Raw genomic sequence first — 144179 nt, forward strand, 5'->3', positions numbered from 1 at the left:
AATGAAAACATTTTTTTTTAAATGCATTGGAAGCATGCAAGACTAGTTCAGTGGTAGGACTCTCACCTGCTGTGTAGGAGACCTGGGTTTGATTCCTGGCCTATGCATTTTCCAAACAAATAAGCAAAAACAAACAAAAATTCAGCAAATGGTGCTGCAATAAGTGGATACTCACATGAAAAAAGAATGAAATGTGATCCCTGCCATACAGCATGCAAAAAAAATACAGTGATATCTTAAAAGATCTTGGAATTTAAGAACACATTTTTCTCCACCATTTTAAACCAAAAGAATAATAATAAAATTAAACATTTTTTTGCAACTGTACCCGGAAAGCAATTTCAACCATTGTCAGCAAGTTGAACATTTAAAACTGCCTTATGGGGCAAAATTAATAAAGTATCCTAAGATTTACATGTTAGTGAGCATTAACTGTTTCTAGAATCATTGGACTTAGAGCTCAAGGCTGATAAAGATCTTATAACCAAATAATCTTCTGGAAGAATTTAATTCCTTACCCCTTCATTTAACTACAAATGCAGACAATAAATAGAACACATATTTTTTACAAGTGCACCATCTACCAGATGATGAAACATGGCTTAAAATTTTTTCAAAGGACTGAAATCTTACAGAATGTTAGCTCAATGTGGTGGGTTGAATTGTATATTCGAAAAAATACACTTCAAATCCTCACACCCAGTACCTGGGAATGTGACTTTATTTGAAAATGGTGTCTTTTGCAGATGTAATAAAGTTAAGATGAGGTCATACTGGATTAAGGTGGGTCTTAAATCCAATGACTGGTGTTTTAATAAGAGAAAGGAGAGGGAGACAGACACATGATCCAGAGGAGAAACACAGGGAAGAAAATCATGTGATGACAGAGGCAGAGTTTGGAGTAAGGCAGCTATAATCTAAGGAATGATAGGACTGTTGGCAGCTACCAGAAGCTAGGAGAGAGGCATGGGATAGATTCTTCTGTAGCTCCTTCAGTGGACACCATGAAGGACCTTCAAGAGCTGACACCTTGATTTCAGACTTTCTGCTGTTTTTAGCCACTCAATTTTTGACACTTTGCTATGATAGCCCTAGGAAGTTAATATGTTGACTAAAATAGAATTAAAAATAAATAAGAAATGTAGCAGAAAACTACCAAATATTTGAAACTGCTTTCTAAATAGCCATTGGTCAAAGAGGAAATTAGAAAGGAAAATTGAAAAAGATTTTGAGATACTGCTCAAGTAGAGCTTAAAGAAAAGGTGTAGCTTTAAATGAAAAGAAGGGACTATTTCCCTTCCTCAGTTTGATAAAGGTCACCAATGGATACCTATATCTTACATCATGTTTAATGTTGTAAGATTGAGAGTTTTCCCCCTACAATCAGGAACCTGGGAAGAATGCTTGTTCTCATCACTTCTATTCCACATTGTACTTGAAATCCTAGCCAGTGAAATAAGGCATAGAAAGAAAGAAAGAGAGAGAGAAAGAAGGAAAGAAAGAGAAAAGAAAAGGGAAGGGAAGGAAAATTAGAAAGAAAGATGTCATGATTGAGTACACAGAAAATCTTTTAAGAATACACAAAAAAATTACCTAGGGAAATTAATATGTGAATTTAGCAAGGTTGCAAGATTAAAAGTAAATATAAAAGTATCATAGCATATCTATACATAAATAAACAATCAGGAAATGAAATTTTTAAGATATTATTTTCAATAGCACCCCAAACCATAAAATGCCTAGGGATAAATTTCACAAAATATATGCAAAACTTTTTGGCTAAAAACTATGAAATACTGATGAGAGAAATTAAAGAAGAAATACTGATGAAAGAAATTTTAAAAAATCTTTAAAACAGAATATTCCACGTTCATGTACTGCAATATGCAGACGTCAAGCAAATGCAAGATGCTCATGCTAAATCTTCCCAAACTGATCACAACGCAACACAACCCCAGCTAAAATTCACAACTGATTCTAAAATGTATATGGAAATACAAAGAATTTAGAATAGTCAAAATGATCTTGCAAAATTAAAGGGCTGACTCTACAGGATTTCAAGACTCACTGGCATAAAAAAAATACTGGTGTGCTGGTTTGAAATGATGTATGTACCCTAGAAAAGCCATGTTTTAATCCTAATCTCATTTTGTAAAGGCAGCTGTTTCTTCTAACCCCTATTCAGTATTGTATGTTTGAAACTGCAATCAGATCATCTCCCTGGAGATGTGATTTAATCAAGAGTGGTTGTTAAACTGGATTAAGTGGAGGTGTGTCTCCACCCATTTGGGTGGGTCTTGATTAGTTTACTGGAATCCTATAAAGAGAATGACAAGAGAGAAGGCCGAGAGATTTTGAGAGAGCAGAACAACATAGCCACGAGAAGCAGAGAGCCTACCAGTCAGCGACTTTTGGAAATGAAGAAGGAAAACACCTCCCGAGGAGCTTCATGAAAGGAAACCAGAAGAGAAAGCTAGTAGATGATGCCATGTTCACCATATGCCTTTGTAAATGAGAGAGAAACCCTGACCCTGTTCTCCATGTGCCTTCTCACTTGAGAGAGAAACCCTGAACTTCAGCAGCCTTCTTGAACCAAGATATCTTTCCATGGATGCCTTTGATTGGACATTTCTATAGATTTGCTTTAATTGGGACATTATCTTGGCCTTACAACTATAAACTAGCAACTAATTAAATTCCCCTTTTTAAAAAGCCATTCTGTTTCTGGTATATTGCATTCTAGCAGCTAACAAATTAGAACAGCTGGTAAAAAATGAAAAAATTTAAAAATGATGTAAAAAATCCTTACCAGATAAGGACTTGAATACAGAAAACATACATAGAAGTTCTATAATTCAACAATACAAATTAACAGGTAAAAGACTTGAATAGGGAATTCACAAGAGAAGATATACACCAGCCAACATGCACAGAAGTGGAAGTGGTGTTCAAAACAGCAGCTATTGATAGATGCAAACTGAAAGTACCACTATGCACAATAATGACAATACCAAATGTTGGGAAAGATGTGGAGCAACTAGAATTCTCAAATATTGTTGGAGAGTATATAAAATGATACAGTCATTTTGGAAAACTGTCTGAAATTTTCTTTAAAAGTTGAACATATGCATATCATATGAGCTAGCAATTCCATTCCTAGGTATCTAGCAAGAAAAAGAAAACATGTAACTGGTAGTGTGCTGGTTTAACCACCAGCTATAAATGAACATATTAATGATGGAAGGAATTTGGGGGAAAGGCCCTGGTTTGTAGCATTGCCAATTTCTGCAGTGTAAATACTCCCACCATAGACAATTGTATGCTACCAACACATCACTGAGCATGGAGATGGGAAGTGATGCACATTAACAGCTCCAGTGATTGGTGCAAGCCAGCTCCAACATAACTCTGGATATGTCCAAAAAAACTTTATTCCTAGTTTTATTGACAAAAATGAAAAATAATTAGAAACAAACCAAATATCCACCAATAGGAAAATGGATCAACACATAGCGGAATAGTAATACAATTGAATACTATTCACCAATGTAAAGGAATGAACTATTGATACATACCATAACCTAGACAAATTTTAAAAATATTATGTTGAGAAAAAACAAATATGGATGCAAAAGGGTGTAATGTATTATTCAATTTGTGTGAAGTTCTAAATTAGGCAAAACTAATTTATGGTGATAGAAATTAGAATGATTGCCTTTGGTGGCAGAGGCTGAACAGTCAGCAATTGACTACAAAGAAGCATAAGACAGCTTTCTGGAGTAAAGGAAGTATTTTGTACTTTCATAGCAGTGTGGATTACATGTGTGTCCACATTTGTTAAAACTCATCAAATGGTACATTTAAGATAAATGCATTCACTCTGTGTAAAGTACACTTCAATGAAAAAGCTTTTCAAAATTTAGTTTTGCTTTTGCTATCTTTTGTCAATCAAGGATTTTCATTAAAAAGTTGGGAAATATGTCTGCATAGATAATAATATATTAAATATTTGTAAATATACACAAAAGCATAAAGGACTAGTTTGGATACAATGTTGGAATGTTAAGGAGTTGGAATACGTGAAAATTTTTTAAGTTTTAAGGATTACTTATCTTAAAGGAAGGGGGTGTTGACAATGAGCCTGCAATAGGGTTTGCAGAGTTTCTAGTATACTACATTTTTAATGTTTGTGTTTTGAGTGAAGTCACAAATATTGAAGTATTGGATGCTAAAACAAAATGCAATTCAAAAGTTTCAAAATTGAGCTATCCTTATGGACATCACTTTGTTTATAGATATAAATACACGCAAGTCTGTGGAAATATGACAAAGAAGTTCACCCCCTCCTCAATTACCTGAGACCCTTTGCTCCTGAAATACACATTTTCTTTTCAACCATTACCAAAGAATCTTTCTTTCCAGCTCATCAAAGAAGTGTGTTATCAAGGTTAACAGAAAACAGCATGGCTCTATATTTAGATGAGACTTTAAGAGCTACTTGCAATAAAATGTTGCAACTACTATAGTTACAAGTGGCTTTGTTAGATTACAGAGGGAACAGTCTTGAAGTATTCTTCAAACGTGGATCACAGTCAAAACATTTTTTTCTAAATGGTATCTCTTAACTCCCTTAAACAGATGAGCATTTTAAGTGCTGTGTGAAACCTCTGAAGTTGTTTTATATTCAATTATGCTTTTCAAAACATTGTTTTCGAGTAATTACTGATTATGCAAATATTCTCATGAGTGTTCCCCTTAGAGGAAGTTAAAGTAAAAAGATCAAATTGTAACCAGACTATTTAATTCAGGGTTTTCAATTTGAATATATTGCATTTTAAAATACTTTTTCCTGGAGCTATACATATATATTTCTCTTCTCCTCAGACTGTACTTTCATTCAAGATTGTATTAATATCAATATTGCAATTTTTAAATGAAGGAATTTTGTGATAGAGTTTGATGAAAACATAAACAATTTGGTAATTTGAGAATTTAGCTTAAAATATCAACTATATTATTTTTATATGTTAGAAATGTACAATGTATGTAATGGAAGTTTTTGCCTTAGTAAGATATTTCAGGCAGCTGTATTCTCGATTTCCTTTTACATGAAATGAGTGGCCTGTACTCCTGAGTCTGTGCATCAGCCTTGCTCCCCTATCAACTGGTTTTGTCCAGTGGGAAGCTGCATTTAGGAGACCAGGTGATGGGAAGGAAGAGAGGTGAGGGCAGTAATCCCCCTGCTTCCTCCCAGTCCTGTTGTGGTTTTGGCAATGGGTGCCAAATCCTATCATGGAGCCCCTGTCAGAGAGTCCTTCTTACAGAGTTTAATCTCTCCTTGGGCTTGGTAACACTCTTCCCTCCTCTTGATCCTTCAGGCTTATGAATGGTAACAATTTCTCACAGTTGCAGGAACCTGATTGCCTCACCATACCTGGTTATGTTCTTACCCCTGTCCATAACACTAAAAAAATCCTTTCATGAGGTCTCTACAATTACCTCTTCTTAAGGTGCCATCTGTTTCCTCCTGGGACACTGACTGACTGACTGATACGGAGGTTGGTCCTAGGCATCCACCCAGGGAACAGGCCGTCAAAGTGGATTATGGACTGGTTGCTGTGAACCCCAGAAGAGCTCCTCAACAATAGCAAATATGAACGATGGCATACAAAGACATTGCATTAGCTCAGATTGTCACCAGCAATAGCATGGATGGAGTGCAAGTGAAGAACAAAGCTGGGAAGATCAAGTGGCTGGAAACTTACTGCTATTTCTTCAACTATGGTTGCGAGTCTTCGCGGATGGTATAGCTACTTCTTATGTCTTGCTCATCTTAAAAGAACAAAAGCATAAACTAAAAGTCTTGAACTCTCAAATCAAGGTTTTGGAGGAGAACCAGAATGCCTCTATGTCATCCTAAAAGCAAATCCTTATCTCGTGTAGTTGTAAGGAAGAAATGTCTGAGGATCATAACCAAGACATAACAACATAGGTTCAAAGTTGCAAAACCTGTTACATAAGCAATCTTACCAAGTGATGCTAACCTAGGACAGGAATATTTGGGGAGAAACAAACTATGCTGAGAACTCTCAAGTCTCCAAATATTCCTTAGCACCTGAAGCAGGCTTTCACTTTCTCTAAGGGAACAGAGTTGCCCCATATAAAATAATCTCAGCGACTTCACCTGTGATACTTTCCTTCAAGAGAGGGTACCTATTCTCCTCAGGATCCATCTACTACTTCCCCTTGCCTCAGGTCCATAATAGATCTCAGAACAGCCCAGATAGAGTAGTTCTTCTCCTGGATGAGAAAGCATAGGTGCTGAAAGGGTTCTAAGATTTAATTAATTTGTGTCGGCAGTTCTGAGGATCTTGCATGGATGTGCATTTCAGGAGTGTTAGGGTTAAGAGAATGAAATACTCCTGGATTGAGCCAAACCCATCATTTTTGGTGCACATACCTGAGATTTTGGATTTAATGTTTCAAACACTTGGCAATGATGCTAATGGTTTGCTGGGTTGCTAAGTGAAGCATTGACTCAGTGGTTGCCTATAACCAATATGGCTGAGATGCCAGAACTCTCTGAAATACTGTAGGGAGGAGAGTACAAGGCTTAAGGGTGTGAGAATATTGGAGTGAACCCACTCTGTTCAACCCATTCAGTCCCTCTCTAATGGTACTGTCCAGATTCCAGGTGGACACTTGCTTTCCTAAAACATTAAGAATTCATTAGTGAAGGGAATAGGGAGTTAAGGCTTAAAACGTACAGAGTTTCAATGTGGAATGATGACAATGTTTTGGTGGCACAACATTGTGAACATAATTATCAGCACTGAAATATATATCTGAATATGGTTAAAATAGGAAATGTTATGTTGTATATATGGTAACAGAATAATTTTTTTTAAATGCATGGAACTGCACAAAACAAACAGTGAACCCTAAGTTAAACCATGGGCTATAGCTAACTGCATAAATATAAAATGTGCTTTCACCAATTGTTAAAAATATATCATATCATGCAATGTGTTCATAATAGTGGGTACATAGGAATCTTGTATTTTATGCATGACTATTCTGTAAGTCCACAATTTCTCTAATGAAAACAACACTGTTGATATTAATAAAAATGTCAATGTAAAAAAAAGCGTGACAACCAAGTACAATATTCATTCCTGAATTTGATGCTCTATAAGGAAAAAAAATGTTAGAAAATCATTATTGAGATGAAAAAATTGAAATACGTCCTTTGGATTAGTGTCTATGTTATATTTCTTAAATTTGATTATTGCAATGTGAAAATGTAAGAGCATATCCCTATACTTAGGAAATACACACTGAAGTATTTAACAGTAAAGGGGCATGATGTATACAATCTATTCTCAAATTGTTTATAAAATATTATATATAGAGAGAATGAGAAAGCAAATGTCGCAAAATGTTAAAAATTGGTGAATATATATGAAGTGTATACTTGAGTTCTCTGTTAAAAAAGAGAAAGAACTTTGTTAGTGAAAAGGTGGCAACAGCGTCTTTGGAAAGCAGGATCTGGTTTGCTAGTGGATTCTGGTAGACATTGGATGCCTAAGAATGGGACACCAGGTAACTGTGTAACTTGAGCTTCTTGACATGAACTAGATGTTTTCTGTTCCACAAATCAAAAAGTTGGGCTTGTAAGTATCATTCTATCACTAAAGAGAAATGGTTTATGAGACCAGAGATGAGCAAGGCCTGAAGAAACAAGTCAATTGCATAAGTTTAGCTCAGCTACCATGGTATGTACTCTTGCTGTGTTTCTACCACTCCCTAAAACCCCTTTTATGGGCTCTCAGGGAGTTTCCTAAGACCAGTTATCAGAGAAGGAAAACTAGCATGGGCTTGGCTTTTAGATAGTCTGAAAAATACGCTGGTATGAGGCATAAATGGATGGCTACTGCATTATAACCCCTCTGGGGTACCCGTGAAATACCAGAGTGAGGGGATATCCCCTCAGTGGGCAGAACTCCAGGCAACATATTTGGTTTCTGTTTTGTGTGGAAATACCAACCTACACTTACTCACGGGCAGCAGTTAACTCTCGTTAGCTGGTCAGGAATTGGAGAAAAAGACCAATTATGGCACCAGCTGGAAGATTCCACCTTAGAGGATTAGATGATGTACACCTTAAATTGGGACTAACATACGGTGCCATAGCTAGATTTCAAGGGTCCTGAAACCAAAGGTTGAGGAAGGAATGGTGTCACTCTCACTTCTACAATTAATAGCCCATTTAAGGATGTTTTGCTTCCCTGCCCTAAGAGAGGGAGGTCCTAGCACCCAAGGTAGGAAAATGTTAATCTAATTGGAGGTGGAAACTTCTCTCTGGCCACTTTTGACTCTGTATGGTGCTGAATAACAGAGAGAGAAAGGGATGCTTAAATGGTTAGATGCTTGATTTTGATTAATAAGGGACAGTAGGGTGGCTATTACACACTGGGGACAAGACTTAGTATGTCAAGGACCAGGGAGCTCGCTGGAGGGCTTTTACCCTGAGGAACACGTCAAAACAAGGAAGACAGGAACACTGAGGATGCAGATCCCTTGGGAATCGAGTTTTGGAAAGTCCCTCCAGATAAGAACGCTAGACCAGTCAATGAGCTGGCAGAAGGTAAAGGGAACATAGAAAGAGTGACGGAAGATGGAATCTGATTATCAAGTTAGATTTTGTGATGAATTATAGAAGCAGGAGGTGAATAGCCTGCAAATGTTTGTCCCAATTATTATTTCCTTGTCCCTTTTCCCTGTTTGATGGTATTGAAAATATGCCCTTCAGATGTTCATTTGCAAGTGGCCGACAGCCTCAGCTACCGCACTCTGAAATCCATCGGAACTCTCACTCTGCGGCCATGTTTCTCACAAGCTGCTCCTGGCCAAGGATTGAGCACTGCAAGGGTTCAAGGGCAAGTGCATTCCTGAGAGACACAGCACTCCTCTATTAGGTGACTTTGGTCCAGGAATTCCCCAACAGCTTTGCCAAAGCTTCCTTACACTGTAAATTAGTCCAAGATTTTTCCTACACAAACTTCTGTCCTTCCCGTTCTCCTTCCACAGGGTTGACATTGTTTTCCTTCAGGCTTTTATCCCAGTAAATTTCTAGCATGATTAATTCTGTGCTGGAAGCAACACACAAACTCTGTTATATACAGTTTGCCGGTGGCAGCTAAGGCTTGCAACTAGAGTGCAGAAAGGAGTATGACTTAATTGACAATCCCTCTTGATGATGCGGTAGCCAGTGGGACTTGTATTTCCCCTCTGTTGGAAATACTAGTTATTCCATCCAAGCAAATAATAAAAATGGATGCTGAGTGAAAAAGATGTGGACTTTTGTGGTCATTCTGTTTTTCCCCTCAGACCTATTTACTGGCCTTTTCCCAGAGCTTTGCCCTCAAGAAGCTGTCTGCTGCTAACTGCATTGCTCTGGATTCCCACCCTCTTGGTTCCAGTTTAATCCAGCCAAAGAAATGCACCAGCATGTGATCAGAGGGCGGGGGAAAACAGACTCCCTTCAGCAATTCTGGCAGTAGCAGCATTTCTCTACAGCTATAACTGCTGGAAGCCAGCTACTTTCCCATAACTCAAGCTGCCCTTCAGCTTTTGACAAAATTCCCTCCCTTGGAGGCTTCAAGCCTAAAAGTGACAGTAGCTTCCCCTTATTGCCAGTCCCTGGATGCCTCACCACCATTTTGGGTGCCTTAGTCCTGCCCATACCTCTGCAAGTAATCCGTTCACTACATCCTTTTCACTTAAACCCTTTTGAGTGACCTATCTGCTTTCTGCTGGGATCCTGACTCTGTCACTGCATATAATACACCTTTGCACATCCCCACATGGACATATGTAAACATATACAACAGTCTCATTACCCAGAATTATGCCAAAAGGAAGAGAAGGAAACAATGAGTCAGGAAAAAAAGTGCGTGGTGCAAGGGAAGAGAGATGATCTCTGGAGTTACATGATCTGAGATTTAATACCTAAAGTCATTATCTGACTTTGGATACATTCACTTTCTTCTCTGAACCTCCTTTTCTTAAACCGTAATAAAGAAAATGATATTACCTCATTGAGTCATTGCAATGATTACATGAAAAAATAGGCAATAATATGTGAAGTCAACTGGCTTGAGTGTACAATAACAGTTATTTCATTACTTGTATAAGTACAGAAAATCATATATGCAGGAATCCTAACCCTGGAAGCATCCACACAATAGGAAGTTTGTCAAAGCATTTGCTTTTTATGATCATTCAAATTAAAAAATCAATCAGCCATCTGATAACTGAAGAACCAATTGCTAAAGTGCATCTTGCCTGGTAATGGTGAATTTCTGCCGAGCTGCAAAGATCTGTCCAAGTGTAATGATCCATGCTGTCCTCACAGAGCAGTGGGGACCTCAGTGAATGAATTCAGGGACATCTCAATAATCTGGCCAGAGCAGCATGACTTGTGGGACAGCATGTAAAGAACATGGTTGTTTGCTGCGACCAGCACGGCTCAGTGTAGGGACTGAAGGGAGGCCACCAGGAATTAAGAAAGAAAGACAAGAGACAAAGATAAAGTTAAAGCTGGGACCAGGTGGGACTCTGAGCTCTGATGGAGACTCAAAGACCAGAAGAGGTTCAGCACTGTTTATTTTATAGGATTGAGAGGTAAAGAAAGTAAAAAATGAAACTAAAGAATGGGGAAGGAGGAAGCAGGAGCTAAACCATCTGCTTCCCTGTGCCAGGATGAGTCAAAAGTTAAAGGGTTCCCAAGGCCTCCTTCCACCCCAGATTCAAGCAGCTTTGCAACACTTTAGTCTTTTCAGGACATCAAGTGCCTATTCCCACAGAGACAGCTTTACTATATCTCTACAGCCAGCATGTGATCTCTGCTCATCCACGCCCAACAGCTGTGCTTTAGATATTTTCTTAGGTCATTTTATGATCAGTCTTTTGGAGGTATACGATGTTTAAATTCGTGTGTCAACTTGGAAGCTTGACCAATACAAGGTAAGAATCAAAACTGTGGGGTAACCATTAACTGAAGTGAGATTGGGTCCTTGACATTCCAGATAAACAATTGTTCTACTTTGAGTGTTTTGCAATAGCTGGCTGCCGATAAAATCTGTATTCACCTGGAAGACATACAGGACTCCTCCCCTCTCCCCCAAAAAACCACTCACAGAATTGATGCTCTATGAGATCATTGTATTTTTATTTAATTTAGTTTGGTTCCATCCTGTTACTATTAAAAAAAATCGAGACAGCTTACAAAAACACACAGATGGGGTAAAACTAAATAGATGAGCAAATCTGTGTGACGGGGAAATAAGGATAGGAAAATAAAATAAAGTCAGGGGAAAATTTGGTACATGAAAAAAATCCAAGCCATAAATTAATGTGTGCTTATTAAATTTCAGCTACAAATATGTCTCTAAACTTTCTGGTAACTGATGAAGGAGGATAAACGTTATCAGCTACAGGATTCATAGAGTGTATAAATTTAGAATAAATCAGTTGCCCAGGAGACACTGAATTTCCTGGTAATGAAAACTGAGAGCAGTTTCACTATGGATCCACATAAGGTAGACTATAGAAAATTATGTCCTTTACAACATTCCCTACAATAGATAAAATAATGAATTTCATTTCACTATCTATTTCCTGTAACTTCTCTAAATATATTCAGTAGAAGTCATTTTATGAAAGCCAAACAGGGCAGTCAAAGGTAGTAGGTCATGGATGATCTTGTTTAGTAGTGTAGCCAGTGTCCTGCTGGCAATGGTGCCAATGAGCCCTGTTCTGGGTTCAGGAGTCTCAATGCCTAAAGAATTTACAGATGAAAGGGCCAGTAGGAATAAGTAGTAAAATTTATTAAAGAGAGAGAGAGTACATGTTAAAGAAGTTTACACGGATGTGTTCAAGGGATAAATACGCCTTGAGTGGGAATAGGTTAGTTTGCTTTATAGGAAGGTTTTTTGTTAGTTGCAGGTTTCCATAGTAACCTTTGAACACGAGGGGCTTACATGGTTTGCACTAACCAGGTGCTGACAGGACTAGCATTGTTTCAGGAAACGATAATTATTGATGCTTGCAGTCAGCTCGTTATGTATCCAAAATTTGTCTTTGGGCAGATATTTAACAATCTTTACAACGCCAGCTTTCTGCTATTAACTGAGAGTTTGTTTCAGGCCCATAATTTTACAAGCTTTTATGGTTTGGGGATGTTTTGATGGTTTGAGGAGTTTTTGGGGCTTTAGGGGAAATTTTTGTCCCATGAAGTTTGCAGCTTTGCATTAATTCTTTTGGAGAAAGATAAGAAATTAGGGACTTGCAGTTGTTCATTAACTCCTTTATGAGCTGCATAGGGAACTAGGGACTTGCAGTTGTCTATTAACTGTTTTAAAGCTGGATAGGAAACCAGAGACCTGCACTTGCCCTATTTTATCCTAATTTAGTAGAAAGGTACTTTAGAACACCTAGAAAAAAAATTAATAAACCACAAAACTATTGTTAAAAACTAGAAAAGGATTTAAGTTTATGTTCTTATGATACACTCTAATAATGTGGAGGGTAGAGATTCGATGTTGGTAACTAAAGACAGATCCATATGCTTTCATCATCAATTAAATGGTGAGAGATAGATCTAACAGCACCTATGAAAGTTAAGAAGTTTAGCCAAGAGGCTGGCCATTTGATCATCCTATCACTATAAGAAGTAGAATGAAGACTTACAACAAAAGCTAAGATTTAATATTAGAAATCTTGTAATGATATAATTGCTACAAACATTCCTTTACTCATTTCCAATTTATATTCTCTAAGAACTTTTTTGGGTGGAAGTTGAACTGATACAATGAGTTTCCAAAGGGTGCGGTGTTTCCTTTCTTCTTTCTTTACTCCAACATTAAATGATCATCTATTATAGTTCAAGCACTGTTTTGGGAACTGGGAATACAATGCTAAGAAGATATGATTACTGCCTTAAAAGCCTAGAAGGAAAGACACATATGTAAACGATAGTTTGAATACAGTCTAAGATGCTATAGCCAACAAAAAAAGCATGTAGCTCTTCTTGAAGAAATTTCAGGGGAGACTTCATAGATGATGAGACAACTAAAATAAACATCATGGAGTATGCAGAGTGAAGAGCACGTGGGCTTCGTGGGCTTCAAGTATAGAAAATAACCCACAGGAAAGCATGAAGTGGGAAACACTGCTTTAAGCACAGAACATAGCCTGTGAAAAGGCACAAAATTGAAAAACGTGTGGCAGATTTGGACAACCACAAATAATTCAGAAGAACAAAAAGATGTATAAGGAAGGACAAGTAGGGGAAGATGAGGGGCTGGAAGGCAGGGACCTTACAGGCTATGCAAAGGGAGCCATTCAAACTTTCTAAGTGAGGAAGTAACACCGCCAGCTTGACTTTTAGAAAGATCTCGTCAGCAGCAGTTTGGAAGGACAGTATACAAAAATGACTTTTGCCTCTGTATAGTTCAATATACAAAACACAATAGTGTTCTAATATGCTATATAATATTTAGAATGTAAAACTGATGTGATTCTGTGGTCAATTAGATTTGATAGGGAGTGATTAAAAAAACACACATGGAATTGAAAAAGACCTCCAGGTTCCCAGTTTGTGATGATGTTATTCACTAACAGAAGAGGAAACAAGGAAGAGCATCTACAAATAAATGAGTTCAGATTGGGTTTTTTGAGGAACAAATGCCTGTGGAAGATCCAAGAAACTGTGGCTTGTAGGATGGTGGGGAGATATCAAGGCTGAAAAGATGTAACTGTCATTAAAGCTACGGGTGGATGGATGAGATTATGAAGGAGGAGTATATAGAACCAAGGACAGCATCATGGCACACGTGTATTTAAAGAGAATAAGACTCTGTAAAAGAGACTAATGAGGATCCATTGCTAGGAAGACATGAGAGGGGGACATATGGAAAAAAAAAAAAGGAGAGGTCTGTAGCGTTAAAGGCTAAGCAGTTCAACTAAAGCTAAATATGAAATGGCCAACTGACTTCAGAAATTAGATTTCTGGTGACTGTGATTAACAAAGTACATCAAAATGTATTCAGCGAGCACCTTATCTGCTTTGAGTTACTCTTAGAGGACTTGGGAATACAGCAGTGAACAAAATAGACAAAAATCCCTTTCCTCATGAACCTTATGTTCTAGAGGGTAGAGATAGAAATCAATAATTTATAGAATGAATAAGCAAAAAGTAAATGTGGTATAATTCAGAAAATAAAAATGTTATGGAAAAAAATAGAGTAAGGAAAGGAAAGCAGGGATGGTGAGAGGAGAGCATTGAGGGAAATGGTTTGGATGGGCCTAACTGAGAAGACGCCATTGAATAAAACACATGAAAGAGATGCTAGGGTGAGCGCTGGTGAAAAGCATTTCAAGCAGAGGAAACAGCTCCCTAAAAGCCTCCAAACATGGCAAGGAGGCCTGTGTAGCTGGAACTGTGCACAAGGAGGACAGCAACGTTCAGATCATGGCAGAACTTATGGGTTGTGGTTAGGATTTTGCTTTTTTTCCTTAAGTGAAATAAAGAATCACAGGAGGGTTTTAGGAAGAAGAGTGACATGATTTGACTTTTGTATTAAAAGGTTCGCGAACAATGTAATTAACTGAATATAGCACTGAAATATATTTCTGAATGTGATAAAGGGGAAATGTTAGATTGTATATATAGTTATAGAATAAAATTTCTTTAAAAAAACCCATACAACTGCACTATACACACAGGGACTCCTAAGTTAAATCATGGACTACAGTCAATAGTACAGTCATGAAAATGTGCTATCACCAATGGAAACAGATGTTTCACACCAATGCAAACTGTTAATAATAGGGCGGTAGATGGGAATCCTGTACCTTATGCATGATTGTTATGTAAACCCACAACTTCTCTAATGAAGGAAAAAGCTTCCCTAGGACTCATGTAAGGAAAATAGACAGTGTGTGCAGGCAGGGATTGGGAGGTGAAGAGATGGGGAGATGGAAGGGGAAGTTAGGATGTCAGTTAAGAGGCTATTGCAATCATCCAGGTAAGAGAAGTTGGTGATCAGACCAGGTAGCAAAAGGTTAAGGAGTAAGTAGATATTTTTCTTAAGGTAAAGCTAGCAAGATTTTCCTGATGGATCAGAAGACGGTGTGAAAGAAAGAGAGGAGCCAGTGTTTTGGGACTGAACAACTGGAATAATGGAGATGCATGAACTGAATTGGAGGCCTGTGGGAAGAAGTTTGGGGTGGGGGTGGGTAGAAATGAGGAATTTAGTTTGGTACAGACTGAGTGTGAGATGCTGTTAAATAGCTCCCTGACTTAGGGAATAGGCAGTTGAGAGTACAAATATAGCGTTCAGAGGAGAGACATGGGCTACTGATATAAAAATATAGAAGCTGTGGCCAAGTTTAGTATTTAAAGTTGTAAGTCTAGCTGAGCTTGTCAAGGAAGGGGATGTAGATGTGGAAGAAAAAAGAGCCAAAGACTGAACCATGGGGCCCTTCAGTATCTAAAAGTTGGGGAAAGAGAAGGAACCAGCAAAAGCCCTGAGAGCCAAAGAAATAGAGAAAAACAAAATGTGTGTGGTGTGCCTAAAATTAAGTCAAGAACTTCTGGGAAGTTGGCAGACTAGGTTAGACTGAGTTCACCACTGCTCCATGGAACAACTAGAGAAGTGACAGAAAAAGGACCAAGACAGTGGTTCCAGGGTATGAGTAATCAGAGAGGGACTTCTACATTATATATGGAGGACCTGGATGAAGAAGCAGAGAAACTACAATTGAGAGGACAGGGTGAGTTTACCCACATCTGGAGCAGGCTGCAATGCGCAGGCTGGAGCCAGAGTGGAAGGAGCACCGTGCTCCCACCTCCCACCACGGATCAGCTTCAGAGGTCTTCCCTCTCATCTGAAGCCTGCAGGCTTGGTTTACCCACACACAGAGACCTTGCCGAGCACAGTGCTTACCCCCACTCTTGAGGCAGGCTGCTGTGGGCACCTGATTTGGCAAGACTGGGTATCCTTCCTTCAGAGGGGTGGGGGGACACAGAACTTAGCTGATCTGACAGCTGGCCAATGAAAGAGGTTCCCTGGGTCCTGCTGCTTTTAACCTTTTGCCACGGAGGCCCAGAGTGCTCACGGCAGCATGTATGGGTGGAGAGGTGGGGACATGGAAGCAAGCTGTGCCATATAGCCAGGCACTCCCGGCTGGCTGTGGGCAGGGGTAGTACTTGGTCCCACAGCCCAAGGTCATTCCATGCGGAAGCCTGGAGACCACCAGATCCATTGTGCCCAGTGTGCCAAGGGGCGCACTGCCCACCCCCAGTCCCGGAGCTGGCAGCTTTCAGCACTCACAGAAACTTGACTGGCTTTGCACTGGCTTGGGTCCCTGCCCAAGTGGCAGTCTAGTCCAGGAGACACCAAAGTGAAAAAGGTGACCTGAAAGCATCATCTGCTGGGAAGACACAAAAAGTGCAGTCTGGCAAACTGCCTTTCTCCTTAGTTTTTAACAGATCATAGAGTGGCACCTCCTGTCCCAGCCTTAGTTTGGAGGGGAATTATGGACAAATCAAGTGTAAAGGGAGGCCTTCAACCCAAGCAACTATAAGATCTTAGATAAGCAAGGAAAATCAACTTTCAAAATCACCTTATCAAGATATTCAAATCCTCAAGAGCATGAGAAAAATCACAAAGCACATGGAGATGCAAGAAAATAAGGCCCAGCCAAATGACCAAATTAAAACACCAGAGGAGACACAGAATTTGCAACAACTAATCGAAGATGTCAATACAAATCTCCTAAGATAAGTTCAATGGCTTGGCTAAAGACATAAAGGATACCAAGAAGAATCTAGAAGAACATAAAGAATTTGAAAAAATAAATAGAAAAATAACTGATCTTAACAGAAATTATGGATACTGTATCGAATTAAGAATATACTAGGGACACAAGTATATTTAGCAGATTTGAAGAAGCAGAAGAAAGAATAAATGAACTAGAGGACAAGACAACAGAATCTGAATGCACAAAAGAAATGAATGGTGAAAGAGGTGGAAAAATTTGAGGTGGCTCTCAGGGAAGTGATAGGACAATATGAAGTGCACAAATATAGGAATCATTGGTGTCCCAGAAGGAGAAGAGTAAAGGGCTAGGAAGATTATTTGAAGACATAATTGGGAAAACTTCCCGACCCTTATAAAAGACTTAAATATGCAAATCAAAGAAGCCCAACAAATTCCAAATAGAATAAATCCAAATAGACCCGCTCCAAGGACATATACTAATCATAATGTCAACTGCTTAAGAGAAGCAGAAAGTCCTGAAAGCAGCCAAAGAAAAGTGATTCACCACATACAAGGGAAGACACAGAAAATTAAGGTCAAAATACTCAACAGGCACCATGGAGGTGAGAAGGCAGTGGTGTGATACATTTAAAATTCTGAAAGAGAAAAATTTCCAACCAGGAATTCTTTACTTAGCAAAGTTGTCCTTCAAAAGTGAGGGAGAAGGGGGGACATGGTAGAATTCTCGCCTGCCATGCAGGAGCCCCAGATTCCTGGCCCATGCACTAACCCCACTCCCCCGCAAAAAAAAGAAAAAAATCAACAAATGGTGCTGCAATAACGGGATACTCATATGGAAAAAAGAATGAGATGTGATACCCAATATACAGGATACAAAACAAGCTAACACAAAAAGTAGTGAGGGAGAAATTAAAATTTCCACAGGCAAACAAAAGCTGAGACAATTTCTTAACAAGAGACTGGCCTTGCAAGAAATGCTAAAAGGTGTTCTGTTGGCTGAAAAAATAAAGACAGGAGAGAGAGTACTGAAGAAAGGCACAGAATTAAAGAGTATTAGTAAGGGTAACTTAAAAGATAAAAAGAAAGAGAGGGAAAAAATATAGACATCTGACAAACAAAAAACAAAGAATAAAATGGTAGATTCAAAAACTGCCTTTACAGTAATAATTTTAATGTTAATAGACTAAATTCACCAATAACAAGATACAGAATGATAGAATGGATTAAAAAATTTGACCCATCTATAGGCTGTTTACAAGAGATTCATCTTAGGCCTAAGGATACAAATAGACTGAAATTGACAGGATGGAAATAGATATTCTACGCAAGCTGTGACCAAAAGAAAGCAGGAGTAGCTATACTAATATTAGACAAAATAGACTTAAAATGCAAAGCTATCATAAGAGATAAAGTAGGACACTTCATATGAATAAAAGGAAACATTCCCCAAGAAGATATAACAATTATAAACATCTGTGCATCCAATCAAGCTGACAAAGAACATGAGGCAAACATTGGCAAAACTGGAGGGAGCAATAGATGCTTCAACACTAATAGTGGGAGATTTCAATACCCCACTCTCTTCTATAGATAGAACAACCAGACAGACGATCAATAAGGAAATAGAGAACCTAAACAATGTGTTGAATGAACTAGATCTGATAAACATATATAGATTGCTGCACCCCAAAACAGCAGGATATACATTCCTTTCTCGTGCATATGGAATGCCCTTCAAGATAGGTCATATGCTGGGAGCGCAAAACAGGTCTTAAACAAATTTTAAAAGATTGAAATTACTTGAAGCAATTTCTCTGACCATGATAGAATGAAGCTGGAAAACAATAATCACCAAAGAACCAGAGCTTTCACGAATATATGGAGATTAAATAACACAGTCTTAAATAAACAGTGGATGAAAGAAGAAATTGCAAGAGAAATCGGTAAATACCTGGAGATGAATGAAAATGAGAATACAACATATCGATACTTATGGATGTAACAAAAGCAGTTCTGAGAGGGAGATTTAGTGCCCTAAATGCCTACTGGGCAAAACTCAAGGACTTACTTCCTCAAGTGGAAGAACTAGAGAAAGAACATCAAACCATTCCCAAAGCAAAAGAGGCATAACAGAGATTAAAGCAGAAATAAATGAATTGGAGAATCAAAAAAAAAAATAAATAGAAAAAATAAATAAAACCAAAAGCTGGTTCTTGAGAAAATCAGTAAAATCGATGGACCTTTAGCTAAGCTGGAAAAAGAGAGAGAGAGAGAGGATATAAATAAAATCTGAAATGAGAGGGAGGTCATTACCATGTACCCTGAAGAAATAAAAAGAATCATAAGAGAATACTACAAGCAACTATATGCCAGCAAACTACATAACTTATATGAAATGAGCAAACTCCTAGAAACACATGAACAACCTACACTGACTCAAGAAGAAATAGAAGATCTCAGCAAACCAATTACAAGTAAAGAGATTCCACCAGTTGTCACAAATCTTCCTACAAAGAAAAGCTCAGGGTCAGGTAGCTTCATAGGGGAATTTTGCCAAACTTTCAAAAACCAACTTATATCTTTTCTTCTCAAACTCTTCCAAAAAACTGAAGAAAAAGGAACACTACCTAACTCATTTTATGAAGCTAACATCACCCTTCCAGGTAGATACTACAAGAAAGGAAAACTACAGATCAATCTCCTAATAAATACAGATGCAAAACTTCTCAATGAAATACTTGTAAATCAAATCCAATGACATATTAAAATAATTGTACAATTATTTTAAACCCCAGACCAAGTGGGGTTTCTTCCAGGCATGCAAAGGTGGAGAAAATCAATCAATGTATCACAACATACTAAAAGGCCAAAGGGGGAAATCATGTGATTACCCCAATTGATGGTCAAAAATATTCTACAGAATTCAGCATCCTTTTCTGATACAATGCTTCCAAAGTTAGAAATTGAAGGAAACTTCTTCCATATGGTAAAAGGCATATATGAAAAACTCACAGCCAGCATCATACTTAATGATGAGGGACTGAAACCTTTTCCCTGAGATCAGGAATGAAACAAGGATGCCCACTGTCACCACTCTTAGTCAACATTGTGCTAGGAGTTCTAACTAGAGAAGTCAGGCAAGAAAAAAAATAAATAAAAGGCATCCACATTGGAAAGGAAGAAGTAAAGCTTTCATTATTTGCAGATGACATGACCCTATACTTGGAAAATCCTGAGAAATCTATGACAAAGCTTCTTGAGCAAATAAATTCAGCAAAGTGGCAGGATACATGAATTATGTGCAATAATCAGTAATGTTTATATACCCAAGTAATGACCTAACTGAGGAAGCAATTTAAAAAAAATCTATTCACAAGAGCAACTAAAAGAATTAAGTATCTAAGAATAAACTTAACCAGGGATGTAAAGGACCTGTGCGTAGGAAACTACAAAACATTGCTAAAAGAAATTTTAAAAAGATCTAAATAGGTGGAAAGAAATTCTGTGCCCATGGACAGGTAGGCTAAATATTGTTAAGATGTCAATTCTACTCAAATTCATCTACAGATTCGATGCAATATCAATCAAACTTCCAACAACTTACTTTGAAGACTTGGGAAAACTTGTTATCAAATTTATTCGGTAGGGAAAGGGGCCCTGAACAGTCAAAAACATACTAAAAAGGAATGAAGTAGGAGGTTGTATTAGTTTGCAAGCTGCCAGAATGTGATATACCAGAACTAGAATAGCTTTTAAAAAGGGAAATTTAATAAGTTACAAGTTTACAATTCTAAGTCTATAAAAATGTGCAAACTAAGGCAGCCAGTGACAGATATCTTACTTCAAGGAAGGTCAATGGGTCAGGAACACTTCTGTCAGCTGTATAGTCATGTGGCTGGCATCTGCTGGTCCCTTGCTCCTGGGCTTTTATTTTATTAATTAAAAAAAATTAACTAACACAACATTTAGGAATCATTCCATTCTACATATGCAATCAGTAATTCTTAATATCATCACATAGATGTACGATCATCATTTCTTAGTACATTTGCATCGATTTAGAAAAAGAAGTAGCAAGACAACAGAAAAAGAAATAAAATGATAATATAGAGAAAAAATAAAAATAAAAAATACAAAAAATATATATAAAAAAACAAGCAAACAAACAAACAAAAAACTATAGTTCAGATGCAGCTTCATTCAGTGTTTTAACATAACTACATTACAATTAGGTAGTATTGTGCTGTCCATTTTTGAGTTTTTGTATCTAGTCCTGTTGCACAGTTTGTATCCCTTCAGCTCCAATTACCCATTATCTTACCCTGTTTCTAACTCCTGATGGTCTCTGTTACCAATGACATATTCCAAGTTTATTCTCGAATGTCAGTTCACATCAGTGGGACCATACAGTATTTGTACTTTAGTTTTTGGCTAGACTCACTCAGCATAATGTTCTCTAGGTCCATCCATGTTATTACATGCTTCATAAGTTTATTCTGTCTTAAAGCTGCATAATATTCCATCGTATGTATATACCACAGTTTGTTTAGCCACTCGTCTGTTGATGGACATTTTGGCTGTTTCCCTCTCTTTGCAATTGTAAATAATGCTGCTATAAACATTGGTGTGCAAATGTCCGTTTGTGTCTTTGCCCTTAAGTCTTTTGAATAGATACCTAGCAATGGTATTGCTGGGTCATATGGCAATTCTATATTCAGTTTTTTGAGGAACTGCCAAACTGCCTTCCACAGTGGTTGCACCACTTGACATTCCCACCAACAGTGGATAAGTGTGCCTCTTTCTCCTCATCCTCTCCAGCACTTGTCATTTTTTGTTTTTTTGATAATGACCATTCTGGTGGGTGTGAGATGATATCTCATTGTGGCTTTTTGCATTTCTCTAATGGCTAGGGACATTGAGCATCTCTTCATGTGCCTTTTGGCCATTTGTATTTCCTCTTCTGAGAGGTATCTGTTCAAGTCTTTTTCCCATTTTGTAATTGGGTTGGCTGTCTTTTTGTTGTTGAGTTGAACAATCTCTTTATAAATTCTGGATACTAGACCTTTATCTGATATGTCATTTCCAAATATTGTCTCCCATTGTGTAGGCTGTCTTTCTACTTTCTTGATGAAGTTCTTTGATGCACAAAAGTGTTTAATTTTGAGGAGCTCCCATTTATTTATTTCTTTCTTCAGTGCTCTTGCTTTAGGTTTAAGGTCCATAAAACCGCCTCCAATTGTAAGATTCATAAGATATCTCCCTACATTTTCCTCTAACTGTTTTATGGTCTTAGACCTAATGTTTAGATCTTTGATCCATTTTGAGTTAACTTTTGTATAGGGTGTGAGATATGGGTCCTCTTTTATTCTTTTGCATATGGATATCCAGTTCTCTAGGCACCATTTATTGAAGAGACTGTTCTGTCCCAGGTGAATTGGCTTGACTGCCTTATCAAAGATCAAATCCATAGATGAGAGAGTCTATATCTGAGCACTCTATTCGATTCCATTGGTCGATATATCTATCTTTATGCCAATACCATGCTGTTTTGACCACGTGGCTTCATAATATGCCTTAAAGTCCGGCAGCGTGAGACCTCCAGCTTCGTTTTTTTTCCTCAAGATACTTTTAGCAATTCAAGGCACCCTGCCCTTCCAGATAAATTTGCTTATTGGTTTTCTATTTCCGAAAAATAAGTTGTTGGGATTTTGATTAGTATTGCATTGAATCTGTAAATCAAATTAGGTAGGATTGACATCTTAACTATATTTAGTCTTCCAATCCATGAACACGGTATGCCCTTCCATCTATTTAGGTCTTCTGTGATTTCTTTTAACAGTTTTTTTGTAGTTTTCTTTGTATAGGTCTTTTGTCTCTTTAGTTAAATTTATTCCTAAGTATTTTATTCTTTTAGTTGCAATTGTAAATGGGATTCATTTCTTGATTTCCCCCTCTGCTTGTTCATTGCTAGTGTATAGAAACGCTACAGATTTTTGAATGTTGATCTTGTAACCTGCTACTTTGCTGTACTCATTTATTAGCTCTAGTAGTTTTGTTGTGGATTTTTCTGGGTTTTCTACATATAGTATCATATCGTCTGCAAACAGTGATAGTTTTACTTCTTCCTTTCCAATTTTGATGCCTTGTATTTCTTTTTCTTGTTTAATTGCTCTGGCTAGAACCTCAAGCACAATGTTGAATAATAGTGGTGATAATGGACATCCTTGTCTTGTTCCTGATCTTAGGGGGAAAGTTTTCAATTTTTCCCCATTGAGGATGATATTAGCTGTGGGTTTTTCATATATTCCCGCTATCATTTTAAGGAAGTTTCCTTGTAGTCCTATCCTTTGAAGTGTTTTCAACAGGAAAGGATGTTGAATCTTCTCAAATGTCTTCTCTGCATCAATTGAGATGATCATGTGATTTTTCTGCTTTGATTTGTTGATATGGTGTATTACATTAATTGATTTTCTTATGTCAAACCATCCTTGCATACCTGGGATGAATCCTACTTGGTCATGATGTATAATTCTCTTAATGTGTTGCTGGATTCAATTTGCTAGAATTTTGTTGAGGATTTTTGCATCTATATTCATTAGAGAGATTGGTCTGTAGTTTTCTTTTTTTGTAATATCTTTGCCTGGTTTTGGTATGAGGGTGATGTTGGCTTCATAGAATGAATTAGGTAGCTTTCCCTCCACTTCGATTTTTTTGAAGAGTTTGAGCAGAGTTGGTACTAATTCTTTCTGGAATGTTTGGTAGAATTCACATGTGAAGCCGTCTGGTCCTGGACTTTTCTTTTTGGGAAGCTTTTGAATGACTGATTCAATTTCTTTACTTGTGATTGGTTTGTTGAGGTCGCTCCTGGGCTTTTTGCTTTCAGCCTCTGTTTCTGTGGTGGTTCTTCACTTTGCTTCTCTGGGGCTGGCTTTCATCTCTTGACTCCCCTTGGATCTCTCCAGGTTCTGGCTTGCTTAACATCTGATGGCAACTTCTGCTGGCCTCCAAGCATCTCCAAACGTCCATATCTCTGTCCTCCAAGTGTTGTCATCTGTGTCAGTTCTCTGTTTCTGCCAGCTCTGTCATTTCTTCAAAATGCTTCCCCCTTTAAAGGCTCCAGTTAACTAATCAAGATGCACCTTAAATGGATGGAGTCACATCTCCATCTAATCAAAAGGCTACACCCACAATTGAGTGCACCACACAGAGATAATCTAATAAAAATGAATTGCTGTATTGGATTAGGATTCAAAGAAATGGCTGTGCCCACAAGATTGGATCAGGATTAAAACATGGCTTTTCTGGGGTACATAATATTTTCAAACTGGCACAGAGGACTTACACCTTCTGATTTTAAAGTTTATTATAAAGTTATAGTGGTCAAAACAGCATGGTATTGACACAAAGATAGACATATGAATCAATAGAATCAAATTGAGAGTTTGGAAATAGACCCCCAGATCTATGGTCTATTGATGTTCAACAAGACCCCCAAATCCACTGAACTGGGACAGACTAGCCTATTCAATAAATGGGCCTGGGAAACTGGATATCCACAGGCAAAGAAATGAAAAAGGACCCCTACCTCACACCCTATACAAAAATTAACTCAAAATGGATCAAAGACCTAATATGCCATAAAAATTCAGAAGAAAGTATAGTGAAACATCTTCAAGATCTAGTAATAGGAGTAATAAGTAGCTCCTTAGACTTTAAACCAAAGCACAAGCAATGAAAGGAAAAAATAGATAAATGGGAACTCCTCAAAATCAAATGCTTCTTGCCTCAAAAGACTTTGTCAAAAAGGTGATGAGGCAGCCAATTTAATGGGAAAAAATATTTGGAAATCATATATCTGAAAAGGGTTTGATATTCAGTATGTATAAAGAAACCATACAACTCAAAAGCAAAAAAACAAAAGACCCAATTATAAAATGGGCAAAAGATATAACTAGACAGTTTTCAGAAGAGTAAATACAAATGGCTAAAAATCACATGAAAAGATGTTCATTTTCATTAACTATATAGGAAATACAAATCAAAACCACAATGAGATATCACCTTACACCTATAAGAATGGCTGCCATTAAACAAATAGGAAACTGCAAATGTTGGAGAAGTTGTGGAGAAATTAAACACTTATACACTGCTGGTGGGAATGTGTAATGGTACAGCCATTGAGGTAAACAGTTGACAAATTCCTCAGAAAACTAAATACTGACTTGCCCTATGACCCAGCAATACCACTCTTTGGTATATACCCAGAAAAGCTGAAAGCAGTAACACAAACAAACATTTGTACACCACTGTTCACAGCAGCATTATTCACAATTGCCAAAAGATGGAAACTACTCAAGTGTCCATCAACAGATGAATGGATGACAAAATGCGGTATGTAAACATGATGGAGTATCATGAAGCAATAAGAAGAAATGAGGTCTTGAGTCATATGACAGCATGGATGAAACTGTCATCCATGAGTTAAATAAGCCAGACACAAAGGATTAGGTACTGTATGATTTCACTTATATGAACCCCCTCAAAAATCTAAACTCAGGTCAAAATATAGAAAATATGGAACCTAGAGATAGAGAGGAGCTAGACAAGAGGGAATGGTTATGTAATATGTACAGACTAGTTAATGAGATTGAACTTTAAAGTATAGGAATGATAGAGATGACGGTAGTTCATTAAAGGGTTTATGAATAATAGTGTCATATTAAAGATGAATATGACTGAACGGGATTATTTAGAGTTGTATACTTCATAATTAGCACTACAAATATGAATAAGTTCCTGCATGAACTACTTCAAAAGAATGACACTTGTACAAAGAGTTAATAATAGAAGGGTATATAGACAAAACTACTTATTGAATTCTAAGGTCTATATTTAACAGGAGTGCATCACTAGTACCACAACAATGCTAGAGTAAATAATTGGGGTGGAGGGACAAGAGTTAAGGGAAGTTTTGGATTTTCTCTTTGGTGTGGGTGTGTCTATCTGTTATTTTTCTCTTTGGAGCAATGACAACTGTCTAAAATTGAGAGGGATGATAACTGTACAACTGAATGAGTTTACTGTGAAACACTGATTGCTTATTTTGGATAGAATATATGTTATATAAATATATCTTAACAAAATCTGCAGATTCAAAATAAATAAATAGAAAGAGTTAAGTACTTGAGAAAATGTGGAAAGAGAGGTATACCCATTCAATATTGGTAGGGTTGCAAAATGGGGAGCCCCTCTGTAGGTAAATGTAGCAGATCCACAGGAAGCTAAACAAATGGTCACCAAATGATTAGACAATCCCATTACTGGGAATATACTCAAAAGAACTGAAAGCAGGGACTTGAACAGACATTTGCACACTGATGTTTATGGTGACGTTATTCATGATACCCAATGGATGGAGGTGACCAAAGCGTACACCAACTGAGAAACAGAAGGGCAAGCTGTGATTCTACGCATGTTGGAATAGTCTTCTGCTACAGAAGTGATTGAAGTCATGAGGCATGCAACGAAGTGAATCAACCACAAGGACATTATGTTGAGCAAATAAGCCAAAAGGACAAATATTGTACGATCTCTTTTAGACAATAGTTATAAGAAAATTGGGGCCTAGATTGTAAGCTCTTAAAGCAGTCACATTTGTTCCTAGGTTTTAAGTGTTATTTCTAAATTCTGAGATTCTGTGCTATATGTGCATAACCTGGTATTTTCCTGGAACTTTGGGCACCTGTTTGACACCTAAGGTTCAGAGTTGGAGCTCTGCAGCTCTGAAAGTCAGCATTGCTACATACAGCAACTGTTAAAGAAGCTGAAAAAGAGATCAGGCTTCAATTAGATATGAGAATGAAGCTGATCTGCTTGGGACTAAGGTAAATCAGAATACAGGGTAAAGGATGACAGTGTCTGTATTTTAGAACTTCACCTACTAAATGAGGCCTAAAGAAGAGAGGTTTATTTTATCCAAAACCTAAACTTTCTGTAGCACACAGTCTAATTTAACCTGTCTGGCCTGTTCAGTGAAATAACCCAAACACTTGGAGCCTAAGATTGGGGACAATGTCTTGCAATTCTGTATAGCTTAATATAATTCTGAGATACATTCCAAAGTATGATAAACAGATAATTTAAAAGTATTGACAAAGTACCTTGAGGGACTGGAGAAAATATATGGAACTATTCAACTTTCCCATCTGGGAAGTCCCTAATACACTCTCAAATATTAGGGACTCCCAAGTTATTAGGTTAAGCCCTTGATCTTAAGCCTTGCTCTTATGAAACTTTTATCTGTAAGGCACAAGCTAAGGCTACCTATAATAATGCCTAAGAGTTACTTCCAGAGAACATCTCTTGTTGCTCAGATGTGGCCTCTCTCTCTCTCTCTCTAAGCCCAACTCTGCAAGTAAAATCATTAACCTCCTCTCTGCATGGAACATGACATCCAGGGATGTATGTCTCCCTGGCAAAGTGGGACATGTCTCCCAGGGATAAGCCATGGCTCTGGCACCATGGGAGTGACAATGCCTACCTGACCAAAGGGGGGTAAAGAAATGTAGCAAAATGAGGTATCAATGGCATGGAGATTTCAAAGAGACAAGAGGCTATTCTGGAGCTTCTTCTTATGCAAGTTTCAGCTAGATTTTGCTAATTGCCATGGTATGTCAAGCCCCAACCAACAGTATTCCTGTAAATCCTAAAGAATACCGAGGGGTCTATCTGAGACTCTATAAAAGTGTCACTCACCAAGTTCATTTTTCAGAAACTTATCAACTCCATGTAGTTCGTAGGCCAGATAAACCATGAAACCCAGAGTTACTAGTCTCTCAAGAGCTTCAACCAGTTGTATCCCCCTACCCAATAATGTTGATGCCCCTTTCCAACATGAAGAATTTAGAATGGTCATTGCTCAAATATTCCTAAAGAGTGGGAGAAGGATCATAGGAGAAGGAGGCATTGTATCACAGAAGATAGGATTGAATAAATAAGTATAACTACTGAATCATTATATTGACATTTCTTTTTAAGTCACCAGCGTCTTAGAGCAGCTAGAAAGAAACATCTGAAATGGTGGAACTGTAACCCATATTATATTTTGAAATTTGTTCCAAAGTTACTTGTTAAAACGTCCATTTAAATGTATTGCTTTTCTGTATTTATGTTACATTTCACAATCAAAATGTTTTAAAAAGTAAAAAACTAATATAAAAATTAATGTAAAAAATAATACAATGTTATGTTTCACAATAAAAATGTCTTAAAAGTCAAAATATAATAACAAAAAAGTTAAGTGAAGACAGCATAACAAGAGGGAGTTAGTGACCAACTGCTATCAAATGCTGCCATTATGTCAAGCAGGCTGAGGACAGGGGATTGACCGTTAGATTTAACAATGTCACTGGTGACTTTGACAAAAGTGCTTCAGAGAAGTGGTAAAGGTGAGGCCTTGACTGGGACAAGTTTAAAAGAGATATTGGAAATAGTGAGAAGTTTTGTTGCAAAGAGGGAGCAGAGAAAAGGAGAGCAGTTGGTAGAAGAAGTTGGTCAAGAGGAATTTTTTAAAGATGGAAGATGGACACAGATTAGATTGCGGTCCTCTTGAAGAATGGATGGGAGTTGGGGGGGAAATGAAGACAAAGAAATAGTTCCATCAGAAAGGAAAGGGGTAAAGTAAAAGAAAGTACAAGCCAGAGGATTACTTAGGGCAGAGGGAAAAAATGTCTACCTGTATTTTAAAGATTAAAAAAAAAAATGGACATATGTTTGTGACAGAGGAAAGAGGCAAAGAAGATAGGACAGAAAAAATGATAAAACGCGAAACCTGCTCTGGGACCCAAAGCACAGGCAGCTAGCTCGAACTCGGCAGAAATGTGGGAGCCCTTGAATCAGAGAGATGGCGGTAGGATAAAGATGGAAGTAGACGGTGATGTTTGTAGATGTGGGCCTTGAAGATTTTGCTGGCTGTTTTCTAGTTTCTTTGCAAAGTAGGAAAAAAGTCACCTTGTGAGAGTTGAAAGAGGGAGGGCACAGATGTGGGACGTAAACTGGTGGGTGGACATAATATTTGGAATGGCTGTCATATGCCGTCTACTCCTTGATCAATACAACCTACTTTTCTCTACCGGAGCACACACTCTTATACTCATATTTACACATGAACAGAAATATGTGAACAAGTAAAACTGCAGCTAAGCCTAAGTTCTCAAATACCCCATGAGATTCGTGGCATTCTTTATTGTTATTTATTATGTAGCACATGCTAGGTATGGTGCAGACTTCTAAGATGGTCCCTAATGATCCCCACATCTGATATTTCCCAAAAACATCTCCTAAGCCCCCTTTTTACTACTCCAACATTACCTTGGCACAGTATACCATTATATTATGCCTAGGTATTCCATTACCTATATGTACGAGACATATTATTTTGTTTGTGCAGGTTCACACCGCATATTCTGAGAACTGACCTATCTTTTCTATCAGTATGCACATCCTTTTTGGAGGGTGGGGATAGGTGCACGGTCTGGGAATTGAACCCAGGTCTCCGGCATGGCGGGCAAGAACTCTGCCACTGCGCTACTATTGCCCACCCCATATCCATATTTAACAACGTGATTCTATTCCATCACGCACAGTTGATTTGTCTAATGAGACCAATCAAAAATTTTCCCTGGGACTGACAAAAAGAGTTCATCTCTCTGTGATGACTGAAGATATAGGATCAGGGTTGCTGGTGACTATTCTTCCCTTTCTGAGAACAAGGAAAGAAGAGAGGGTGTCCATCCTCAAAGAGGGAGAGCGAGAACAGGTGCGCATGCAGGAGCAAAGACAAGTTAGAAACACAGGCCAGATATGACCACATTCCTGGTTTAATCAATCTGAGACCCACCAAATTCTAAACCTTTGATTTTCTTGTAGTTAATTCTTTTTAAAACTTCTTCAGCCATTTAGGTAGCCCTGACTATAGGAGTTTCCTAGTTGGTCTCCCTGCTTCCTGACTCTCCCTATTTTTATCCATCCTACATGCTGCCGACACACAGGTCAAATGGGCTTGGTAGATGAAAGGTCTTGATTTTCAGATTAAAGAATTAAATTCTTTTCAAAACTCAAAGGGAGCCAACATGCAGTTTTAGAAGGGAGGTGATACAGGCAGGGACAAGTTAAGTTTTCAAAAGTAAAGTTAGCCATGGTGCAATAGTTTGAAAAGTAGGGACACAGCTAATGTCAAGAAAAATTACTAGTGGTAGACCAGAGGACTTGTCCCCTTGTCAAGGTTGACCCATCCCATCCACTTGTGCTCTGGATCCCATACTCTTCTACCAGTTCAGGGACCAAAACAGTGGGCAACATTGCCACCTGCTGGGAGTTAGAGAAATTACAGAACAGGATGATATCTCAGGATCCAAAATGTTCTTAGATTTCCTGGTTTCAGGGTTTTTGTTTTTCTTTTTTAAGAATCCCATTTTTAAAAAGAGATGCAAATAAATTCCTATTTTGCTTAATGATGATTCTTATATTTTAGGTGATAATGCTATTTCAAATTATAACTCTTAGGGCAGTGCGATGGTGGCTCATTGGCAGAATGCTTGCTTGCCATGCCAGAGACCTGGGTTCCATTCCCAGTGCCTGCCCATGCAAAAAAATAATAATAATAAACAACTACATATAACGCTTAGACTCAAACTCTGGAAAAGATACAATCTCAGACTTATACTCTGAGAAATTTACAGTTTTATTTAGTTGGTGCCATTAAATTAGCAACATTAAATCAAACAATTATAACGCAGTAAAGTGCATTTTGGAATAGAGTGAGAATAAAAAGGCACATGCGATTTTCCATGTAAACTGGGTGGAAGCATACATGCAGTTAAATTTTAAAAAGTCATCTGTCAGAGATATAAATTTTTTATTGGTGCTCTTGGCAATGGATGGCCTTTAATTTAGAAAGGGGCCTTCCAAGGCTGATGAGTAGCAAAATGATATTTCATGAAGTTGTACATAGCTTTATTATTAATAATAAAAGAAAAAAGAAGGAAGATTCTTTACGATAACTTTGGAAACTGCAAAACATTAAAATATGTAAATTAAGTGCAAAATTTTAAAATCACTACAATCGCAACTTTGGAAAAATATGAATGCTTACAGAGTTGGTCCAGGAGACCCACGGATGAAACTTTTTCATGAAAAAAGCATTTGGGGGTGAACTTCTGGGGCATGGTGAGCATTTAGTCACCCTCCCTGGTTAGCCCTGCTCTATATCAAAACTTAAACTGCATGAATCTAGGTTTCGCCAAGCTCCAAAGTATCCTGCCTCATTCTCTTGTGTAGGACTTTCCCTGACCTCTCATCCTGTGTGGATCAGACTACAGTTTGCTATGATCCCTCAGACTTGGTGTGATCTCATTTCTCTCCTTAATATTTGAAAGTCAGGAAGGCACAGTTAACTCCTAGAAAGATAATCTTAACATGACCTCACCAAACAGATACACAATTTCTAGAAGACAGTGAAAACAGTTCTTTCATTTGCCCCTCAAAACAATTATCAACCCATATGGAGTCTAATTCCAATGGACATAAGGGAGTCCCTTCTCTCTGCTCTGCCTTTTCTCTCTTGCTCTTTTCCCTCTTCTCTCCTTTCATCTCCTCCTTTATTTTACTGTTGTTCCTTTCCTCAGGGTCAGTTAGTTCTATCAAGATTTCCCCTAGGTGAAGCTGCAGCAGAGAAAAGCAGAGGTACTTCCTATCCTTTAAGTCCCATATGGAGAAGGATAAAGGAAAATGGTCTTCTGAGGTCCGTTGCTGCCATTCTAGAGTAGAGCAATTTCTCCCTTCTCCACCTATTTAAATTCCATATTTATTACCCTAGCTTGTTAAGGACCAGGGGTAGGGCAGAGGATGTTTGGAGGAATTGGGAGGGAGACAGGATGGAAGTAAGGAAACACCCACCCCAGGAAGGAGATGTGGGAGGTTTGAAGTTCTAGCTGGGGAGGTGGATGTGGCGTGATAACACCTCAGTCAGATTCCCCCCACCTTCCCCTCTGCTAGACAGGCTGATTTCCAGCTTGCTCTCTTCTTCCCCACAGGAAACTTCCGGGCAATCTGTTAGCCCTACAGCCTATAAAGAATGGCCTTTGTAAAGGATAAAAAGATGGTAATGGTCTCTTTTCTGTCAGCTACACAATAAGTCCTCTGACCCAACACTACATTTATATTCTCTTGCTCAAAAATAACAGTTGTGATCTGGACTGGAAAGGGAAATCCAGGCTTACGAAAGTACCAGACTTTTAATTTTGTATGTCTGACCAGGTGGCCTCCAGTCTGTAGATATTTCTCATGCTGTAATTTCTTCCATCTGTGGTATTGTAGCGTAGGGAGTATGGTAAACCATTCAGGGGCTTAAGTAAGATTTATTTTGATGAGGAGGCAGATGCTGACAGAAATCTAGAGAGAGTAAAACTCAGAGACATCACATTCTGATTGAACTTGGGGTGGGCAGTTTCCCAAATAGAAAAATATCCTTACATTCCTTTCTGATGAGTTGCTTTTGCCTTTAATGATTCACCATCTGGGAGTTGATGAGACCTAACTGTGCCAGTTATTCAAACGTTAGTCCTATTCATGTGTTGGCAGAGAAAGTAGACAAGCCGTGTAGCAGGTTAAAATTTAACCTATCATATAAAATGGGGTCAGAATTTGTTTAGTTTTTTATCTCCAGAATTAGTCTTACACCTGGGGCCAAGAATGGTGATAAAGCTACAGAATTAACTATGACAGCAGGAGCTATCAGTGCTCAGGGCACTCCAGATTTTCCTGAAATTCCTAAAAACTGCCAAGCCAAAGCCTCATCCCAGAACAATTAAATCAGAATCTCTGAGATGAAGCCTGGGCAATGGTAGTTTTAAAAAGATACCTCAGATGATTCTAATGAGCAGCCACGGTAGAGAATCAGTGCTTCTAAACAGCTTAAAACAGAACAGAAGCAAGTTTACATCTTCACCCTATTTTCATTATTTAAATGGCCAGATTTGCAAGTTTTATTTGAATAATCAATGTCTCAACTTGAAATTCTGACGAATAATTTTAGCCCCTAAAGTAATAATTTTCCAAAAGGTACATAGCAAGCTTATCAAACATTGGTGTAGCTTCCTGATATTCACATGGAATCATTCATATGCTGGGGAATTCTCTTCATTACCCATATTTACAAAGCTGAATTATTCATTAATTGTCACTGACTCAAGTATTTTTTTCTATGCCACATTGATAATTCTATCAATTAATTCCATCTAAATAATACTAATGCCTACTGCACATATATAAAGATATTATGAGCAACAGTCAAAGAATATATTTTCAATTGTTTCATAAAGGAAAAATTACTCAATGTTTCTGATGAGAACTCTAAAATATGCAGTTAAAATTATATGCACATTCACTCTGAGTATAACCCGTAGATGTGTATTATTATTGAGGATAAAGATTTAGCTGCTATAACAAAGACATCCCAAAATACACTGGATTAGTAAGATATAGACTGACTTATTTTTCTCTCATGAGACAACGAAGAGAAGAGTATCTCTTGGTACAAGGGGGCTGCTCCAAGAGTTGCCAATTCCCAGGCAGTGGGTAAGAAGGGAAAGGAAAGAGAGAGGAACATCACTTCTGCTCGCATTCCCGTAGCCAGAACTGAGTCACATGTGCTTACCTAACTTCAAGGAAGGCTGGGAACTGCAATCTCCATCTGGGAAGGCTTGTGCCCAGTTGAAAATCAAAAGTGTCTATTACTAATATAAAGAAGAGGAGAATGGATATTGGGGATGGCTGTCAATCTCTATGGTTCTACAGATGACCTAAAATATAAATACACTTGGAATACAAAGAAACAATATTGCTTGCTTTATTTGAGAACATGTGTTTTTATTGTGACTTATTTACTTTGAAGAAGTTTAAAATTTTTACACATTTGATTAAAAATAGATTTTGTAATATAGCATCTTCCTTTATGCATAACATGATCTACTAACCACAGCAAGTGATGCATATAATATTGTTCACGCCATACTACCAACTCCCCCCCCTTTAGCACTGATTTGGGCTTTCTCAGTATGCAATAGTTCAACGCAACGAAGTCCAGGCAGGCCTTATGATCATCAGTGTTATTTCCTTTTATTGATTTTTTAATTGAAAGGATTGCAATAGTTCAGTCATGGACTCCTTTGAGAATCCGATGAAAATAATGGATTCTCCAGAACATACATCAGTAATTTAGCAAATAATTTTAGGAGATTAGGGACATTTCCTCATGAGTTCATTTAAGAAATAAAGCCTCAAAAGTATGTAGTCAGAAGATATCCTCCCACCTTCCACAGAAGGCTGGGGCAGTACAGATAAAATCCACTCTTCTCTATCTCTCTGGGACCCAACCAAAGGAATTCCTAGAACTCTGGTCCCAGATAAAATACCTAGTACAGGACCCTGGGCATTAGTAACTGCTCAATAAATGTTAATTCCCTTGCTGCAGAGCTGGTAGGTACAATGGTGCATCGTGGAAATACATTCAGGGCATGACATAAACTTCCAGCAAATGCCTTTATTGTATAGAATAATGAGTCCAGAAAAGGCAAATTCCCTTGTCACTAACATAGCACAAAGAGCCCAAAAGAGCAGGGGAAGAAGTCCCATGACTGCTGGTCTTCTAGCAGTGGTCAAAAACCACTGAGGTTGTTGGGGATAGATGGCAGCCCTGCATGTCCCACTCTGCACTGAAAGAGAGAGACTAATCTTGTATTCACCTGGCAAAGGGGCCCCTGCCACTCAGAAATCCCTTTCTGATAAGGATTTGGAGATGTTTGTTCCCAGTTTCCAGGTTTAAGGTCTGGCAGGGCTTTTCCATTAGACTTAATATCTACTCCAGGTTGTGGAATAGTACACAATAGGAAAGGAGGTGGGGATAGCAGAAGCTGGGGATGGTCGCTTAGTATGTGTTTGTGACTTCTTCAGAGTTGGAGATGGAAGTAAGTGAGGTCTGGGTGATAGCCACTTAACAGATGTCTATGACTTCTCTAACATCTGTTTTACAAGGGCCCTTGGTTCCTTGTGAGAATGCCCTTGGTATTTCAAACACTCTTGTTGGTACTGGTTGAAAGGTTTTAAGATACGAGGTATTTGAGAGAAAGGAAAGTAGATGAAAGGATTGCAAATGAGCATGGCAGAGCTCACCAAACCAAAGAGGGAGTGAGGTGAGGCTGTGCATGGGCTTTGGCGAGTGGAGTTTTTAAGGGTAGGGGTTAGGTGATGATGTGAAAGGGGCGGCACATTAAACAAAGGATTATTATGCTAGTGGGTTGAGCCCCGGGTGGTTAGATGTCCGTGAGTAGATGTTGGCGGCGCAAAGACCTTGACTGTAGCGGTTCACCTCTCTTTCTGGAGCGACTTCAGGATTCCAGCCATAGCGCCCTCCCTTATTCCCCTGACCGAACACTGGTGTCACTTCCTCCCCAACTGGCCAATAAGGAGCATACCCACAGCCATCACATCAGCCTGATTATTCTCATGGCATTAATGCTGCTTTTTTGGGAAAGGATGTGGATCCCCTCCCCATCAGTGGGACATTCGTCATTCTTTTTGCTCACCTAGCATCTGCTTAAATATAGAAAATTATCTCCCTATATATCTGGGTGGAAAACAAAACTCGTCTTGTGTTATAGAAACTGAAAATGCAAGATACTTTTTTCTAGACTCCCTGCACCTAGTACATGAGCACCTAGTAAAGCCTCTGCCAACTTTATGCATCTCCCATGGGCTTTTGGATTGGGAACAAGTGATACAAAAAAGCAGGTTCCATCAAGAATGGTCTCCAGCGGCAGTGGCAGCTGGACATCAAATTTCCAGGGACATCAGTAGTATCAGTGGCATATAGAGCATCTAATGGCATCACCTGTGGGATCTTTAATGCAAGACACAACATCTAAGTGTTTTGTGGTAGTATCAGTGGTTTCCAGACTGAATGAGTTCTGTTGCATGCCAAGCCGTGTTTGCTAAAGATTTTAACATATGTTTCCTTTTATCGACATCAATATTGCTAGGTTTTCTCCATCAGCATTCCTCAAAACCACCATGACATTTCTTTTTGCAATATCTACAATAACAATTATTCTGGTTTTAAACTGCTGTATAGCCCAGAAAAGCCGTGTCCTTTAATCCTGTTTCAATGTTGTTGGGTGGGATATTTTTGATTAAGTTGTTTTCAAGGAGCTCTAATCCACCCAGTTGTGGGTAGGACCTTTTGATTGGGTGGTTTCCATGAAGATGTATCTCTACACATTCAAGGTGGAGTCACTTACTAGAGCCCTTTAAGAGGGAACAATTTTGGAGAAAGCGTGAGAGCTGACACAGAGATGTTTGGAGATGAAGAAACAGAATGCCCTCAGGGAAGCTGTTTGAAATGAGAAACTGGGAGAAAAAGCTAGCAGACATTGTCATTTGCCTTCCCAGCTGACACAGAAACCCCAAACATTATTGACCCTTTCTTGAGTCATGGTGTCTTTCCCTGTATGCCTTAGTTTGGACTTTTGTTTTTTTTCAATTTGAACATTTTATGGCCTTAAAACTTTTAAATTGCAACTTAATAAATCCTCTTTATAAAAACCAATCCATTTCTGATAAATTGCATTTCTGGCAGCATTAACAAACCAAAACAGCAATCTTCATTCCAAAAATATCTTCACAGGAAAACTCTGAGAAGTAAAATGAGTTATCCCACTAAATCTGGTTCTCTCAAAATAATGGGATTAGGAAAACAAGCTATTAAAAAGTGACTGAGATAAAAATAAAAATAAAAAATAAAAAAATAAAAGTGACTGAGAGGGGTCGCGAGGGTAGCTCAGTGGTAGAATTCTCACCTGCCATGCAGGAGACCCAGGTTCGATTCCTGGCCCATGCACTTCCCCCGCAAACAAAGAAACAAAAAACCAAACAAACAAAAATTCAACAAATGGTGCTGCAATAATAGGATGCTTACATGGAAAAAGAATGAAATGTGACCCTCACCATACAGCATACCAAAAAAAAGTAAATGAAAGGTTCTTGGGTTCTTTATATATTATAATATGCACCCTGCCAATGTTTGAATGAGCTGACGGTAAATGGTAAAAGTTAGAAATACCACTTTGTATTTTGGGAGGGCCACTAGGAAGTGCCCATCTCACCTGACAACTAGGAGGAGTACAGTAAGATTTTCCTTTCAGACTAAATTTAAAAATCTTTATCGATATGCAAAATCATCGAGAAAAAACAGTAGCCCCCAGGCCAAAGGACTCCACAGAAACCAGAACACCTGTACTATTCTACATAAAGAAAGAATTAGCCATTGAAAGAGGGGTGGATTAACCCGAATGTACTTAGAAAAGAAAAAACCACTAAAGCAAGAGTTAGTTGATCATGGCCCACCTGAGCTCTTTCCAGAGGAGAGGTCAGGTTTGTAGTGTTTCAGTCCAAATTGTAAGGTTTTTCCATGGAGCATCAGAGATACCTCAGCTTATCTTAACAAATAGTATGAAGAATTCCATCACATCGCCCCCTTGGTTCTCATTTACGCTCAGCACGTAGGTTTCATTGGTTGGTTGGTTGGTTTTACATGGGCAGGCACCAGGAACAACACATGGGTTTTTAATTCTTATTGTTTCTTGGTATAAATTGAAAACTGTTTTCTGATTATGATTTCACTTCCCAAGTAGGCCCATCTGATATGGATTTCAATTATTTTGGTCCCTGTAATATAAATAAATTATAGTAAGTTAATAAATTAGCATTATGGCATCTACCTCAATCTCACATTTCTTTTGGTGAGCTAAAATTAATCATATTCCCTAATTACTCATGGGCACTACGAGGAAACGTCTATGCCTGTCAAGCTAATGACCAGATTCAACCACTTTTCCTTCGGGTAATATGTCCTTATCATTTTCAATTGCAAGATGCTTATACCCATGTCTGTATGGATGACAGACAATGAGATGAACTTTAAAAAAAAAACCTGCCGCATCTGCCTAAGATTATTTCTATCTTGAACCTACCTGAAATTCTTCCTTCCTGCCACTGTTCTTCCTTATAAAAGTCCTGTGAGATAACTAAGGTATTATGTAACCTAGAAACACAAGTGAATTTAAAATATTATGTTTATGAGACTGGGCTCTATCGTAAGGATATAGGTACCTGTAAGGAAAAAGGAACATCACAGGAACCCAAGAAAGCCAGGTCCCACAGATGTGCCTCTGGTGGGCAATTGGGCGGTCAAGATCCAAACATGTGGGCAACTGAATTCTTAGTTTGTCCTTCAACATCAGGAGCTCAATATTTTCAGTTTTGTGTTCCACCGTTAGTGAGCTTTAGCCCTCTATCTCTGCTTCTCTGAATTTTTTTCTGGTTTTGTTCTGACCACTTTCTGACATTTCTCCCCCTAAGTATCCAGATTTCCAGAGAGGGGAAAATCTAATGAGGCCTCAAGTCACCATCATTCTTGTTCAGACAGAACTTTTGCAACATGCCTGCTCACAGTCTGCCGCCCCACCCCTGTAGATTGACTCCCGCCCCCCTTGGGTCAAGAGCTGGGTATTTTGTTTGTTTGTTTTTTGGGTTTGTTTTTTTTTTTGGGGGGGGGGGCATGGACAGGCTCCGAGAATCGAACCCAAGGCTCCAGCTCGGCAGGTGAGAATTCTTGCCACTGAGCCACCATTGCACTACCCAAGTGCAGGGTATTTGAGTGGTCGGAACCTGGTCACCTTATCCTTAGGACGCAGAAGGTCCAACATAGGGCAGCTTTCCTCAGAAGGAGATGTGGGGATGGCAAGAAACTGTAGGTTCACAGTTAGCTAATGAACAGTCCGCAGAGCCATAGAATCCTGCTTCCCAAATGGAGAAATGTAGATGGGCTACCTCAGAATCTCCTGGGGTCATTTTAAACGTACAGAACCCTGGGTCCCACTTCAATCTCAAGAAGGAAGATTAGGGAATAGGTATATATGTAATCTTCCCCAGGTGACTATAATGACTCAGCTTTGATGTTCAGAGGGAACAGAGTTTTGTGAGAAGGGTCAGACTGAGGCTAGGCAGTCTTTTTAATTCTATTAATTATTTCTGGGACTTTGAATGGTGACTAGTAGAAGTGTGGGTAAAGATATATTTGAAAAGTACAAATGCTGAGGTGAAGTAGCTTTCTTGAAAGAAAAAAATATGTACGGAATGTGTTTCCCTATTGCTTCCAGAGTTTACACAGATAACAACTTGCGAGCCTGGAAAAACTAATGTTAAACTCAACATCATGAACTTTTGGTGTGGCCTCATACAAAAGCTGAGAGTTTGCTTTATTTTTTTTTCCTCATCTATAACAGGCATATTTGGTGTAATATCATAAGCAACACAAAATAATTTTACTAAAATGGATAACATTAAATTTTCATAAAATTTAAGAAAATATTTTAGTTTAATGGGATAAAGCTAATAAAACATTTGATAATGTGTTAGAGAGTTGTTTAACATAAATATATCCTAATAATTGGCACCACTGTAAAAAAAAAACACACTTCTACTGGATATTATAATTGATTTATTACAAAACAAATATTTTATGTTGAGGTAACTTTTCTAAGGGTATTTGGCAAAAGTCAATTTAATTTTATGTACACAGTTTTGCTATGTGCAACATATATAAATGATTCAGATAGTCTTTCTAGCTTTACATTTAAACTGATTTTATGAAGAATAAAGCTAGAAATTATCTGTTTAGAAAAGGTTTGCTCTCTGCCATCCTCTTCTACCCAGTCCTCCATGCTGTCACCCAATGGTCAGTCATGTGATATTAATGGGAGCCCACAAAAAAGCAATAAACAGGATTAAAAAGTTGAAAAAAACGTTTTGCTTGCCCAAAACACTTGTCTGCATCATTTGACAGCACTTTCACAAGGTAAATATTTAATCATATAGGATTTCCTGTTGTTCGTCCCAGGAATAGTCTTCTCCTTTCTTCAATGGAGAGATCCTATGCAACCCTCAGACTCCAGTGTCTTTTCCTCTGTGGAGACTTCTCCTTCCCTGATTCTGCAAGGCAAAGTTTGTTACTCTCTTCTACGCTCCCATAGCCTTTTGTTCATCTTTCTAGCATGGCACTCAGCATAATGGATTGCAATAATTCTTGTTTCCCTCATATGTATCCCTCTTTAGATTATAAGCTCCTCAGGAGCAAGAAACAAGTCTTAAGTTTTTTTTTATATCCCTTAGCACAGTGCCCGGTACGTAATAGAACTTCAATAATTGTTTGCTGGACTAATGAATTAGGAACTATTTCAGCTGTGAAGCTCTAATATACATCTTTCTTTGCTTCTAGTCTCATCGAGTGTGTCCCGGTGTCATTCCACATTCTGAAATGTCTAAAGAACGGTGGCACCTTAGAAACAAGGGTAATGTTCAGCAATTTCTTTCCAAAAGAAATGTCTCTGGCTATCCTCCTGATGAAAGGGCCAATAAATTACAGTTGTAATGATTTCCCTACTCTCCAGCCCCCAGACTCCTTTACATGAGAGCCGTTTCTTAAGAAAGCTGATGCTAATAGCCATCTTGGCAGTCATTGTCATCTTGATCTTCGATGGGTTTGTTATGATAAGCATCAACTGTCAGCTTTCTGCTTTCCATCTCAGTGTTTCTTGACTGGTCATCCTCCTCGCTGCTTGATTTGCTCTCAGCAGAGCTGCTATCTTCTTTGGATTTGCTGCTGTCCCGAGAATCACTCTCACCATCTTCCTCATACTGGTTGTCCTGCTTAGACCGGCTTTCCCTGCTCAGGCTCTCTGCTGAGGTGCTCTGAGACTGGAGGCTCTCCTGGCTAGAACTGTCTTCATCCTCAGTGGTCTCTGAACTTTCCTCAGAGTGTCTGAGACTCTCGCTGGAGTCACTGTCAGCTTGCTCGTCTCTGGATTCATTTTCTGAATTGGAGGATTTACTGGAGTTTTCCTCTTCACTGGAGCTGCTGTCTTCCTGATCTCCCTCTGAATGGCTGACATCACTCTGCTCTGGGTTGTCCCCCCTGAACTCATTCTCTACCGCTTCCTGAGATTCACTGCTGTGCTCTTGAGATGGGAGGTCAACCTCTTGACTAGATTCACTGCTGAGCTCTGGCATGCTTTGGCTGTCTTCTTGGGAGTGACTCTCCTCACTGTCTTCTTGAGATTCGGCCTTGCTATTTTCCCTGGATTGGCCGAGGCCAGCATCTTTGGAGCTGCTGTTTTCTGTGGAGTCACTCATGGCTTCTTCCATCGTATTGTAACCATCAAGCTCATTCCTGTCATCTTCCTCAGAAAGGTGGGATTTCCTGAGAAATTTCCTACTGGGATACGCCACGGAATGGTCATCATCTGAATCCTGAGTGCTTGCTTGCTCATCGCTGTTTGATTCTTTTGATCTGACACTTGCACTGCTCATTCTGGAGTGGCTTCTCTCACTCCTGACCCTGTCTGGATCATCGCTCTGCATTCCTTCATCATCAAACTCAGAGCCATCCCCATGGCTGCTCTCCCCTTCACTGCCGCCTCCTCCCCAGCGCTCTTCACTCTCACTCTCATAGGTGGAGTCCCCTCCCTCAGGCCTGCTCTTCACCTCTTCCTCATTGCCCAGGTCCTTGCTCTCACTGCTGGTATCCTGGGCACTCTCTTCCCCTTGGGTGGTGCTCTCTTTACTGGATTGTGCCGAGTCAGAAGAGTCCTCATCACTTCCAAGTCTTGTGTTATCTCCCTGATGTCCCTCTTCTGGCCCTAGGCCCTTGTCCTCATCACCAAAGGTGTCATCTCCACTGTCATCTTCATCGTCATCTTTATCATCTCCTCTTCCTCCACGCCTAAAGACGCCCCCAGCTGGTCTATAAATATACTGATGATCATCCGGTCCCAGGCCGTCCTCTGATTCAGCACTTTCACTGGAACCTTCATTTGCCTGGAGGTTGGGGTAACAGACACGGTCAGCATTCTAGCACTGAAGTACAGAGAGTGTTTACTAGTGCCTTTCTGGGCTCTTTGTACTTTCTTCTTCCTATGACCCTCCTCTAACCCACGATCAGTTTTACTCTTCAATAGCATCCCCACCAAAGGCAAGATAGGCTCTGGAAGGAGAGTCGAGAACCAACTCATTCCATTTTATATAGGCACTCTTCCCTCATGACGTAAACAGTGTGACCACAACACAGCTTAGTTCTAAGTGTGAGGTCAGAGAAGTGACCACAGTGAGTAATCGGATGCATGACAGATAAGGAAGGATAGTGAGTCATCATTCACTACGCTTTGGAAAAACTGCTCCCATCACCACACCCTACAACAAAGCACACGTGTCAGCACTTTTTTCTTTCGCCATATGTCCCAGCTGATCCTCATTTAGCTTATATCACACCCCTTTCAAGCAGGAACCGTCGCTCTCATTTGAGAGCTTTAAGAACATTGCGCAATAAATCACAAAGTCACTAGAGAGGAGCATCTTCCCAATTCTATGCTTTTTAATTTCTACAGTCTTCCTCAAACAAAAATTTAGTAAATAAGGGTGGAAACATAGCAATTCATCTTTCAATTCTGGCTGAGTGTAGAACACAACATAGGTCGAAACTTCAGGAGAAACCTAGTTCCCTGAATTTCAGATTGAGTTTGAATAAATGATATGCCAGCCCGGAAAGTAATGACCTTCAGTCTTTAAAAAAAATTTTTTTAAGATATATTTTAAATAAATAGAAGTGATTACTGAAGTACTAGAGTAAGTCAAATGCTGACTGTGAGAATGCTGGGTTATTTGCCTTTCCCACACCAATTCTGGATAGACCCATTTTAAGGAGAAAGTTGTTAACCAATGTGGATGTTTCATTTGAGGGTTCCTTAGGCTCTTCTTTTCCTCCCCGCTGACAGGGTCCTAGACTTGGAAGTCTCAGACCCTGCAGGCACCCCCTGTTTGCCAGAACACTTTTCCTCACCTGGTCTGAATTGCTCCAGTGCTAAAAGCAGCACTGTAGAATGAGTGAGCGTCTACTTGTCTAACATAGTGAATAACCACTTGTGTTTTGTGTGGCATTATTATTATTATTATTATTTTGCCATGAGAGACATTTAGGGCCACAACATCTACAATGAGTACCAGTGGTACATATGGAAAGAACAGTATGGAATGAACAGTATGTCCACAACATCTGAATTCTCTCTACTCATTTCTCCCTCTTATTTGATGGGACTACTTAGCCAACATAATCAGTGGTTAGAAAATATTATATTTAGAACTGTTGCCAGGTAATTTAATCTAACATCATTTCCTCCCATTTCTAAGTAGCCTGAAAAGTTAAGAAAGATGTGTTTAATTACCTGTTCCTCTGAACTAACTTTACTTTCATCTGATGACTCACTGCTCTCCTGAAAAGAAAAAAAAAGTGTTTATTTTTCCTTTCAGCAATTCCTCAGGAAAGAAAAAAATATGATACACATCAATTGCTTGTGGTTTGGGTTTACTGCTTTCAAAATGGCATAAGGTGATGGGAAGAGAGTTAAAGTTACTTCATGAGATGTTTAGGACAAAAATAACTGAGATACTTACCAGGGGTGGTGATGGTGTCTCAGCCAAATGACCCTGAAAAAGGGAAGGAAAACACATTACTCCTTCACAGATGGGTTATGTCATTGCAAATATTTTAGGTATTTTTTTTTTAGTTTCTTGATACATACTTTACATGAGTAATCATAAAATTTTATGGTGCAATGTTGGAAAAGTGAGTAAGGTAACTCATGGCCTTAAAATATCTTCGGGTATAAAAGACGTAGGAGATTTTTATATTCCTGATATTTCACTTACAGAAAAAGTAAACTTTCTTTGAAGCTAGCTGTGCATGCAACCTTGAGTAAATGTAACAGGGAGAAACAGCACTGAAACTCAGAATGCACTTTTAAGTCTCAGTTAGCGTGACCAACCATCAGGTTTAGCTCTGAAAATTCTGGGTAAATTGGGATGGTTGGTCACTCTGTGAATTTGAATAATTTGCTCCACCAGTCTGGTTTTTCCATTTCTTATTCATAAATTAAGAAAATTAACACCCATGTGCTTACTCCACAGGGTTGCCCTGAGAATGAAATCAGCTAATATCTATGGAAGCAATTTGAAACCATTCGATGTGATATAAACTAAAGAAATAACCTATTTTGAGAACATCTACCTTATAAAATTCAATAATAGACAAAATTAAATCAAAGAAACAACTAAACCTTTAATGAGTCACACAGGATCACTGATTTTTTTAAAAATGCTGTGTGATAAATAGGAAAACTACAACTAATGCAAACTATGGACTATAGTTAGTAGTATTGCAATGTTCTCTCATTAATTATAACAAAGGTACCATGCTAAGTGTCAAAAATAGGAGGGTATGAGGGGTATGATATTTTTCTTTTTGTAGCAGTGAGTATGTTCTCAAATTGATTGAGGTGATGAATGCACAAACTCTGTGATTATACCACTCTGGTGGCAGCTGTGGACACAGCAAGTTCCCTGTGTGTGACTCAACATGGAGCAACAGGTGTGAGTACCCAATGCACAAAGCAGAGAAGGGCTGCTGGCAGTAGGTCTTCAAAATGCCTCCTAGCATGTTGCTAGCATGTGCTGGGGGGAGATGTTTCCTCAGAGGAAGGAACTACCATCACTTTAAGCCTTTGTGCTGGACAAAACTGCAGGAAGGCATGGTGAAGCAGACTCCCCTCCAGTGAGCTAGCATCTGGAATTAAGGATGGAGAGGAGTGAGATTGGTATTTTTATCATGCCAATGGTAGACATGAGATCCACCAGGGATTTGCGGTACTCTTAGCATCTCTAGTGTAATAAGAGGAAAGATCGATAATGGCACTTTTAAATTAACCAGCTTTTGGATATCTCTGATGAAAGGTCATATAATAAATTCTGCAATGTCTACCTTGGCTGCAGGCACCACATTGCGGGCCTCTGACATCATATGGCTGCCACCAAAAACTTTGGACTCAAGCTGCATATGCATAAAAGCCATCAGAAAATAGGGTAGTGAACAGAATGCTCTGATTTAAAATAAGACATTAATTCTTATTTCTAGTATCAGTCTTGAGAACTTAACAGCATCTCAGACCTGGCCCCTGCCTGAGAGGGAATTAATACTCTGGTTAAAGATGTGGATTCTGAAGCCAGAGCAACCTAGGTTCAAAGCCTGACTGGAACACTTATTAACGATATAACCTATACAGGCTAGGTAATACTCTGTGCCTCAGTCTTCTCATCTGTAAAATGGGAATAAAATAAAAACTAATCCACAGAGTTACTGTGAAGATTAAGAAACTTAATACATGTAAAGCACTCAGAACCATGCCCAACAATTGTTCTTACGTTTTTTGATTAATAGCTATTAGGTTATTGAGAGTTAATACTAAAATAACATTAGCCATCATTCAAAAGAATATAGTGTCTTTTCATTCTTTTTTTATTTTTTTCTCGCCTCCCAGGAATTGACTCCCTTACCTTCTCGGACATACGTCACCTACCAGGCCCCTTGTTAAAACAGAAGTCTTGGTCAGTCCTGAACAGTCTTGGTTCATTAGCATCCAACCCTCATACTACCATACACATCCATTACAAGCATAAAAAATTATGCTTCCTCACCAAATTATCAAATTAAGTTGGAGCTGAAGCATTAGCTCACCTAAAACTAAAGTTTTTTCATGAACTGGAAATTATAGCTATTACTTCCTATGTTGTTGGTCATTTTTGTAGTAATTAAACCATCAGCAGGCTCAACATTTGCAAAAGAGCCTTTGGGTTATAAGAATACTACATTAAGATAAATTTCAAAACTTCATATTTCTACTTACCTTCCTTTCTTCAGAGCTCTCAGATTGAGTATGCTGATACCTGGCTACCTAGAAAATTTAATATAAAGGTCAATTCATAGAGCAATTTTCAAGACAGCAGCTGTTAATACTTTACATACTTAGGGGACATGGTAGTCAACTTTTAGAATCATCTGGAGGGTTTTTTAAGTCAGAGATTGCTGGGCCCAATCCCCAGAGTTTCTGGTTCAGTAGGGCTGAGGTGGGACCAAAGAATTTGCAATCCTAACAAAGTCCCAGTTGATACTGATCCTATGGCTGCTGGTCTGGAGATGATACTTTGCGTATCACTCAAGAAAAATGGTTATTATGGCTATATGAATGGCACCTGAAGAGAATAAGGAATAATTCAGATGATACTTTAATGAGACTAGCTTCTTAGGAAACTACTTTTTATCTCCATAGAACATAGACACTTTGGTTCACAGCAAATGAAAATTGTAGAGTTTTAGGTATAAATTTTATTTCAGCTCTACCAGCCTGATACTTACTGGGTGAGCACAGGATAATCCCCAAAGGAACACAAGCAGGATGCTGGGCTTCATAGCTGAGCGTGGCACCACTACCTGTGATGAAGGACATAAGGTGTTTTTCTCAGTTCTAAGGAAATGGAGTAACTTCAACTTTTACAACTTTTTCCTATTAAATAAAAACTCATCCAAATGTCAGTTGACTTATGAATGGATAAGGAAATGTGGTAGAGCCACATTACAGGATATTATTCCACAATGAAAAGGAATGGGATATAGATACATGCAGCCATATAGATGAACTTTGAAAACATTATGCTAAGTGAAAGAAAGTCAGTCACAAAAGACCATATATTATTACTTGAATCATTTATATGAAATGTGCAGAATAGGCAAATCTATAGAGAAAGAAAGTTAGTGATTGCCTGGGCTGGTATGGATGACTGATTGGGGCATGTTGACTAAGGGGAGTAGGATTTTTTTGTGGGGGAGGAATTGGGGGGAGCGGTTGAAGAAATGTTCTATAATGGATTATGGTAATGCTTGCACAGCACTTTGAAAAAGATAGAAACAACTGAACAGTGTATTTCAAATGGATGAAGTGTATGGTATATGAATTATATTTCAATGATAGATACAACTCACTCCTGGCAGATAAATTGAAACCTTTTCAAAAAGGAAATCATCTAACATTTCTTCACTAACACTTCATATAGAAGAAATGGAGGAGGCAGGGCTAAAGAAACAGGAATAGAGAAATTTCTGAACATTCACTTTCATTACAATTATGCATCTCAGTATGGCAGAGCAACCTGGCAAATTTATTCCCTGATATAAATACATTTATTTACACCATTAACAGGTGGTGGATATTTTCCTTGAACCACACATGCAAAATGGCTTCTGTGTCACATTTATACCATATAATAGTATCTAGACAAAGTAGTTGGCTTTTGCATTTTTTTTCTAGGTCTTAAGGAGATACACTATGGGAGGATTCATATTACGGTTCCAGAAAACTCTTAACATCTACTATGAAAAATTCAGTCATACATTATACATGATTATGTCTAATTGTTGCAAGTGTCATTTGCACTTCTGAAGGAGCTAGGGAAGATTAGAGGTTTGGGATATACTTGTGATTCTTGCTGAGAGAAACATGCCAAATCAAGCTGTATTTTCTTGGAGGATAGCTTTATTTCACACTTTGGGAACTGGTGGGATTTGAAAAACAATTTGTTCTACACCTAAAAATAGATGTACTAGATGGTAACAGAAGTTATCGGATTGATTTAAAAGGCAAATAACGTGCCGTGCTCTAGTGGGAACTTGTAACTGCCCTAACATTATGGTCACGTGGACTTCCTTACATTTTGTGAAAGATTGCAAGTTTCACTCTACTTGTTGTGTTGGTTTGCTTCTTAAAATGTCAAGTACTTACTATACCAGTAGGAAGGGATCTATGCTGACAATTCCCAATCCTGATTGTATATTAGTATCATCTGGGAGGCTTAAAAAAAGATGCTAATGCACAAATCGCACCTCAGAATAATATGTCAGTTCATTGGAGGTGGTTACGAGAATGGGTTTACTTTTAAAGTGCCCTAAGTGGTTTTAACCCTTGAGCTAAGAAATAAGAATACATTGCTCAATAGTCTAAAACATTGACCTCAAGAAGTCATCTAACTTCTTCTTTAAAAATTGTACCAGAAAACAATAGAAATCCTAAGATAAAGAGACTGAAAATGTTCTTCATTTCAACTTTCAAATGTTCTTCATTTCAACTCTTCATTTCAACTTTCAACTCAACTGGTCAGTCTCTCATTGTATATGATCAGCATTACCTTTCTTTAGCAAAGATAATCTTAGTGTATGCTATTTTCTTTATTCTATTTCAGCATAGTACATATCAATCTGTGTTTTGATATCAATTTAATTTTTTTCAAATCTAGTGTCAATAAAGAAAAACATAAAAAGGCTCAACTCTACCTAAAACAATCCCAATTCAACAGATGTTACTTCCCTTTAGTGCTCTGTAGTGCCCATCATCAAATAGATTTTTTTTTTTAGTTTTTAGACTCATTTCTTAAAGAAAAGTAAGTTTCATCAGATATGATACCATATGCCACTGGTTTCAGCTTCACAAGTCAAATGAAAATTAGGCAGCTCACCATTTTATTTTTCAAAATGAAATTTCAATATGCTCTGAAAACTAGCAAATATTCCAGCCTTGATAAAAGGTCAATGAATATTGGGCTCTCTTTCTTTATTTTATTTGGCCTCCTCTAATCTAAATAACAAAAAGAGGGGAAATGCCACTGGGCATTTCTCTAAACCAATGAGGGATGTGGAGTTTACCAAGAAATTGTGAGCTTCCGGTCATATTACTTAGGAATGGAATATTACAAAAGCTAAGGAAGATTTAGCTTTTGTAATAACTTGAGTGGGCTTCTAAAAATACCAATTATCACCCTGACCTAAAGCAATAATTTCCCAAATGGAAGTGTGGTGCGCTAACATAATAGCAACCCCGGGGTCCTGAGATAGCAAACATTGTCCCTCAAAAATATAGTCTCTCACTGAGTACTAAAGAAAGCCATATCTTATACACTACAGTAGGATTTCTTTTAGTATTTTCCATAAGAATAATTATACTTTTGGGAAGTCTATTTCCAGTATCTCCAAACTTTTATAGACACTGACTAAAACCCTTAAAAAATAAAAAAGCAGATAGGCAGTAATCCTGTTTTGAGCAATAAACTGGCAAAATAGCTACAATCCTGAAAGACCTGGCTCCAGAATCCCAAGTGCTTCCTTCATTGATTAGTCAATGTCATTTCTACAAGGATAGCATGTAACAAAAAGAAATCAGTCATTGCAATGTGCATTTCATCTGTTTGCAAGGCACTGTATTAGAAGACTTTCAACCTTTCTGGATTGTTTTCCTGGAGTTGAAAATATCTCAAAATGTTCAGGACTTGGAGGAAGGAATGCAGTACAGATTTTCACATTTCTAGGGGTTCTTATGTAAGGAAGCTTGTTCTGGAATTTCCTCAAAGCTAAGCTTCACTTGCAAAATATACATGTTCTTTTACATATACTGGAATGAGATAGGCTAAAAGGAGGAAATAAAGGCTTAAAAAGTCATACGCTCATTTTATTCCTTGGAAAACAACATATTGAGGTTTGGAATGCTTATTTTTGTCTTGGTATTTTGATCCTCAACAATCCTAATGAATCCTTAAATTCATTCATTAGCAGTCAGCAAATATTGAGTACATATTGTATGCTAGGCACTGTTCTAGGTGTGATATGTAAAAATAATAATAACCTATTCATACAAAACTAAAATTACCCAGGTCTCAATTATCAGAACTCTATAAGCTAGAATTTTTCTTATTATGATTCTGAAAATAAAGTAGATTTGAACCAGGAATTCAGAGTTCTAAACCAATACATCAATTAAAATTTCCATCACTACCACCTGTGTTTATCTTGAGGTCAGTTATAATCAATGCAACATCATAGGCCTTCAAACACTGTGAAATAACTATTAGATGCTCCAAAACTAAATACACATTTGGAAAGTCTCTGAGTACCCAAAGCACATTGGTCCACATCACCATTTTGTGGTAGGTAAGTGGACTCACACCTTTGTTCATTTGTTTTGCAACATCAAGGCTGAAGTAGAACACTCTGCTTGAGCCTCGGTTAAACAGAAAGTTTGGTTAACCACAAGTTTTTGCTCCTGGAGAAGACAGTTGCTTCAAGTATTACTATTCCACATGAAATCTAGATGTCATAAAGAACATATCATCTGACCTCCACTCCCACTCTCTGTCATGGAAAGCAGAAGTAGAATAAATGCAGCAAATACAAATACATATGGACATAATAAGTCTTCTACATTAGAAAATGCTTTAGAAGACAATTAAATTCAACATTCACTGAACTCTTACTGTATGAAAGACATCATGTTAACATGAATACCCAGCTAAACAATACAAAAGCGTTACTATCTTATACCCTCAGCATCTTATTTCAGTTACTCAGTTGATAATGAATATTACTGAATTCTCTGTAGTTTGGTAACATTAAGTGATGTTTAATTAAAAGGGCCTTATTTTGATAGACCTGCCAATCTAGGTTCGATTTTTTCACAAAGTCTTATAGGTCTTGAATATCCCAATATCCATGAAACATAAAAGTAAAAGTTTTGATTTGCTATTTAAAGTTAAACTTCAAAATAACCTTCTGTTTCTTCTTCAATGAACTTTGCTTTTCAAAAATACAATGCATAACTCTAATTTAAATTATTACAGAGAAAAACACCTGGCTCTATTGACTTACCTGTTGTTTTAATATCATTATTTACTCTAGCATAAACAATGCCCAGAAATGGGAGTCGTTTTACCTAAGGCACAGCTCTCCCCATCTCTCTATGCATTGCATAGCACCTCTCAATGTGTATGTATATTAATATTTTCCAATCAATGCAGAAGTTATAAAATAAATTAAAAGATGAAAATGCCTTACCTTGTTCAGTTCCCAAAAAGTTTCAAAAGTCAGGTTAAACTTTTCACAGAGGAAATCTATGCCAGATGAAGCCACCCGTCTGTTGGTGTTTGAACAGTTCTCTGATAGTGCAGGAATTTAAACTCAGCTTCAGCTCTTCTCAGCCAATCACCCCCAGCCTGGAAGTGACTTACATCACAAGGTGTCACCGGGACTACAGCCCACACTTCCTCCAGCATGCAGAGGCAGAGTTTCCCTAAAAAGCTCTTGTGGTTCCCAAATGACTAGACGAGTTTCCATTAAATTGAAGATCTTCCTAAAGCTTTATTTTGATTTCTAAATATATGTCATTCACATCCATGCAGACTTATAGACATTATAAACAATGGCAATGTCTGCCACCCACTGACAGATCCCAGCAGAGCCAAGGATGGGAAAAGGAGTGTCATGGGGTGGGTAAAATGTTTCCTGTTAACGTACATTTCCAGGATGTACATGAAGGTAGTTACTAAAGTACTAGCTTTTCTTAAATTGTTGTTGTTAGTAATATAGCATTCTACTTTTTCCCATTTCCTCTCTTAGTAGCTTCTACTACTCACCTCTTTTTCCTCCTATTATCCTATCTCCCCCTCCCTACAACAAAAGCCCCAAATTCTTACTAATTTAATGGAGTACTAACACAGAATTCTATGGTGACAGGAAATATTAAAGCACCTCCCTAAATAACTTTTGTTTTTAACCAAAAAAAATTTAAATGTAACACATCATTCTCCCAGTTCATCACCATGTGACTCTTTGGGATTAGAAGTGGATTAAGGGGAAATCTAATTGAGTAGTGTATTAGTTTCCTGGCTGCTAAAACAAATATGATACAATGGATGAACTTAAACAATGGGAATTTATTGGCTCACAGCTTTGAGCCTAGAAGTCCAAAATCAAGGTATGTGTAAGGTGATGTTTCCTTCCCCCAAGCCTTCGGTGTTCTGAAGCTGGCTGCCAGCAATCTGAGTCCTTGGCTCGTCTGTCCTACAGCAGAGCACAAGTGTCTTCTCCTTTTTCTTCCTGGTTTTGTTGACTTACGGCTTCTTGCTTCCCCATGATTTTCCTTTCATCTGTCCAGTTTCCTTTGTTTGTAAGGATGTCAGCCACATTGGACTAAGGCCCATCCTCATTCAGTCTGGACACAAGTTAGACAATAATAACATCTTCAAAGTTCCTTTTTATATTTGGGTTCACACCCATAAGACCAGGGGTTAGGACTTGATTGCGCCTTTGTGATTGTGCATAATTCAAACCTCCAAAAGACAGCATCCAGACAAACCGTTTTTCAAAAGACTCTGTGCCAACACTGAGATTGTAACAAAATAGATAAAATCTTTTCAGGGAGAGTACCAAAGATTGTTCAGGGGAACTGGAATTGGGGTTGGCATTTCCCAAGAAGAATGCAAAAGTAACAGAATAACTACTGAATAAATATTCAAAGAATATAAGCCACTGCAATGTAAATTTCTCAAGACTGGGGATGTTGGTTTCTTTACTGGTATACAATCAGTGCCCTAGTACCTAGAACAGTTGCTGGGTCATATAAACATTAAACAATATTTTTGAATGACTGATGGATAGGTTTTTCTTTTTTTAATCCCCCCAAAATAAATTTTATTCTTTGGCACTTCATATTTGGCAAGAGCTAATCAAAATGTCAACTCATAAAATGACTAAACTAAAAACATATATCTGAATAACCTCATAGAAACCAGCTTTGAGTCCCATGAGCACAAGGTGAGGGACCCAAGGGGAAGAGTACAGCTGAGGATTAAGCGGAGTTAATTAGCTAGTGATTCAGTGTCCTTTTCCTTGAGTCATGTGATTCTCATTTATTCAAGTGTCCCGGGAATGATGAAGAAGATTTTTTTTTCAATTTTGAGGAATTATTTTATTTTGTCCAAGGAATCATTCTTAATAGTCTGCTTTTAAAAGTACTCTGCATTGATGGATGGGCCATGGTGGTTCAGCAGGCAGAGTTCTCGCCTGAAATGCCAGAGACCGGGGTTTGATTTCCGGTGCCTGCCCATGCGAAAAAAAAAAGTACTGTGCAAATTCTCAATAATGATTTTTTTTAATCAGGTAGACACTGCCAATTCCCTTTGGTTAGGGGTCTCCACATCCTCACCCAAAGATGGCTGCTCCTCTGAGAGCCTGTCTGGGACACCGGCCTGTATATCCTGTGCCCCAAAGCATCTGTTTCCTCAAAGGTATAGCCGGAGAGCTCAGGATATGAGGCAGGTACCTGACCATCTCCTTGGAAGTAAAGCTGATAGCATAGGTGGTCTGGCCCTCCACCAGGATGTTCCCTTGGGGAGCCAGACCAGGGGGGCTTAAAGCTTTTGGTATTGATGGAGGGGAAAGGGGCACATAGTAGGCCCGAGAGGTGGTCAGGTAGTCAGGGGCTCTGTAAGAAGGTCCTGCTGGGGAACAGGCTTGACTGGCTCCATGCCAATGTTTGCTCATGGCTTGTAGTCATCCTTGGTTGGGTTGAGATGTCAAAGCAGCCACCCTTCTTGATCTGGATCACGAGCCAGCAGGACTGAGCTGGGGTACCCTTAGGGTCTGGGTAATGGGCCTGCATAGTCATCATAAGGTCCATCTTCTTTTTGGGAGGGATGTAGATGATGGGAGCTTTCGAGAAAATCTGTGGCATTGGCCAAGCTTGGTACTTATCTCGAAACTCAGTGGAATTACAGAAAGGCATGTCTAGCCCACAAGGCTTGGCTGGAGGTTTTAAGCTCTTGGCAAACTCCCCCATCAGGCCCCAGAAGGACTCTCTGTAAGTGGTAAGGCTCTCAAAGGGGATTTCACATTGGTCTGAACTTCTCTGCCTCACGTGCAAAGCACTATCTTCAAGGGGTGGGCCACGTAGCTCATCTTGTAATTGGTCAGATCCTCCAGGGGGATATTGCAGAGTTTAGGCACTGCCAGAGGCTTACAGCTCCTGCTGGTCACCAAGTCCTTGATGATCCTGGTGCATGGTTCTACTATCAAACTTGGTTGATGAAGGCCAGTAGCTGTATTCTAGACAAAGCGGTTCTCAACTGGGTTGGCTCCAGGGTAAATAATCATCTTTATATATAGGCAGACACTCCATTCTGTCCCCATATGGTTATTTACCATCCCGAGGTTTGATGGTGTCCACTCGACAGAGAGGGTGCAGGTTGTAATCTTGTTTGTATGTTGTGAGCAAATCCATATTCTCTTCACTTGGGATGAACTGCTTGGGCTGGTGGACCTTCACTGGTAATACTTTGAGAGGCCCAAAATCTCTCCTGGATGTGGTCAGTCCTTCCATTGGTATGGACCCTTTCTGGTACATGAGCTTGGGCTTGAAGGATTCTCTGGGCAGGTAAGAGTGATAAAGAGGATAGTTTTCCATGTATTGAGGGAGAAGACATGGTTTCTCTGTTTTATCATAAATCTTGATAGGAGCATGTGGACAGTGGTGTCACCTTGGCTTCACTTGTCTGTTGAGAGCTGCTCTCACACACAGACCTTGCTCCCTTGAGAACAAAGCAGTTTAAGGTGCCAGTCTTCACTGCTCAGATGGTGCGCAATCCTGGATAGGTTTTTAAATGGGCCAAATTGTTAGCTTGCCTGCAGTGCCCACATATCTCACTCTAGCTTTTTGGAGGTATTATGGTTGTTGGCAATTTTAGTTGATGTTCCTACCTTTGGGATTTTAGAGAACTTCATCCAGAAAATCAATGTCAACTTATATAGATTCTTAATTTATTTCATGTGAACTGAAATATTGGGTCAGAGTGAGGGCAGCAAATGAAGAGAAAAGATTCTGTTTTCATACTGGACTGAGTAGAAAATGAATATAGAAATGCTATAAATTTACAATGTTCTGTTCTGATTCTTAATTATACTTTTGGTGATTTCATAGATCTTGACTGAGAGTTATTCTAGATGAACCTGCTATCCTTTTCTTGTGTATGGTTCTTTCTATAAGTTTTCTCTTTTTAAATCAATTTTAATTACAAACTCTAAACCTTATAATCTTATGTTAGTGTGGATTGTGGGAAGATTTTGGTAAAGAAGGTAAAATACATTGCTTTAGAATCTCTCCAAATCCTCATATAAATGCAAACAAAGCAACAACATAACAAAACTAAAAGCCATGGGCAACACTGAAAACAAAACTAAGTGTTTTAGATATCTACTGCTTTATTTAAAAACCACTCCAATACTTCATTCCTAAAACATCTGCCATTTTATTATCTATTACAGCTTATGTAGTCACCTAAGGCTCAATTGAAGTAGAACATTCAAAATGACTTTTTCATATGTTGTTGTCTGGAAACTCAGCTGAAGGCAGTATCCTGAGAATTTCATCTTGGAGATTGAATCTGGTCCCCACAAAAGGCCTGTTCAGGTCCCAACCTTGGTCCTGTGGGTATAAACCCATTTGTAAATAGGACCTTTGAGGATGTTATTATTTAGGGTGTGCCCAAACTGAATGAAAGTGGACCTAAATCCAGTATGATGGACATAATTATAAGCAAAGGAAATTGGACACAGAAAAAAGAAAGCAAGAAGCTGGAAGTCAACAGGTCCAGATAAATGTAGGAAAGGGTAATGGATCCAGAAATCTTAGAAAGCAGGCTAATATATTTAATATGTATTATATATATGAAAGATGAAAACAACATGTGAAGTTAGGAACTACCCTGAACCAGTCTCTTTCTAAACATACAAGAAAACCAATTTCATATAAAATAAAAAGGAGAAAAATAGAGAGATCATATCCCTTAATCAGCAGAGTAACAACCTTGTAAACAATGAAAGCATGCTGGAAAGATATGAACAAAGAATATACCAACACCATAAACTTCTATTTCAAAAAGAGAAAAAGACAGTAAGATAACTATACAATTGACGAATAACAGCATAAATCAAAATTAGAATAACTCAGAAATGAAGGGTCTGAAATTGAGGAAAAAGCAGAAATAAAAGAAAAAATTAGTTTGGAAATTAAGACTAAATAAGAAGGAACACAAGAGGTAATAAACACAACAGGTAATACCTTAAGGGAAACAGAAAGTGAAAAGGAAAACATTTTTTAAATTAACCAGTATGAAGAAAGAGACAAAAGGTATTTGAGAGAGAAATGACATATTGAAGATGGGCAAAAAAGATCCAAATAACAGATAATAAGAGCCCTGAAGAAAACAAAAGTGAAGAAGAAGAAGAAATATTTAAAAGCAAACAAATAAATAAACAACTAAAGGATTTAAAGTTGATATTTAAAGAGTACATTGTGTGCTTGAGAATATTGGCCCAGGATGATCAACACCAAGACATATTTTAATAAAGTTACTGAACTTTAAAAATAAAGAAAAAAGGTATTTGTACCTCTAGGTATAGACAGCAAGTAAATTATAAGGGAAAGAAAATTAAAGTATCATAAGAATTTTTGACAGTGATGCTTTATGCCAGAAGAAAATGGAATAACATATTTAAGACATTCAGGAAAAGGAAGTGTGAGCCAAGCTTAATAGGCAGCAACACTAACTTTCAAACACTAGGGTTTAAACTGCTATCAGCATGTGTTCTAGTTAGCTAGCTGCCAGAATGCAACACACCAGAAACAGATTGGCTTTTAATAAAAGGGGATTTATTTCATTAGTTCTTCAGAGGAAAGGCAGCTAACTTTCAACTGAGGTTCTTTCTTACGTGGGAAGGCACAGGGTGATCTCTGCTGGCCTTCTCTCCAGGTCTCTGGGTTCCAACAACTTTCCTGAGGGTGATTTTTTTCTGTATCTCCAAAGGCCTTGGCTGAGCTGCAAGTGCTGAGATGAGGTATGCTGAGCTGCTTGGGCTGTTCTACATTGAGCTCTCTCATTTGAGCACCAGCCAATTAAGTCAAACATCATTCATTGCAGCAGGCACACCTCCTAACTGACTGCAGATGTAATGAGCAACAGACGAGGTTCACATACCATTGGCTCATGTCCACAGCAACAGAACTAGGTGCCTTCACCTGGCCAAGTTGACAACTGAATCTAACTACCGCAGCATGTTTGAGAGAATATTGTTTCCATGAACCATTCTTGTGAAATCTACGAAAGGATGAGTTTCAGACAACCGGGATGACTCAAGAGAAACATAAGAACAGCTGGTAAGCATTGAACATTGAAGTTCTTCTAGAATTAAAACTAAGTGAAGATAGAAGGGAGAGAGACTAGTGTGTGATGGTTATATATTTGATGTGGACACAGTACAACTTTTTTAAAAGGGGGAGAATGGAGAGAACAAATGAAAAAATATTTTTTTCAATAATTAGCAATGGTAATATTGTTTTTCTAAGGTTGTGTGCATAATGTGGGCAAAAGTAAACAATTATGAATTATTCTATTGATACAACCAATATGTCCTTGAAAAGTAGAATTGTCAGTGTGGAGGAAAGGAGATAGATTTAATACCGAAGAAGTTAAGTAAGAGCCTATAATCCTGTAACACTGAAATTTATTGGGGAGAATTAGAATTTGCTTTTTGTATTAGGGTTCTCTAGAGAAACAGAATCAACAGGAAACACTTGCAAATATAGAATTTATAAAAGTATCTCGTGTAACCATGGGAACGCAGAGTCCAAAATCCACAAGGCAGGCTGTGAAGCCGATGATTCTGATGGTGGGTCTGGACGAACTCCACCGGAGAGGCTCGCCGGTTGAAGCAGGAAGCAAGAGCCTGTCTCTACTGAATCCTCCTTAAAAGGTTTCCAGTGATTAGATTGAGCATCATTCATTGCAGAAGATACTCCCCTTGGCTGATTACAAATGGAATCAGCTGTGGATGCAACTGACATGATCACGATTTAATTCTATGAAATGTCCTCATTGCAACAGACAGGACAGCACTTGCCCAACCAGACAAACCAATACCACCACTTGGCCAAGTTGACACATGAACCTGACCATAACACTTATGAATTTTCTGAATTTACCACACATACACTGTGTATATCTTAGCTTTGTCCCTATAGAGACTTAAAAACAATGGCAAACCCGCTACAAGTTATTGACTCGAGCACCTAGATTGTAGCCTTGGACCCAGGGCCTATTGGAGAATTGGCTGATACCAGGTCTGAAATAGGAAATGTACAAGATGAGTCTGGAATATTTTGTCATACCAGATTGCAAGGAAGCTATCAAAGACCACTAGAATTCTGGCTAAGAGACTCAGGGGTACCAAAGTATTTTATTTGAAAGGATAGGATGAATAAAAGAACTTTGTGGGTGATGATACAATTTAAAGAAAGGTAAAGTAAACCCATGGGGAAGCCTGCCTAAGGCTTCACTCTTATCTCCATTTCTCAGAGTGTGCTCATCAAAGAGCTACTCTGCAAAGCCAGATTCCAGATCCCCATCTTGTACAAGTTGGTTATGTAGTCACCCAATTCTTTGATGGATTTCGCCTGCTCATTCAGGTAATGAGTCTCAATGAAATCATACAAGGGAGAGGTCGTTTTAGTCACTGGCCAGTTTGTGCTGTTCCAGTATGACGGATTCAGCCTTTTTCCAAGTGCAATGCACACTCCATTGCATTCCACCTGCTCTCCCAGTCTTCTCTCTGGTTTTGTGATATCTGTGTTGGTTTTGCAGCTTTGTAAGTTTCCCAGCCTGTTTCCTCTTCTCATGAAATTGGTGAAGAAATATTTGCAAATTTCTACAAAGCCTCATCATCAGAGACATCAACAGGGAGACATAGAGCTCCAGGTTAATGCGGAGGTCACAGTGGCCCCGAGATCTGGCACACCTATGATTCCATGTGGGCATCATGGCTGGTGGCCGTGGAGAGGCAGGGGAGGTGGCAGCCTCAGGGTGGTCAGCAGGCATGTGAGACAGTGGTGGAGGGGTGGCTCGGAGCTGCCGGGTGAGCCGGGTGAGCTTCAGGTAGTTCAAGCACTTTTGAAACAGGAAAACACTGTCTGACCTCTCACTTGGCTTTTGATGAGGAAAAAGCAACCCTCTCCCTCTCCCCCATTACACTGTGAATGGGCAGTGGGGACAATATAGGAGTATTCCAACTCTATCCAAACAAATCTCCTATTCTTTCTTCTCTCCCACCTTCTCCTGTTTATAAAGCTGGGCCTAGATAGTCACTAATACTTTGTCTGCCTCGCATAGGTGGGCTAGCCCTGGCCCCTCTCACATCTTCAGATGTGAGAGAACTTGGCACCTATTGAAGGACTCTCAGGCTTTGGAATCTCTGCCTGCTACAAGATAATAAGAATTGTCTCACTTAACATACAGTTTGTCTATTTCAAGTACACTTCCTTGAGGGCAGACACTTGTCAAAAGCCTTCTGTGTAAGGCACTGTGGAGGGCATAAAGATATAAGACATAATAAGTGTGGTAGTTAGATTCAGGTGTCAACTTGACTAGGTGAAAGTGCCTAGTTCTATTGCTGTGGACGTGAGCCGATGGCATGTGAACCGCATCTGTTGCTGATTACATCTGCAGTCGGCTAGGAGGCGTGCCTGCTGCAATGAATGGTGTTAGATTTAATTGGCTGGTGCTGAAATAAAAGAGCACAACATAGCACAGCCCAAGCAGCTCAGCATACCTCATCTCAGCACTCGCAGCTCAGCCCAGGCCTTTGGAGATGCAGAAAGGAATCACCCTCAGGAAAGTTGTTGGAACCCAGAGGCCTGGAGAGAAGACCAGAGGAGATTTCCCTGTGTTTTCCCATGTAAGAAAGAACCTCAGTTGAAAGTTAGCTGCCTTTCCTCTGAAGAACTATATGTTAACTAAATAAATCCCCTTTTATCGAAGGCCAATTCATCTCTGGTGTGTTGCATTCCAGTAGCTAGCAAACTAGAACAATAAGTCACGACTTGAGCCCTGGAGGAGCTAGCATCCCAGAACTTCAACAGAACTTTCCAAAGGACTGTGTCCAGTAGAACTTTTGGGGATGATGGAAATGTTCTCTTATCTACATGGTTTGATTTGGTAGCCAGTAGCGACATGTGACTGTTGAGCTCTTAAAATGTGGTCAGGGAAACTATGGAACTGAATGTTTAATTTTGTTTAATTTTAATTAGTTTTAATTTAAATGTCCACATACAGAATGTGTCTACAATATGGGACAGTGTGAATTTACAGAAAGAGTTGACAATTCTTTGTTTTCCTGTGACAAGAGCAGTGATACAGGTGTGTGCAAGATATTGTGGGTGCACAGAAGAGAGGCATTTATCTCAGTCTGGGTACAGAAAGAAGTAGAATCAAAGAAGACTCCCTAAAAAAACTATTTGACAGTGATAAACATATGCATGCACTGTAACCCAGGAATTTTATTTCACTCATAAGGTATATATCCTTGAGAAATGTATGCTCCTGTGCATCAAAAAATATGTTCATAACACCAGTTTCCACAACAGCAAAAAATGGAAACAACAAAGGTGTCCATCAATAATAGATAAAATTATTAGATATTTTATATTATAGAAAACATATATCAATGAAAATGAAGAAAACTACCAAATATAAAACAATATGCACTTGTTTCAAAACATAATGTTGAGTTAAAGAATTCAAATACCAAGGAATCCATATTTTATGATATCACTTCTATAAAGTTTGAAAAGTGGGCAAGGCTAAAACAATGGCATTTAAAAACTCATACTTAGCTGGTGAAAGCAGAAAGAAAAACAAGGAACTGATTAGCACAGTCAGACTGGGAGTCACCTTTGGGGTCAGAGAAGGGATTGAGGTTGGAAAGGGGTGTAGGAGAGGCTCCTGGGGTGTCAACATTATTCTGCTCGAGAACATGGATGTTGGTTATAGAAGCATTTGCTTTATATGGTTTATTAAAGTTGTACATTTGCTTATGCTTTTTTGTATATATGTGTATGTTTTAGTTTGTTAATGCTGCCAAAATGCAATATACCAGAAATGGGTTGGCTTTCATAAAGGAATTTATTAAGTTACAAGTTTACAGTTCTAAGGCCATAAAAATGTCCAAGCTAAGGCATCCAGAGGCAGATACCTTGACATAGAGGGCATCCAGAACATTGCTCTCAACTGGTCCTTTGGCTTCAAACAGCTGTCCTAGAGGTGTTTTCTTTCTGCATCTCTGGATATCTCTGTGTCACTTCTGAAGCTTTTTCCTAAAATGGTTCCCTCTTAAAGGACTCCAGTAAGTGGATTAAGATCCACCTTGCATAAGTGGAGATGCATTTGCATGCAAACCACTTAAATCAGAAGGTCCCACCCCCAATTGGATGGCTCACATCTCCATGGAAACAATTTAATCAAACTGCCCTACCCTAAACAATAAGTCTGCCCCCCATAAGACTGGATTAGGAAAATGAATGTGGCTTTTCTGGGATACATAACATTTCAGACCAGCACAGTGTATTATATTTCATAGTAAAAACTTTTAAAGATAAATATTCCATTTAAAAAATTTATATTGAATATAAGAGCCAGTCTTTTCTGAGCACATAATGTAATTTCACCATTCTTATCATCATAATTTTCAAGAAAACAAATGTTTATAGTTTATTTTTTATCAGATTGTTTTGAATTTTTAAAATGATATCTTCTCTCTATTGGTAGTTAAATTAACTCTTTGTTTTGAGACTTGGGAATGGATTAAAAAATGAAATTATCCCCCACATTTGTAAGAACATTTGAAAATTGCTGGTGACTATTCAGAGACTGTTTCTGAATTTACAATACCATTGCTTGGTCATCTGAAAAAGGTTGATTTTACTTTGCCACAAAAATTGATTCTTTTCCAATCTGAAAACCTCAAGGATGTTCTGATCTTTGAGAAAATTGCTAGCGGAATAAAAATGGACAATAATGAGTACATTGCGTCCCATAGTTTTCTTTGCTACCCTTAAATGATGCTTAGAATAGATTGCAGCATCAGTTCTCCAAGTTTTCCTAGTCGAGACTTCCTTCCTACAGACCTCCATGGGCCAAGACTCCCCTGTAAATGAAAAGATTCCAAAAGACTTGGCTCTTAATTTGCAAAAGGAAGAAGATTGGCCTGGAGATAGCTGTTGGAAAGAAAGTAGCTTAATCTGAAAGCAAAAGTATTTCAAAATGTTCTTACTGTGAGTGATGGCTTAGTGGCAATCATGACAGGTATGTGTGAAAACCTTCTGTTGACACCTTCTAATAAGATTAAGAAAGTGAAGGTATCAAAGAAACTTAGATTCCATGAAATGCCAGACAAATATCATATGGTTCTAGATACAGATACTTGGTGTGAAATATTTTCTCCCAAATACTTAGATTCTTACTTTTACTCATATTTTGATTTTTTTTATTAATTGGCATATTTCAATTTGCTAATAAAATTTGTAATTTTGGAAACCCAAATTATGCATATATTATATGTATAAATATATATATATATATATATGTATGTATGTATTTTTGGGGGGTGTATGGTCCGGGAACCGAACCTGGGTCTCCCACATGAAAGATGGGCATTCTAACCACTGAACTACCCGTGCAACCCCATATTATATATTTTTATAATATAGTATATATATATAGTATATTTATATATATAAGTAGTATATAATATATAAATAGTGTAATGACTGCAAAAAATATTCATTAAATGCACCATCAACATGTCTGGTATTGATAAGAAAAGTGATGATGAAATGGATTTGTGACTGTCTAGCAATTACATCAATTATGTGTTTTGCTACACTGAAGAATCTGAATTTGATTTGCAGAAGCATAATAATCACTGACACATCTGACAACAGTAATTATTACATAAACAGGCAAGCATTTCATTTAGATATTTCTTAAATTTCATGTGATATCATAACCTCAATCCTTAGTTTGATCTACAGGTTTAAGAATTCACATGAACCAAATTAGGGATGTCCTGGTTAAATGCAGATATAAAAATTGCTGACCTTCTCAAAGCATTCTTATAGTTTCATCAATTTTAAATTCTCTTCTCCTTACCAATACACTACCTCTGTAGTATAATAGGTTCCTTTTCTCAACACATAAAATTGCATATGTGAACGTTAGCTGTGTTTTATGTGATTGTTTTGTTTTTATTTTTTAAATGCAATTTCATTGAGATATATTATATATTCACATATGATATAATTATCCAATGCCATATAATCATCCAAATTACACAATCAGTGGTTCACAGTATCATTCTATAGTTGTGCATTCATCACAATTTATTTTTTAACATTTTCATTATTCCAAAAACATGGAGCTAAAAAATGAAAGTGAAAAGAACATCCTAAACATCTCATTCCCTCCTCTCCCCATGATTATTTATTTATTTTGTGTCTTTTTTTTCTCACTCATCTGTCTATACACTGGATAAAGGGATTGTCAGTCACAAAGTTTTCACGAGCAAATGATCACACATTAAAAGCCCTATAGTTATTCAATCATCTTTAAGAATCAAGGCTACTAGAACACAGCTCAACAGTTTCAGGTACTTTCCTCCAGCCTCTCCAATACACCAAAAACTGAAAAAGGATACCTATATACTGTATTAGAATACCCTTCAGAATGACCCTCAGCTCTGTTTGAAATATCTCAGCCACTGAGATCTTATTTGTCTCATTTCTCTTCCCCATCTGGTCAAGAAGACTTTCTCACTCCCATCATGCCAGGACCAGGAATATCCCCTGGAATCATGTTCCATGTAGTGGGGAGGGTAGAGAGCTCACCTGCAGAGTTGACTTAGAGAGAGAGACCACATCTGAGCAACAAAAGAGACTCTCTGGGGGTGACTCTTAGGCATAATCATACATAGGCTTAGCTTCTTCTTTGCATGAATAAGTTTCATAAGGGCAAGCCCCAAGAATGAGGGCCTGGCCCATCAAATCAGCAGTCCCCCATGCTTGCAAGAATATCAGGTCTTCCCCAGGTGAGAAAGTTAAAAATTTCCACTTTTCCCCCAGTACCCCAAAGAGACTTTGTAAATACTTTTTAATCTGTTCAGATTATTCTGGGATGTATCTGGGCATCCTACCAAACTGTACAAACCAAAAAGAACTTGTTCTCTATTCAAGGTTCCGTATAATTATGGTGCTTAAATAAGATGACCATACAAGTTAGATTAGATAGTGTGCTATGGAAAATACAAATTTTGCAACAAACATCTCTTCTTTTGGCCTCATGAGGAAGTTGAGATTTTAAAATACAGTCAATATCATCCTTTACCCTTTAGTCTGCTTTACTTTAGTCCTACCCAGATCAGCTTCATTCATATCTCTAATTGAAATCTGATCACTTTTTCAGTGTTTTTAGCAGGTGCTGTATGGAGCAATGCTGACTTTCATAGCTGTGGAACTCTAGCTGAGTCTTAGGTGTCATGCAAATACCTGAAGTTCCAGGGAATGACTGGGTTGCACACAAAGAGCTCAGCATCTCAAAATTTAGAAATAACAGTTACAACTCCAGAACAGATGTGACTGCTATAAAAGCCTACAATCTAGGACCCTTTACAATAGGCCTTCACCTGATAACCTATGCTCTCAAATTCAATTCTCAGAGTTTGCACTTTATAGTTAGTCCATATTAGTGAGACATAATATCTGTCTTTCATTTCTGGCTTATTTCATTCAACATAGTATCCTCAAGGTTCATTCACCTAGCTGTATGCCTCACAATTTCATTCCCTTTAGCGGCCACTCAGTAGCCCATTGTATGTATACACTAGAGCTCCCCCCTCCATTCTTCAGTCAATGGACCCTGAAGTCACCTCCACCCACTGCACGTCAGGAATTAATGCCACCATAAACATCAGTGTACAAATGTCATTTTATATCTGGCTGTCAGTTCTTCCAAATATACACCTAACTATGGGGTTGTACCCCTAGACTCCTATGGAACAACCACACTGCTCTCCAGAGGGGCTACACCTCCCTACTTCCCTACCAGCAGCAAAAAGGTACATCTCTCTCTCACTCTCCACATTTTCTCCAGCACTTATATCTCTCTGTTCATTTTTAAACAGTTTTATTCATACGTCATACAATCCAACCTAAGTAAAAGATCAATGGTTCCTGGTATAATCACATAGCCATTATTTCACCACTACAATCTATATGCATACATTTCCATTTCTTCCACAAAGAATTCCATAACACTCTCCCATGTCCCCCACTTAGTGACATTAGCTTTAGCATATTGCCTTTGTTACAGTCAATGGAAGCATATTACAATGTACTGCTAATTATAGACCCTAGTATGCATTAAATATATGTTTTTTTATATACCATCCCATTTTCAAGACCTTGCATTGCTGTCAATAATTTTATCTCCCTCACGCAAAAACATTCTTATAGTTGTACATTTCGTCACCATCATTGTTCACTGTAGACATCGCCAAGTGATACCATCCCAGTCTTTGTCCTCTATCTTTTCTTCTGCTGTTATACATGCCCCCAGCCCTCCTACTTCAACCATACCACACTCTGCATTGTTGAGTGTACTTCCAGTGTACTTACTATCTGATGGCAACATCAGATGGTATTGTGCTATCCATTTCTGGGCCTTTACAGTCTTGTTGCACATCCTGAACTCCTTCAGCATCAAATGCCCAATCTCTACCCTCCTTCTATTTCCTGATGACCTGTGTTCTTAACTTTAACTCTCAAAGTTCACTCATTAATGTTAGCACATAGTAGTGAGACCATACAATATTTGTCACTTCTTTTCTGGCTAATTTCACTCAGCATAATGTCCTCAAGTTTCATCCACTTTGTTACATGCTTCATGACTTTATTCTGTCTTACAGCTGGGTCATATTCCATCATATATACCATGTGTATACCACAGTTTGTCTAGCTGCTTTTTCATTGATGGACATTTGGGCTGTTTCTATCTCTTGGCAATTGTAAATAATGCTGCTATAAACATCAATGTGCAAATGTCCGTTTGTGTCCTTGCCTTCAGTTCCTCCAAATATATACCTAGTAATGGGACTGCTGGATCATATGGCAATTTTAGAATTGTTCCTGTGGAACCCTCAAACTGCTTTCCAGGGCAGTTGCACCATTCTATATTCCCACCAGCAGTGAATAAGTATGCCTGTTTCTCTACATCCTCTCCAGTATTTGTTGTTTTCTGTTTTGTTTTTGTAATGGCCATTCTAGTAGATATGAGATGATATCTCATTGTAGTTTTGATTTGCATTTCCCTAACAGCCAATGATATTGAGCATCTTTTCATATGTTTTTGAGACATTTGTATTTCTTCTTAAAGTAACTATGTCTTTTGCCCATTTTTTAAATAATTGTACTGTTTGTCTTTTTGGTGAGGTGTAGAATCTCTTTCTATATTCTGGACATTAAGCCATTATTTGATATGTGGTTTCCAAATATTGTCTCCTATTGTGTTTTTAAATTTTCTGACAAAGTTCTTTGATGCCCAAAGTGTTCAATTTTGAAGAGATCCCATTTATTGAGTTCTTCTTTCATTGCTCATACTTTGGGTATAAGGTCTAGAAAACCACTGCCTATAACAAGATCTTAAAAGAATTTCCTGTATTTTCTTCTGAACATTTTATGACCTTAGCTCTAATGTTTAAGTCTTTGATCTATTTTGAGTTCATTTTTGTATAAGATGTGAAATAGGGGCTCTTTCATTCTTTTGGACATGGATATCCAGATCCTCAAGTGCCCTTTGTTGAAGAGGCTACTCTGTTCCAGTTGAGTTAACTGCCTTATCAAAGATCAATTGTCTTTAGATATGAGGTTCCACCTCTGAACACTCAATTTGATTCCACTAGTCAGTACACTTACCCTTATGCCAGTACCGTGCTGTTTTAACCACTGGAGCTTTGTAATATGCTTTAAAGTCAGGTAGTACAAAGCCTCCCTATGTGTTTGTTGTAATGCCTCTCTAAATCCCATTTACATTAAACTAATTCAATTCTTCTTCTTCCTGTTTAAGTTTACAACACTTCGCATTTTATTCCTCCGTTAATCAACCTTTTCTCTCTTCTTTCTCTAAGTACACCTAACAAGTTTAATCTTTATTATCAGTTACCATCAGGGTCAGACAGATTTCTTTAACATGCTTTGTAAAAAGAAGAGATTTCTTTCTTTGCATAATTGGAAGGAATGAGTAGGTTTGTTTAAGATTACATTTATTATTATTTTTAAGCAGAAACATTTGAATACACTGAATATACTGTTTTTTTAGTTTCAAAACATTGAAATGTAGCAGCCAGCACTGTATTACATTACTTCCTTCATATCCCTCTATCTCATCTCCGTTCAACACATTCTGTTTCCAGTCAGTGGTTTACCTTAATCAGAATGGCTTCCTTTCTACCTATCAATAACCTACACAGCTTTCAAAGCCCACTCTTCAAATCAAATAGTCGTAGAGAGTCATCCTTCCTGACAACTCTTAAGCACTTCTGCCTGTATACTTCCCTTCACTCAGTATTCAAAACATATTTATTGTATATTAGTCTCCAAGCATTGTACTGGAAATACAAAGAAGAATAACACACTGTCTGCCCTTGAAGAGTTTAAAATCTCATCAAGGATATCCCTCAAGATTGAGAGATATTTGTAGAGTTGAGCTTAGAGAGAGAGAAGCCACACCTGAGCAACAAATGAGGTTCTCTGGAAGTAACTCTTAGGAGTATACAAACCTTAGTTTAATTGAGCTGTAGTTTATCTATGTGATAAGTCTAGGGTAAATTTACTTATCAACTGTAATTTTCTCCAAGATAGCAGCTTTTCTCTTTCTAAAGTGTAGGTCCCAGAAGAATTATGTGATTTATATTTTTTATGAATTTTTGCTTATTTTGTGCGCTGGTTTGAAAGGAAGTATGCTCCCTAAGAAAAGCCATGTTTTAATATAAATCTCATTTCTTAAAGGTAGAATAATCCCTATTCAATACTGTATATTTGAAACTGTAATGAGATCATCTCCCTGGTTGATGTGATTTAGTTAAGAATGGTTGTTAAACTGGATTAGGGGATGACATGTCTCCACCCATTTGAGTGGGTCTTGATTAGTTTCTGAAGTCCTATAAAAGAGGAAACATTTTGGAGAATGAAAGATTCAGAGAGAGCAACACTACAAAGCAGAGAGTCCACCAGCCAGCGACCTTTGGAGATGAAGAAGGAAGACACCTCCCGGGGAGCTTCATGAAATAGGAAGCCAGGAGAGAAAGCTAGCAGATGTCACTGTGTTCACCATGTGCCCTTCCAGCTGAGAGAGAAGCCCTAACTGTGTTCGCCATGTGCCTTCTCACTTGAGAGAGAAACCCTGAACTTCATCTGCCTTCTTGAACCAAGGTATCTTTCCCTAGATGCCTTTGATTGGACATTTCTTTAGACTTGTTTTAATTGGGACATTTTCTCAGCCTTAGAACTGTAAACTAGCAACTCATTAAATTCCCCTTTTTAAAAGCCATTCCAATTCTGATATATTGCATTCCAGCAGCTAGCAAACTAGAACATTTTGTTTGTCTTTGGTTTAGTAAAAATGGCAAAGAGAACTGTGGTAAGATCCCTTGACTGAACAAAGTTGGCTATAATCTTCTTTTACATTCCTGAAAATGAAATTCGGTTCCAACATCTGGCAGATAATGATAGGTAAAACTTGAGCTTTCCCAAAAGATAAAACCCAGAGCCAGGCTTTTAGCTGCCCTTCAGATAAGCCAAAAAGGGTGAGGAGATATACGGCAAAATTAAGAATCAGACTTCAGAAACTCAGAATCAGAGACTCTAGAGGGGGAAAAGAAAAAGTTAAAGCAATACATGAATTCTAGAAGAGGACTCAAGTTCAGTTTGAGATGGGAATTGTTAAATCTCAGCGTTTGGCCAAATATAGTGGGCTTCTAGTAGCAGAATGAGATAGACAGGAGGTAACAGACATGGAACTCCCTGTATAAGTGGGGTAGGTCAGAAATGGGATTGAAGAAGTTATGCCATTTTGCAGGGTTTAAACAAGAGAGACCTATGTGCAAAATACAAAGGACAAAGGAGAAATGAAAATGTGTGTTCAGGGTATAGACATTGTTCTAGTTTGCTAGCTGCCGGAATGCAATATACCAGAAACAGAATGCCTTTTAAAAAGGGAAATTTAATAAGTTGCTAGTTTACAGTTCTAAGGCTGAGAAAATGTCCCAATTAAAACAAGTCTATAGAACTGTCCAATCAAAGGCATCCATCCAGGGAAAGATACCTTGGTTCAAGAAGGCCAATGAAGTTCAGGGTTTCTCTCTCAAGTGAGAAGGCACATGGCAAACACAGTCAGAGTTTCTTTCTCATCTGGAAGGGCACATGGTGAACACAGTCAGGGTTCCTCTCTCATCTGGAAGGGCACACGGTGAACATGGCGTCATCTGCTAGCTTCTTCTCCTGGCTTCCTGTTTCATGAAGCTCCCTGAAAGACATTTTCCTTTTTCATCTCCAAAGGTCACTGGCTGATGGACTCAGCTTCTCATGGCTGTCATTCTGCTCTGCTCTCCCTGAATCTCTCATTCTCCAAAATGTTTCCTCTTTTATAGGACTTCAGAAACTAATCAAGTCCCACCCAAATGGGTGGAGACATGCCTTTACCTAATCCAATTTAACAACTACTCTTAATTAAATCACATCTCCAAGGAGATGATCTAATTACAGTTTCGAACATACAATACTGAATAGGGATTAGAAGAAATGGCTGCCTTTACTAAATAAGATTAGGATAAAAACATGGCTTTCCTAGGTTACTTACATCATTTCAAACCAACACAGACATTAATAAGAAAAAGAGTAAAGAAAAGAAAGGAAGTGACACAAATTGAAAGAACAGGTAGGCATCTGTAAGTTTTGCCAAAATTCGGAACAAGAAACTATCAAGTTAATCAAAGTCTCAGTTTTAGCAGAAACATAGCTCCTGAGAGAGTATAATTTAAGTCTGAATGAGAAAGCAAAAATTTTCTTACCATTCATCAGACTGGAATAACAAATCCAGCTGAAAATTTAACAGGAAATATTATTTCTCTCGAGGATGCTAAAGCTTGAAATGTCATGACAACCTCCAACCCCCTTCTTTGGGTGGCTCCTGTTTTATTAGTCCCTAAGAAACCTTATTCTCTAAAATCATAGATTATCAGAGACTTTGTTGTTTGAAATTTTATCAAATTTGAATGAACATTCCACTCCTGCCTGGAGGATCCAAGCTACTATGAAACAAAGAATTATTCTCAATTTACTACTCTGGTGCAGAGATTCAAATAAGTATACATGACACCTCACCTCCATCTTAACTTTGTAGTTTCAAAAGAATGAGGAGCCTGGTCTGTTTCCTGGACCAAATCTGATGTGATCCCTTTAACCATGACCCCGCTTTGCTTTGAACCTTTCAAGCATTCTTTTACTTAATTTTCACCTAAATTCCAGCCTCTCACAAAATCCTATGATAATTATATCTTTTCCTTTGTTTGATGAGCCATCTGTCAGTTCCTCTAGTGGGTGGACAGGTGCTTCATTGAATGGGCTGATTAAAAAAAAAATTGTTGGACAATGCATTTGTTCCTGGTGGCCATAAGCAATTGGGCTAGAAGAATTCTAATCAGTCTACTAGAACAAGGTGAGAGAGCTAGGCAGACGCCTAGTTAGAAAGATCGGGTCACTCAAGGGGGCTTGTAGCTTGGGACAAACTAAGGGTCCACATACTGGAACCAGGATACTGGTGTAAGATTAGAAGTGTGCTGTGTATTAATCCTGAGTGTTGGCCTCTCACAGTTTGAATACTGCTTGCCTCCAACTCAGATTGATCTTGAGATATGGGGCAAGGATGGTAAGGAAAGATTCAGTGGTTTTAATTTAAGAAAGTACAAGGATGTGTAAGAGCTGGGCACCAGCTGCGCAAAACTGAAATCTGGGAGTGCAAGATTGCCAGGGAAGTTAAGATCAAGCCTAGCAGTCCCTGCTTAGGGGTTTTCTTGGGGACACACAGGGAGATGCCTAGGGATTAAACTCTGGAAAGGATAAAGAGTTTCCTCCACACAGAGCTTTCTTCATCTTTTTGAGGAGAAAATAAGGGAAGAGAGTGAGTGATGGAGAAAGGTAGCCAATGGCAAAATAATGGATTTGGGAGTAAAAGAATCACCTTATTATAAAGCTCTCTGTAAATTCAGTGTTTCATACTAGAGTTGGGACTCTGAAATTTAATGGAAAACAGATTAAGTCTAAATTTTTGGTGATCTTTAGACTTTATACCATTTTTCTGAGCTGCATGAGTGCCCTGTAGGAATTCTTTCCTTCCTTCTTTCCCTCCCTCCCTCCCCTCCCCTTTTTCTTTCTTTCTCTCTTTCTTTCAAGAATCTGAGTCTCAGATCCCTGTTCAGAGGGGAGAACCTGGGAACATTGTGTTGACTTGTTTGATTCTCCAGAGAATTTGCTTCCAAGCAGCAGTGAATGGATCACTGTGAGAACATAATGATATTTTCATCAATGACATTTTGTTGTTGTTCCTTTTAGGGAAAGGAAAATTGCCCATAGTTATTTTGGCCTAAAATTTTTCAGACCTTCAATTACAAACCGTAAAGCAAATCTGGCTTGTGAGAAATTCCATTCCAGTTAATAATTTAAATTTTATGACAACAACAAACAAATAAAAACCCTTTTTTATTTCCTGATTTGTTGTAGGGCAGGTAAAGAAGGAATTCTTGTGTCAGATGGGGAGGAAAAAACTTAAAGCTGAAAGCCAGCTTTAAGATCTTTTGTTTGACATATGAGGAGTAACCCATGCAGCCAGAAAGTAACATTTTGAGCTCCCACCATACGTATCAGCACCATAGCCCCTTGTTCAAGAGGTGACAGTGTTACCATGATTCTTTTCCTGTGGCACAGATAAATCTAGAAATCCACTCTTCCCCCTTACACACACACACACACACACACATACATAAACCACACTATTTATTTTTCTTTCCTTTTCTTTTTAATTACCACTTCAAAAGTGGGGGGGGGGGCGGGCCGCGGTGGCTCAGCGGGCAAAGTGCTTGCCTGCTATGCCGGAGGACCTCGGTTCGATTCCCGGCCCCAGCCCATGTAACAAAAACGGAGAAACAGAATACAAGAAAATGTTTAAAAAAATGTTTCCCTTTCTTCCTTCCTTCCTTCCTTCTCTCTGTCTTTCCTTTAAAAAAAAAAAAAAGTGGGGGGGGGGAGACTTAAGGGAAAAGTGAATTTGAAAGTAAGTATAAATGATTATTTTCAGTAATGATATTTTTGTAATTTTTTTAGATCAGCGGCTTTCACTTTTCTGACTGCAACCAACAGTAAGACAGACATTTTATATCATGTCCTAAAGTGTGCGAACTTTATTTGTGTATGTGTATCAAGTTAGATATGCTCAAGTTCTATAAAGCATTACAAATGAGGCACTCTAGTTTTTCTCTTCTGTTCTTTTCATTTTAGAAGATGGAGGTTGTTCTAGTTTTTAGCCGCCAGAATGCAATATACCAAAAGTGGAATGGCTTTTAAAAAGGGGAATTTAATAAGTTGCTAGTTTACAGTTCCAAGGCTGAGAAAAATGTCCCAAATAAAGCAAATTGGTAGAAATGTCCAATTTAAGGTATCCAGGGAGAGATACCTTTGTTCAAGAAGGCCGATGAAGTTCAGGGTTTCTCTCTTAAATGAGAAGGCACATGGCGAACACAGTCAGGGCTTCTCTTTCAACTGGAAGGGGACATGGTGAATACGACATCATCTGCTAGCTTTCCCTCCTGGCTTCCTGTTTCATGAAGCTCCCCAGGAGGCATTTTCCTTCTTCATCTCCAAAGGTCACTCACTGGTGAACTCTCTGCTTCTCTCAGCTATGTCATTCTGCTCTCTCTGAATCTCCTACTTTCTCCAAAATGTTTCCTCTTTTATAGGATTCCAGTGAACTAAACAAGACCCACCTAGAATGGGTAGAGACACATCTCCACCTAATCCAGTTTAACAGCCACTCTTTGTTTGAGTCACATTTCCAGGGAGATGATCTAATTAAAGTTTCAAACATGCAGGACTAAATAGGGACTAGAAGAAACAGCTACCTTTACAAAATGGGATTAGGATTAAAACATGGTTTTTCTAGGGTACATACATCCTTTCAAACCAGCACAGGGGTCATAACTCACTAAATTGACATTGTGACCTCCTAAATAAATACAACCCTCAGTTTAAAAAATATTTCTCTCAAAGTCAGCATTGCTCTACAACGCAACTGTTGAAGAGATTGAAGAAGAAATCAGAGAGAATGAGATGCACCTGGTTAGGACAAGGATGAATCAGAATGCAGGATAAAGGATGATATTGTCTGTATTTTAAAACTTCAATTTCTGTGTGAAACCAAAGGAAGAGATGTTCATTTGATCCAAAATTTAAGCTTTCTGTATGACATTGTAACTTGTCTGCTCAGTTTAATAGCTTAATTACATGGAACCTAGAATAAGGAATGAGATCTTATTGTTCTGTACAGATTAATATAATGCCCAGATACATTCCAGAGTAGTGTGGGAAGAAAATAAAAAAGTATTTGCAAATTCCTTTTGAGGGATTGGGAGAAAAATGAGGAACTCTTAAACTTCCCTACCTGGGAAATTCCTGATGCTCTCTCAAGCATTAGAGACTCCCAATTTAACAAACTAAGCCCTTGATCTTGAGGCTTACCCTTATGAAACTTATTTCTGTAATGGCAAAGCTAGGGCTGCTTGTAATTATGCCTAAGAATCACCCACAGGGAGCCTCCTTTGTTTCTCAGATGTGGCCTCTCTCTCTCAGCCAACTCTGCAATAACCTCCCTGCCCTCCCTCCTGCATGGGACAGGAGTTCCAGGAGGACAAACTCCCTGACAACGTGAGACATGACTCCCACCTTTAGATGGACAATACCTTCTTGGCCAAAGGAAGAAAAGAGATGGACAAAAAATAAATTTGCAGTGGCTAAGCGATTTCAAACAGTCAAGAGGTCATTCTGGAGGTTACTCTTCAGCAAGCTTTCAGCCAAATATTGCAAACTAGTACTGTATGCCAAGCCCTAACCAACAATATTCCTGGAAATCCTAAGGAGTGCTCTAGGTTCTATCTGAATCTCTATAATAATTTTTCTTAGTAGGTTTATTTTTCCGTGAAGATTGAGAGAAGGATCAAATGAGAGGGAGAAGGTGTAACAGAGAAATTAGGATATAACAAATGACTGACTACTGACTCATTATATAGATATTTCTTTTTAGTGTCTATTATTTTAAAATAGCCAAAAGGAAGTAACTGAAGTTGTTGAACTGTAATCCAGCCTTTGATGATTGTAAAACTGTATATCAAAAAAAAATAGTCAGCTGCCCATGTTTGTATGAATCTACTTCTGAACGCTTTGTTCTGTGCTGTATGTGAACATACACGTTTTGTTCTGTGTATATCTGTGTGTATGTGTGTGTGTGTGTGTGTGTGCATACATATTTCTGACAATACTACACTGTCTTAGTTAACCTATCTCTATTGTAAATCTCAAATTTGGGTAGAGTCTAATACTAATGGTTAATAAGAAGGTGGGGAAAGTGGTATGGGATGTTTGGGATTTTCTTTTTTCTACTTATTTCTTTTCCTGGAGTAATGCAAATGTTCAGATATGATCCTGGTGATGTTTGTATAACTATGTAGTGACACTGTGAACCATTGATTGTATACTTTGGATGGACTGTATGGTTTGTGAATATATCTCGACAAAATTACATTAAAAATACTGATCTCAGATAGCTTTTAATCATTATTCTAGAAAATAACTCAAAAAGTGAATTTTGTTTCCTAAAACCAGAAAGCCTGGGTTCAAAGAATCTACTCTTGAGGTATTCTCTTGGAGTGTGCCTGCCCCATTCCTGCCTCCAAGGTCTGCAGGTCAATGCAGATGCAAGTACATGAGAAAACCAGGTTCTCATCTTCTTTCACTGTACTGGGCATGACTCCTAGATTCTGAGCATCTCCACCCCACCTCCCACCCTAGTAACACTTATTAAAGGTATGTGCTTTATAGGACCTGGCTGGAAATTCATTCAGCATAGATGGGACTGGAAATTGGTTGGAATATTATGGAACAATCAGGTCAGGTTCATAAAATGCAATATTACACAGGCATGAAAAAACAAGAAAGAGGTATGTGTGTGCTATGAACCAATACTCAAGGCATAGCAGTAAACTTTCTAAAGTAAGTTAAGAATGGTATATACTAGACTTCCATGTGTTTGTAGGAGGGGGATATATGTTTTTATCTGTGCATGGACTACTTCTAGAAAGTTCCACAAGATATTTGCAATAATTGCCTCTAGGAAAGAGAAATGGAGACTGGGAATCTGGGATGATGGAGATTCAACATTTTTGTATATCCTTTTTACAGTGTTTGATGTCTTTATTTGCTGTGTATACATATATCACATTTTTAATAAAAATAACTAGTTAATTTTTGAAAATTTGATGAAGGGAGTAAGCATTTAAGAACTTATTAGTAGGAAGGAAGTTTTCCTTGTGAATAAATCATATAAGGAGATGTTTATTGTAACACAGAAATTCATTATTTCTTTATTTTACATATGTTGTACAGTTTACAATGAGTTTAAGATCCATTATCTCACTTAGTTCTTACAACAATCCTTTGAAATAGGTAGAGTAGGTAATATAATTCTCATTTTCCAAATTTAAAAGATCCTGAAGATTAAGGGAGTTAAAAACCAAGGGCATATTTTAAGTAAAGTTTGGAGTCAGTTACATGATTGCTATAGTAGAAACCTGAAATTATATAGTGCTGAGTTTCCAAGTGATTTATGAATAGCAATATTTTTAAAGCCTTCAGAAGTAGTCATTGAAATAGTGGTTTTCTAACTAGGAAATTCTTGCATAAAAGTGGAAGGAGACCAAAAAAGAAAAAAAAAAAAAAGTGCTCCTCAAACTCTTTGTATAATGTATGTCTTACCTTTCTAGAACATAAATTGTCAACTGCTGACTGGTTGAAAATTAACATTAAAGAAGTTGTAGTCATAACTTCACTACATATCTTCCCTATTATCTTTGAGTTACAATAAGTCTAAATAATGCCAAAGTGGAAAAGGAATGAACTACAAATCATCACTACAAACATCCAGGATGTTTATGACTAAGTAATTATATCTTCCCATTTCCCTGGAACAACTCCAATTTACATCTCTTGTCCCATATCATTATTCAGAGTACCCACTTTACCCTCAAAAGTATCCTAGTTTGGATGACAAATTATGGTTCCACCCTATTAAATATCACTATTTTTGTTTTCTAGGGTTTGGATTTCATCCCAAAACTAAGAATTAAATTCATTGATGCAAAAGAGGAATGATACTTGCTCACATTTTAGCTGCATATATGACTCAAATAAGAAAGAAAAGATGATGTCTAAAGCATTACCTGCCTGCAGCTGTTGGCTTTATTAAAAAGAATAGTAGCAGAAAGGGGTTCTCAGGGTCTGATCTGGGAAGTTTGGCATATTGGGGTTTAGAAGGGAAATGTACACACCATATTTTCTGTATGCATTCATCTGTTGATAGACACTTACTTGGGCTGCTTCCGCCTTTTAACCATTGTGAATAATGTTGCTAGGAAAATTGGTGTACAACTATCTGTATCCCTTTGTTCAATTCTTTGGGGTATATACCTAGAAGTAGGATTGCTGGGTCATATTATAATTCTAGGTTCAACCTTTTTTTTTTTCCTTTTTTTTTGTATGAGCAGGCACCAGGAATCAAACCCAGGTCTCCGGCATGGCAGGTGAGAACTCTACCTGCTGAGCCACTGTTGCCCGCCCGTAGGTTCAACTTTTTAAGGAACTCCAAACCGTTTTCCACAGCAGCTGCACCATTCTACACTTCCACCAAAAATGTACAAGAGTTTCTAAATCCCTACATCCTTGCCAACACTGTTAATAGCCATACACGCAACGGAATATCACTGAGCTGTAAAAAGGAATGAAGTTGTAGTACATGCCACAACAGGGTTGACTCTTCGAGACATCATGTTGAGTGAAATAAGCCAGACACAAAAGGACACATATTGTGTCATTTCATTCATGTGAAATACCTAGACTAAGAAAATTCATACAAATAAAAAGTAGATTGCAGGTAATTGGGAGCTGGAATGAGGGGATAGGGGTGGGAGTTACTGTATAATGGGTACAGAGTGTCTATTTGAGGAGATTCACGTTTCAGTAATGGATGGTGATGTTGGTAGCAGAGTATTATGAAAGTAATTAATTCCATTGAATTGTACACTTGAAAGTGGTTAAAGTGGGAAATTTTCAGATATATTATGTGATTGGAATTAAAAGTTTTTACAAGTGAGAGAGGGGCAAAATATGAGCCAAGGTTGACTTGGTGGCACTGATGTGGAAGACAAGTAACTGGCACCACTTAACAGAGCTCATCTCAAACTCAAAAAATGACCCCACCCCCGAAGAGTTGTTCATCAATGTATTGATTTATCTGTTAATATTTGGGGAGTGGCCATTGTAGGCAAGACAATATTCTAAGCACTGCATCAGGTAGGTGTGTCAATAGTTTTAGGATCTTTGTCCTAATTTTCCAGTGATGTGTGGGAATGCAATACTATACATCAGATTTTTCTAAACCAGCCTTTGAATTCTTTTCTGACTAGCACATTTAGAGTTTCTGTAAGTTCAAAATATTCTCTTCTTTTCAAAGATTATTCCTAAGACCCCAGAAAGATTAAATAGCTGCTGAGGTTATTTATTATTTTTTTCATGATACCAGTATATTTCTTCCTTAGAACAAGCAAATTAATGGGTAGCCAAGCTGGATATCACCATAACAGTATCTTTTACCCAGCAGTAAGTAGATGTATATCCATCTATACATTGGAGAGATGTATAATTACATTTTTGAATATATAATTACTGGAGAATTAAGGCAGTGCTACAGGGTGCTTGCTACTTTCTCTAAGGCAAGTGGCAATTCAATTGAAGCTATCATGTAGTATCATGAGGTTTCGGTGTGAAGTAGTAAAGAATATTTTAATTGTTCTCCCATATTTAGATTTACATTTCCAATAAAACATATTCAGAATATGAATATTCCTTAGCATGCATGTACCAAAGGTCGTACATTCAGATTTTTCTCTGAGGGAACTGGGACTTGGTTTGGTTGTGAAACCGACAGTTTAGCTTTGTTCCCCTAGTTTTCTCTGAGGATGTTTACATACCTGTCTTCTGTTTATCTCTTCCCTTACTTTACTTTCTTGGAAATCTTTATTTCCTGTCACTTATCAAACTTTTACAAAAGGAATCTTGTGGGATCTTTTCTTTTATTCTAATTATCACTGGTTGAGTGATCACTGTCTCTGCCTTCACTGTTACTGTCAATGTCACTATCACTTCCATTGTTACTGCCATTACAGACTTGCTCCTGCTGCCACTCATCACTATTTTCAGATGCACTGTCACTGCTGTCACTGTCACTGCTGCTGTTGCTATCACTTCTGGTCCTGCTGTTGCTGCGATCACTGCTGTCGCTGCTGTCATTGCTGTCACTGTTATTGCTGCTGTTGCTGCTATCACTGCTAACACTGCTGCCATTGCTATCGCTGCTGTTGCTGCTGTGTGATTTGCTGTCACTGTCACTGCTGTAGCTGCCATCATTGCTGTCACTATCACTGCTGTCACTGCTGTAGCTGCTGTCACTGCTGTTACTATTGTTGCTGCTGTCACTGCTATTGCTGCTGTGGCTGCTGTGTGATTTGCTGTCACTGTCACTGCTATAGCTGCCATCATTGCTGTCACTATCACTGCTAACACTGCTGTCACTGCTGCCACGGCTATCGCTGCTGTTGCTATTGTGTGATTTGCTGTCAAAGTCACTGCTGTAGCTTCCATCACTGCTGTGACTATCACTGCTAACACTGTTGTTGTCACTGCTATCACTGCTGTTGTGACTGTGTGATTTGCTGTCACTGTCACTGCTATAGCTGCCATCACTACTGTCACTATCACTGCTGTCATTGCTGTCACTGCTGTTGATACTGTCACTGCTGATACTATCACTACTAGCACTGCTATCACTGCTCTCACAGCTATCACTGCTGTTGCTGCTGTGTGATTTGCTGTCACTGTCACTCCTGTAGGTTCCATCACTGCTGTCACTATCACTGCTGTCACTGCTTTCCTGCTGTCTGATTTGCTATCACTGTCACTGCTGTCACTGCTCTCTGACTTGCTGTCACTGCTGTCCAGCTTACTGTCACTGTTGAGTGATTTGCTCTATCACTGCTGTCTGATTTGTTGTCATTGTCACTGTTGTCACTGCCGTCACTACTACCTTGACTACTGCTGTTATCGTCACTTTCAGAATTGGCATCATCATTGCCATTAGATTCATCTCGACTATTGGGAACATCTCCTTGCATGGATTCATCATTAAATTCATAACCATCATATCCATCACTGTTACAGTCACTCCCAATTTTGCTGAGTCCAACATTACTTCAAGGTTCAGATTTCTGGCCAGGTCTATGCATGTCATCAGACTCTCCTTTTGTATTAACATTTCCTTTGACCAAAATCATCCCATATTGTCCTTTGCTCTCTTTATCTTCATTGATCTTCCCTGCTTCTTTGGTAAAATTATTTCTGTTGCTACTGCTGAGAACTTCAAATTCTATGCCCTATGGAGTAATGGAGAAAAGAATGATTAATTAGTGGATGTTAAACTGCAAAACTGCATTGCTCTGAGGAAGACTGAATAGGGAAAGTGACCAGAGAAACATGAGTCCACTGTCCAGAAATTTGGGGTTATTTGTGAAAATGTGCTTTATTCAGTACTTGCAAGGACTCTGGTGTTTACATTCTATAACACAGACACATTTCTACCATTAGGAACTTTTATAAACAGTTACATGATGCAACCAAATTTTCAGAATTGCAACCAAATTTTCAGAAATGCCTGATTTTTAAAATTGTCTATATCAGAGCCTGGTAAGGACTCTAGTGTTCCCACTTAAATATTCAAGTATTTTGGGTGCAAAGATACATGGATGCTTGCATGGTCTATTTTTATGTTACCATCAGTGGGGAAAGAAGGAATGGGATTTAAACTGCCACTGAAAGAAACCAGCATCACCAATTAACCTTATGTTGGCTCTTTCCAATAGCCCATAGTTCTGACTTTTCAGTGACTCCATTTTCCACACTCTCACTTCCTCTGCGATTGGGGTTTTGGGGTTCAAAAGAAAGATTCCTCTATTCTTTTGCCTTGGATCAGAATCCACCTCACCCTTGGAGGCAGTGTCTCTGTCACTGTTATTATGGGAATTTTCTTTGTCTGTAGGACCATTATCTTCACTACTAGTTGAAATTTGACCTCTACTATTGCCATCTTCTTTTCCATTATGATGACCCTCCTCCTCCTTGCAATTATTAATGCCCTCTTTCCTTTTCCATCCCCTTTCGCTTCACCATCATCATCACCAGAGCTCTTGCCTACATCTTCACCTGCTCCATTCCCACTAGGACTCCCATCAGAAGCATCCGGCCCAGTGTCTTCTCCATTGCTAATTCCACTGCCCCTGAGGTTGCCTCAGTCTCCTTACCCCATTGCTCTCACCTTCTCTCTGAGATGATATTTCATCCGTATCACCCCTATTTCTACAGGAATTCCCGTTTATTTCATCCTGCTCATCTGTACTGTTGTTTCTAGCTACTTCATTTCCAACTTTTTGGAAAATAATTGCTTTTTCACACTGAGTTGTCTCTACAACATCCGCATTTTTGTATTCTTGTCAATATTTCTATTAATATTGCTCACATTTGTTGCTCCAGCATTGTTAATGATGTGTACTTTTTCCTTGATGCCAGTTACTGTGGTGCTATCTTCTCTTCCTTGCAGCCCATCATGACCATACGTTTTTGGTTTTCCTGTGACCTCATTCCTATTCTCAGCATTCTCCATGTCATTTGCTAATGTGGAATATATATATATAGGAACTCTTTCCTCTTAATCTTACACACTTAGAGTCATTGCCCTCCCCTTTGTGCCATCTTTGGTAAACTGTTGGCTTCCTCTTTCACTTTCATGCATGGGAAGATCACCTTCTTTGGTGGTGTCATTGGTGCTTAATTCATCCTGCAAAAGAGAAAAATTCAAATAAATTATGGCTGCCATCTTGAAATACAGCAAACAAATGATAAGTGGCAATTTTTTGGAAGTTAATGGATTCTATAAGACTTAGAAATAGATAATGAAAGAAAATACATTTTGTATCTTGTACCTGTACTAGTACTTTCAATTTTGCTAGAAGATATGCATTCACAGATTTGTCAACAGTAGGTCTCCCCAAGGGTTTAATTCGAGGAAACTGCCAAAGCAAACATATGAAAAACACAAATATATTCTTATTTTGTGTGCATGTGCACACACACACACATTTTTTTCCTTAATGAAGTCCCCCCACCAAAAAAAAAATTATATCACAAAGGCCAAAGTTTGATCTAATCTTGTGGAAGATAAGTGGTTTATTACAGTGCATATGTAAAATTTAAACTGGGCATTACAGATGTTTTTCACAATGGTATTACTAATTTTATTGAAGTATTATAAAGATCACTTATCTAAACTTTAGAAGGAGAAGAGTGATTTATAAAGACAGGAAGGTAGACCTTTGTTGTTTCTGTAAAACAAGCCTCTTGCAATAGCACATTTCTGATTGTTATCATGGCCCAAACCACTGATGGAATAGTAGGGATGACCGGAGGCAGTGCAGATGCAAATTCAAAAGATATATCACTTCTGTGTTCTTCAGGAGCACATTTGAGATAGTTGAGAAAATTCTCAACTATATAAATAACAAAATTTTTTGGTATTTTGAAAATATACCAGAACGTTAACCATGGTGAATAAAATTACAAATGGCTTAATTTTTCTGATTTTTCTCTATCTTTGTTTACCTGCATATCACAAAATTTCCACAGGGAGCACATCATTACTTTTATAAACAGATATAAATAATAACTATGAGGGTGCGATTGGAAAAAAAATCCTATTTTCCCTATTTTTCTTTCTTGAAAACATCCTAAACAATAGTTTTTTTGCTTATATTAGAATGAAATTCACATAGGGCATGAAGAAATTCGTAAAGTCTCCATGACTTCTAGGCATTGAATGTAAATTATTCTGAATGATTTTTTTAAAACAACAATCATTCTGACAGATTGTGAGTTTAAACTAGAGGAATGCGAACATGAATTCGAGTGCATATTTGGTTTTGTTGAGACCCCAAAGATATTTTGTAAATTCTTTAATGTAAATCTAATTGTTTAAACTCAGCTTACCTGCAAAGTCTTAAGGAAATTTGTTTCATGTTAAGGTAAAAGAGATAGCACAGTAAGGAGATTTTCTGAGGAAGGCATACTTACTGGAGTAGCCCATACTATTGCCCAAATGCAAAAATATATAATTATCTTCATTTTCTTCACGAATATTCATCAATGGCTGTTTTCTTAAAAAAGGAGAGCACAAAATTATTTATGAAGCAAAATATTATAACCACAGTAATGTATTATTTTGTTTTGTAAGAATTTACCCTGTTCCTGGGCAAGGAATACATTCATTCCCAGGATAAGAATACATGTGTCAATATGTCAAGACTCAGTTTTCCAGAACACAGATGGAATGGTCATGGAGACACACAAGGTTATCATCAGACTCAGCAACTGGTAACAATGACCTAGATTTTTTTTGCCTGCATCAATGGAGGGCAATAGCCATTTAGGTACAAAGGGCATAGCCATAACTTTGTGTTCCTGTCGTTTTTGATATTACTATCATCTCCCTCTTCTGAATAACCTTAATCAAGTATTAACTAATTCTGCTAAGACTAACTTATGAGGCACTTGCAACTCTCCCCTCCTCTATGAGGGGAAAAAACTACAATCATGAGGAATCCTAGGTTAGTGGAAAGAACACGGTCTAAAGATTCAGAGACCTGGGTTCAAATTTTACCTCTGTTACTTATTGCGTGAGCTTGAGAAATTTAAGTAGCTTTATTAAGCTTTTGTTTCTTCATTTGGAGAATAATGCTAATGCCTGCAGTTCAGGATAATCCCAAGGTTTAGCAGGAGAATCATCTCTGGGAAACCTCTGATTCCATTTCAAAGGGCATTTGATGCACAGCTTCTGGACATCTCTTGGTAGCACATGCACTGCTTTAAAATTGCCTGGTTACTTATATGCTCCCCTGCCCTACTCAGGGATGCTAAGACTCAGTGTAGTGCCCTGATGATCATAATGTCTTTCAATGCATAGGACAGAAAAAAGACATTTTTTGAATTTTTGCTGAATAAATACTCATTAGTTAAAATTGTGCCTAGCACAGTTCTAGGCACTTAGTAATCTTGATAAATGATGGCAATTATTATGTGAGATTTCTAAAAATATGACTCTTAGTCCCTATTAGAATTAGAATTAATAAATAGTCTAATATATACCTTTGATATTTTAGTATAGAGGTTGTATCATCTCTATGAATCAAAACCTAAATTCCTATTTGCCTTGAATTGGATTTCTTGAGGCACTGATACCATTGTATAGAAAGAAAGGAAGCCTTTTCTCCATATTCATGAACTCTCACTGGATTTATAGATGGTAAAGCTGAATGTTATAAAATGGCCTTGATTAAATTTAGCAATGGTGGTGAAAACATAAAATCTCAAAGAATATCAATTTTTATGAGTTCTCGGCACCTCCTCACAGGAAGGAGGTCATGGATCCAGAGTTACTGAAAACAAATACTTACTTTTGTAGCTGTTAAACAGAAAGTTAAGAAAAACTTGCCCTCTTTCATAAATGCTATAGATTAAGATGAGGCTGAGGTGAACCCCTAGGGCAAGTACAATGCAGAGCTCTGAGGAATAGATATTGAAGGACAGCTGTTAATAAGCAGGGGTTATGCTGTAATCTACAGTCCCAAACCTAATTATCACAGACTCTGCAGAAGGCCAATCTACACTGTGATTTGGAGAAGTACCAGTAATGGGGATCAAGTTATATACATCCCATTTCTAAATTGCGATCCAGCAACCTGACCCATGTAGCTCTCTGAGAGATCCTCTCCAGGACAGTTGCACAATTGTGCCTGTCACTGTTTGCAAAGGCAGGTAAATGGCTTGAAAGCCCACTACAGAAATGGCCTAAATTTTGTTAATCTGGAAGTAGAAGCTCCAGAATCGTGTGAGCTCTCTTCAGATTAATATTGTCACAAAGGAGACAATCATGTGAACGAGACCTAGCAATTACCAAGTTAATTTGGACAGGTAAATAATATTACAGTGAAAAAATCAACCTAATTAAAGCTCTGTTTTAAAGTCCAAAGAGGATTTTTAAAAGCTGATTTATCCAGGTTTTTATCTAAATTAATCATAGCAACTAGATAACTATCAGATTTCAACCTGTTTCCTAACACTTTAATAACTTGTCTTTTTTCCCCAAAATCTATCATGATATTATAAAAGAAAAAAGGACAGAGTCAGACTCCCTAGATATCCTAAATAGAAGTGTTTTAATTTGCCTTTAAAAATGAAGTCATATGTCAAAAAAATGATAATAATAATAATTTCCCAGGCCAAAAGTTTATTTTTCAGGAGCCAAAAAGTTAAATATAAACTAGGATTCACTCATTAACAAGCAATGGAAGGCCTACTCTGGGTCAGATACTGTGCCCTGGAGACAAACTTAAGCCCTGCCCTCATGGAACTTTTAACTAAGGGAATTAGTTGAAATATAGCATAGTGTGTTAAATCCAATTCCCCATGTACTTTTTGCAAGTTTTTAGGATTCTTCCTTAATGTTACAACATTGAAGGGTATGAACCATGTAAGGCCAGTTAATACTACACTATTATCTGAGAGTGGTATCTCCAGAATTTATATATAAATTTATATATATATATATATACACATATATTGTAGAGAAAACAATATGGGACTGAATTGAAAAGGACTGAAGAGAATGGAAGGTGGATTTGCTTTGAAGTTGTGATTTCATGCAAGAACTTCATTTTTATTTAGACAGCATGTTTATTTGGAGAGTTTTAGAGAGCGTAATCAAATTCTAAAGAGGGGCAGATCAGTTCTTGGAGCAATTATTACACACACATGCACACACACAGTGGAGAGTAGGTGAATGGATTCCACTTTCCTTTTCTTTTAACTCAAATTAATATGAGTTATTGTCAGAGATTTCAATAACCCTCTCTTACTAATTGATTGAATTAGTACACAGAAAATCAGCACAGATATGCAAGATTTATACAGAAATACAAACCAACCTCACCTAATTGACATTTACAGGACACTTCATCCAAACCAGCAGAATAAGCATTCTTTTCAAGTGTGCATGGAACATTTACCAAGGTAGACCATATTCTAGGCCATAAAGCTAATCTCAATAAATATGAAAGGATTTGAGTCATACAAAATATGTTTACAACCACAATAGAATTAAATTAGAAATCAATAATAGAAAGATATCTGGAAAAATCCAAATATGTGGAAACTGAATGGCACACTTCTAAATAACCAGTGAGTGAAAGGAGAAGCCAAAAGGAAAAATTTAAGTATAGTGAAATGAATGAAAACAAAACACAAAATATCAAAATTAGGGGGATGCCACTAAAGTAGTACTCAGGGGACATTTTATAGTACTAAATAGCCATACTAAGAAAGAAAAGGGCCTAAAACAATAACCTCAGCTTCCACCTTAAGAAATTAGAAAAGAAGGGAAAGTTAAATTCAAAATAATAGAAGAAAGGAAAGAATAAAGATCAGAACTGAAATCAGTGAAATAAAAAACAGAAAAACGATAAATGAAAACAAAATCTGATTCTTTGAGATGCTCAATACAATATATAAGACTCTAGCCAGACTGATCAAGGAAATGAGAGAGAAGATACAAATGATCAGTATAAGCATGCCTTGCTTTATTGTGTTTTGCTTTATTGTGCTTCACAGATATTACATTTTTTGCAAATTGAAGGTTTGTGGCAACACTGTATCAAGCAAGTCTCTCAGCATCATTTTTCCAAAAGCATGTGCTCATTTCATGTCTCTGTGTCACATTTTGGTAATTCTCACTGTACTTAAACTTTTCATTATTATTGTATCTTCTATGGGGATCTGTGATCTTTGCTGTTAATAATGTAATTGTCTCTTAGTGCCAAGAACCACATCCATATAAGACAGCGAACTTAATCAAGACATACTGTGTGTTCTGACTGCTCCAGAATAGTCCCCCATCTCTTTCCCTTTCCTTGGGCCTCCCTATTCCCTCAGAAATAATAATAATACTTAAATTAAGCCAATTAATAACCCTATAATGGCCTCTAAATATTAAAGTGAAAGGAGGAGTCAGGACTTTAAATCAAAAGCTAGAAATGGTTAAGTTTAGTGAGAAAGTCATGTTGAAAGCTGAGACAGGCCAAAAACAGACCTCATGCCAAACAGCCAAGTTACGAATGCAAAGGAAATGAAAAATACTACTCCAGTGAATACACAAATGATAAGAGCAGCTTTTTTCATTCTTTTTCATTTTTATTCTTATTTTTATTTGGGGGGATATTGAACATGTTCAAAAATTATGGTGATGAATACACAACTATATGATGATATTGTGAACCACTGATTGTATACTTTGAATGAATATGTGGTATATGAATATATCTCAATAAAACTGCATTAAAAATTCAGTAAAGAAAAAAACAGCCTTATTGCTTATATGGAGAAAGTTTTAGTGGTTTGGATAGAAGATCAAACCAGCCACAACATTCCTTAAACCAAAACCTAATCCAGACTAAGGCCCTAACTCTCTTTCATTCTATAAAGGCTACAAGAGCTGAGGAAGCTGCAGAAGCAAATTTGAAGCTAGCAGAGGTTGGTTCATGAGCTTAGAGTAAAGAAATTGCCTTCATAATACAAAAGTGAAAGGTGTCAGCTAGTGAGGATGTTGAAGTTACAGCAAGTTATCCAGAAGATCTAGCTAGAGCATTGATGAAGACGGCTACACTAAACAACAGATTTTCAATGTAGTTGAAACAGCATTCTAAAAAAAGGAGAGGCCATTTAGGACCTTCATAGCTCAAGAGAAGTCAGTGCCTGGCTTCGAAGCTTCAAATGTTAGGCTGACTCTTTTGTCAGGGCTAATGTAACTGGTCACTTAAAGTTATAGGCCCTTAAGAATTATACTAAATCTCCTCTGCCTGTGTGCAATAAATAAAACAACAAAGCCTAGATGATAGTACATCTGTCTAAAACATGGTTTGCCGAATATTTATGCCCACTGTTGAGACCTACTGCTCAGAAAAAAGATTCCTTCCAAAATATTACTACAGCCACCTGATCACCAAGAGCTCTGATGGAGATGTACAATTAGATTTATGTTGTTTTCATATCTGCTAACACAACATCCATTCTGCAGCCCATGGATCAAAGACTTATTATTTAAGAAATTTATTTTGTAAGGCTATAGCTGCCATGGATAGATTCCTCTGATGGATGGGGCAAAGTAATTGAAAACTTTCTGGAAAGGATTCACCATTTTAGATGCTATTAAGAACATTTGTAATTCATGATAGGATTTCAAAATATCAACATTCACAGGAGTTTGGAAGAAGTGGATGCCAACTCTCACAGATGACTTTGAGGGGTTCAAGACTTCAGTGGAGGAAGTAACTGTATCTGTGGTAGAAATAGCAAGAGAACTAAAATTAGAAGTGGAGCCTGAAGATGTGATTTAAATACTGCAATCTCAAGATAAAACTTTAACAAATGAGAGTTGATTCTTAAGGAAAAAGTGGTTTCTTGAGATAGAATCTATTCCAGGTGAAGATGTTGTGAACATTCTTGAAATAACCACAAAAGATTTAGAATAGTACATCAATTTAGTTGATAAACAGTGGCAGGGTTTGAGAGGATTAATCCCAATTTTTAAAGAAGTTCTACTGTGGGTAATGCTATCAAACAGCATTGTATCTTACAGAGAAATCTTTCCTGAAAGGAAGAGTACATTGAATTTCACTCTCATCTTATTTTAAGAAACTGCCACAAACATCCCAAACTTCAGCAACCACCACCCTAATCAGTCAGCAGTCATCAATATCAAGAAAAGACCTTCCTCCATCAAAAGGATTATGGCTTGTTCAGATGATGATTAGCCTATTTTAGCAATAAAGTATTTTAAATTGCTATTACATTGTTTTTTTAGACATAACTGTATTGCACACTTAATGGACTCCAATATTGTATAAGCATAACTTTTACATGTACTGGGAAACCAAAAAATTCATGGGACTCACTTTATTGTTATATTTGTTTTATTGCCATGGTCTGGAACTAAACACATAAAATAATCATGATATGCCTGTATAGGTATTAGAGAGATGACAAAACCGCAGATTCTACAGACACTAAATGGTAATAAAGGAATAATATGAACAACTAAATTAAGTGATTTAGATAAAATAGACATTGCCAGATTCCTTAAACTACCAAACTCACTCAACAAGAAATAACCCTATATCTATTAAATAAATTAAAGTCAGGGTTTTAAACCTATTCACAAAGAAAACTTCAGGCCCAAATGGTTTTATTGGTGACCTCAACTAAACATTTAGTAAAAATGCACACACACACAAACACACACACACATACTCTCAATACTTCTCAAATCATTTTCAGAGGCCAACTTTACCCTGTGCAAAATCAGACAAAGACATGACAAGGCAGGATTGGTTTATCCTTTGAAAATTAATCACTGTAATTCACCATGTGTACTGGTTTGAATCTTTTATGTACCCCAGGAAAGCCATGTTCTTTTAATCCAATCTTGTGGGAGCAAACCTATTGTTGAGTGGGACCTTTTGATTAGATTGCTTTCATGGAGATGTGACCCCACCCATTCAAGGTAGGTCACAATCCACTTACTGGAGTCCTTTAAAAGAGCCGACATGGAGCGTAGAGAGATAAAAGCAAGGGAAGGACACAGAGAAAGAAAATGCCCCAGCAGAAGCCAGAAGGCCCCACAGAAGCTGAGAGAGCCATTTTGAAACCAACCCAGGACAGACAGGCCAGCAGACAACATGTGCCTTCCCATGGGACAGAGAAACCCTGAAGCAATCAGCCTTTCTTGAGTGAAGGTATCCTCTTGTATGCTTTATTTTGGACATTTTTATGGCCTTAGAATTGTCCATTCATAACCTAATAAATCCCCTTTGTAAAAGCCAATCAATTTCTGGTATATTGCACTCTGGCAGCATTAGCAAATTGAAACAAACTAAATATGATATCAACAAGCCAAAAAAGGAAAACATTTTTTTTAACCCAGTGGATGTAAATTCCTGAGTCCAGATCTTAAATTTTGAGCCACTCCACTTTGAGAGCCCTTGAGATTCTATAGTATGGCCTGGGCTGAGAAGATCACAGAGAAGTAGGCCCTGGGATGTGGTTGGGATCCAATTGCCCAGCATACTGTATTCAGAGGAAGGCATGTCAGTATTTAATGATTTTTTGCTATGTTTTGTATTGGCCTCATCAGAGCACCTTAAAGGTCCTATATTCAGCTTTTTTTTCAGTAATTTCAAAAATGTGGCAGTTGAAGATATTTTTCTTCCCCACACTTGGAGAGAATAATGTCAGCAAATAACTTCCTCCAGTGACTTGTATCTGAAAATCAACCAGCCAACAGCAACCTTGCTTGAGTAACCACACAAACTAACACAATTGAACAAAATTTTTGTTAACTTTTTAAATAATCCATTGAGTAAAGCCTATTTATTTCTTGCTCAATATCTCTTAGCAAAAAGATTATGCAAATTGAAAGAAGAGCGAACAGTGATATTGAGGCACTCTATTGCTTAAAGGGTATTATTGAAAGCATCAAAGAAAAAATTAACAAAAACATTATTCCTCTAAGTGTCAACACTGTTCTTAAAAGAAAGGCATTATTTCTGATCAGGAAAAGAAGCTCTGACTTGAAGTGTATCACTATTATAACACTTGCCATTGACTTTCATTTGAAATGGATTTCATCCCTCGAAGAGTCGAATGTCTTACATGAATAATACTCTTGCAACATGGAAACAAGTGAAATCATTCTATGTAGTGTTAAAGAATGCTGTTTTTTGTTGGCAGACAACATTTTCAAAAGTCATTGATCGAGAGATACAACATAACCCTGAAGAATGGAAGAGCAAGTCGCATCATCAAGGATAGTGTTATGTGCACCAATCAAACAAATTTGCAGAATAGTTACTAGTGTTGTTACTTTACACCAGTACATGTACAGAATACCAGCTCATAAGATTGATGTTTAGTGTGTTTTCTCATAAATAAACATTATTAAAGAAATAAGCTATACGTGACTACTGTAGAGTTATGTTACAATGTAAATGCAATACAGACTATAACTGGAAGATAACTTATAGATAAATTCTGTAAAACCTGGAACTGTTAAGGTAATTAAAATCATCAGAGAAATATAATTAATGAAGTATGTATTCAGATACTATAATTTATTTCAAATAAATAATAAATGCTTTTTAAGTATTAATATGTCTTGTGATTTTTTCATTTCAATGTACATATGCATAAGCAATTTAAAAATATTCAAATTTAACTGGGTGTTCTGTACTTTTATTTACGGAACCTTAGGATGGGTTCAATCAGCTAATGTCAAGAAGCTCTCCAAGTGTTCATTTTGTGATTTTCTTTGCTGGAAAGATAATCCATTATCTTACAAAGGCCGATGGTTCCACAGTCTGATACAAGCTTCCATCAGTGTTAACTGGTGGCAGAGTATTTCCACGTCTCCTATTCCACCACTTCGCAGGTCACTTCTGAGGGGAAAAACATGAAAACACGTGGAAACTAGACCATAGAATTGTTCGGATAGAATTGCTGTTTTGCCAGACAGAAGTGTCTTCAAATCTGAGAGGCTACCCAAGGCTAGAATAAAAGTCTCTTAAGACCAGTTATACCATGTTTAGCCTATCATTCATGCCGTCAGAAGATATGGAGGAGAGATAGGCTCCGTGGAGATTAAATTAAAAAGTTATCTTGTCCTTAAGGAACTTCCATGCTGCAAGTCATCAATGGCATATCTGCCGACTACCTACTCTGTGACAGGCTTTACTAGCTTACCTATAATATCTTATTATTTTATTTATATATTATTATATAGGAAGTCTGATGTTTATCTTCATTAAAGTCATAAAGCATTCTGCTTTTAACTAAGACAACCTGTCAGTATCCAACAGCTTTTAATGGGAAAGACATCAAAAGAAAACACATCAATCACAGAGAATTGTTGCTGATTTTCCACTGGTATTAATATGACACAATCTGAACATGAAAATAAAATCAAGCCTCCTGAAACAATCAGAAGAATTATTTTTCATAACTAAGATTTTTTTATCACACATGCAAAAAAGCACTACTAACTCATGAAGAACTTTAGACAAAGAATGACTTAAGAAAAATAAGATAAATCTGGAAACATTAGAGCAGTATTTTTCCAATTTCTTCTCATCATAACCCACAGTAAAATATACATTTTATATATCAATAGAGTATGACCGGATAGATAGCTAGATATAGATAAGGATAGATAGATTGGAAGCAAATCTTCATGAAATAATTCTTACCCTCATGGTGTGTGACACACTTTGAAAATTGTTATTATGTTACTTTCTAAATACTGATTATAATGATTTCTACTCCCAAAACTGATTTGTAATCCCTAATCAATAATGATGTGCTATTTGAAAACACTACTCTTAAGATACTCCAACAAACACAGAAATAAAAACAATTTTTCTCAAATTAATAAACAAAGTCAATATTAGAAGCATATGGAAATAATAATGTCATTTAATGATTGCATTCTTAAGAAATTTGAAGACTGTAGAAGTAGCTTCTTTGGTTTTCATTATTTTTTACCCCTTTAGATGTAATGTTCCTATTTTCCTATCATATGCTTAGCAAATATGGAGGGTAAGAACCATTAAATTCATGAACACCATTTCTGATTTTGCAATAAAGTCTGAGACAACAGACCAGAAAACTTTCATAGTTATTCCTTGCATGTTAAACAAGACTGGGTTTTCATACATTTTAGCAAATATTTGGTTAGAATAGCTCTGTATATGCTATTGGCTAACAGGGACAATGACAGAATTTTCCAGGCTTTGTCCCAGGAATTTATTGGTCTACTAGGGGATTCAGCTAATAGTCTGTTCTGCTATAGCGAAGAAAGAATTTCTTTCAGGATTATTAATTGGTTGTTAATAACATTGTCAGGATAGGATAAACTATGATGCCAAAATAAATAAGCCCCTAATTTCACTGGCTTAGTACAAAAGAGGTCTATTGTTGCCCGTGTTACAATTCAATGCAGGTCAGTTAGGTCTTCTCTAAGTAGTGACTTAGATCCCCAGGCTATTTCCATCTTGTTGATTTTACAGCTTAAGGCCTTACAGCTTAAGGTCAACCTGACATCACCTATTTGGAAGATGGAAGAAGGGAAGACAAAGAGCATGAAGACTACATTGGACATTTTAGGGATCACACCTGGAAGTGGTCTTTAATATTTGTCCATATCCACTTGGCCAGAACCCAGTCAAAAAGTCAACCAAATGTGAGTTAAAAAGAAATAAAGCCAACTCAACTCCAAAGGAAGCTGAGAAATGAGGAGGGGCACTCAGATATAGTAAAATTCAGGTAGAAAAGGTATTCTGATCTACTAGTTTATTATAAGTTGAATTGTGCCTCTCCAAAAGCTGTGCAGAAGTCCTAACCCCCAATACCTCAAAATGTGACCTTTAAATAGGTCATTGCAGATGGAATAAGTTAAATTTAGTTGAGGTCATATTGAAGTAGAGCATCCCCTAATCTAATATGACAGCTGACCTTACAAGAAAAGGAGAAGAAACAGATGTGAGAGCAGGGAAGTCCATGTAAAGATGGAGGCAGAGATTGAAATGCTGCAGCTGCAAGTTCCTGGGCTTGTCAAAGATTGCCAATAAACACTGGAAGCTTGAAGAGACAAGAAGGATTCCTCCTTATAGCTTTCAAAAGGATGACCCTGCTGAGACATTGATTTCAGACTTCTAGCCTCCAGAGCTGACACAATAAATTTCTGTTGTTTTGAGACACCACATTTGTAATATTTTGTTATGGCAGCCCTAGGAAACTACAACAATGTTGGCCCTCATATTCATATGGGGGGGCCTGTATCTTAGTTGATTAGATGTAGCAGCGGACACTTTTAGATTGCTCTAAAGCACTTTTCTACTCTCTTCACCCATGATTGTTATTAATAAATAGTATTGTTGTCTTTAAAAAAAATAATTGAGGTTCTCACTAAGACCATTTTAAAGGAGATAGAGGCAAGCTGAAATTATATACATACATCATATAATGCCCCAACTTAGCATTTTTCATGTGGCTCCCAAACATTATGTATCTTGTATCTGAATCACATTGAGTACTTGTTAACATGTGTATGTCAGGGAACTACCTCTGACCTACTAAATCATACTCTGCCTGGGGATAGATCAGGAATCTGCATTTTAAGATGTTTACTAGATTATCCTTGTGTGTGCTAGTATTTGAGAACCACTGGCCAACAAAAACAAAATACACTCTTGTCTAAAAGCTGAGTCTGCCTGTGATTACAGAATAAGCTCGTATCTGAGAGCTAGTTCTGATCTTTTTTCCTAAATGAGAAAAGCCAAGCATATAAAATTCTAGAATGTAGATTGGTATGATACTGACTGAAACAGATGATGACTAAGCCAAAATGATCAAGGACAGAAGAATGCAGAATACCTTAACTTGGACACCAGCACTCTTCAAAAGTTTATTTTTGGTGTGAGTGTATGCATATGTGTGAAAACCTCATATCCCCCACTTCCTTTTTCTAATTCAACCCTTTCCTGCTTTTCCAAGCACCCACTGAACCAAAGCTGCTTGACAATGAGCCTTTTTGCTAATGTGAAATGATATAATAACATCCTTATCACAGAGCTGCTATAAGGATTGTGGTGGAAGTATTTTACTCAATATCTGATACCCAGAAGAGCTAAATAACTGTCAGTGATTATCAAAAGGGATTGTATAACTGCTGACAGACCCATGACATTCCTGGGGTCTAAACATAATGTAAGGGTGAATCTGGAAATCAAAGGTCTTGGTATGCTATTTCCAAAGGAAGAGTTGTGCAAGGGTGATATAGGAGGCCCCAATGGTTACTTCATGAGCATCTACCAGGAAATGCTGTAGAAATTCCAGGCCACCCAAGCTAACCCTTTTCCTGGCTCACCCTGTCTCATGGAATATTGCCAGGGTAAATGATACATAACCCAACTCCACCACTGCTACCATCCAACACACCCACTCACAGAAAAGTTTAAGCCAAATGTAAATCAGTGGATAACTTGACTATGTTTTCCTGTTATAGACTTGGACTTGGCATTTCCTCAAACAATAGACCACCCCTCAGTTCAGAAAATGACAGGGTTCAATTTTATTGCACCTATCTACCCCCTCACAAGGATGTGGTTAGGAAAATAAAGAGAGAATGTGGAGAGAGAAAGAAAGAAAGAAAGAAGCTAAAAGGCTTTCTGTCCACAGGAAGAATGGTGCTACAATATTTTGCATGTGCTATAAAAATTTTAAACTAGCAAAGACTAAATAAGACAGCATCTCTTTAATTGTTTGGTAAGCAAGATTTCAGTAGCGCTTTAAAGGACTGACTATGGGTTGATACTGAAAAGAAAGTTTCTTTAAAAATATTAACAGAAGGGGTATAGTAAAGGTAAACAGCATGCTGTCATTTTCAAACTCTTGGTCCCAATCTATTAATGGGTTATAAAATACATTTTAGTGTATTTTTAATGAAAGAATAGAGAAGGATAGGGTAGGATAGGATAAGATTAGAATAGAATAGAATAGAATAGAATAGAATAGAATAGAATAGAATAGAATAGAATAGAATAGAATAGGACAGTATAGATCTTCATATTCTTTATGATCTTCTGATTTAATTTTTCATCAAATTAAATGACAATTATAGGTTAATTAGCATTCAATAAAAATGCATTTTAGAGATTATCATTGATATTTATTACAATTCCCAAATGACAGTTAGGTTTCTTCGGGTTGTTGTTGTTAACTTTTTATTTGGGGATAATTGTAAATTCACATGCAGTTTTAAGAAATTTAACATGGAGTGATCCCCTTACCCTTTAACCAGTTTTCCCCAATGTAACATCTTGCAAAACTGTGGGACACTATCACAAACGGGATGTTGACTTTGACACAATCCATTAATCCAATTCACATTCAGGTTACTTTTTAGGAACCAACTAGTAATTGATTAGCAATGGGTGCTTGGAGTGTTGTAGGCTGAGTCCTATTTAAAAGGAACAAATATTTTAAGCAAAGATGTCCACCACTGGGCTCAGGATTGGGAGAGTGGCGACATGTTGGTCCTTTGCGCTGATTCAGTGTTAAACAAACATTTTGTCACATAGAGCACTGAGCACAGTTCCTGGCATATAGTAGTATACAACAAATGTTAGCTGCTATGATGATGGTAATAGTGATAATGATGATGATTCTTAGGTTTTAAATTTTAGTAAGCCATTCAGCCTTTCTGAACCTCGGTTATCTCGTCTGCGAAGGAAGTTTAAAAATAATAATGCAAAAGGGTTGGAGTCCTGGTCAAAAAGATGGCAGAGTGAGTCACTCCAGGGCTCCTCCCTTCCACCCCCCATAGAATCTTTGGGTAACAAACAGAAACTGGCTATCTTTCTCAAAGTTCCAGAAAACCCTTAAAGGGTTAGAAGGACAGGGCAAGAACCAAATCAAGAAAAAGCCAACTTAAAAATGGTAGGATCTTGTGGCACTCCAATTGGCCCCTCTTCATCCCCTGCCAGGTGGGCACAGAGCTGGCCCATGCTCCCAGTGTGTTCTAGTTTGCTAGCTGCTGGAATGCAATATACCAGAAATGGATTGGCTTTTCTAAAAGAGGATTTATTTCATTAGTTCTTCAGAGGAAAAGCAGCTAACTTTCATCTGAGGTTCTTTCATATGTGGGAAGGCTCAGGGTGATCTCTGCTGGCCTTCTCTCCAGGCCTATGGGTTCCAACAAGTTTCCCTGGGGTGATTTCTTTCTGCATCTCCAAAGGGCTGGGCTGAGCTGCTTGTGCTGAGATGAGGGACGCTGAACTGCTTGGGCTGTGCTATGATGAACTCTCTCATTTAAGCACCAACCTATTAAATCAAGCATCATTCATTGTAGCAGGCACACCTCCTAACCAACTGTAGATGTAATGAGCAACAGATGAGGTTCACGTACCATTGGCTTATGTCCGCAGCATCAGAACTAGGTGCCTTCCCCTGACCAAGCTGACAACTGAATCTAACTACCACACAGTGTGAGTCTCTGGTCCCAGTTCCAGAGGAAGCAGAGTAACCTATGTGCACATATAAAGATACACATATATTTGTGACCTGAGGACTAAACCAGGACACAGCAATTGCAGGACTTGCCTCACATATAGAGGCTGCTCTCAGCACTTGCCTATAGAACACTGTAGGAGAACAGTCAAGTGACAACTGCCTGAGGCAAAGGTTTGCTGTATGTGGGACATACAACACAGAACCCAGGATCATGAAGAAATACTGTTTCATAGGGAAAGGGGATATTTAGATCTGTGTCTATGGATGAATTCAATGGCCAGGACAAGACACATGCACAGAAAAGACCAGGGAGGACCTTATGCATGTGCCTTTGGCTATTCTCTAACTCACTGTTAGGACAACTAAGCTCTTATACAGGCCCATTTACAAAGACAGAAAAGTGGTTTTCTTTTCTTTTTTGTTATTAGATCGTAACATTCAAGGAAATCTTTGTCTAGCACTCACTAGGAACAGATACCTCTGTCTAGATTTAGAGGTACATTAAAATATCAAAATATCCACACAAAAAAAGGTTACAAAACAAAGAAGCAAGAAACAATGGTTCATGCAAAAGAGCAGAATATATAATTAGAAACAATCAACAAGGAAGATTAGAGCTTGAACATACCAGACAGAGACTTTTAAAAAACTATCCCAAATATGCTCAAATAGGAAATCAGGAAAACAATAGCTGAAAACAAAGGAATGTCAATAATGAAATAGAAATCATGAAAAGGAAACAAAGAGAGCTGAAGACCACAACAACTGAAATTTTAAAAAATCCTAAAGAGATTTAACAGCAGATTGGAGCTGAGAAAAGAGCCAGTAAAATTGAAGATAAGACCATTTAAACTATTCAATGTGAGGAGCAGAAAGAAAAAAGAATGAAAAAAAGTGAACAGAGCCTGAGGAACCTGTGGAACTCCATCAAATGTACCAATACACGCATTGTGGGAGTCCTGGAAAAAGGAAAAAGAGAGAAAGCGGCAAAAGAATATATGAAGAAACAATGATGAGAAATCCCCAAATTTAGCAAAAGACTTGAATTTGCACATCCAAGAAGCTCAACACACTCCAAATAAGATATACCCGAATAGACCCACACTGCAACATTATAGTTTATTAGTTGCATACCAAAGATAGAGAATCCTGAAGGCTGCAAGAGTGAAGCAACACTTAATATAGAAGATAACCTCAATAAGGTTAAGTTCCAATTTCTCACCAGAAATTGTGGAGGCAGGAAGGCAGTGAGATAACATATTTCAAGTGCTGAAAGCAAACAATTGTCAACCAAGGATTTTATGTCCAGAAAAACTGTCTTTCAAAAATGAGAGAGAGATTAGGATAGTCCCCAAATAAACAACTGAGGAATTTCATCACCACTAGACCAGCCCTATAAGAAATTCTAAAGCAATTTCTTCAGATTGAAAGGTAGGGACACTAGGCAATAGATCAAAGACTCATGAAGAAGTATAAAGCTCTCCAGTAAAGATAACAACATAGGTATATATAAATGCCAGTACTATTATATTGGGAGTTTGTAACCAGTCTTACCTTTTACTTCCTATGTAATCTATCACTGAAATATGTAAAAATTAACAATAAATCAATGGTTTTGGATTTATAATGTATAACTATGTAAACTGCAACAAGAAGTACATAAAGGGACTTCCGGGCCAAGATGGCAGCTTAACAATGTGTGCATTTTAGTTCGTCCTCCAGAAAAACTACTAAATAACCAGAAACAGTACAGAACAGTTCCTGGGCCATGTCAGTGACCAGACACACAGCGTACCCCAGTCTGGACCAGCTGGACTAGCTGCGCAGCCCCCCAGAACTGTGAGTTCCCCAAGCCATGGCGGCTGCCCCACCCCCCCACAGGCTGCTTCCCAGAGGGGAAAGGAAAGGGACTTTACCGGCAGCAGGGGCTGCGCCCAACTAAACGCCAATTGTGGGATTAATTAAAAGTTCTGACTACTAAAAATAAGCCCCCAGCTCAGGTGAACCTGGTCAAAGTGGAGGTTGCTGATTTTTGACCCAGAGCCAAGGGGGCAGGGCTGACGGAAAAAGGGGGAAAAAAAAGGAAACAGAGGTTTTTGTGGCTGTGTTTCTACAAAGGCTTGACTGCCTCTGGATTCAGCGGCAGGACTTCTCAGGCTGCAACTGCCTCAGGCATAGGCAGAAACAAGGTTGTGTGAAAGCTTGTCTGGAGCCTTTGCCTTCCCCAGGGGAGGGGTGAAGCCCAACTCAGATGGAATCCCTACCTCAAGGAATTCAGACACCAGAACTTGGTAATTTGAAGCCATTAAAACCAGCCTACAACCTCTCCTCTGTCTCCACCATGCCCCCAGCAGGGAGAGTCTGCCAAAGTTAAAGGTACCACATCATCTTATGCTGATGGGACCTGCAGGCAGACAAGTGCCACATACTGGGCGGGATATGAAAAACAGAGCCCAGATACTTCACAGGAAAATCTTTCAACCTGCTGGGTCTCACCCTCAGGGAAAACCGATGCAGGTGACTCTTTCCTCCTGATAGGAGGCCAGTTTGGTCTGGGGAAATCCAGCTGGGGTCTAAAATACCTACGTAGACCCTCTTAAGTGTGTGTGGGGGAAAGGCACCACACAAGCAAGGCAAGAATAAGAAAACAAGAACTGAAAAATTCTCCTCTGTTAAACAAAACCTAAGCTAGAGGTCCAGATAAAGCTGAACTGAATGTCAAAGAACAGATAGACAACAAATTCATCCAGCAAGAAAATCCTAGGTAAAAGAAGTGAAAGCAATTTCCAGAATAAACTAATTAAGGTAATTAAATGTCTAGACGCCAGCAAAAAATAACAAATCACACTAGGAAAATTGAAGATATGGCCCAGTCAAAGGAACAAACCAACAATTCAAATGACATACAAGAGCTGAAACAATTAATTCAGAATATACAAACAGACATGGAAAACCTCATCAAAAAACAAATAAATGAATTGTGGGAGGATATAAAGAAGGCAAGGAATGAACAAAAAGAAGAAATCGGAAGTCTGAAAAAACAAATCACAGAATTTATAGGAATGAAAGGCACGGTAGAGGAGATGAAAAAAATCAATGGAAACCTACAATGGTAGATTTCGAGAAACAGAACACAGGATTAGTGAATTGGAGGACAGAACATCTGAAATCTGACAAGAAACAGAAACTATAAGAAAAAAATGGAAAAAATATGATAAGGGACTCAGAGAATTCAAGGACAATATGAAGCACACAAATATACATGTAGTGGGTGTCCCAGAAGGAGAAGAGAAGGGAAAAGGAGGAGAAAATCTAATGGAGGAAATTATCACTGAAAATTTCCCAACTCTTATGAAAGACTTAAAACTACAGATGCAAGAAGTACAGCATACCCCAAAGAGAATAGATCCAAATAGAAGTACTCCAAGACATTTACTAATAAATATGTCACAGGTCAAAGAGAAAGAGAGAATCTTGAAAGCAGCAAGAGAAAAACAATCCATCACATACAAGGGAAGCCCAATAAGACTATGTGTAGTTTTCTCAGCAGAAACTATGGAGGCGAGAAGACAGTGGGATGATATATTTAAATTATTAAAAAAAGAAAAACTGCCAACCAAGAATTCTATATCCAACAAAATTGTCCTTCAAAAATGAGGGAGAAATTAAAACATTTTCAGATAAAAAATCACTGAGAGAATTTGTGACCAAGAGACCAGCTCTGCAAGAAATACTAAAGGGAGCACTAGAGACAGATACAAAAAAACAGAAGAGAGAGGTGTGGAGAAGAGTGTAGAAAATAAGACTACGAGTAAAGGTAAAAAGAAGGAAAATTAGATATGACATATAAAATCCAGAAGTCAAAATAGTAGAAGACAGTACTACCTGTGCAGTAATAACACTAAATGTTAATGGATTAAACTCCCCAATCAAAAGACATAGACTGGCAGAATGGATTAAAAAACAAGACCCATCTATATGTTGTCTCTACTCAAAGGACATGAGGGCAAGGACACAAATGGACATTTGCACACCAATGTTTATAGCAGCATTATTTACAATTACCAAGAGATGGAAACAACCAAAATATCCATCAACACACAGGTGGCTAAACAAACTGTGGCATATACACATGATGAAATATTAAGCAGCTGTAAGACAGAATAAAGTTATGAAGTATGTAACAACATGGATGGACCTTAAGGACATTATGCTGAGTGAGATTAACCAGAAATAAAAGGACAAATACTTTAGTTTTCTTTTTTTTGTAATATCTTTGCCTGGTTTTGGTATGAGGGTGATGTTGGCTTCATAGAATGAATTAGGTAGCTTTCCCTCCACTTCAATTTTTTTGAAGAGTTTGAGCAGAGTTGGTACTAATTCTTTCTGGAATGTTTGGTAGAATTCACATGTGAAGCCGTCTGGTCCTGGACTTTTCTTTTTAGGAAGCTTTTGAATGACTGATTCAATTTCTTTACTTGTGATTGGTTCGTTGAGGTCATCTATTTCTTCTTGAGTCAAAGTTGGTTGTTCATGCCTTTCTAGGAACTTGTCCATTTCATCTACATTGTTGTATTTATTAGCATAGTGTTGTTCATAGTATCCTGTTATTACCTCCTTTATTTCTGTGAGGTCAGTGGTTATGTCTCCTCTTCCATTTCTGATCTTATTTATTTGCATCCTCTCTCTTCTTCTTTTTGTCAATCTTACTAAGGGCTCATCAATCTTATTGATTTTCTCATAGAACCAACTTCTGGTCTTATTGATTTTCTCTATTGTTTTCATGTTCTCAATTTCATTTATTTCTGCTCTAATCTTTGTTATTTCTTTCCTTTTGCTTGCTTTGGGGTTAGTTTGCTGTTCTTTCTCCAGTTCTTCCAAATGGACAGTTAATTCCTGCATTTTTGCCCTTTCTTCTTTTTTGATATAGGCATTTAGGGCAAGAAATTTCCCTCTTAGCACTGCCGTTGCTCCGTCCCATAGGTTTTGATATGTTGTGTTTTCATTTTCATTCACCTCAAGATATTTACTAATTTCTCTTGTAATTTCTTCCTTGACCCACTCGTTGTTTAAGAGTGTGTTGTTGAGCCTCCATGTATTTGTGAATTTTCTGGAACTCTGCCTATTGTTGATTTCCAACTTCATTCCTTTATGATCCGAGAAAGTGTTGTGTATGATTTCAATCTTTTTAAATTTGTTCAGACTTGCTTTGTGACCCAGCATATGGTCAATCTTTGAGAATGATCCATGAGCCCTTGAGAAAAAGGTGTATCCTGCTGTTGTGGGGTGTAATGTCCTATAAATGTCTGTTAAGTCTAGCTCATTTATTGTAATATTCAAATTCTCTGTTTCTTTATTGATCCTCTGTCTAGATGTTCTGTCCATTGATGAGAGTGGGGAATTGAATTATACATCATGACCAAGTAGGATTCATCACAGGTATGCAAGGATGGTTCAACATAAGAAAATCAATTAATGCAATACACCATATCAACAAATCAAAGCAGAAAAATCACATGATCATCTCAATTGATGCAGAGAAGGCATTTGACAAGATTCAACATCCTTTCCTGTTGAAAACACTTCAAAGGATAGGAATACAAGGGAACATCCTTAAAATGATAGAGGGAATATATGAAAAACCCACAGCTAATATCATCCTCAATGGGAAAAATTGAAAACTTTCCCCCTAAGATCAGGAACAAGACAAGGATGTCCATTATCACCACTGTTATTCAACATCGTGTTGGAGGTTCTAGCCAGAGCAATTAGACAAGAAAAAGAAATACAAGGCATCAAAATTGGAAAGGAAGAAGTAAAACTATCACTATGTGCAGATGATATGATACTATACGTCGAAAACCCTGAAAAATCCACAGCAAAACTGCTAGAGCTAATAAATGAGTACAGCAAAGTAGCAGGTTACAAGATCAACATTCAAAAATCTGTAGCGTTTCTATACACTAGCAATGAACAAGCTGAGGGGGAAATCAAGAAACGAATTCCATTTACAATTGCAACTAAAAGAATAAAATACTTAGGAATAAATTTAACTAAAGAGACAAAAGACCTATACAAAGAAAACTACAAAAAACTGTTAAAAGAAATCACAGAAGACCTAAATAGATGGAAGAGCATACCGTGTTCATGGATTGGAAGACTAAATGTAGTTAAGATGTCAATTCTACCTAAATTGATTTACACATTCAACGCAATACCAATCAAAATCCCAACAACTTATTTTTCAGAAATAGAAAAACCAATAAGCAAATTTATCTGGAAGGGCAGGGTGCCCTGAATTGCTAAAAGTATCTTGAGGGAAAAAAACGAAGCTGGAGGTCTCACGCTGCCTGACTTTAAGGCATATTATGAAGCCACAGTGGTCAAAACAGCATGGTATTGGCATAAAGATAGATATATCGACCAATGGAATCGAACAGAGTGCTCAGATATAGACCCTCTCATCTATGGATATTTGATCTTTGATAAGGCAGTCAAGCCAACTCCCCTGGGACAGAACAGTCTCTTCAATAAATGGTGCCTAGAGAACTGGATATCCATATGCAAAAGAATGAAAGAAGACCCATATCTCACACCCTACACAAAAGTTAACTCAAAATGGATCAAAGATCTAAACATTAGGTCTAAGACCATAAAACAGTTAGAGGAAAATGTAGGGAGATATCTTATGAATCTTACAATTGGAGGCAGTTTTATGGACCTTAAACCTAAAGCAAGAGCACTGAAGAAGGAAATAAATAAATGGGAACTCCTCAAAATTAAACACTTTAGTGCATCAAAGAACTTCATCAAGAAAGTAGAAAGACAGCCTACACAATGGGAGACAATATTTGGAAATGACATATCAGATAAAGGTCTAGTATCCAGAATTTATAATGAGATTGTTCAACTCAACAACAAAAAGACAGCCAACCCAATTACAAAATGGGAAAAAGACTTGAATAGACACCTCTCAGAGGAGGAAATACAAATGGCCAAAAGGCACATGAAGAGATGCTCAATGTCCCTGGCCATTAGAGAAATGCAAATCAAAACCACAATGAGATATCATCTCACACCCACCAGAATGGCCATTATCAACAAAACAGAAAATGACAAGTGCTGGAGAGGATGCGGTGAAAGAGGCACACTTATCCACTGCTGGTGCGAATGTCAAATGGTGCAACCACTGTGGAAGGCAGTTTGGCGGTTCCTCAAAAAGCTGAATATAGAATTGCCATACGACCCAGCAATACCATTGCTAGGTATCTACTCAAAGGACTTAAGGGCAAAGACACAAACGGACATTTGCACACCAATGTTTATAGCAGCGTTATTTACAATTGCAAAGAGATGGAAACAGCCAAAATCTCCATCAACAGACGAGTGGCTAAACAAACATACGATGGAATATTATGCAGCTTTAAGGCAGGATAAACTTATGAAGCATGTAATAACATGGATGGACCTAGAGAACATTATGCTGAGTGAGTCTAGCCAAAAACTAAAAGACAAATACTGTATGGTCCCAATGATGTGAATCGACACTCGAGAATAAACTTGGAATATGTCACTGGTAACAGAGTTCAGCAGGAGTTAGAAACAGGGTAAGATAATGGGTAATTGGAGCTGATGGGATACAGACTGTGCAATAGGACTAGATACAAAAACTCAAAAATGGACAGCACAATAATACCTAATTGTAAAGTAATCATGTTAAAACACTGAATGAAGCTGCATCTGAGCTATAGGTTTTTGTTTTGTTTTGTTTTGTTTTGTTTTGTTCTTACTATTATTACTTTTATTTTTTTTCTCTATATTAACATTCTATATCTTTTTCGGTTGTATTGCTAGTTCTTCTAAACCGATGCAAATGTACTAAGAAACGATGATCATGCTTCTATGTGATGATGTTAAGAATTACTGATTGCATATGTAGAATGGTATGATTTCTAAAAAAAAAAAAAAATGGACAGCACAATACTACCTAATTGTAATGTAATTATGTTCAAACACTGAATGAAGCTGCATCTGAGCTATAGTTTTTTTTTCTTATATATTTTTGTATTTTTTATTTTTATTTTTTCTCTATATTATCATTTTATTTCTTTTTCTGTTGTCTTGCTATTTCTTTTTCTAAATCGATGCATATGTACTAAGAAATGATGATCATACATCTATGTGATGATATTAAGAATTACTGATTGCATATGTAGAATGGAATGATTCCTAAATGTTGTGTTAGCTAATTTTTTTTAATTAATAAAAAAAAATTAAACAGTTTTGTGCATCAAAGAACTTCATCGAGAAAGTAGAAAGACAGCCTACACAATGGGAGACAATATTTGGAAATGACATATCAGATAAAGGTCTAGTATCCAGAATTTATAAAGAAATTGTTCAATTCAACAACAAAAAGACAGCCAGTCCAATTACAAAATGGGAAAAAAACTTGAACAGACACCCCTCAGAAGAGGAAATACAAATGGCCAAAAGGCACATGAAGAGATGCTCAATGTCCCTGGCCATTAGAGAAATGCAAATCAAAACCACAATGAGATATCATCTCACACCCACCAGAATGGCCATTATCAACAAAACAAAAAATGACAAGTGCTGGAGAGGATGAGGAGAAAGAGGCACACTTATCCACTGCTGGTGCGAATGTCAAATGGTGCAACCACTGTGGAAGGCAGTTTGGCGGTTCCTCAAAAAGCTGAATATAGAATTGCCATACGACCCAGCAATACCATTACTAGGTATCTACTCAGAGGACTTAAGAGCAAAGACACAAACGGACATTTGCACACCAATGTTTATAGCAGCGTTATTTACAATTGCAAAGAGATGGAAACAGCCAAAATGTCCATCAACAGACGAGTGGCTAAACAAACTGTGGTATATATATATACGATGGAATATTATGCAGCTTTAAGACAGAATAAACTTATGAAGTATGTAACAACATGGATGGATCTAGAGAACATTATGCTGAGTGAGACTAGCCAAAAACTAAAGGACAAATACTGTATGGTCCCACTGATGTGAACCGACATTAGAGAATAAACTTGGAATATGTCATTGGTAACAGAGACCATCAGGAGATAGAAATAGGGTAAGATAATGGGTAATTGGAACTGAAGGGGTACAGACTGTGCAACAAGACTGGATACAAAAACTCAGACATGGACAGCACAATACTACCTAATTGTAATGTAATTATGTTAAAACACTGAATGAAGCTGCATCTTAGGTATAGTTTTTTTTCTTCTTCTTTTTTTCTTTTTTATTTTTTTATTATTATTTTATTTTTTTCTCTCTATTATCGTTTTATTTCTTTTTCTGTTGTCTTTCTATTTCTTTTTCTAAATCGATGCAAATGTACTAAGAAATGATGAATATGCATCTATGTGATGATATTAAGAATTACTGATTCTATATATAGAATGGAATGATTTCTAAATGTTGTGTTAGTTAATTTTTTTAATTAACAAAAAAATTTTAAAAAAAGGACAAATACTGTGTGGTCTCACTATTATGAACTGACATTAGTAAATAAACTTGGAGAACTTATTGGTGACAGAGACCATCAGGAGATAGAAATAGGGTACGATATTGGGTAATTGGAGCTGAAGGGAAACAGATTGCACAACAGGACTGAATATAAAAATACAGTAATGGACAGCACAATACTACCTAACTGAATACAATTATGTTAAAACACTGAATGAAGTTGAATGTGAGAATGATAGAGGGAGGAGGGCTGGAGGCATAAATGAAATCACAAAGAAAAATAGATGATAAAGATTGTGATGGTATAATCTAGGAATGCCTAGAGTGTATAATGATAATGACTAAATGTACAAATTTAAAAAATGTTTTTCCATGAGGAAGAACAAAGGAATGTCATTACTGCAGGGTGCTGAAAATAGATGGTAATTAATATTTTAAAATTTCAACTTATTATGAGATTAAAGCAAAAAATGTTTATTTGGTACAAAATTTATATTTTGACTAGTGCATGTCCTGATATAACTTATGTAGATAGTTGGTTGAACAACATAAGTACATGGAACCTTGAGTAGGACATGATATTTTGTTGGTTTGTCCAGAGTGATGCCCCGATGAATCCCAGAGTGACTTGATCAGCGAGTGGAAAAGTATTTGCAAAGTCCCCTTTGGGGAATGGTGAGAACAGGGGAAAATTCAACCCCCCCCCCAGTTGAATTCTTGATATTTTCACAAGCAGTGTGGATAACCAAAGCTATAGGCTGAGCCCCCAGTCTTGGGGTTTGTTCATATGAAACTTAACCCCACAAAGGATATCAAGCCTACTTAAAATTAGGCCTAAGAGTCACCCCCAAGAGAGTCTCTTTTGTTGCTCAGACGTGGCCTCTCTGTCGAGCCAACACAACAAGCAAACTCACCACCCTCCCCCTGTCTATGTGGGACATGACTCCCAGGAGTGTGGACCTTCTTGGCAACATGGGACAGAAATCCTAGAATGAGTGGAGACTCAGCATGAAGGGATTGAGAAAAACCCTAGAATGAGCTGAGACTCAGCATCAAGGGATTGAGAAAACCTTCTTGACCTAAAGGGGGAAGAGTGAAAGGAGACAAAGTGTCAATGGCTGTGAGATTCCAAACACAGTCAAGAGGCTATCCTGGAGGTTATTCTTATGCATTAAGTAGATATCTTGTTATTCAAGATATAATGGAGCAGCTGGAGGGAACTGCCTGAAAATGTAGAGCTGTGTTCCAGTAGCCATGTTTCTTGATGATGATTGAATAATGATATAGCTTTTACAATGTGGCTGTGTTTTTGTGAAAACCTTGTATCTGATGCTCCTTTTATCTACCTTGTCGACAGAAGAGTAGAACATATGGAATAAAATTAAATAATAAGGGGAACAAATGTTAAAGTAAATTTAGTTAGAAATGCTAGTGATCAATGAAAAGGAGGGGTAAGGGGTATGGTATGTATAATTTTTTTTTCTGTTTTCATTTTATCTCTTTTTATGTTATCTTTTATTTCTTTTTCTGAATTGATGCAAATGTTCTAAGAAATGATCATGATGATGAATATGCAACTATGTGATGATATTGTGAATTACTGATTATATATTAGAATGGAATGATTATATATTAAGAATGTTGTGCTTCTTTGTTGTCATTTTTTTTTATTTAAAATTAATAAAAAATTTTTTAAAAAAGAAGTACATAAAGGAAGGGGGTAGGAGAGATATAAGAAAACTGTTTGTGTTTGTTAGCTAAATAATTAAATTTATATAAAAACAAATGAGATTGCTAGCAATTTAGGATGTGAAATCTAAGCCCCATGGTAACCATAAAGAAAAAAATTGGAAAAAAAATGCAAGCAGAAAGAATGAGAAGGGATTCTTAAGGGTTCACTACAAAAGTGGGTATGGCAGATTGATTTTGAGCACCAGAGCAAAAATGTTCTTAATATTAATCCCATTCCTATACGTGTGAACCCGTTATAAATGGGACCTTTTGAAGATGTTATTTTTAGCTAAAGTTTGGGCAACTGAATCAGGATGAGTCGTAAACCTATTACTGGAGAACTTGTATAGAGAAGGCCACAGAGTGGAGCCAGGAGCAGGGGATCAGTGGGAACCTGGACAAGAAAGAAGAGGACAGCACTGCGTGAACGGAGAGCCAAGGAACCCAAGGATTGACAGGCAGCTAAACATTACCAATCCCAGGAAAAGACCAGCCTTTCAGCCTCTGGAACCATTAGACAAATTCCCATGTTTAAGCCAACCCGTTGGGTAGTATTTGTGGTATTCCTTAGTTCGGAAACTAAGACAATGGGCAAAGGACCCGAATAGACATTTCTTCAAAGAAGATATACAAATGGCCAAAAAACACATGAAAAGATGTTTAATATCATTAGCCACTAGAGAAATGTAAATCAAAACCACACTGAGATACCACCTCACACCCACTAGAATGACTTTATTAAATAAAAAAGCATAAAATGACAAGTGCTGGCAGAGATACAGAGAAATCAGAACCTCAGAACTTTGGTGGGAATGTAAAATGGCATAGATATTGTGGAGAACAGTTTCGTAGTCCCTCAGAAAGTTGACCATAGAAATGCTGTGTGACACAGCACTCCTACTTCCAGGTACACACCCTTAAAGAATTGAAAAAGCAGGGACTGGCAGATATTTGTGTACCAATGTTCATAGCAGGATTGTACATGGCGCCCAGGGGTGGAAACAGCCCAGGTGTCCATGAATGGAAGGATGGGGTATGGTATGCACTTTCAGTGGAGTATTATTCAACACTAAAGGGAATGGAATTCTGATACCTGCTGCTCCATGGATAAACGCTGAAGGCATAGGTCTGGACTAAATAAGTTGGACATAAGGGGACAGATACTATCTGATTCCACTTATATGCGTTAGCTAGAATATGCAAGTTCGTAGTGACAGAATGTAGAATACAGGTTGCCAGTGTAGAGGACAATGAGTAAGGAGCTAATGTATAATGGGAGCAGGGTTTCTGTTTGGGGTGATGGGAAAATTCCGGTAAAGGACGGTGGTGAGGGATTAATCCTACTGAAAGGTATGCTTGGGAGTAGTTGAGATGGGAAAATTCAGGTTGTATACGTCTTCACAATTTAAAAAAAAATGAGAGAGAGATTAAAGAGACAATAACAACTAAAGGCAATATTTGATTCCAGGCTGGATCTAATAGTGGAGGAGAAAATTCCCAAAAGAACATTATTATAACATGAAGAAACTGGAGTGTTGCTTTATATCAATGTTAAATTTCTTGAACTTGGTATCTGTTCTTCAGGTGATTACATAAGTGAATCTGTAATAAATGAATATTCCTAAACTTGTTCTTATGAAATTATTAAGTGTTCAAGGAGCATAATGTTTAACTGTTTATAAAGTAGATAAATAGATAGATTATGATGATAAAAAGAATGATAGGGAAAATATAACAAAACTTTAAAAGTGGATGGATCTGGGTATCTTGGTGGGTATATTTACAACTGTCCTGTAAATTTGAAATTATTTCCAAAAAAAGTTTAAAATAAAAAGTCATGTTTTTTGTGCTTGTTTTGCAGAATCAAAGATTATGTTTATGAAAATACTTATAAATAGAAAAAACTGTAAGTGTGTTAGTTGATATCACTGACATTATGTATTTTTTTGTCTTTCCCTGCAGAAAAAGCAATGACGCAAAGTGTCCTGGAGTCTAGCGCTTGTGTTATTCACAAGATAGAAACTGCTAAGTGAGAGCCCATGGTGGTCTTTTGTAGTCTGCTGGTTCCAACATTCATCTCCTACTGCTACTGCTATTGCTAAAGCATAGTGATTGCCCAACTCTATTGGGACTGCAGCCCTCCTCTCTTCCGGTGTGGTGGGTGTAGCAGCAGGAGATTGGCAAAGAGAGTAGATGGGAGCACCAAAACGATGGACAGAGAAAATACAGCAAGCTGGCATGTACACAGAGAGAATGTTTAGAAGAAATTACATTATAACAAAAATATATATTCTGCAAAGTAAATTTTTTCCGTCAAAAGTTAACACACTGTCATAGTTAGACAGTATAAGTCAATATCGGTGATTAATATAATCAGGGGAGGTTTTCTAACACACACGCTAAGCTAACCCATGGCCCTCTCATTTCCCTCAGCACCCTCTCACTGACGTCAGAGAATGTGTTCTCTGTGAAACACTAGAGGAGAACAGGATCAGACCCTACAAAGGAAAGCTATTTAAATTTGGAAGGCTTGGATCTTTGCTTGGAGTTTTGCCAAAAGTGCTCTGTCATAGGAGCAATTTATCATCTTTTGGGGGTTTGGGAGGGATAATTATGTCTGTGTTTTGTCTAAATGATGGCTGCTGGTGTGGGGGTGGGTGGGCAGGAGCTATACCACAGTCATCAAAGTTTGAAAAATAAGTGCTAATTAACATCAGCGATATGTCCGAGATGCAAACAGGAAAGGATCGATTCATTATTCAGAAATGTAGATGCTGTTCTCAGCAGGGCTGTATTTCATCAGTATCTAAATTCATGTCAGAGGACAAAAATAGTAAAAGGACACACAATCCCAGTTCGAAACTTCATTTAATCAGCATAATATAAAATCACATCTCTAAAATGATTTTGATTTGTACTAATGTTGGCAGATCTATAAAGGAAAATTTTAAGCAGGTGCATGACAAAATAGCAGAAAAAAATATTCTTTGTGAATGAAAAAGACCCTTATGTTTAAATTACACATTTTAATCACACACACTCAAAAATAGCCTCATTAAAAAAAAAAAAGAAACAGAAAAACAGCATGTTCCCCCTACTGTAAAAAGTAGGAGCAATTTTAAGGTATGACCAAATTTCCTGGTTAGACACTGTCAAATGAAAAATTGAAAAAGGATTTTGAGAGACATTATCCACAATGTACAAATGACTCTACCCAATAGGTCACTTCATTAGCTACTTAGGATGTATTTTGCAGAAAATTCAAGCCGGCCTTCATTCAGGTGCTCTTCTCCTCACACTCTGAGCCAGTGATTCTTTCACGCATGAGGCAGCCAGCTGGGGCAGTTATCCTTTACACCCTCCAGTGAGGACTGGCACATCAGGAAGTGGGACTCCAGGTCTCCGAGAAGCCCTTGTCCAGACACTTGGGAAAATCCATCATAGACTTCCTTCTGAGCAAAAAGGTTTTCTACCATATCTGCTAACATAGAAAAAAAAATTGTCCAGGTCCTTAATTTTCTTAAGAATTTTTAAAGTATTTGCCCCCTGCTTATTTGATAACTAAAGGATACATACCTTTAGTCAATTACATAGAATAGCTTTACTGAAATTTGAAACTTTATTGAAATTTGAAAACTCTGGGCAGAAGCCTCAACTTAGAAATGACTGTGACCAAGTATTTGCTAAAAGTTTGGCTGAGGAAATGATACTTGAGAAAACCTAATGGCATGCGAAATTTCCAGGTCTCTGGGTTGTTTTATCATTGCATAAATTAGAAAAAGTAATCCTACCACTTCTAGGAATAGCCTGACTTCATTAAGAATTTAATAAAGCTTTATATAGACTAACATTTAATTCTCACAACAATTCCATAAAATAAGCATTATTTTTATCCTCATTCCACAAATGAGGAAACTGAGGCACAGGGAAGCTAAGTATCTTGTCCAAGACCAATCTAGGAAGTAGCAAAATTAAAGTCCAAACCCAAGCACAATGGGTTAGGAAGCTTAGAGATGCATTTGTGGTCCAGTCTAAAGAAGTCGATGAAATACATTTTTGTTATACTCATTTTGGGTTTTATGTTCCTACCCTGGATTACTATTTTCCTTTATCACGTACTTCTAAGTTCTTGATTGCGTGTTTTTTGTATGACCTCTCAGTTCTTCCTCCTCAATCAGGATAGGTCAAAAGTAAATAAAATAACATTTTTAATGTTTTTCAAACTATTGGTATCTATGCCTAAACATCATAATACTAATCAATAATACAAATCATGCATTTATGTTTACTCATAATATTCAGGACTCTAATTGAAAAAATATTAAAGTTTAGTCAGTAGGAATGTAGGAATTGAATTGGGTTTGGCCAAATTGGCACATATAAAACTAAAAATTAGGTCTTTAAATGAAATTAAAAATTCCGTGTCTCACATTGTAAACTGATGTTGCTCACTGCAGAAGTTTGGCAGTTCTGTAGGAAGTTGAAAATAGAATTAAAATATCATCCAGCAATCCAACTTCTTGGTATATACCCAAAATAATTGAAAGCAGGGATTTGAACAGATATTTATACACTAATGTTTATAGCAGCCTTATTTCCAATTGCCAAAATTTAGAAGCAATGCAAATGTCCATTTAAAATGGATGGATAAACAAAATATAGCATATACACTGTTCTAGCTTGCTAGCTGCCAGAATACGATATACCAGAAACATAATGGCTTTTAAACAGAGTAATTTATTAAGTTACAAGTTTACAAATCTAAGACCATGAAAATGTCCAAATTAAAGCAAGTCTATAAAAATGTCCAAATTATGGCACCGAATGGAGGTTGACTTCACTCAAGAAAGGCCAATGAAGTTCAAGTTTTCTCTCTCAACTGGAAAGACACATGGCGAACATGATAATGTTTGCTAGCTTTCTCTTCAGGCTGCTTATTTCATGAAGCTCCCTTGGGGCCTTTTCCTTCTTCATCTCCAAAGGTCTCTGGCTGCATGGGCTCTGTGACTTTGTGGTTCTTTCCAAAATGTTTCCTCTTTTAAAGGATTCCAGTAAACTAATCAAGACATACCTGGTATGGTTGGAGTCACATCTCCCTCTAATCAAAGGTTAATACCCACAATGGTGTGTCACATCTCCATGGAGATAATCTAACCAAGTTTCCAACCTACAGTGCTGACTAGGGATTAAAAGAAAAGGCTGCCTCCACAAGATAGATCAGGATTAAAACATGGCTTTTCTAGGGTACAGAGTCCTTTTAAACCAGCACATACACATAATGGAATATTATCCAGCCATAAAAGGAATGAAGCTCTAATGTATGCTACAATGTGGATGAACCTTCAAGACATCATGCTGAATGAAATAAGCCAGACACAGAAGGGCAAATATTATATGATCTCACTTATATGAAATATCTAGAAGAAGCAAATTTCATAGAGACGCATAGTAGATTATAGGATATCATTGGTGGAGGTGGGAATGATAAGAGAAGAAGAAAGAGTTATTGTTTAATAGGTTTCTGTTTGAGGTGATAAAAAAGTTGAGGTGATGTTAATGTAATGCCTGGATACATCCTAGAGTATATTAAACAGATAATTAAAAATAATTGGCAAATCCCTTGAGGGATGGGAGAAACTACATGGAACTATTAAATTTTACCACTGGGGAAACCCCTAATACTGTCTCAAACATTAGGGACACCCAAATCAGTAGGTCAAGCCTCTGATCTTGAGGCTTACCCTTGTGAAGCTTATGTATATAGCAGAGAAACCTAGTCTACCTATAGGTATGCCTAAGAATTACTTCTGGAGGACCTCTTTTGTTGCTCACATGTGGCCTCTCTCTAAGCCCAACTCTGCAAGTGAAATTGTTGCTTTCCCCACTATGTGGGACATGACATCCAGGGGTGAAAGTCTCCCTGGCATGGGAGATGATTCCCAGGGATGAGTCTGGCCCTGGCACCATAGGATCAATAATGCCATCCTACCAAAAGGGGGGAAAGAAGTGTAACTAATAAAGTATAAGTGTCTGAGAGTTCAAATGGAGTTTAGACACTACTCTGGAGGTCACTCTCATGCATTCTTCATTTAGACACTGCTACCATAACTTGCCAACCCAACCTAAACCATTCCAGCCAATTGTAAAGAACACTTAGGGCAATATATAAGATTTTTAAAAGGTTCCATGTACTATGGTAACTTTCCAGAAACCTACAACATCCAGATGGGTCCCTGGACCAGATAAGTCCTGAAACCTAGAGGTGCCAGCCTCTCCAGAACATCAGCTAGTCCCATCTCCCTACCCCATATTATCGACAGCCATTCACATGAAAAAGTTAGAATGAGCATAGCCCAAATACCCTTAAAATGTGGGAGAAAGATCAAAGGTGATGGTGGAATTAAACAGAGAGGGTTTAACAGATGAATATGATTGTTGAACCATTATATTGATATTTCTTTTAGTCTCCAGTATCTTACAGCAGCTAGAAGTAAAAACCTAAAACTGTGAAATTGTAACCCACACAAACTCTGAAATCTATTCTACAACTAATTTTTATGATATGCTTTGAAATTTATTGCTTTTTTGTATATATGTTATTTTTCACACAGACAAAAATGGAAAAAAATATGTTTCTTCTAGCTTCCAGTGTTTTGGAGCAGCTTGAAGAAAAGATCTGAAATAGTGGAATGGTAACCCATAACAAACTCTGAAATCTGTTCTGTAACTACTTGTTGAAGTATACTTTGAAATTCACTGCTTTTTCTTTCTTTTGTTTGTACATATGTTATATTTAGCAATAAAAACATTTTTTAAAAACTGGGGTAATGGATATCAGTGACGGCAGTTCAACTGTGACCTGTTGTTGGTTATTTGGTGAAATCTGAACAGGATATGTGGATTGGATGATTGATAGATTTGTTTGGAGAGTTACAGGCTGTTTTTTTTTTGTTTGGTTGGTTGGTTTGGTTTTTGCATGAGCAGACACTGGGAATGGAACCCGGGTCTCCAGCATGGCAGGTGAGAGAACTCTGCCTGCTGAGCCACCGTGGCCCACCCATAGGCTGTTTTTATATGAGAGTGCCATAACTTTTGGGAAATAGATACTGGAACTATTTAGTTGATGGAATATTATTTCTGAAACTTCATCTCTGAAGGTTCAAAAACAAGCTAATTAAAAAAAAACAGGCTAATGATAATGGAAAGTGGGTGACAGTGCAAATGCAGTGAACTGTTAACAGTTGAGGAATTAGGGTGAAGAGAATGCAAGAGTTCTTTTATCTATTCCAGCAACTGTTCTATAAGTTTGAAATTCTTTCAAAATAAACTAAAAACTTTTTTTAAGTGTCTCTATATGATATGGCCACACAATATTATTTTAACAACTGTTTTCCTACTGAATTGATCAGTAATGCAGAGATGCAGACTTCCTGCCACAGAAAGTAACAACAGGATAGATTCAATTTTGCATGTTTGCTTCTTGACATAAATCTTAACTTTGAGTCAAATGGTGTGTCTAGTTTTGAAAAATAAATGCAAAATTATAATTTATCTGTCTATTGGAATACTAGTTTTTTCCTATAAATATATTATTTTTATGGAAAGTAGCTTATGTGATTTCATCTTAAAACATAAAGCAGTGGCATAGAACACAAGAAAGACCATTTTACAGCATGTAATTCTAGAATTTAGACATAACAAGTGAAACTACTGTCAAGATAAAAGATATGAACTTGCTATTTCTTCTAATATTGATACATTTTCTTATACATGTTCATCTTATTATAAGATTTGTCTTTTTCAATTTCATTTGATCATCATGTTGTTATGGTTGGACTATACTTCATTCAAATGTTATTCACTCATTTGACAAGAATTCAATCAACTGCTAATATATTAATAGTAACTCAGAGTTATGTGAACGTTACAAATAAGTATGTCACACATTATCATTGCCTTATCATCATAAATTTGTTCACCAGCTTGTCTTGAAAAATGCCAGATACATGTATCCAGCCCCCCATCGGCATGTAGCTGTACTTGGGTAGAAAGGCAAAACCTTGAACATTCAGTATCTCAGGCTATGAGGTTTGCAACTCACTAGAGATGTAGTGAGATGTGAATGCATTTGGAAAATCAGATTGTTTTTAAAGAATTTTTGAAATGACCTTTGCCTAGTATTAACAAAAAAGTGGTTCATTTTCTTTTTTTATCTTTTTAAATTTAATCTCACAGCCCCATGGGTTAGGATACGGGTGAAAGGAGCATTAAAGAAAACATATCCGCTCCATATCATAATGTGTTTGATTTATAAATAGGAAAGATTTAATCTTAGTATTCTCCTAATCCCACCATTAACAGTTCCAGACCTCTCCCTGATGGCCCCGGTCAGTGGTGAGGTAGACTAGGCCCACTCTTCTGCACACATCTGCAATTGAGCAGAGAAGAAAAAGCGATGACATTCAGTACCTCATTCAGTAAGGTTTGTAAACTACTGGCGGCATCTTGGGACTTCAGTGTGTTTGGAAAATGAGCAAAAAGAGAAAGAAATCTATCCCTTTGGGATATACTTAAGGTGGTAAGCAGAATTTTGGCCTTATGCCTTTATGTCTATGAGTATGTAATGTTACATGGCAAAAAGAAATGTGCAGATGTAGTTAACATCACTAGTCAGTTGACCTTAAAACTGGGATATTATCCTGGATTATCCAGATGGGCCCAGGTAATCATACTATCCCTTAAATTAGAAGAGGAAGCCAGAGAGTTTTAAAGCATGGGAAGAAATTTGATGTCCTGTCTTAAAGATGGACAAGTCAAGGAAACAGAGGCCTCAGTACTACAGCTGCAACAAACTATATTCTTCCAAAAACCTGAATGAGTTTGGAAGTGAACTCTTTCCCAGAGCCTCCATAAAAACGTGCAGCCCCAGCCAACATCATGATTTGGGCTTGTAAGATGCTGAGCAAGAATCCAGCCACATCATGTTGGACTTCTACCTATAGAACAGAACTGTGAGATAATAATTGGGTGTTGTCTTATGGCTCTAAGTTTGTAGTAATTTGTTATGCAGCAATAGAAAACTAATACACTCAGTACTGAAGTTGTCCTCTATGTGGTAAAAGATAAAGACACAGTTAGATTCGAGGCCTCAAAGCTTGGTCATGTCCTACTACTATTCTAAACTGTATCTGAATCTGGGAAAAGTTGGTGTGGTAGAAAAAATTCTTTGATTCTCCAATGCATTCTCTTCCTGGGCACACATTTTTCAGCTGTCGTTGCATCCTGGGTGAAACCATGGAACTAAATTCTGGTCAAAAGAATGTGGGCAGAAAAGACAACTGCACTTTTAGGCCTGGTCATAAATTGTCCCGTGCAGTCTTCCACTTCCTTCCTCTCCCGCTGTACTTGCTCAGAGTGAAGGAATCCATGATAGCAGAACCAGAAGATGGGAGGACCAACAGAAGGTTGAAGACTTTTCTTCTGCTCTCTATTGTCAACAATATTTCAGGTAAGGAACAATATTTTAACACCAAATTAATAGGAACGATATAATCTCATCAATAAATGAGAGTCTTTCTCATGAAAGAAAAGCTGACAATCCTTTGTAATATGTGTTTATTGTCTTTACCTTTTTCATTTCATCCTATATTATTGAAACCTTTAGCATGAACTGGCACTAATTTGAAAACTGCCTTTTCCACTGTATTAAGTGGAAATCCCAGACGCTCACTTCTAAGGATAACAGTGCTCCTGGACATTTCACCAGAATCAGATTTCCATAAAGGAAATGAAATATAAGCTTCAGAGCCCCCAACTTAATCAGCCCATTCCGAAACTCTGGGAGGAACTGTAGCAATGTATTCACGCAGTCATATGTTTTTGTGACGCCTACAAAAATAAGGTATTCTAAAGAGACCAGTTAAGAACGCTGTCTCTTTCCACTCTGATTTCCCCTCTGTCTCACTTCCCCTCATGTCCACTGGCAGGCCACAAGCATTTGGGAGATCTCATTACAGTGAAAGGTGAAATGGGGATATATTCAGTTTGGGTTGAGTGGGATATATTTATGTGGTTCACAGTCATATCTGTGTGCAGTGAAGTTATTGCTAGCTTCCTGAGTGTAAAAATGGCTTTCAGGAACATCCCTGCCACCTACTGGGCCAAGTCACCAATATTGTGTAGTGCAGGGACAGAATTCAAGAAATGAACATTGCATAAGACCATCAGTGCCAGAAGTATCTGGGTAGCCAAGGAGAAACAAGATTTGAAATGGGTTGAGACAGAAGTTAGTCTGCAGAAATGCTTCTAAACATCAGACATGCAAAACGGTATGAAAGATTTTCTCCTCTATATCACATCAAAGCTGAAGTTCTCTCACGTAAGGATTATTTACCCAATAATGCAGCATGTACAATTATAAGCACACCATACATTTATTATCTTTAAAAATGAAAATGACATTTTTGATAAAGCTCAACCACGCTTTGCAAAAAAGTTTAGGAACACGTTTTTCTTAAATACGAGAAATTAGAGACTCCTGATTTGGAAATATAAAGGATAATTTATTTTGCCATTTAAATTTATTTTTTAAAGAACTGCAAGTTCAAATAAAAGTTAATTGAATATAAAACAACAGCAATAAAAATGGGAATGAAATAAACAAATTACTTTAATGTTGATAAGAGATTATACCAAAAGCAGTAATTCATTAAGTGTAAGTGATAAATTTCAAATAGAAGTAAACTGTTAGACTCTTGGATTGTTTCAAATCTAAACAATGAAAAAAATGAGTCATGAGCACATTGGAAAAAATTTGCATTTTTTGCTGATCTGACATCTACAAAGATATGACAATAAAGCAATATAACGAGGACATAGACAGCAAAGTAATTAATGTGTCAACAACTCCAAATACATAAAATTAATTAATGAACAAGGAAAATTTGAAATGTACTGAAATCTTTAGTTCATAAATGAAAGAAAACTGAGAAAGATTTTCCCAAATTTGACAGCAATCAAAAAAATTTAGATGATGTTTCCAATAATACGTTGTGAAGCTGGAAGAAACTTCTCCCAACTATCATCAATAAAAAATAAGTTTCAATCAACCATGCTAAAGAAAAACCAAATAATCTTTCTATTCTTTCTAAATAGTAATCAAATGAAGAACATGAATCCAATAAAGAAAAAATAGAATGTATTAAAGGGCTGTGAAAGGCATTTAACAAAAATATTATTTTTATGGATTTTTTTTTTTTGTTTGGGGAACTTGGCGGCTTTTTAAAATGTATAATTTGCTGTGGTTTATTTTCTCATTCTAGAAAGCTATTTATTTTCTTACTTAATTTTGTATTATTTTCCCTATCAAGAACTCCAAAACTGTACAAGTTTCAGACCCGACAAGGCTGGAGCCACCCCAGTACTTCACTTATCTCACTTCTCAAAGGCAAATGAACCTGCTGTTCTTTTCACTGCCATCACCTACCTCCCGCCCCACCAACTTTACCCCCACGATATTGAGTGAAAAGTTTCAGAAATTTTCCTTGCAACTCACTGGATAATCTCACTTAGTAGGTCTGGCCTGAGACCTGATCATCTGTTCTCTTGAAACATTCCAAGCAATCCTGATATTCAGCCCCGGCTGAAAATCAGTGCCCTGTGATGTCAGTGATGCTCCGTCCTAGGATGCTGCTTTTCCCACTGTAAGTCCTTGGGTACTCATTATGGGTTGTAGATCAACGTAGAGGGTTCCAATCAGCATCATTTTAATGAAATGGAATAGATTAGCATACATCACAATATTAGTGTTTTCTGTCAAACTTTTGCTTGTTTTAATACCTACAACACACACAGTATGCACACTGCCTTGAGGAACCTAATTCTTAATGCTATGGTCATTAGAAATTTCATATTATCAATGTCAGGAATACCAGATGCCCTGAAATCATTTAAGTGAGAAAAAAAAAAAGAAAAAGAAAAAGACATGGTGTTTAATTATAAACAGCTTACCTTGCTTATGCTCTCGAGCATAACTCTGTTACGGGACTTGAGAAGAAAAATTCAGATTAGAGGAATCATGAACTCACATATGCAAAAACACTTTTTTGAGAAGATGGCGATTGTGAGTTGTGTGTGCATTATATGTGTAAGCTCAAATTGTAGAAATACTAAGATAGTTGTAGAAAGAGGAAAGGCAACTTGAGATCTAAATATATATATTTTACTATGAAATGTGATAGGGAAAGGAAAAGCTTCCTTCTAGGCAAGCAAAACTTTCTATCTATGTACTTGAGAAGGTAGTAATAACCACAGACAAAAGAATATGGTATGAAAGCAAACTGTGTGACATTTGTAGAGCACAAAGACTGAGTTCTTTCTACTCAAAATAAAATGCTTAAGTTTGCTGTCTGGAGAAGCCCACTAAGAGTTCATAATGTGCTTGTACCTGGATATCTTTGATTTCTGGATATTTTAAAACTAGAAGGACATATTCCATGTGATATTTAAATTTAGGTATCAACTAAAACTGGCCCATTTTCACTAAGAACCTGCTGCACTTGAATTTGGGCACTAATGAATCATCTTTTCTTCTGGTATTTCTGAGCTGATAATCAACTTAGAAGACCCTGAAAATTCAAGGTAGTAAGTTTTTTAAAGCATGTTAACAAGGAATTTTTAAATGGTAAGTCAATGAGAACTTAACTTCTACACTTTTCTGTGAAAGAGTTCCACTTTCATTATTGCTGGGTGATGTTAGGACATCATTTTATTAAGTGTGTTGGAATTAACAGGAACTAGTATTGCATATGAATCAAAGCCATGTGCTCTGGAGTCAGGATGCCTGGGCAACAATCTTAGCTCTGAACTTAGTAGCTGTGTGACACTATGCCTTAGTTCCCCCACCTGTAAAATGGCATAAGGTAAGCATTCAAAAATTAACTTTAAACATACTCACAGAAAAATCCAAAAGAATCCATTATGCTAATTTAGGATTCATTTCATTGTTTAGTTCAGCGTCAGTTCCAACATATTTAAAAAACAATGTCAAGGAAAATGATGCTATTATTAAAGATGATCCAAAAAAAGAAACCATTTTAATACAGACTCCAACACAGTGATTCTCAAGTTGGGGGAAATAAAGCCGATGACAATCAATTTACCAATAGTACCATTTTCTAACAAATGCTCATCTAGAACTTTTTAAATTAAATATCTTAGTAATTTTATTTTAAGATCTTTGTTGAAATGCCACCACCTGTGATTATTTGGGCTACTCTAGGATAACTAATCTAGGAATCATCGTTGTATTCAGGAAATGTTCATCAATGAAGGTGGAATATGAGGGTAGCGGCTAGGGATATAAAAATCACTTGGTAAGCTTTTTCTTTTTTAATTAACATTTTGCATTAGTGTGGCATCTTTGTTACAATTAGTGAAACAATATTATTATATTATTATTAACCATAGTCCCTGGTTTGCATTAGGGCTCACTCTTTATACTTTACAGTTCTGTGGCTTTTAAAAACTTCTAATTCTGAGGGGTGAAAGTCTCCCTGGCGACGTGGGAGAAGACTCCCAAGGATAAATCCAGACCTGGCATCATGGGATCAACAATTCCATCCTGACCAAAAGGGGGGAAAGAAGTGTATTTAATAAAGTATCAGTGGCAGAGAGAGTTCAAATAGAGTCGAGAGGCTACTCTGGAGGTTGTTCTTACACAAGCTTCAGCTAGACCTTGCTACCTGTCATAACCTGCCAACAGTGATCAGAACCATTCCAGCCAATCCTAAAGAACACCCAGGGCAATTTATAAGATTTCACAAGGGTTCCAGGCACTAGAGTAACTTTCCAGAAACCTACAATCTTCAGATAGGTCCCTGGACCAGATAAGTCCTGAAACCTAGCCCAGCCTCTCCAGAAGATCAGATAATTCCATCTTCCAACCCCATATTAGTGACAGACCCTTCCAAAATGAAAAATTTAGAATTGCCATAGCCCAAACACCCCCAAAGAGAGGTACGGAAAGATCAAAGGTGATGGTGGAATTATACATAGAAGATAGGACTTAACAAATGAATATGAATGCTGACTCATTACATTGATATCTCTTTTAGTCTCCAGTATTTTAGAGCAGGCTCGAAGTAAAAACCTAAAATTGTGAAATTGTAACCCATGTCAAAGTCTGAAATATATTCTACAACTAATTGTGGTGCTGTGCTTTGAAATTTATAGCTTTTGTGTATATGTTATTTTTCATAAAAAAAGAAGGAAAAAAAGTCAATTGTGATGATAAAAAAATACTTAAGCCCTCTAGCTGCCTATACTGTGGAGCAGCTAGAAGGAAAAATGTGAGAAGGTCGTATGTTAGCCCATGACAAACTCTGGGATCTGTCCTGTAACTACTTGTCGAAGAGTGCTTTGAGAACTATTGCTTTTTTATTTCTTTGCTTTGTATAAATGTTTTAACATACAATAAAAAAATACAAAAAAACATACAATAAAAGAAAATTTGAAAAAAACAAACTTCTAATTCTGGTAGCATATATACAACCTAAATGTTTCCATTTTAACCATTTTCAAGAATACAAGTCAATGCTGTTAAATCAACAACTTGGGACACATTTTTGAAAATGCAAATATACCCATGCTCCTCTGTCCTTCTCTAGGTTAAGAGATCCAAAGAAGGTAGAGAAAAAACTTAATAGCTGCAGAGTGAAAATGAAATGACATTGCCCCAAACTTTTGGAAAGTTAGCTTTTCCTTTCATCTGCAAAGTGATGCAAGACAGTTTCCACATAGGGTGGTACAACAAGCCTTCTCCAGTGTTCCTAGGTTTGCTGAAATGGTGGCTTACGTTCTCCTATATACCTGTCACTGCAAATTCCTGCTTCTGCAGAATTTCCACCCCCACTCACTGTCACCCTTCCTGTGTCCTTGCCCCACTGTACATGTAGCCATCCCCACAACCACGTTTTCTTTGTTTGTCCTAAATACCAATAATAGAAATCACCTCTACCCTTAACTCTCCTTGTCTCCTTACCCTGCTTCATTTTGCCACAGCAAATATTGCATATTAAGTTCATGAGGATGGGTACTTGGCCTGTTTTGTTTGTTGCTATAACCCTAGTGCTGTAGCTATGTAGCAGGAACTCAATAAATATGTATATAATGAATGAGTGACTGAATGAAAAGGCTTTCCACACGCAGCAGATATTTATCATAGACTTCGAATAAAGGAGATTATTTACACCAGAGTTTGGAACAGGAACAGATGGGTCCTCCAGACATCTCTGTTTTCTAAGCTCCTGGGCCATCGTCCACAGGGAATTCCTCAGAAGTTTTCTTTCTCCTTAGGCTACATTCATAACATTCTTTGGACTTCTTTTCCCTGCTCTTTCAAAACCCATCCTTCTGTCCCAGCTCCAGGACTCTCCTTCTGTTCCAGCTCTAGGACTCTCCTCCTGTCCCAGCTCCAGGACTCTTCTTGCTCCCAAACCTGATTCAACCAGGAACATCCCAGTACATCAAAAGCCCCATTGCTTATTTTCCAATGCCAGGTCCTAAAATTTAATCATAATTCCTTGGTTCATGACACAGTCTCATTCTTGATTGAAGCATGGCCTTCTTTTTGTTTATTTACTAACTTATTTGTTTGTTAAACAATAAGGACCACTCAGCAAGAAAATGAGAACATTGGTAGTTTCTAGCATGCACCTATGATCTCTTCCTTATCCTGAACACCTACCTCCACTGGAAGTAACCAAAGCCCCAAAATTGTATCATACTTTTCTTTGCTTTTTATAAATAGTTTTATCACAATATAAATAGACTTCAAAAGTATACTGTGTAGTTTTAGTTTTTTTAAACTTTTTAAAAGGGATATTATGATATATGTAATGTTTTAGGGCTTACTTTTTACCCAATATTATATTCCTAGGATTCATTCATATTCGTTTTCTTCACAGTAAAACATTTCATTGTATAAATATCACAATTTATCTGCTCTCCTGTCACTGGATATGTGACTTGTTTCTACATTTTTAAATTACAAACAAAAAAGATTCTATGACATTTTTACATGTGTCCTAATGTACACATGCAAGAATTTTTTTGAGAAATACCTAGAGGCGGAATGAGCCATCATAGAGTATATGAATCTCCAGCTTTACAAAATAGTGTTAAATGTTTTTCAAAGTGGTTAATCCAATCTGCATATCTACCAACAGGTATAAGCTATTCTATTCATCAATATCCTCTGCAATATTTGATGATATTAGACTTCTTCAATTTGACAATTGATTGGGTTTAAAACAGTATCTCATTATGATCTTTCATTTATTTTCATTTCACTGATTACTAATGAAATGAACATCTCTTCATATGCTCATAGCATATATGTGTTACTCTTCTATGAAATGCCTATTCTTGACTTTTGCACATTTTTTTAGTTCAGTTGTACGACCATTTCTTGTTAGCCTGTAAATATTCTCTATATATTCTTGTTATCAATTCTTTGTCAAGGTGTTGCAAACATATTAACTCAGTTTGTGGTCTATTTAATTTCTTAAAGATATCTTTCAATATACAGAAGATTTTCATTATAATATGGTCAAATTCATCCTGTGAGAGAAATTCTGTATCACAGTAGTTCAAAAATATTATCCTATCATATATACCACTATTTTGGGTGGTACTCATTTTTCTCTCCTTTTTAGATTGGATGAGTAAGAAATGGCTAGTACATTAGAGGTCTTGGAAAATACATACATACAATGGTCTGTCTCATGTTGGGACATCCCCTCCAAAGTAAAAGACAAATTGTTTTATCTTGTACTTCCCAAAAGCAAGAAGGAATCATTAGACCTGGCAAACCTCTGAATTCTGGAAGCAGAATATACCAGATCTAGAAATACAGCTCCATCCCATATACAGGATGATACATAAAGCTGCCAACTTTGACTGGGGTCAAGAGGAGGGAAGGGCTCAGCAGCAGTATCACATTAGAGGATTGATGGGAGGGGAGCATGGTGGGATGGGAAGACACTATATGCAGTTTACGGCAAGTCCCAATGGAATAATCATAATGCAGATGCCTTAGTTTTCTGGAACAAGACCATGCATGACATCTGCAATGAAAAATTATACACCATTTGAAAAACACCTACTGGACCCTGGAAGCAGAGAATGCCTAACCACGAAACATCAAATGACCATGGGGCCAGAACATTCCATCATAAGCTGGATTCTGTCTGGTCCACAACTCATAATGTTGTCAGGCTTAGCAGCAGTACATTCTGAGGTGTAAGAGGGACGTTGAGGATCCAGCCTGAAGAGAGCCAGAGGCATAAGCAAGTTGTCCGAGGTAGCCCAGACCCCTAAGCCATCCACCACTGTGGCACCAATGCCTCATCCTCAGTTCACCCCTACAGCCAAATGGAGGATGGCTTATAGCCAGCCGACAGAGGAAAAGTCCAAATTTGGTTTCACAGATTGATTAACTTGGTGTGTGAATATAAGGTGAGAGTAACCGGCAGCTGCCTCACTTAGGGATGGCCTTGAGAGATGGTGGTAAGAGAAATCGACCAGATAAATAGAGCCTCAGGCTATCTACTCATCATTCAATTTATAGGGAAAGAAACATGGCTCAAGGTTAGATTATACATAGATTTGTGGGCAGTGGCAAATGCTTGGAAAAGAGGCATGCAGGTGGACACAGAAAATGGATATGAAGTCTGAAGTCCATCATAGTATATGTTAACACCCCCCGTCATGGAGGGGGTGCTAAACAACCAGATAGACAAAATGAGTTGGACTGTAGATGTCAGCCGGCCTCTGCCATCCACCACTCCACTGCTAGCAGTGGCCACATGGTTGAAGTAGCCATTGTATCAGGGAGAGAGGCATACATGGGTTCAATATGGACTCTCACTCACCAAGGCTGAATGAACTACTGTCCCTGCCAAATGTACAACTCATCACTGATAAGTTCACTCATCATCAGAGACCAACAACGAGTGCTTCTTACAGCATCATATTAGACACACTCTTCTGCTTCTGGTTTTCCTCACTCAACAATAGTTTGTGGAAATTCTTCCAAGTCATTTGAAATAGATTTAGTTCACTATTTTTAATAGCCATTCTATGGCATGAATATACCATAATTTACTAAATTATTCCCCAAATGATAGAGATACTCTTTTGTCCAGTTTTTCTACTGTAAACAAAGATGCATTAACACACTTATCATGTCTGTACATTGTCTTTTCCTTGCTGATCTATATAAAACCTCTTTGTGCAAAATTTTATGAACTTTTTGTCAACGGCATTGTAAACATTTTCTCCAAATTTACTGTTATATTTTCATTTTTCCAAAAATGTTTTAAATGTTTATATAATCAAAATAACCTAATATTGTTTCCCTGTATGGTACCTTAGTTTCCAGTCTTGATTAAAAACTTACCCCCACATCTATATTCTATACGTAATCTTCTGCTTCCTTAAAAGATGTTTGACATTTGAATCTTTAATTAGAGACTAATTTTTGTCTAATATTGTCTCAGTTGTTTGGCTGTCAAAACAAATACCATACAAAGGGCTGGCTTCACAACAGGAATTTATTGGCTCATGGTTTCAGAGGCTTGAAGATTTGTTCCTTCCCTGGGTCAGTACCTTTTGACTAACTGACAATCTTGGGGTTTCTTGACTTTTCCATCACATGTCAATGCACAAGGAAGTATCATTTCCTTTCTCTTCAAGGTTCTGTTGAATTCTAGCTCCTTGCTTCTCTCCTGTGGCTTTTCTCTCCTCAGGCCCATTTTTCTTTGCTTATAAAGACTTCAGCCATATCGGATTAAGGCCCACCCTCATTCAGTGTGAGCGCTATTTAACCAATAACATCTTCAGAGACCTTACTTACAAATGATTACTATCTGCAGGACCAGGAGTAGGGACCAGAGCAAGCATTTTATGAGGGACAATTCGATCCCCAACAAATATGTATAGCACAGAAGCCTGATTTTATTTTCTTTTAGATGGAGATCCAGATATGCCACCTGAATTATCATCCTTAATATGTATTTTATTTACACACACACACACTCTGAGATCTAGTCCTTGAGTATTAATTATATGTTCTGATCCCTTTGTTTATAACTATACTAATAAAGGACTTAGTACTATAGTCTTATATTTTATAAGTCAAATAACACCTTACAGATCTTTTCTTTTTTTCAAATTTTGTGGATGCTCTTGGGCATTTATTTTTCATGTCTGTTTAAATGACTATTTTATGTCCACTTTCTGTGTCTTCCAATCAACCTTGAAATCTAGGTTTTCAGACTCAAAATAGAACAGATAAAAAAAAATAAGAATCATCCTTTTGTCATTTTTCTCAAATGCATTGAAGATGGATTTTTTTTTTCCAAATCATTACTTACTATGGAAGTAAAAACCCTGGAGAATTTCCAATCAAGCTTTTAGGAATCTGCAAGGGGAGTGGTCAGAGGAGCACAGGTGACATTTCAAAATGGCAAATGCTGATTTCAAATGCTGTTACAAATTGATTTCCTCTGACTCCTGTCTCCTTCCGGTCCCAGTCTTTTCAGCCTTACTGTAAGAGGCGGCACATCCTAGTTACTTTCACACACTAACCATGAAAGCCTTGGTCCATTTTCTGGACCTTCTGGATTCCAAGTCAAAGGCTTCATAGGCTTTTCCTGTGAAGAAAGTGCAAGACAGGACAAGCGCCTGTGGTTACTTTAACCTAGAGTTCAGGGAAAGGCTCTTCCTGCTCTGGCCTCCTTTCACATTTCAATATCTCATAAAAGTCCTCCTGTGGCAGGAAAGCAAGGCAGGTAGCCAAGAGCAATAGCCAGTGAGGACACTGGAGAAGATCCCACCTGACTTCCCTCTCCCTCCAGACAACACACTTCCTCTCCTCCTGCGCCAGTTTCACACCACACACCCAAATGAACAGTTCAAAGAAGAACTGAACTTCTGCACCTGAAAAAATTTAATTCTGGGATTTGAGTTGTATTTCTAAAATCTATTTCTGGTCACAAGCTAATAAAGCCACTGTTTCTTCAAATGAATGGTAAAAACAGAGAAACTCTTTGAAGACTTTTCCAGGAGACTTGGCAGTAAGATAACAGTGTTGAAAAAGTTGGGTGGAAACATTCTCAGAGTTGCTGCAAATAAAGGATGATCAAAACGTAGGTATCCAAAGTTCTCATGTGAAAGTTCATTTAGGTCTTCTTGAAGATCACTATATATGCATGAACTGTTCTTATAAAAAGCTTCAAATTGATTTGGGAATGGGAAACATAGGTGGAGGAAGGGAAGTCTACCTTCCGCTTCTCCTCAGAAAAGCAGAAGCTGCTGCAGCATACCCTTATATGGCATTTGTTTCCTGTTGCCCTGAGTGAAGTCTGCTGGGACACACTAGGGCAAGTGGTTCTTACCATTTCCTGGAAGACAACCGCAAGGTCTACTCTGTAATTACGTGGAGGCCCTGACTAAGTTCGGCAGCATTAATCTGGCACCAGTCGCCACAAGAAGAGTACTGGGCTCTGGGTAGATATGTTGGGCATGGAGAGTAAAGGGTCCAAGCCACATTTGGACAGATACTACCAGGAAAGTTTTATCTTCTTGGCAATGGAGGCAATGGAGAAGCACCTCAAATAGCTCTGCAGTTCAAGATGCATGAGCAAAATTTCATAGAAGCAAACAAAAAGATTTATTGATTATTAGAGATGCAGTTATATTGGTAACAAATCCTGAGTTAGGTTAAGCTTAACAGTTAATTCAGTAACTGTTATGTTGTGCCTATTTAAATCACAGATTAAAAAGTCACTGCTCAACCAGCTGCTAGTTTTAGATGACTTCCAAGAGGAGTCCACAATTTTCTTTCCCCCCAATGCAACATATAATATGTCAGCTGTAAAGTTACATCAGCATCTTTAATTTCATGACAAAGAAACCAATTAAAAGTCTAATACTGTGTACAAAATAGGTAGCTAATTGTAATCACTTTCCTTGGAAGTTATAACCCTCTGCTAAAATATCAGGTTTCAAAAGTTCAAATTCCTTAAATAATATATTAAATTGCTTTCTAAGCACACCTACTTTTTTATTAGTTAAAAATATATATTTCACATGATTTGATCTTTATTATTCTAAGAAATTTTGATAAACATTTAAAAGTGTTGTTCAAACTTTATCCCAGTGACTCTTTCTTTATGTAAAATCTTCTCAGTGGGATAAACAGATAAAAGTAGAACTGTTCTGACTGAAGCAGTTTGGCATTTTCTCCTTTCCCTACTCTCACTTCCAACCTTCCTTCCCCCATAAAATAAAAGAAAAAGACTATCATCATTAATGAGTCAATGAAATAATTATTTTTAACTTTTTAATTTTGAAATAATTATAGATTCACAGGCAGTTGCAAAAATCGTATGGAGAGATCCTGTGAACACTTCCCCCAGATTCCCCCAAAGATAAATACATAACTATGGTACATTATGGAATACTATTAGCTAAACTGTAGATGACTCGGATTGCATCGTTTTTTACATGCATTCATGTATTTGTGTAGTTCTATAAAACGTTGTCATGTGAGCTCAGTCAAGACACAGAACTCTTCCATCACCACAAAGGAACTCCTTGTGCTACCCCGCTATACCCCCATTCTTCGTCCCCCAACTCACCCCATCCTCACCCCTGCAGTCACTGCTCTGTTCTCCATCTTTATAATCTTGCCATTTCAAGGATGTTATACAAATGGAATCATACAATATATGACATTTTGAGATTGGCATTTTTGACTTACCATAAAGCCCTTGCGATCCATCCAAGTTATTGTGTGCATCAGTAGCTCATTCCTTTGAATTTCTGAGTGGTATTCCATTGTAGAGGTGTAACACAGTTCATTTAGCCATTACATTTTGAAGAACATTGGGTTGTTCCCAGTTTGGACTATTATAAATAAAGCTTCGAGAACATTTTTTGTACAGGAAACTTATGTGAACTTACATTTTCATTTCTCTAGGATAAATGTCTAAAAGTGCAACTGCTAGGTCATATGGTAAGTCTGTATTTAATTTTATAAAAACTGCCAAGCTGTTTTGCAGAATAACTATATCATTTTTGCATTCCCACCAGAAATATCTGAGAGATCCAATTTCTCTGTATTCTTGTCAGCATTTGTTATTATCAATATTTTTTAGCCATCCTAATAGGGGTGTAGTAGGGAAATAACTTTGTTTTAAGATAAGCATACCTTTTCTTCTTTGTATATCCAATTCAAAATGGAGAATTGTTTAAATAGTTTAAAATAGTGCTTTACAAGCGTAAAGTTAGCATGAAATACAAGTGATGATATGAACTCAGACCTAGCCATTTTCAGAATGAATCTCAACGGATAACTTATTATAGGGTCAATGATATGGTTCCAGCTTTAAAAATTCAGAAAGTTTATTTTATTCATTGAACTAGGGACAAAAGGATATGTGGGCACTAAGCCATGCCAAACAAGTTTCCAAGGGACTTATTTACATGATAGAATATCAAATATAACAATAGCAGACAAGTCCAGCCAGAAACAAGAGTACCCATTTCTTCTGGCCTGGTGGATCTACCAAGGGCCCAAGCCTTCGAACACATGCTTACAGAAAGAAAGCACAGGATGTGGGATGTTCTAAAAGTACTTTTAGAAACCTATACTGGTCTGATAGAAGGTTCCTTTCACTTTAGATATTCCCCACCGAATCCCAACTAGGCTCTAGGATTAAATCCTCCATTTCCCAAGACCATGCTGAAGAAACAGATCCACCTTAGCTGCCTTTCCATAGAAAAGTAACTTACCTTCTTCTGGATTTAACATTGTAATACTAACCTGCTTCTTTCAATTTCCATTAACATGTTAATTCCCAAATGTACTAATGTTCATTGATTATATTGTTAAATGCCAACTCCCTAAGCATACTTTAGACCCACTCTTATGGTGGCATCAAACAATTTTTAATATACATTGTAGAATAAATCTAAATTTGTAAATAACCTATCACAATCCTAGTGTGTAATTTTTTTAAAAAAAACTGTTTTACATATAAAAACAATGCACAGTTACAGCAAATAATTCAAATGTAGACATCTTGAGCATGTCATCCCCTGATGTGATCATATTGAACTCTTGCTGGCCCTTTATCCTAAATTTTAGGGTCTCTGGTACTTTGGTGTCTACATCACCCTGTCCATGGACTGAATATGTTTTAAAACTAAATGCAGGCTATGTAGATAATCATATGGGCACCTGTTTGAAATCTCACCATACAAAATAGATTCTAACCACAAACTTAAAAGATAATTGGTAATTGATGACATTACAAATATAGTTATCAGTCACTTCTGACCCCTAAGATGAGGACTTCATCATGGCACAAAGAAGTATGAGAAAAATACTTGAAAAATCCTTTGACATTCAAAACTTGGTGCAGACTCTGGAACTTAAATTGATCTGCTTCAAAGGTTGTTGTATTTCCTTTCTGAAAATGTCTTCATTACATTCAAACTGTTTGAAATTGCAATCCTTCATTATTGTGGTTCAGTAAGGTACTTATTTTATTGAGTTAATTTGGTTGTATGGGTTATAGTATAGGCTAAGAGATCTCAAATGCAATCGCTAAAACAAGATGGAAGTTTATTGCTCTGTATATATAAAAGTCCGAGATAGATGATCCAAGGTTGGCAGAGAGTCTCTGCCATTCTCATTATGCATTGTCCATCTCTGCATCTAAAACAGCTGTTCCAGTACACTCCAACACATCTACTTCTCAGACAGTTAGAAGAAAGAATGGACATTTCTTCTGTGCATTCTTTACAAGGTTGGCCCTGAATGCCCCACATCATATCTGCTGCCATCCCATTGTCAAGAACTTAGTAATAAGCCCTCATTTAGTTGTAAGCAAAATTGGGAAATACAAATCTCCAGCTGTATAGCACAATGATCAGTTATGACTAAGGAGTCCTAATATTAAAGCATGAAAGAGAAAATAGACATTCATGGACAACTAGCAGTCTTGCCGAGAGTTATTCTAGTTATTCCTAGTTATTCTAGTGGTATTCCAGTTATTGCTCAGTTATAGTCAACTCCACATTCCTTCCAGGTCACCAAGTAAAGTACAAATGAAATGAAATGGAAAACAGTAATTTTTGCACTCATGGCTGCTGTCCAAATTCCAATTCAAAACCTCTATGACTGCTTTGAGAATTAAGAGTCTGAAGTACATTCTTTCCCCTTACTCTAGTACCCTAGTAACATTTGTCAATTGCTCTGATAAGTGATCATTACTTCAATAATAAAGGAATATGATTAGGAAGGTAAGGAAAATTGTTTCAAAAGACTGCCAACAGATTGAAGTCTCTCTGATAGTTAAACCTATGTTTTTAATTTTTTTTCACTATTCTCAAATTGCCTATTTAATATAGTAGCTGCAGTTGCTGTTGTAATAATAGTAATAGTAAAAGTAGTAGTTGTAGAGGTAGAAAAGTGTAACAGAAGTTGTCTTTTATTGCACACTAACAATATACCAGGCCTTTCCTAAGTACTTTAAATAAACTATTTCACTGGATCCTTTATAACATTCCTCTGCAATAAGTAATTTGTCTTTTCTGTAAATGAGGAAACTGAAGCAAAATGAAATGAATTATCTTGCCCCAAGTTGCACAGCAAGTAAGTGGTAAAGCCAGACTGCTCACATTATAGAGTTAGCCTATTATGAAGCGTGATAGCCTAACAATAGATATCCTTTATTAAGGCACTGTGTTAAACACTTTACATGCATATTAGTTCATTTATTTGCACAATAATCTCATGGTGCTATTTATAGGAGAGAAAATTGAACGTTAAAAAGTTACATAACTTTCCCGAAGTCACACATCTAGTAAATGTTAGAGCCAATAATTAAACTCAGGCAATCTGGTCCCTCTCCTCCATACTCGTACAGAGAGGAGGTTCAGAGCTACACACATACAAGAGGGCTTGTTAGCATCATCCTTTTCCTGAGGGGAGAAAGCATAAATGAATATGACCTTAGCATTTTCTAATAACTTTCACAATCTTCTAATTCTGCAGGGGCACATTAAAATATCAAGTTAAAACAACTTCAGAATGGCGAACAGGTGGGTTTGTAAAACTAGATTTGTTTTGTCTGATGAGTCATCTTTGTCTTGTGTCTGGTAAAAATGAAGTCGTTTTGTCTCATTGTGGCCCTGAGAGGTATTTAAGGTTTTATCCAGAGATATCTTGAGTTTGTCATCTTTTTCTGATGATAAAAATGATACCAGATGGCACTATGTAGGCACAAGGTAGAGTTAAGTGTAAGGAGGTGAAAGGTATGAGAGGTCAAATGATGAAACTTAAGGAAGTTTCTTAACCATACCATCTCTAACATCTCAGTACCTTATTTTCTCCCTCCTTTCTCTCTCTCTCTCTCTCTCTCTCTCTCTCTCTCGCTCGCTCTATCTCTCACTCTCTCCCTCTCTCTCAACTCTCACTATCTCTCACTCTCTCTCTCTCTCTCTCTCTCTCTCTCTCTCTCTCTCTCTCTCTCTCTCTCTCCCTGTCTGAATTTCATTCTCTTATAAAGGACTCCAGTAATAGGATTAAGACCTGTTTTAGTTTGTTAAAGCTGCCAGAATGGAATATACCAGAAATGGGTTGGCTTTTATGAAGGGGATTTAATAAGTTAAAAAAATTTACAGTTCTAAGGCCATTAAAAATGTCCAGACTAAGGCATTTGGAGAAAGATACCTTGACTCAAGAAAGGCCAAATGACATCCAGGATTTCTCTGTTGGCTGGGAAGGCACATGGCTGGCATCTGAGGTCCTTGCTCTCAGTTCATTGCTTTGCTTCTGATTCCAGTGTCTTCTACTTTAAGTGTCTGTATGTCTCATTTAGCAGCTCTGGGGCAAAACTCTGGGTTCTGGCTCACTTAGCATCTCATGGGAAGACACATGGCGACATCTGCTGGGCTCTGCATCTTCTGCATCTCCAAATAATTGTGTCTATGTTGGCTCTGGTTCCTGTCTAGCTTCTGTAGGCTCTCTCAGCTCCTGGCATCTACTGGGACTTCTGCACTTCCAAACATCTATATCTGTATCTGTATCTGAGGTTTCTCCAAAATATTTCTCCTTTTGAAGGACTCCAGTAAACTAATCAAGAGCCACCTTGAATGGGTGGTGTCACATCTCCATCTAATCAAAAGGCCACATCCATAATTAAGTGGTTCAAATTCCATGGAAACAATTTAATCAAAGGTTCCATCCTAAACAATAATCTGGCCTCAGAAGAATGGATGCAGATTGAAAGAAAATGGCTTTTCTGGGGTATATAACAGTTTCAAACTAGCATAAGACCCATCTTGATTTGAGGTGGAGCACACCTTTACTGAAGTAACCTCATCAAAAGGTCCAACCTACAATGGATTTATACCCATTGGAATGGGTTAGATTTAAGAACATGGTTTTCAGGATACAAACAACTTCAAATCACCACACCTAAGAAAAATTGTTAAATGTGATACTTGTCACTCCCTCTTTCCCATATCTATTTCTTTTCATTCTTTTCTAATTTTGCCTTGTCTTCACGCTACCTGCTTGACAGCTGCAAATTCTCCCATTAATGTCTGTACCCTAACAACAGCCCTGTGTGTCCTAGCCTGTGCTTAACCAACGCATTTGCTTTGTGAATATGTATGGAGGTCGGTCCATGGTGGGTCAGCAGGCAGAGTTCTCGCCTGCCATGACAGAGACCTGGGTTTGATTCCCAGTCCCTGCCCATGCGGAAAAAAAAAAAAAAAAAAAAAAAAGTATGGAGTGGCCACTATGAGCCAGGCACTGTTTTGGGTTCTTGAGATACATTAATGCACAAAACAGACAAAGATGCCTGCTCTTGAGAAACATATTCTAGCAGAGACAGGCATAAAATAAATGCGATACATTATACATGAGTAGATTGTCAGCATTTGATCAATATAATGTTAATTTAAAAAATTTAGCAAGGAGAAGTATCCTGAGGGTTGAGGGGAGAAAGAAAGGTGTGGGTTGCAATATTAAATAGCATGGTCAGAAGAGGTCTCATTGAAGTGATATCTGAGCAGACTTGAGGTTGATGAGGAATAAAGACCCTCTAGCAGGAATATTTGAAGTATGTAAGCAAAGCAAAGGGGGCAGCATGGTTGAAGCACAATGAGTGAGTGAGGCAAGAATGATTGGTGATGAGAAGTACAAAATCATGGAGACATGGCCTCTGGGACCTTATTGACAGACTATTGTAAGCATTTTGGGTGTTAACTGAGTGAAATTGGGGCAAATTAAAGTTTAATTTCATTTTCTCTTGAATTTAATTAATATGGATAGGCAGAATATTTCTCTTCATTTAAGAAAATATATAAAAACCTAGGCAAATGGCCTATACAATTCAATCTTTCATATCTAGGAAACAGAGAGGGAGAGGGAAACACTCTGCAGTAGGGCAGTCAAAGAGAGACTGGAAAGAGGAAAAATGTTCCCTGTGGATTTTTTCAGTGGATTACCACACCCTGTGTTCTGTGACCATCTGTTTATGATCCCAAAAGTCTTTATGAAGACTATTTGTGTAGAAACCAGTGGCCAAGCCTAAGTTCTGTGCTCAAGTAAACAGGCTCAAAAGGAAATCTCCTGTTAAGGGAACAGCAGACATAAAGATAATCAGCTTCCTTAAATAATTGAAACTTAAAGAAGAGCCCAGAGAAAATACAAATCTGGGGACATAAATTCTTTATCAATTGTTAAAGGAACAAAATCATCTCCAAATAAATGATAATAATACTCTTCCTTAGGAATTTTTAGTAACTGTTTCTGAATGGTTCATGGTGCGTTTTGGTCATTATCTCCTGCTGTTGAAGTAGCAAGTAGGCACCTATTGTTAACCCCAGGTTGCATGTGAAAACATCACTAAAGCAACAAGAGGGAAATGGCATAGCAAAGAAAGGGAACACACCTTAACTACATCATAGGGTAAGGTTTCTCAACTCAGCACTATTCACACTTTGGACAGGATAAGCCTTTGTTGGAGGGTAGTAGGCTCAGCTGCCTCATGCATAGTAGGATGTTTAGCAACATCCCTGATCTCTACCCAATAAGATGCCAGAACACCTCCCAATGTTCTGTTTTGATAACAATCAAAAATGTATCCGGATTTTGCCAAATGCAAAATCACCCCCAGTTGAGAACAAATATCATGGGGTAAACCAGACATGACATATATAACCATCAGCTCACTCTCATATTCAAAACCATCTAAAAACAATAAGCACACTGACATTATCTGTGCTCTTGAAAACTTCGACAGGAGTAATGATTAAAAAGTCAGCAGGGTAAGAAATAAAGGTCTGATTCTGGTTAGACACTATCCAACCTTGACAATTTTGCAGTAACTATTTGGATATTAGCATAAACAAGAGAATCTTATATAAATGGGTGTTTATTGACATGATCAAGAAACGTAACCTGTCTTAAAATCTTCACCAATTGTTAAAGGAACTGGAAGGCTGAACATTTTATTTCCTTGGCCAAAAGGTAAGCTTTCGCTCCACCAGTTGTTTTGGATGAAATAAAGCCACTCTTTGAAAATGTACCAGCCCATTTGGCTGAATAGTTAAGTCTCGTGTCTGGTGGTAGTGTAAAAATAGGATTCCTGTGTCTGAACATGAAAATAGCACTTCCCAAACAAAGGCCAAAAGTTTGAGAGCTATCAAAGGTGTCTACTTTTTATAAAAAGCCTTTTCCTCTAGTGTTTATTTTGGGGTTGTGTAGGTGTTCCAAGAGACGTAGGCAGGTATACAAGACTCACAAACAAACCTATAAGAAGTGTGCTTCCGGCAGTAGCTCAGAGAGTCTTGTGATAGTTCACTGTGCTGGCTTAGTAAGGGTCTTGTGACTTTCTACATGTTAGCTCAAGAATATATGTGTATGCAATGCATATCTCTCCATTTGGAAAGTTGACACAATGATAATAATCATAACTAACTCTTTAATCTTTGTGGAACATTTTATATTCATTAATTAATTCAACAAATAGCTATACTATCCACTGTTCTAGGATCTTGGAATATAATGGTGAAGAAGCAAACATTTTTTTAAAAATCTCTGCTCTTACAAAGATTGGAAAAATAAGTAAGTTGTAGAGTTAGAACGTTATAAATAAAACAGGGGAGAAATAATAGGGCAGAGGTTGGCATATTTTCTGAAAAGAATCAGCTGGTAAATATTTTCAATTTTGTGGATGGTATTGTCTCTCAACTCTGCTGATGTAACACAAAAGCAGCCATAGACAATGCATAAACAAATAAGCATGGCTGTGCTTCAGTAAAAATCTGTATTTACAAAAACAGGTGTTTTGGGGGCCATAGTTTGCTGACTTCTGAAATTGGTTAAGGAGAATCAGCAGTTCAAGGGGGTCACCAATTTTGAATGAGGTGATCAAGGCAGACTTCATTGAGAGGGTAGCATTCAATCAAATACTTGAAAGAGATGAGCAAGTCACACTTGTGGCTATTTGATTGCAAATAGAGTGAGTAGCCAATACACAAGTCCTGTGGCAACAATGTGTCTGGTGTGTTTTGAAGTTCAACAAGGACCTTTGCCTGAGGCAGAATGAGTTACCTTATACGTAACCTCTCCCAACTGGTATGTTCAATTCATCTTCCTATCTTCATCCCAGCCCCACCCTCCATCTTTTAAATGAAACATGTTTTACTACAAATGGGTAAGGGCTCAGAAATTGCATTTTTCCTGACCTAGGAAAGGTAAGAGTCATTGACATTTTTTGTTTTGTCCCCATTAAGACTTTGGTTCAACAGAATACCAAAAATAAATGAAAGCAAGACACCTAACCACAGAGGTTTCCTCAAGGAACTTTTTACCATCTGTGTTAGGCTGACGTTGTTATGTACCCCAGAAAAAGCCATGCTTTTTTAATCCATTCCTGTGGGTACAGACCTACCGTAGGTGCGATCTTTTGATTAGGTTACTTCAATTGAGGAATTGCCCCAAGGTGTGTCTTAACCCCCTGACTGGAGTCCTTTAAAAGAGAGGAAGGCCAAATTGCTCAGAGAAGCTGAGAGACCAGACACACCCACAGAAGCTGAGAGAGGAGGTCACTGAAGCCAGAAGATGAAGGCAAGGAAAGTTGGGAGAGTAGGACCAGCAGACACCAGCCGTGTGCCTTCCCATTGTGGAGGTGTTCCAGATGCCAGCAGCTTTTCTTCAGAGAAGCTATTGTCCTGTTGATGCCTTATTTTGGACATTTTCATGTCCTTAAAACTATAAATTTGTAAGTTAATAAATCCCCACTGTAAAAGCCAACCCATTTCTGGTATACTGAATTCTGGCAGCTTTAGCAAACCGAAACACCAACACATTTTAATCCTCAACAAAGCTGGCCAGAATGAAGGTTTGTTAATAAAAAAAAAAAAGGAACTACGAAATACTACCTTAATTGAGAAAGAGGGAAAATTCAACTTCCCCATTTGGATAAGGCTTGATATTCTCATAAGCAGTGAGGACAACAAAATCAATAGACCGAACCCTCAGTCTTGGAGTTTGCGCATATGAAACTTATCCCCACAAAGGATAGGCTAAGCCAATTAAAATTAGCCTAAGAGTCACCCCAGAGAACCTCTTTTGTTGCTCAGATGTGGCCTATCTCTCTCTCAGCCAATATGACAAGCAAACTCACCATCCTCCCCCTCGTTACGTGGGACATGGCTTCCTGGGGTGTAAACCTCCCTGGCAACATGGGACAGAAATCCTAGAATGAGCTGGGACTCAGCATCAAGGGATTGGGGAAACCTTCTCGACCAAAAAGAGGAAGAAAGAAATGAGACAAAATAAAGTGTCAGTGGCTGAGAGATTTCAAATAGAGTTGAGAGGTTATCCTGGAGGTTATTCTCACACATTTTATAGATATCCCCTTTTTAGTTTAAGATGTATTAGAGAGGATAGAGGGAAGTACCTGAAACTGTAGAGCTGTGTTCCGGTAGGCATGTTTCTTGAAGATGAATGTATAATGATATACCTTTCACAATGTGACTATGTGATTGTGAAAACCTGTGTCTGATGCTCCTTTTACCTATGATATTGACAATGAGTAAAAAATATGGATTAAAAATAAGTAAATAATAGGGGGAACAAATATTAAAATAAATTGAGTAGATTGAAATACTAGTGAACAATGAAAGGGAGTGGTAAGGGGTATAGAAAAAAAAGGGGGAACAAAAGTTAAAACCTATTGAGTTGATGGAAATACTAGTGGTCAATGAGAGGGAGAGGTAAGGGGTATGGTATGTATGAGTTGTTTCTTTTTTCTTTTTATTTATTTTTGTGGAGTGATGCCAATGTTCTAAAAAATGATCATGCTGATGAATATACTACTATGTGATGATATTGTGAGCCATTGATTACACACCATGCACGGAATGTTTATTTGTTAAGAATGTTCATGTTTGTATGTTGTTTTGGTTTGATAATAAAAAATAAATTTTAAAACTTTTTTTTAAATACTACATTACCACTTGACCTCTTTATTCCTGGAATTTTTTTTTACCTAATTTCCTAAAGCATTTCTTTTTTAAAAGCAATTTTATTGAGACATATTCACATACCATACAATCTATCCAAACTGTATAATGGCTTTTAGTATAATCACAGAGTTGTGCATTCATCACCGCAATCAGTTTTAGAGCCTTTTCATTACTCCAAAAAGAAAAACCCCACACTCCTTAGCAGTTATCTCTAATCCCTTATCCTTCCCCAGCCCTAGATTAACCACCAATTTAAATTCTATCTCTATAGATTTATTTAGATTTAGATTTTATATAAATGGAATTATACAATATGTAGTTCTTTGTGTCTGGCTTCTTTCACTTAGCCTAATGTTTTTTATTAATGTTATTTTTTTAATTAGATAAGTTGTACATTTGCAGAAAAGTTATGTAAAAAATATAAGATGTCCATACACCCCCCTTATTGTTGACAATTTGTATTAGTGCCATACCTTTGTTACAAATAAGAAAATAATATTAAAATATTACTGTTAACTACAGTCCATAGTTTACATTAGGTGTAATATTTTCCATATACCACCCTATCATTAACATCCTATAATAGTGTCATACCTTTGTTATTATTCATGAAAGAACCTTCTTATATTTGTGCTATTAACCACAGCCTATCATCCACAACAGAGTTCACTATGGTATACAGTCCTGTGTTTTATCTTCTTTCCTCCTGCTAATATACATGACTCAAAAGTTCCCTTTCAATCACATTCACAAATGTAATTAGCACTGTTAATTACAGTTACAATAATGTGCTACCACTACCACTATTCCTTTTGTATAATTTATAACCAACCTAAATAGAAATGCTGCACAGATTAAGCATCCACTCCCCATTCTCTACTCCTCATTCTATCCCCAGGTAACCTATATTCTAGATTCTAACACTATGAGTTTGGTTATTGAAATTAGTTCATATCAATGAGATCATACAATATTTGTTCTTTAGTGTCTGGCTTATTTCACTCAGCATATCCTCAAGGTTCACCCATATTGTCACATGCTTCAGAATTTTTTTTCCTTTTTTACAGCTGAGTAATATTCCATCATATGAATAAACAACATTTTGTTTAGCCATTGATCATCTAATGGATCTTTTGGTTACTTCCATCTTTTGGCAATTATGAATAATGCCACTCAGTATGCAAACGTCTGTTTGAGTCCCTGCTTTTAGTTCTTCTGGGTATATTACCTAGTAGTGGGATCGCCAGATCATATGGCAATTATATACTTAGCTTTCTGAGAAACTGCCAAATGCCTTCCGGAGGCTGCAACATTTTACATTCCAAATGAGTAAGAGTATCCCAATTTCTCCACATCTCTTCCGACACCTGTAGTTTTCTGTTTTAGTGGCCATTCTAGTAGATGTAAAATGATATCTCATTGTGGTTTTGATTTGCACTTCCCTAATAGCTAGTGATATTGAACATCTTTTCATGTGCTTTTTAGCCATTTGTATTACTTTGGAAAAGTGTCTATTCAAGCCTTTTTACCCATTTTTTAATTGGGTTGTTTGGTTTTTATTGTTGATTTGTAGGATTTCTTAATACATTCCAGATGTTAAACCCTTATCAGATATGTGGTTTCCAAATATTTTCTCCCATTGAGTTGCCTTTTCTCATTCTTGACAAAGTCCTTTGAAGCACAAAAGTTTTTAATTTTGGGGAGGTCCCACTTATCAATTTTTTCTTTCATTGCTTGTGCTTTGGGTGTCAAGTCTAAGAAATTATTGCCTACCAAAAGATCTTGAAAATGCTTCCCTATATTTTCTTCTAGGACATTTTTAGTCTTGATTCTAACATTTAAGTATTTGATCCATTTTGGGTTAAGGATATCCAGTTCTCCCAGCAACATTTGTTGAAAAGACAATTCTGTTCCAGTTGAGCGGACTTGGAAGCCTTGTAAAATATCAGTGGACCATAGATGTGAGAGCCTATTTCTGAACTCTCAATTCAATTCAATTTGTTAATATATCTATCTTTATGCCAGTACCATGCGGTTTTGATCACTGTAACTTTGTAATATGTTTAAAGTTAGGAAGGTTGAGTATTCTGACTTCATTCTTCTTTTCCAAGATGTTTTTGTCTATTCAAGTCCCTTTCCATTCCAAATAAATTTGATAATTGGCTTTTCCATTTTCTCAAAGTAGGCTGTTGGAAATTTGATTGGATTGTGTTGAATCAGTAAATCAATTTGGATAGAATTGAAATCTCAACAACATTTAGTATTCCAACCCATGAACACAAAATGTTCTATAATTTATTTAGGTCTTCAATGAATTCTCTTAGCAGTGTCTTGTAGTTTTCTGTGTATAAGCCATTTACATCTTTGGTTAAATTTATTCCTAAGTATTTTATTCTTTTGGTTACTATTGTAAGTGAAATTTTTCCTTGATTTCTCCCTCAGATTGCTCATTACTAGTGTATAGAAATATTACTGATTTTTGTGTGTTGATCTTGTACCCAGCCACTTTGTTGAACTCATTTATTAGCTCTAGTAGTTTTGTTGTAGATTTTTCAAGACTTTCTGTATATAGGATCATGTCATCTGCTAATAGTGAAAGTTTTATTTCTTTCTTTCCAATTTGGGCATCTTTTCTTTCTTTGTCTTGCCTAACTTCCCTAGCTAGCATTTCTAGCACAATGTTCAATAACAGCAGTGGCAATGGGCATCCTCATCTTTTCCAGATCTTTAAGTGAAATCTTTCAGTCTTTCAACATTGAGGACATTGTTAGCTGTGGGTTTTTCATATAGGCCCATGATCATGTTGAGGAAATATCTCTTTATTTCTATTTTTATAAGTGTTCTTATTAGGAAAGAATGCTGGATTTTGTCAAATGTCTTTTCTGCATCAACCACAATGACCAAGTAGTTTTTCCCTTTTAATTTGATTATGTGGTGTATTACATTAATTAATTTTCTGTATTGAACCAGCCTTTCATACCTGGGATAGAACCTACTTGTTAATGGTGTATAATTATTTTAATGTGCTGTTAGATTTGATTTGCAAGTTCTTTGTTGAGGATCTTTCATCTATATTCATAAGAGACTTCAAACTGTAATTTTATTTTCCTGTAATATCTTTATATGGATTTGGTACTAGGATGATGATGGCGTCATAGAATGAATTAGGTAACATTCCTTCCTCTTCAATTTTTTTGAAAAGTTTGAGTAGGAGTAATATTAATTCTTCTTGGAATGATACATAGAATTCACCTGTGAAGTCCTGGGCTTTTCTTTATCAGGAAGTTTTTTATGAAGGATTCAATCTTTTTATTTATATTTGGTCTGTTGAGCTCTTCTATTTATTCTTGAGTCAGTGTAGGTTGTTTGCATGTTTCTAGGAATTGGTCCATTTCATCTAAGTTGTCTAATCTGTTGGTGCACAGTTGCTTCTAGTATTCTTTTATGATTCTTTTTATTTCTGTGGGGTCAGTAGTAATGTCCCTCCTTTCCTTTCTGATTTTATTTGCATCTTCTCTTTCTTTTTCTTTGTCAATCTAGCTAAAGGTTTGTCCATTTTATTGGTCTTTTCAGAGAACCAACTTTTGGTTTTGTTCATTCTTTCTATTGTATTTTTATTATCAATTTCATTTATTTTTGTTCTCTGTTATTTCTTTCCTTCTGCTTGCTTTGAGATTGGTTTTCTGTTCTTTTTCTAGTTCCTCCAGGTGTATAGTTAGGTCTTTGATTTTACCCCTTCTTGTATAATATAGGCATATAATTTCTCTCTCAGCATTGCCTTCACTGCATCCTCTAAGTTTTTATATGTTTTGTTCTCATTTTCATTCATCTCATGATATTTATTGATTTCTCTGGCAATCTGTTCTTTGGCCCACTGATCTGGTTAAGAATGTGTTGTTTAACTTCCATATATTTGTGAATTTTCTGGTTCTCAACCTGTTATTGATTTCTAGCTTCATTTTGTTATGGTCAGAGAAAGTGCTTTGTATACCTTCAGTCTTTTTAAATTTATTGAGACCTGTTTTGTGACACAACATGGGTCTATTATGGAGAATGTCCCATAAGCATGTGAGAATGTATATACTGCTGTTTAGGGGGCAATGTTCTGTACATGTAAGTGAGATCATTTGTCATATTATTGAAGTTTACTGTTTCCTTATTGATCCTCTGACTTGATGTTCTGTCTATTTATGAGAGTGGTATATTGAAGTCTCCAACTATTATTGTAAAGACATTTATTTCTCCCTTCAGTTTTGCCAGTGTGTGCCTCATGTATTTTGGGGGCACCATTGTTAGGTACAGAAATGTCTATTATTGTTATTTTTCTTGGTCAATTGCCCTTTTATTAATATAGTGCCCTTTTTTGTCTCTTATAACACTTTTGCATTTAAAGTCTATTTTGTTCAATATTAGTATAGCCACCTCAGCTTTATTTTTGTTACTGTTTTTGTGGAATCTCTTTCCAACCTTTCATTTTCAGACTAATTGTATCCTTGGTCTAAGGGAAGTCTCTTATAGACAGGATATAGTTGGATCATACTTTTTCATCCATCGTGCCTATCTGTGCCTTTTGATTGGGGAGATTAATTGATTAACATTACTGTTTTTACTATAAAGGAAGTACTTACTTCAATCATTTTATCCTTTGGTTTTTATATGTCATATCACATTTTTATCTCTCTTTTTATCCTTTTAGTTACCCTTTACTGATAATCATCGTTTCTACATTCTAATCCAAGCCTCTCTCTCCTTTCTTTACCTTCCAGCCAGCAGAACTTCCTTTAGTATTTCTTATAGTGCAAGTCTCTTGTTGATGAACAGATAAAATTTGACATTCTGATAAGAATGTGTCTCAGAGTTGAACTATTAGGATTTTTTCTTTTGGAGTATGTGGTGCTTCTTGGATAAGACTCTTTTGAGTCTTTCATAAGAGTTGGGAAATTTGGGGCCATTATTTCTTCAAATATTCCTTCTGCCCCTTTTCCCTTCTCCATGGGACACCCATGGCACATATGTT

At 37.4% G+C, this 144179-nt stretch overlaps 1 protein-coding gene, 1 long non-coding RNA gene and 1 pseudogene across 2 annotated transcripts; 1 reads left to right on the forward strand and 2 right to left on the reverse strand.

Annotated features, from left to right (window-relative positions):
• The first annotated feature begins 10908 nt into the window (after positions 1-10908).
• On the forward strand, positions 10909-101821 carry LOC143667985 (uncharacterized). Its single transcript, XR_013168216.1, has 2 exons — positions 10909-11028; positions 101671-101821. It is a non-coding gene; the product is annotated as an uncharacterized LOC143667985 (long non-coding RNA).
• Positions 39497-50854, reverse strand: DMP1 (dentin matrix acidic phosphoprotein 1). The gene is made up of 6 exons (XM_077142406.1): positions 50776-50854; positions 46261-46335; positions 45752-45799; positions 43467-43499; positions 43238-43285; positions 39497-41837 (listed from the first exon to the last, which is right to left on the reverse strand). Exons 2-6 carry the CDS (start codon positions 46312-46314, stop codon positions 40458-40460), a joined length of 1563 nt encoding a protein of 520 aa, XP_076998521.1. The 5' UTR covers positions 46315-46335; positions 50776-50854; the 3' UTR covers positions 39497-40457.
• On the reverse strand, positions 52875-54244 carry LOC143668527 (stabilizer of axonemal microtubules 1 pseudogene; annotated as a pseudogene).
• Positions 101822-144179: the final 42358 nt, after the last annotated feature.

This window comes from Tamandua tetradactyla, chromosome 24 (assembly GCF_023851605.1).
Source record: "Tamandua tetradactyla isolate mTamTet1 chromosome 24, mTamTet1.pri, whole genome shotgun sequence".
Classification (NCBI taxonomy): domain Eukaryota; kingdom Metazoa; phylum Chordata; class Mammalia; order Pilosa; family Myrmecophagidae; genus Tamandua; species Tamandua tetradactyla.

Excerpts from the sequence above, each read along its gene's own strand:
- DMP1 (XM_077142406.1), bottom strand. The coding sequence starts at position 46,314 with ATGAAGCCCAGCATCCTGCTTGTGTTCCTTTGGGGATTATCCTGTGCT. Across the intron at positions 45,800-46,260 it reads GATTATCCTGTGCTCACCCA|GTAGCCAGGTATCAGCATAC; the intron begins GTAAGTATCAGG and ends TAAATTTTCTAG. Across the intron at positions 43,500-45,751 it reads AGAGCTCTGAAGAAAGGAAG|GGTCATTTGGCTGAGACACC; the intron begins GTAAGTAGAAAT and ends TCCCTTTTTCAG.